Raw genomic sequence first — 144,179 nt, forward strand, 5'->3', positions numbered from 1 at the left:
CCATAACAAATATCGTACACAATATACCAGTGCGCATATGCGCGCACACACACACTCTCTCTTTCTCTCTCCCCCCCTCTCCCCCCCCATCCTCCCTCCAAATTTCCTCAATTAAGAAGTTCGCTCCAATTTTGCCTGGGCTGTAATTTATTTCTCAAGCTAAGTCTTTTGTTGTTGTTCTTGAACAAAACACACAGTACTTTTGTTCTTGCCCGTTCAAATAAGAAAGAGTTGCAGTTCAAAATAATGAAAACAATTTCACTTTTGTTATTAATCTTTTGTTTTAATCATAGTACTTGATAAACAGCTGAACAGGATCCTAGTTTAACAGAAGGATAAACAAGAACACTGATGACGATTTGTTACAACTGCCTTAATGTACCTTTTGCTTAATGAACATTTGAATATGCAATAAAGTATTTTTGGAGGACACCCCAAAAGAAAACAACTTGCTGGTTGAGCAACAGAAACAACTTCCTTTTTGCTATCATGTTGAAATCAAAGTCATTTATATATAAAAATAAATGTTATGTTCTAACAAGAACATTTTAGACAATTACATCTGTGCTTAACAAAAAATATTGGTCACTCAAGACTAGAATAATTAATATTTTAAAGGTTTTTAGATTATCAGAATGTAGGGATACAACTCAACACAAACTGTAGCTGAAGGGAAACAGGACTGAAAATATCAATTTGTCCATCTGGAATAAAAATGCGACTAAATTAACTAATTAAATATTTAAAATACTACCATGGAATGTGACAGTAGATATGGTCTATACCTACTGTATCAGAGGGAAGGAAAGTTTAACATGTAATAATTCGTACCTTACACATTTAGTTAAATATAAACATTTGTTATTTATACATAAAGTCGCTTCCAAAAAACTATTAATAAGTGATTTAGTTGCACTTAAAATCAGTTTCATTTCTCATTTGCCGAGTATTAACTTTTCTTAATCTTAAATCAACTGTCACTAGTGCACTTTTAGTTAAAATTTCCCCTCAGGTAAGTTTTAATCCTTTTAAAAGAGCCCCCTCACCTAAACCATGAATGTACAAAGTGGCAAAAGTTAATCCCTTTTAGTATAATCATAGTTTATATACTCATTTTATAGCCAATAATAAGAATAGGCTTTCCTTTGCAAAATCTCCTTCACAACTTGCAACAAATGCCACGCACTCGAAGGAAATAGTTAGGCATGGCTAGCACTCGTAAAATGCCAAGGTCTGACAAGTCTTGTTGCTTCCTCCACATCAAGCATCTCTTACATGAAAGAAGATTCCCTTCAGCTTGCCAAAAAGCTTCCACAAATCCAAGTTAGATGCTTCCTGGAAACAAAGATTTTTCAAGCTCTGTTTGGCACAAGACTGATTCATCCCGCAGCTTTATGCTTTCCTCCACAGCACCCACATACCTCACCACAGTGATGGCATGCTCTCAAGGGGAGGTAGCAGCACATGCATGGAGCAATGAACGAGAGTGCCACCAGCGCTAACCAGCGTAAGCAGAACTTGTCATCACTAGTGTCACACGAGCAAGGATCAGAGAAGTCTCCTTCAGAGTCTGACATGCAGTGATACAGCATGCTCTCTGCGCAAAGCATGCAACTAACTTGGTAGATACATCTTTTAATAGGATCTGGCGCATCTTGACATTTTCCTCTGCCATTATCTTCATGATTAAACCTTTCCTGGCAGTATATACAGCGGGAACGCTCACCATCCTCTTTTCTTCTTTTTGAGTTTTTAAATTTTGATGAGGAAGGCTGAGTTTTAAATACCACAGAACTCTTCGAGTCTTTCAGGGAATTCAACTTAGTTCCATCTCCACATGGGTATAAATAGTCAGATTTTTTACTGTCTGATTTAGAAAATGGTATATTTGAGTCTGCGTCATCCCTCTCCAGGTCGTTCTTCCACATGTCAGGATGCCTGTAGTCTGCATAACGACGTATCAAAATGTCACGAGGGTTTATTCTAACAATTTCATCTTCATCCTGAAAACTAACGTGTCTGATTGACTTCAGTGGGACCTGAAATGGCAAAGCGAGATAAGTTTACTATGGTGAAGTCCCAAATTTATGTCCACCTACAATGTAAAACTTAGATTAGAAAGTTAAAAAATAGGATTTTTTTCCTTGCTGCTTGAAGATAAAAATTTCAGCTTATTTTCTTACTAGTACAATTTACAGCCTTCCCCACAATAATGAGCCTTTTGCGTGATATTAGGACCATGAGCTTTAGTATTCTTTCCTGACTTTTTAGTATCTCGTAAGAGCCTTGGACATTTTGGTATCCGCATAAAACTTGACACTGTTCTTTGAATTAAAATTCAGGTTTTAACATCTTACAGTGGCAACTAATTCCACAGACCAATTACGCCTTACGTGAATTTGCTGATTTCATGTCAGTGATGATCTACTGCTTTAGGATTAACTCCCCGATACATTCACTTTGAGTTACTCATGTTATCTAGGAGAAGCTTGCCTTTATTCCTGCTCTAAGTTTTCAAACTCCCTCCACTTTTGCAACAAGAGTATTGAATACTGGTTACTTATTCTCAAAGCTGTATTCTAGATTCGGATTTTGCCATATGAAGAATAATATTCAGTAGCATGATCAATCAATAACGGTGGCTTCTAAATACATCTCCCCTTAGCTAATATATAGTACTTAAATTGATTAGTTTAGGACACTGGCAGGCAAACACCTAACTACTTTTAAAATTCTCAACTTGTAATGAACCGACCATAATTCAAGACCTTTTACCTCAAAAAGCAAGTAAGAAGGAACGTGCTAAACACATACAAAACAAACAGCTGAGAGATAAGATAGAGTTCCTGTTTATTCTGCCTTATGATGAAAGGGCATGGGGGCATGAAAAAGTTGTTGAAGATGGCAAATTTGAATCATCTGAATTGAAATACTGCAGACCTTAGAAATAAGTGTAAGACAGTGGACTGCCACTAAATGTTACTGAAATCACATTACAAGTGACTTTCAAGAAAAGGTGCAAATAATGACAAGATAAAAATTTAGCACGTGTATGGAAGGAGCTCCCAAAAAGAGCACATAGTGCAGCAAAAAAGCAAAGTCTCAGTATGTCCCAGTATTCCTGCCTTACAGACAGGCAATTATTTTCCTACACTGTAGGGCTATTATAATCGGAACCAGAATATAAGTGAGCTTCAAGTCAAATTCCGCCTTTTTCTCCTGTCAAGTGCACAGCCTGCAAACCACCTCACAGAAAAGGCTGGAAAAAAAAAATCACTCCCTAACCCATTAGCCTTACAAATTCTTCCAGAATCATGAATTATTTGGGAATGCATCTTTGGCATCAGTATTGTTGCTTTAAGAGTGTTTACCTTATTAGTACTGATCAAATTAATCAGAATTAATGTGTCACCATTCCATAGTCTAGGACAACAGCTGAACTACAGGTTCCTAATCTGTTGCAGCATGTAACAACAAACTACTGAAGATGATGTTTTAAGTTAACACACTTCTATTTCACTTTGCACATGTCTATGCTCCTACTACACTGAAGTCTGCATGCCCTGGTTTGGCGGTAGGAGGCAGAGGAGGGAAGAGGGAAGGCAGCTGGGAAGGAGGAAGGAATAGCTTCTTAAAATATGCCAGCTTCTGATTATGTAAGAGTATCTGTAGCCTGCTCTAACCATCACTTCCCTGCTTGCTAATCCTTGTGTGATATATTTTAAGTACAGAACTGTAATTAGAGCTGCTTTGCCCTGGGAGTTTCAATTGGAGTATGCTAACAAGAATAATTTTTTTCTTGGCTCCAAGCCACATAGTAGTTGGACTTCCACAAGGTCTCGAGGATACAGGGTGAAGAAAGGTTATATCCTATTCAGCTAACATCACTGCTCTTCCATACTTCCCCAGGCTCCGATGCAAGCTGTTAGGCCTCCCCTTTGCTTATAAAAGCAGAGTGCTTCTCAACTGTATTCTGTTTTCAAAGGAGAGAAAGAGCCTATCATTTTAGCATCAATAACTAGTTATGGCTAACTAGCTTTTTTGAACAGTTAACAGCATAAATTTATTTAAGGGAAAAAGCATCAAAAATGTCATTACAATTCCATATGTTACAGGCATAAAGGATCCTTACCCCACTGTCCACGCAGAATATTACGCATGCATTTAAGACATTAAATAAAACCCATTTTTTAAAAGAAAAAAAAAAACCCCAAACCTCAAACCAAAAAAGCCACCTTCAACCCCCCATTCCCCAGACAGCTAATAGACAAAGATCACTACAAATACTAACAACTGTAAAATCTGACCTCTCCTCGGTCTTTGAAGGCTTTTTATTTGTTTGAGCAGAGCACACCACATACATAGAACTCATTTCTTTTTTTCAGCCAAAAACCAGCCAGTTTTTGAAAAAACTACCCAGCCAAACACCTACTAAAATGCTTGAGGTCTGACATGTTGCAAGCAAGGCAGCATTACGTTCTTTATGCAACTGATATTAATTATTTTTTTAAGAAAGCAAGTGGGAAATGCTGAAAAACAAGCAAACAGGAGAAATGTTGGAAAAGCTTTATTTATAAAGTGCTTACACATTGGGTGTTTAACGGGACCTATATGAAAGCATGAGGTACATGAAACCTTAAGAACAATCCACAATCCAGATTCAGTTAGGTACAAATACCAGCAAAATTCAATGAGAGTAACACACATAGTCCTCTAGCCATTCAAAATTATAACTCAGTGCAAGTGCCATCTCTGTGTAACAGCTGAAGCAGGAAGGGAGGAAGAATATTACAGCAAACTGAAATTCCACAGAGAATCTCATTATGAACGTAATTAGCCAACTGGAAATTAGGCAGAATATTGTTGTTGACGTGACTGAACTCACTACTATTACACCTTACTTGTAGGGGTGCACCTTTAAACAAGGCATGGACACTTGCTTGGTACTGTAGCCTTCACTGTCTCTCCTCAAACAGATATGCCTGACTTCGCTCAGCTTGCAACTCCACAATATGAGGACACCGGCAGCTGAATGTATCATTCAAAGTACTAAATTTAAGTTAAACACACATCAGTGTATCAGAAGCTGAAGAGTTGAGGGACTTGGGTATTTTCTAGTAACAGTCAAAGTATTACAAGCAAAGATCTGAACTGTCATTAATCACTTCCTTAGTTTGAGCATGTACTTCTTGAGCTATTCAACTTACGAGCACAGTAAGGGTGTTCAAACTTATTTATATTAAATTGAAACAAAACAGGTATTTACCTCAAGATCTGCTGTGCCACATGGTCACATGCATGGAGCTCGGCAGAGACAGTGCGGTGTGTGCACATACTGAATGTGAGATTTTGTTGACTTGCCTATGTTCTAAATGTGTGCACCACAGGACCATGCAAAAAGCATGGAGTGTCGGATGCAGGTGGTGCTACAACATGAGAAAAATACTTTAAAGAATATCTACTTAACTTCCATGGAATGTCCCTTTACTTCAGTCTACAAAAAGTGAATTCTAGTGTTTCATTTCAAAGAAATTCTTATTTAATTTCTATCAGACAGGCACTACCCAGTATACCACAGCTTAAATTATCATTTTCTCAGTAGCCAATTCTATATGTGCTCTTAAAACATACAGGTGTTTTAGGCTACTGCTGCACTTTTCTTTACAACTCAGTGAAGACTAAGAGCACATACACCACTGGTTACTGTAGCCGTTAAGTGTTAGCTGCAATAACCTAACGACCCATCTATTCTATTCTAAGAAATTTTTAAATTCTCTTTGCAAGTAAATGGAAAGAGGGAAAAATATGTACCTCTTGATGAACAGAACAAACAAAAATATGATGTGACTTATACAAAGAGATAATTGGAGGAGATCAATGGTTAAAAATCAGAAGTTCATAATTTCAAGCTCTTTAGTTAGTTCTCCAGATAACGCTGTTTGTATCTTTCGCCCAAATAAAGCGGTTAGAAAGCAGCTGATACAAGACTTTAATACAATCCTATCTTTCTTTGCAAGAATGACCAAGGGTATTAAAAAGCCTTATTTCAAGGAGTAGAAATATTTTTTCTGATGAAGTGTTCACAACTACTTGAACTTGCATTCTGCTTTGACTTCTGTTATTAAGCTTATTCTAAAAAGCTTCCCATGTGTTTGCTTCTAGGCGTAAGACCCTCAAATTAATTATTATCCAACTCACTATTAAGTCTACTTCTACAGTCTACAAAAACTGTCAGTTCTTTGAGGCTTAGAAAAAAGCAAAATGTATATTGTTAAAGGAAAAGCTGCAACGTTGCCTTTCCAATCTAATGTTGTATAAATATGACCTCTTTTAAAAAATGTCTGTACATCAGCCTTCCTCGCATTAGTGGGTTTTTTTCCATTTTAAGATTCAGTTTACCAATAGGTTAAGACTTTTCATGCATAACTGATATACTGTTTTCCTTTCTGTAGCAAAACAGAATATTTCAGTTTAAATAGGCAGTTAGAAAGCATAAACAATGTTTCACTAAAAATATTTAGCAAAAGTGTCCCACTGTGTAATGCATCCAAGATATTAATTTTAAAGACACTTTTCAATACTTCTCATCAAAACAGTATTAGTATACATGTAACCAAGATTGAGCTCATGGCCAATTAATGTTTTCTGAACAAATTTAAACAGCTTTTCAAGGCTGCAGATACAGAAGTCTGTAATACAGAAATCTGACTTCAAAGAAAGTGAAAGATTTATTAATGTAGTCTGCCGTACTACAAGCATAGGTAAATACCTTCACAAAGCTTTACCTCTGCCATAATAATGCTGTAATATTTCAGCTGCAAAGCTTATATTGATCATTTCAAGAAGCTGAGAGTTTAATACAGGGACTTAGAATAAAAGTGCTTTCTTGTCAGAAACTACATACTGTGCCATTAACGCAGCAAGCAAAGTAAGAACCGCTTCCTTTGTTGGTAGTCTTACCTGGTTAGGTTGGCTAGGAAAACAGGCTCTCCTGGTGTTGAAATCCTCAAATGCTGAAGGCCTTAAATTTGCACTGTTGTAAGGTTCACTGGTTACTACAGTTTCGTGTTGGAAAAGGTGATCTTTCATTAATGAACCTGATGTATTTTCTTGAGTAGTCTACAATACATAAGAACTCCCTTGAAATGATTTTGCATTTATACAAAAACCACACCAAAACCACCAAGTTCATACATCAATGCATTAATATTCTACATAACATGTTACAGACATCTATAAACACAAGTATTTTTAAATACACATTTTTAAAGTACTTATAAGTAGGCAAGTATTTTCTTTACTATGAGTCAGCCTTGGAAAATAAGAGTTCCTTCTCTGCAGAGCGTACACAACTTGGGCATTAGAGATACATGCCTTTGTAATTCAGTTGCCAAATCAGACTGAGGAACTTCTTTAAGGAAGGAGAGATTAGCCCAGTCTCTGAGATTATGCTTTCTCTAACTACCCACGAGGCTGCCAGTGTTTACAAATATACAATTGGAGGAAAAACAATTCTGAGACTAATAAGGCAAAAGCTAGTCAGACCTTTTAATAAATTAAAAGCAAGATCAGCTAGAAAGGAACAGAAAGTCGGTTTTAACATATACCGGCTCAATTAAAATATCTATTTACAGCAAGTGTGTACTAAACAACTAATGACTGTCTTTTTGAAGTTAAGGGTGTATCACGCAATTTGATACAAAAATGAGACCATGTGGCAACATATAACGAGATATCCGCAGGACGTGTGCCACTTAGAATAAGGAAGAGAAAGTATGTCTGGGTGGAATACTGGCTTGTGAGATGATCCAATTTCTGAAAAGAATTGAAAAACAAACAGTTCTCATTCTTTAAGCTTAACTGACTGGGATATACTTAGGATATAGTAGAGCATATTGATACAAATCCCATTGGGCTGCCAAAAAATGTACTGTACAATGTTTTGTTTGTATTGAGACGCTATAAAGTTAACTGGCTGTCACCATCTGATAGCACTGAGAAAATTCTGGCATCATCCAACTTCTAGCAATGAGAATGTTTCGGCTTTATTATAACAATTTATATATATCAAGAAAACATTAAGGAGGAAACAATAAAAATACTGCAGAAAACTACTGAGGCATAAGCAAACCTGAAGTTTCGGCAGGTTAAGTACTAACACTGAATCATTAGTTTTCACTTCTCAAAATACTTAAGGAACTTATTCTGGGATTACATTAGCACCTCATGTACATAAAAGCCTAATGTATCGGGTTCTAAGACATCTAGATAAAGCACAAGTAGCTGTTCTGCAGCTGATCTTCAGGAGAAGGAAAATCATCACTAAAAATTTATATATTGTTCAGAAGCACTCTGAGTGGAAAAAACATTAAAACTAATAATTAATTAATGATCAGCTTTAACTAATACTAGAGAGCATACACCCCATGAAAGACAATAGCTCAATCAGGTTAAAGTTCCACTGAAAAATTTTGAAGACAGGCAAAACTCCATAAAACAGTACTTTTTGCAGATCCTTGAGCATGACACCACCACTAAGCAATCGACCCTGTTGTTGTCAAAATTAAATTTTCTGGTCAAACACTGTTGGGAAAGGAGTACAAAAGAAATGTTGAAATGATTGGCAAGAGTTAGATTTCATGGATGTATACTTATTTTAAGAGCAAAAAGCATCAAATATTAGTGCAATATCAAACATCTTCCTAGCAGGAGGTACTCCTGCAGATACATTGCCCAATGACATAAAAAGCTTCCAAAACACTGGTTCAAACCACAGGAGAGCTGCATTCAGAATGAGAAAGAAATGCCTACAACTATTTTTGGTTTGAGCAATGTTATAAATGCTTACAAGCAGAAACTATTTAAGCTAGGAACGCACTTAACAGCTAGAAGCCATTTTACAGAAACCACAGTGATAAGCACTACCTAACCCCCTTACCCCCCCAGCTATTATCGGTTTGAGTGGTCTAGGGAGAAGGATAGCTGCAAAAACTACTACTCCTTCCTTCCCAGGGAAAAAAAAAACCTGCATACTACCCACAAGCCAGTCTTTATCCCTGGGTGAGATTTGCAACAGCCTGCATTATTTCCTGTCCCTGCAGGTGATTCACACCTTTTTTCTTCAGAAATAAACTACCTACACTATAAAGCAAAAAGGACATACACACATGCTCACAGGGACAGACACACACACTCCCTTTGGCAGTCAAGAAGGGCTCCATCTAATGAAGGATACAGGCACTGATCATCTATTACAGTGCTAACCAGCAGTGCCAGACACCGACGTATGAAATACAAACCTTAATCTTAAAGCAAGCCTTTGTGCCCTATATGCAGCAATTATAAAGGAATGCTTTTATAAAATTCCAACACAGACACCACAATTCAAGCTAATTGACTTCAAGGACAAATTTGGGGGTGGCAGGAGACAGAGAAAGGCATATCTGACCTTTGTAAGGCAAGAACTCATGAGACAGCTGTTCAGAAAGCACAACGCTCAGCCTACCAACCTAGACATTACAGGTAAGTGGACACAGCCTAACTTCTGGTATTTATGAAAAATGAAAAGCCATCAGGTCAGTTATGATCTTATTTAGCCTATAAATATTCACTATGCAGAACTATAGAAATGCCAGATGAATATCCTGAACTCTGCATTTTTAATTAAACAGATAGTTTAGATACAGCCAAACCACGTTTATTAGTATCAAAAAGGCTTTCTTTGGACAACACTTCCTGCTTCAATGTGATGTTTTATGACAAGGTCATAAACACCTGAAAACCCACATTTATAATGGAAACACTGACAACCTGAAGGGAGAGGCCCTAGAAATAAAAACGCTATTGTATTGAAAATGCATTTAAGTAAAAAGCAAACATGTAAAGTTTTCCACAAGAACTAAGCTTGGTATATTAAATATACAGAGTATTACACACAAACACAGATGCACACATTCCCCTTTTCTACTGTCCAAAGCAATTACACCGCCCACATTCAATATCCTTTAACCACAGCCTGCAAAGTACAGTACTGGCATAGGTTATTCAGTATCATCTGTAAAGTAACCTACGCCAGTTTTTAATGCACAACGGAAATCTGGTTTGCTCCCAGCTGCTGGTATAATAATTACTGTCCTATGGTTGCTAAGAGATACTCTGAATTTTTTTCCAAGACTACTAAAACATTTCTGTGCGCGCAGGCGAAAGGATGCTGGGTAAAGCAATAAAATGACTCCAGCTGTAGCTCTCCAGCAGAATTCAAAGCCAGATGACAGCTGTAGAGAAAATGAAAACCAGACTGAGCTTCTCCTCTTCTTCAAATTTTCTCTCCTTACTTCTCCCAGTTTGCCGGAGTTAAGTCTGGGAGAGAATTCAACATTGTTCTGCAAACATTGTTAAAAATGTTCTGCTCTAAGTAAGTTTAATGATTACACAGAAGGATGGATGAGAGACCACATTTCCGTTGCATCCCAGTTCTTGTATTTACTTCCCATGAGGCCTGAAAATCTGCTGTTTGATGTTAACCAACACAAGAAGTGTTTAAATGTTTTCTCCTTAATTTTTTAATTGTGAATAAATGATACAGGTTTCAGAAACATCTGAATAACTTCTTTCTGTTTTAGCTATTTCTAAGACTGATGGAGCAACTATTTTCATATTTGACAAAGAAACTATTATAATTGGGTATGTATTTCTGACATGGACTGAAATATTACCTATAGATTACTCTGAATGTTTTGTACAGTTTAAAGTAAAAAAAAAAAAAAAAAAAAAAGAAAAAAAAGGCATTTGACATGCCTCTTTCTTCCAAGGCTGTTCTACCTAAATATATAAAGCATACTAGAGGTTTTTAGGGATTCCAAGGAAGGAACTAATAAATTAAAACACAAAGCATAACTCTGAGGAAATAAGAGAGAGATGCAGATGCAAAGAGGCTGTTAGAGATACGGGGGGGGGGGGGGGGAATTTCCTCCTCTTTTTTGAATACTACTCCACAAAAAAGCTTAATAAACCCAAATATTTTTAGCACAATATATTTTTAGCACAATATACTATTAGATTTATTTTAAATGGACAATATCAATTAGTATTACTTTTAGTTCTAGGAATTACACCTAGCCAATTTATTAAGTGCACTAAATATTGCTAATCTTCAGTGTTTTACCATGTAGTATTTTTCTTCTCCATAAAAACAAGTGTCAAGGGTAAATTATTTCACGTTTCCTTACAAGTCATAATGCTATTTTTGTAAAATAGAACTTCTGCGAACCTTCTGTTATAGACAAAATAAATTGAATGGTCACTAAATAGTGCATTTACAAAAGAGGACACTAAATAGTGTGTTTACAAAGAGGCACACAAACCATTTATGTTGTCCTTGCCCGCACCAAAACCACTTAAGATGCATGTAAGTTGCAGGCCTTTTCCCCTTCATATTGACAAAAAGCCCAATGTACCTATTTCTGAAAGAACAAGCCAAACTTTTTTTCTGCTTATAATTTATCAGTCTACAGTTTTCTTCTGCCAGCAGTAAGAAACTCAAAAGCATAAGCGCTCCATTTGTTATTACTTCAAATGTGTTGGTAGCCTATAAATAACACTAGTATGGCTGAATCAACAAAACCTGAAAGAAATTAAGACTCAACTGCTCTATTTTTCAGTTCTCAAAAGCAAGACTTACGCATTTCAGTATCCAAAACCCACATAAAAATACTTTTAAATGCATTAGCTCTAGATTTCATTTAGTTAGATTTACTTCTAAGAAAATAAAAAATTCTGATTTTTACATTTTTTTCAGTTAAACTAGATGTGTTTTAGAGCAAGAAGTTTATATTTGGTAGAGGAAAAGAATCTGAGCCAATCTTTGAACATGCAAGCAAACTGACTTAAACAAGCTGCTTTTCTACTCCATTCAAAACGCCTGGTTTTATACCAAAAAATCCAAAACCTCCCACCAAAACAAATTTCTAGCGTATATTTCCATATAAGTGTATATACATTCCCAGGCTCCATTTACAAACATTACAGGAAGTCAGATAGCTCTGCATTAACTCATTTGTGTATTAACCTAGTTAATTTCAAATTAACCTAGTAAGACTAAGGCTTATTTAGTGATATAAACAATTTGCATATAATATGTTCATTAAACAACTAATAGTAATTGTAATCATTTAAGCAACCTTTACAAGTAAGTATGAACACCCTTAAGTGATGGTATTTTTTTAATACTAAGATTTTAACATTATTTGTGAACAACAGAGCATCTAAAGAAGCTATAATGAAGCTATGTCTTCTTAAAATGATAAATTTGATCTTCAGTAAGAAGAATGCTTTCTCTGAGATTTTATTTAAACAATGTAAAGAAAAAAAAAATCTAGTGACCCAAGATACAATACAGTGATCCAAATGCTAGCCTAGAAAGCACAAGGTAAGAGTTCAATTTTTGGATTTGCATTTAAGAGTTGCACATACGAGTTTTGGACATCCCCTATTTCTGCTTGCTACATCTATAAAATGTCGTAATACTTATTACAAGTAGGCACTGAGGTTTAACAGCAGTGCCACTGACTAGATCAGAAGGCTGTTTTGATCTTACTTGGATCATTTTATTTGCTCTCTGTAGCACCGAATATAACCACCCAGTAAAATAACTTAGAAAGCACATTTTGCTTTCTTCATCACTAATCATCTTCATTTTTAAAAAACACTGTTGATGAAATTTATGTACAAACTACATATCATATTCATACTTCAAATATGCACTAAATATAGGATTCCTGCTGTGTAAGATGACTAGAACAGCATAGGCAAAACACCTTGACAGCAGATGATGTAACTGACAGACCTATTAATATTTTCAAATGTACCTTGATGACATCCTGGGGACTTTACTTGCCACACTAACGAAGAAAGAAGTGAAACCGAAGAATACCAATACACATGATAGTTACTACAGGGTATAGACAAAAATCTAAGTGCATTAACAAACATGCTATGAAAAGTAAGCGCGAAATAACCCTTTTCTCTTTTTGATATTCTACTATTTTAGAAACAACTTATGACTACTTAATATTTTTAATTAAATGGAGGAGTTCCACTGCTTGATCTTTTGTACTTCATTCCTTAGAGGTTACAAATTACAATTCTGGAAGATTGTTCTGATGAAACAAACATCCCATTGCCCTCATATCCAAGCGCCAACCTGCTCTTTACCATTCTATCCACGCTCTAAAATGCCCTTGCATAGATATACTCCAAAACTTACTCAAAAATACTATTAGAGACGTGGGAAAACAGCTTATAGAATAGACAGGGAAAAAAAATCATTAGGCCTTTTAAAGTGTAGTGGGGTGGGAAGAAGCGGGGACAAGTCAACATGACTCTTCAAATACATAATACATTATCTTTAAACAAAATGGTCTTAGCAGTCTTTCAAGTTAAAAAAAACATGGGGTATCAAGTTCCACTTACAACAGTATCAATCTTGGAAGGGGCAAGGAATTAATCATTTGGAGGAGAATGTACACTATTTGGTATTTCCAAGATATTCTTGATGACTAGACCTGGTGCCTGTAACTAAAATGCTGTAGCCTTTCTACACTGACATTCATAACCCTGCAATTACGGCTTCATTATTGATACATAAACCTGATTTAGATTAAGCATACCTAAAGCAGGGTGGATTCAGCCTTCCCTGCATTTCTCCACCCCCTGCTCCCCCCCGTATTGTTATCAATAAGCAATTCTTAGTATCATTTGTTTTACTTTGGTATGCAGAGATATGGTAAGAAAGATTGGCTAGCTTTTTTGCCTCTAGAAAACAGAAAATTCCTGCCATCTATCTACAGCACAAATCCACAATTAAGCAATGTGTGTTGTGGTGAAGTCATAGAATCATTAAGGTTGGAAAAGACTTCTAAGATCATTGAGTCCAACCGTCAACCCAACACCACCCTGCCCACTAAACCATGTCCCTGAACGCCTCATCTACACGTCTTTTAAATATTTCCAAGGATGGGGACTCAACCACTTCCCTGGGCAGCCTGTTCCAATGTTTCACCACTCTTTCAGGAAAGAAATTTTTCCTCACGTCCAATCTAAACCTCCCCTGGCACAACTTGAGGCCATTTCCTCTCGTCCTATCGCTAGTTACTTGGGAGAAGAGACCGACACCCACCTCACTACAACCTCCTTTCAGGTAGTTGTAGAGAGCGATGAGGTCTCCCCTCAGCCTCCTTTTCTCCAGGCTAAACAACCCCAGTTCCCTCAGCCGCTCCTCAGAAGACTTGTTCTCCAGACCCCTCACCAGCCTCGTTGCCCTTCTCTGGACACGCTCCAGCACCTCAACACCCTTCTTGTAGTGAGGGGCCCAAAACTGAACACAGTATTCGAGGTGCGGCCTCACCAGTGCCGAGTACAGGGGCACGAGTACAAGTCATGAAATATGTTTTCCTGTCTGGAATGTAACAGATAATTCTACCAGCAGTTTGCACCAAACAGGATTGTTTGTATCTGTAAGTTTATATATAGAGAGAGTATTTTTTAAAATATATGGGTTTTTTTTAAATAATCTACATCATCTATTTACATACCTAAATAGATCTATATTTACATCTATATAGCATAGATGATATAAAGACACTTTTCTCCACTTTCCCAATAACAAAGTTTGTAAATATAAAGAATAACAGATATTTACTTCAATTTTGGCATCCTTATATAGAAACATAATAACTAGGCAGCATAATCAAGAGGTAATTAGTTTCCTCTAATCTCATTAGGCCTGTAGAAATTGCTCAATTATTAATCCTTACAACAAAGCCTGTTTAAACAAGTCTTTTAAAAGCTGATTAAGGATTGCATTAACTTTGGCACTGTTTTAACTTTTTCCTGTTTTAAATCCAAAATATCTAATATTTATAGCAATTTTACTTACAGTGCCTTAAAATAAAGTCCTTAAAATAAAGTACTGCAAATAAAGAACAACAGGTGGTTGCACAGCCAACACTTACACAAAGAGATACATTTCTTCTACCATAAAATGGAAAGAAATCGGGAGACTCTTCTGCATTGCCACTGCATTGCAGTACCCTTTCTAAATACTTGACTCTCAGTCTCCTATCATAATTTTATTCTTACCCATATCTTCAAAGCAGGCTGCTAATTTTCTTGATTTTGTGTTGCAGAGATTCTATACTGCATCTATCTACACTGATAAAGAATTTAATATTGCATAAGTGACAAAACTCTTTCCCTCAAGAAACCACTTAGGAATACTATCAGTTTTCTGAAGTCACTAAGTCCCCTGAGTCAACTTGTTTCTGTATCAGCTTCATATTAATTTAAATATCTGCACTCTGAAAACTGAACTTATATGTGAATAAAGCCAAGACTTTCCCTGAAACCGTAAATCGGAAAGAAGAGATGACAAGCACACATAGACACAAGTAGGTTTTTACTCAGTTATATCACAGCTATTTACTGTATATACGTATCCATAATATTTGTTTATACTGGCTTTTAAATTACATGGATTCTTGGATGTTACCAGGCAGTGCTACACGTCAGTGTTACAGTACTTGATGTTGTATTTGTGTAAAGCATTATAACTCTGAAGCATAGCAGGAGATAATGGCATAAGGTGTAAAAAATTATGATCTATAGAAATTGAATGGTGCAAATAAGGATCAATAAAAATTTGAATCTCAACAAGTGACTGCTTTATCTTCAGTGTGTTTTTAAAAATTATCTGAACTTCCGCCCTTGTTTGGACTAGATTCTTTTAACTGTTATCTCAGTATCTTTTCAACTCTAACCATACAATGTTAGAAGTGTCTATCACTATAGAGTGAAATCTAGGAAAACAAATAGGATGCGCATGTGCCAGAAGATTCCTGACCCCTCTATTCCCCCCCCCCCCCCCCCCGAGAAGAATGTTTCATGTTCCCATGAGTTCAAAGAGGGCACATAACCTAGAACAGACATTGTAAACTTAATTAAACTCAGGATGGTTAATCATCGTATTGATTAAATATTGACTACCTGGTTTAGGACAGACAATATCGTAAGTGTTCTAGATAACTGTTCTGGAACTTATTTCATTAAACTGAATTTTGCTATTGCTCTTATTTTGCTTATTCTCACTAATGAAAACAAAAATTGTTCAATGAATTTCTTCAAAAAATAACTGCACAATTAATTTAAAAATTTAAATACTCACTTGAAAGCAGTCTTCTGCCACTTCAACATCATTTTGGGAGGGTGGATAACCTACAGAAAAAGTAAAAACACAAAATAGTCAAGGTTATCTTGTTTTAATTTACACAGTTTACTGCTTCCAGTAGCCCACACCATCCTTCAATATCCAGCTATGATGATATAAATAAGCTCATTTACTTTTTTTAACGAGTAGATCACTGTGTTTCAAGTTGATTTTAAATAAGTACCATTCATTTCCACATTCTGTATTTTATATACTGAGTATTCTTAGCCACACTCCTCTCTCTTGTTCACATCTTTCTTGTAAAAGCATTTTCAAAGTGTCATCAGAAGTCAGAAGCAAGGGAGTATATTCTTGTTAATGTAGCATTTTGAAAATTAAAGGCAGATACATTTGGTTGGCATGAATGTATACTGTGCTATATTTTGCTATAAATCAGCAGAAATTAGGACTGTGAGACCCTAGGAGAGAAAAGGACTCTCATGTTCTCTAATTACTTCTCTTGCAGGGATATGGATGATATCAACACAATTCAGAAGAAGCCATTCTAGTATGTCAAAAAGCATTTCCCTTCAGAAACATGCTCCTCCCTTTACGAATATGGTAACACACATTAAATCCCTAAATTTACAGCACATCACAGCACAGAATATTTTGTTTAAATTTCTCCCTTTGAGTTACTTTTTTACAAGCCTGAAAGAGACATTCTTTCCATTCAATAGACATCTGTTCTCTTCCGTCCCTCCTTCTCCCCATCCAGCAATACATTTATCATATTTTCAGCTCAGAATTGAGGCTGGATGATCTTCAGTTTGCTCACTAGTTTCCATGAGGTCAGTGAAGCTCTGGAACCAGTTAGCCATATTACTATTAGAGTAAATTCTTCTACCATCCCATATAAACCTGTCCTCAGAACTACTCTGTCAGCTGTTAGTAAATGAATAAAACTATTAACTGAAAGTATGTGCAGACAACAAGAGAACTCAACGGGTCTCAAATCATTCAACTTCATAGCTTATCCTCTAAGAACACTTAAACTGTAACAAGCTTCTGAGAAGAAGATCTAAGTAAGAGACTGTAACACTCTAGCTTCCTCCATTTCATCTCTAAAAAAAGAGAGGCAATGCTTTATTATGTAGGGATGTTTCGGGGAACTACCTTATTACTGTTTGTGAAACAATTTTAGACACTTGGATGAATGGCATTTTAGAAATGCCAGAAGTAATATTTAAAAACTATTAAAATCTCAATATGCTATAGATCAATCCACATCCTTAAATACTGTCAGCATTAGTGTTATGCAAAGTGCTTTGACTTATCTAATTTACTAAACACTCAACACCCCCCCGCCCCGCCAACCCCTTCACCTGAAATATGTACCTTGAGAAATATCCTCTACTGCTCTCCGAATACCTCTGTCAAACGCTCTTGCGTCAGCAGGACTCTGAAATGTGAGGCCAAACTTTTTGTCATCAATCTTCCAGTGGTAAAAAGTAGGAGTAACTTTGTTGTAAACGAGGTCCTTCTTTAATGTGCACTCCAAGACCACCTTCCAGAAAGAAGACAGGACGAAAAAGATATCACTGACTAATATATCAAATTTGAGAACAAAATGTAATCTTCGTAAATTACCTGAAAACATACATCATAAGAGCAGATAAAAGTCTCTGTTTAAATTTCTTCCTGTTACAAGAATGTAATTTTAACATCATTTCCATTATGGCCAAATTATTCGCTAACAGTTGCTGATAGGTGCTATGGGTTAAGGACACTATTTGTAAACCAAGTGAGTCTTCCCAGCCTCAAAAGTATCTATCTCACACCCGCAGCAAGCACTTCTGGCAGTACAGACTTGCTAGATGTTCAGCAAATTAAATAGGCCACACCCCAAAAAATCATTACTGTGCTGATATCAAGTATTACTGTACCACTGGGAATTTTATTTGTATACTTATTCTATAAAGTTTTTGAGCACTGGACTATATGCTGCTTTCAGGCCATATCAGTTTTCTCCCAGAAAGGCTACTAGACAAGAGAAAATAATACAGGAGAATTGTTTTAAAAACTGAAATTAATGAAAACTAAAATGTGTTTGAATGTATTACTGCCTGTACCTAGACACAGATATATCTATGGCTCATGTTCAACTATAACGAAAACAGTAATTAGGAATAATTAACACTATTTGGCTACAAAACCATTACAGGTATACACGCACATTCAGTTACGAAGCAAAGTCGCAGTCTTCACATCATTTCCCCACTTTAAATTGGCTGTTTTTTTAAATATATTTGCATATTTAATTTACCTGCAAAAATTATTTTATGCAACGTTGTTACATTGAACGTTTCTTGATTAAAACAATTCAAGGTGAACAAGAAAGTACGGAAGGACATGCACTGATCTGTTCCCGTAGCACTAGGTATAATAAAATGCACAGCAAGACAATCTGTATCTCTGTATTACTACTAGATTCTGAAAACCTACACTGAGAGGTGAATGAGGAACTTTAATATTCTATCATTTCAACATTAATGTATTTTCAGAATTTTCATTTTTAGTTTTGTTACCTATGCAGCTTTTTGAGAGAAAAATACAAAATTTCTTACAGCATGTGGAAAAATGAGGTTAATTATAAACATAACTGAGGAAAAAATCTCCAAATTTAAAAAAAAAAATCTGTCTGTACTTAGATTATTCTTACATATGCTTTGTGTTCTTCCTCTCCTTTCCCTGTCTAATTAGTACGTAGACAAATAGGTTTTTTTCTCCTGCTCTTCATTATTTCCCCTACCCCACACCCCACCACTAATCATCTCCTCTCAAGTTTTACTGCCTTTTAGCTCTGTCTCTAAAAGAATGACATTCTTTCTGCACATATAAACTCTTTCAGCATTAAAATAATTTTTGTTACTCCACTCTGAATTCCCTAAATGGTCAACAATATGTAGGTACAACTGCCTACAAGAAAGCATAGGAAGGAATCTAACTATTTGCTATAGATAGGCAGGAAAAGGTGCTGCAGCAAAAACAGAGAGTATCATTCTGCAGTTCCAAGGTGTGTTAAACGATTGTTCTTTGCTCCTTTTGATGATTTTAAACTTGCTTCCTCCTAAAAAGAGGAGTTAAAAATGAAGATTTCTCACATCACTGCATTTTCTGTGAGCACTTTTGGGGGATCTCTACTACATTAAACACCAACTATTTTCACGCTATATTTTGTGTGCAGTCTCACCCAAAATATCAACAAAAAGTACCGCAAGACTGATTTTATAGCATCTCAATGAACACCTACTCCCAAAGGAGTTAATCCAGCTTACTTTATACTGAAAATTCATGGCTGGATGACAAATATTTTTAAAAGATAATACCACTGGAGATAAACTACTGGATTAAAACTTTACTGAGTAGAAGCTATGATTTTCAAAGAAACCCAAACCAAACCAGAAAACCCCCAAACCAACCCCCCCAACCCAAAAAGCAATACTGCTACCACCCACCCTCCACCTCCAACGCTCACAATATTTTATAAGGCAAGAAATCATTAACAAAACAAGCAAACATCCTATCCAACACCGTAATTGTTTTCAGCTTAAGGAAACAAAAATTTGGCAGGCATACACTGATTTTTCAGATCTAAAGCTGTATGGAAACAGACCAGTTAACACAGTAGATATAAGTGGTTAAGGGCATTGAAAGGGGGGAAAATTAGTTGCATCAAAATTGTATGTGTTATCAGACATAAGAATCCATATAGGCGAGACTTTATGTCTGCTCCACCTGAGAGAAAACTCAAGAACTGTAGGTCAGAATTAGCAGTGGGACACAAATCTATAAACACCCAGCCTTCAATAGTTTTTGTTGCATCCATAAATACTAAAAAAAACCCCAATCAAAAAACATACCAAGCATCCCCTAAAGCATTTTTTTTTTTCTCCCCTAAACACTTCTATGCTTTGCAGCAACAACATATTTTTTCCTTGTTAAACGTAATGCTGTCAAAGGGTTATTTATGCTGAAGCGTGCAAACTGCTGTTGGGGCTGGGGAGGAAGTATCCCAATAGACCTATCTCCAAAGCCTGGAAATGGAAACCAAGCTTTTAGCAATACAGGTATTTTTTTCAAGTCTTCAAACATCCAAAACTCCAATTATTTTTTGCTGCACTTTGCTATGGTTCAGAAGTCTCCACATCATACGTGAAGATGAAAAGCAGAACAAAAACCTGCAAAATTGTAAATTAAGTGACTACAGCTTAACAAAATTGCATTTTTTAATAAACATGGGTTACTGTTCTGAAGGTTTGGTGGTGTTGGGTTGATGGTTGGACTCGATGATCTCGGAGGTCTTTTCCAACCTTAATGATTCTATGATTCTATGATTTGGAAACTTAACATGAGACTTCCATGCCAATATGAAGCAACCACTTTAGCACGTAATGGGAAATGTTGCAGAGTTATCAGACTCAAGACAGAAAAGCTCCAGACCCACACGATCAAGATCTAAATTCTCAGAGCATAAATAGGGCTGTATGTCTACTTACTACTTAATGAAAAAATCCATTTAATACCCAGATGTCATTAAGTGCAATGTAGTTCATAGCTACTCATAAAAATACGTGCTTGCTACATGTTTCTTTTCTCACCTCTACAAGCTACATTCTGTGATGATATTAGAAACTATTTGTCTTGTATAGACAAGCTGAATCTCTAAAGTCAGAAATTTGAAACTTCAACACTTCAAAACCAAGTATTTTGAAACAAAAATAAGATGAGTATTTAAGATATTAGTATCATTATCTAGGGCTTCTTTCAGAAACAAATATGAAAAACCCGTTATTGCATTTGCTATAAATGTCTATTTTGGTAACAGACCCCATAACTGAACACTTCTAGACACTGGATACTATTTTACTGGTTTCTAGCTGTACTTTTCACAGCTTACAACATTACATGTAGATAGATAGTTTCACAATTTCTCATTCCCAGCCCAAATCTACAAACACATAAGCATATAGTTTTTGACGCAACTTCTGAATGCCTTTTCTGCTAAATAAAATCAAAGGCTTTTCTCTAGTCTTGGGAACAAGCAGCACGTCCTGAGTGTATTCATGCTACAGAGCATGTGGCCCCGCTGCCGCTGTGACCCTATGACGTGATTATTATTCTGTGCGTGCTTTTTTTTTCAGTTCAAAAAGTAAGAAGGTGTAAGGACTGTACTACAGCCCATCAGAATCAATCTTTTCTCAAACTTTAAAGCCAATTTAAAAAGTAAATGATAAATTAAATTTTTGAACAGCAGAGTTTTAGAAGAGAACAGTATTTATATTCAGTTTCAGCTTTTTAACTCTCCCTTTACACAATTACCTGTTCTTCAAAAGAAAGATTTTAAACTTTGATTTGTCACTCCTGACTCACGATCCAAAAGATACTAGTCACTTTTTTTTCTCCTTCAATAAAAACTTGCATGGCAAAGGACTAGAGAAGAAAATAAAACAGAACAGAGAAATCTATTAGACTTTTCATTCAAGAATGTAAAATCCACCAAAGCCTAAAAACCTGTAAGCTTGAGCCTAATGTATGTCTAGCACTAATGTTATTAAGATAGAAGAGAGCTACTGTAAACACAGCAAAAGAGAGTGGCAGACCTGACCAGGTTAGGAGGGAGTGCAATTGTTCCAAGCAGACTGGCTGGAGCCAGATCTAGGAAGGTGAGTATAATAAAGGAGGAAACATGTAATTATGTCAAAGTCTTCACGAAATACCCTTACATTCCAACGCAGATCTAAACAACCCGAGCAAACTAGTGGGGAGCATTCCCTCTCCTAAACTAATTCAATGGTGCCACCACTTTGATTTTCTTCTCAGATAACTAGGATGCTTTTTGTGAACACCATGAGATGTTTTAAATAGCTCAGTACTGCACAAAAATTTTGGAGGTTCTACATGTAGCCTGAAGCTGGTTCATAAAAGGGCTGATAGCAACCTAGCTCTCAGGTATATAAAGAAACAACGAGAACCCCTCCCCAGCAAGGAACTTCAATATTTTGATGTTCAGTCCCAGAGTATTTAATTTATACAGCTGACTTACAGACTGAGATCTACAGTCCTAATTAAATGCCCGCATATCCTATAAAATATATGGAGAGATCTGGCACATTGGAATGGAATTGCAATGTAGCATCAGAACACTGTCAGTGTTCTCTCAGTACTTGGAGAAGCAGCAATTAAAGCTAGTTTACCAGAAACACTAAGAGAAGAGAGAAAAAAAATCTCTCATTCTTTTTGAGTACAACCATTTAAGAGGCATCTGGAAGATACCTCCATCAAATACCTCACCTATGGATTTCAAGTTGCTTTGGAATAAATTCCACCTTTCTACTGACACATAAGTTGAACAGTAATACTGGCATTATGATTCCCACATATCTTAGGTAAAAGCCATAGATGTGAATTCCATTTGCTCTCTAACCTGAGGTATTTCAAAACCCATGCTTCCCTGTGTCCCAGAAAAGTCCTCCAAGTTCCACGCTACAGGTTTTCCAGGATAAGGGAATTTTTGCACCTTTTCTGGAAGCTGAGCCAGTTCACAAAAGAAAGACTTACTGGCCAGAGGAAATCAAAATATAATCTAGTCATAAAGGTATTTTAACAGTGTGTAATGTCATTTGGGTGGGGGAAAAAGACTCCATTTGTAAGGATTACTTTCTTTTTTAATCCATAGAAGTATTTTCAGAAATGGCTGTGTGTACCTTGCAAAAAAAGTGAGTGAACTGGAAATCGTGGTCCAGCTGACCGAGCCGTAATGACTTCTATATAGTACAATAGATTAAACATTCCTGAAGACACATGTGCTCAAAGTCTGAATAACTGAAATGTTCAAAATGGTTTAGGAAGCTTTTTTTAAAACAATATTGCTACTTTCTCTTTGCAAATACAATGGCAGAGCAACAAACTAAACAGCGTATGACTAACTTCAAAGATTATTCAGGTATACAGATTTACACACCAAGGCCATTCTAAAATGAGATTAGAGCGATGTTGGAGCACAGAAACAGCAGATTCAGTATAACTCTTACTCAAAATCAGAAGATGACCAAAATATTTGGTCCCTACTCAATAGCAAACACCACGAACCCATAACAACTTCCACTTTTACTTTATTTTTAAAGAAAAAATAAAAAATAGCATTTTATGCCACTGAAGTAGTCTTCAACAGTCCTTTTCAGGGTTGCCTCTTTGACAACACAGCCTTCTCCACTCTTTCAGTTAGAACAGGCAATTACATTTCAACTTCTCGGTGTTGTTTTTCTTGGTCTTTTCTTTGTATTATGAAATATAGTAGTCACCTGTCAATTCTATTTGGACTAAAAAACCCAATTGTTTGGCTTCATTAAAGAAAAGGTTAAAAAATTGTGCTAGAACAGTGAATCCACAGGAATATCCTAAGAACAAATGTAAAACCATTAACTATACTGAAAGCACAAGGATCAGAACAGTTTTAGAATCAGTGACCGGATCCCGGTCCGACAGAATTTCTCTTCCAGTTCCTGCTATGGTCCTTCTGAAAAAGTGTCATGACCTAATGACGTCCTCACATACCTTGGTGTAGGATCTTGCTTCCGTTATGCCAACAGGGGTCTTGTTGCATACTGTGCAACTTTGTTGTTAATTCATTACACGTTAGTTTTTGCTTTTAAGTGCATTATTTGAAGTCTGAGGAAATACATGCATACATAGCTTGCTTTTACTTCGTTACCAAAGCATCACTGGCTCTACAGTATTCTTCTCTACAGCCTAAATCCATATTTGTCAGTTCCCTGAGCTTTATTCAATATACACTAGATAGATGTTCTTCCTAGCTGCATTTCTTCCATATTTTATGCTGTGTTTTTGAGGGGCTGACTTCCAACTCAACTTCCTAAAACTGCAGTAAGATCAAAATCTGTCCTGACAGACTAGTAGGTCACATTTGGGGGCAGTAGGGGGAGGAACAGATGGACACAGGATGGGACACACACAAAACCCCCCCAAAAAGCCCCCCAGAACAAGAACACCTGTTCAGGACAATAAAGGTTTGGAAAACATGTTCATACTAACATGAGCTCGATTTTGGACAGGAAGAGGAGCAGAGACATTTAAAGCCTTCTACCAGAAGTGGAAATGAAGCAAGGCTTGCCCAGGGGACGCAGGAGAGAGAGCGCAAACAGATCAGGACGCTGATGGCTGCAAAATTTTCATATGCATGCAGGAGAAACGTTAAACCAGCCTTCAGTTCCTGAGCATTTTATTACCCTCAGACTCTGAAGGCAAGCTGTGAATGTCGAAAGTATTAAGAATTAAGAGAAAATTGTCAAGTATCTCTAAATGTAATTAAGCTTCTCAAAACCAGCCTCAATAAGGCTAAAAAAAGTTCTAAAGGGAACTACTGCAAAGTGAGGAAGGAACTGCAGGTGCACATAGCTGTGCGGGAACACAGGGTACTCTGCTAATAGCACTACGCCTCGCTGAAACAACTGAGTCAGCAGAATTTCTATTTATATGCTCTCTTCCTACAACAGTCACACTCAAGGCAGAAAACTCAGCAGTCCTGCCTCAAGGGAGAAAATGGTATTCTTGAGAATCAGCAGTACGGTAGAAGAAGCAATTCTACCTTTTAAGCTCACACAGGAGTCATATTATTGGCAGAAAAGAGTACGTTCTTGATAAAAGTCATTAAGATGAAGGTTTTGTGCTTTCTCCTCTTCTCTTTGTTTCCACATTAAGACATCCCCCCCTTCAGAAACCTATTTGGCACTCAAGTAACCAAGCAAGCCTCAGTAAGCCAATTTTGTCTTAGACAAAATACACATGTAGAAATGGCTGAGAATCCTACACCAGTTTTCCTTTTATGAGGCTGACTTTCGTGATGGTATTTAAGACAAGTTTATTACTGGTACTTTATTTAATGTAGCTGATAAATGAATACTATCTACGTGTTCATCAAACCCGATCAATTCTTGGACCTGTCAGCTTCATGCTTTCTTCCAATACAAAAGTTGTTTTCATGTAAAATGGCTACTTTTTGTCATAGCCAAATTCCACAACTAACTGAATCATTACTGAGGAATTCCTTCAGATTTTGTGTTTTGAACAAGTTATCTCATTTTCCAACACTCCTATTAAAAATAGTATCATCGGTGTATAAACAGGTTAACAAGAGTATTTGACTTTAACCCTCCATTGGAAAAAAACCTGAATAGCAAAATGTTTCCCCAAATGGATGGAAATCGGCAGTGAAAAAAATACATTTTAAAGTTTCTAAAAGATCAACAGGCTTAATTCTAGAAATGTACGGTATCACACCTAAAACAAATAGTTGGCTCTCTAGGTATAAAATCATTGACATGGATAAAAGCTCAGCAACAGCATTAGACTGAGACTATAAATTTGCTTTCTAGTCTACAAGCAACAATAAGCAAACTTCTCTTCTTAGGTCCTACGTAGTTTTAATAGGAACATTAAACGGATGTAAATTGTTACCGTTTTATCCCTGAGTCGTTCTCCATGGATAAGAAAATCAGCACAGCTATTCTCTTCCTGGGGAATGACTTTGAAGACTGTGACACAGCTTAGTCCACCCCCTCCAAGTGGTAACCATCCACCACTTGAGTCATCCCGGGTCATCACCACAGCTCGCACTCGTGCATAACTATTACTGGAAGAGATGCAAAAGAAGAAATTAGTTTTCCATAAATGCAAACCAACTAAGTCTAGTTAAAAAAAAACAAAACAAAACAACAAACCCACAACCAAGATCATGATAATTAACATTGTGGAGGTTCAGTCCTTCCATAACAGCCGCCTAGAAGAAACCAGTCTAAGACCACCCTCTAAAAAAACGTTCCTCTGTACTTTTATGCCTTCATTAGGACTTCTTGGAGCTTAGATGTGATTCCTTGCAAAGAAACTTAACCAAACAGAGTCAAAACTGATACTCTTCTAAAAACTTTAGAGTCAGTGATCTAGCTAGAGAGGGCCAGGGGCGGGAAGAAAGTAAGAATCAACTCCCGATTTATTTTAGACTAATCATGAAGCCAGTCAGCCACCATGAAATTGCACAGAAAAGAGAACAAGGAAGCAGAAAGAGGTCAGGCCTCCTGCCACTGAAATCTAAACAAGAACAGGCTTCTAGCCAGAAACCCTGCTTCCCTTCGTCCCTCCCTCCCTCCTCCCGACACACATAACCCGTCCGTTGCAAGGGTAGGTCAGGACACACACGCTGTGGGGTTCGACAGCAGAACCAGTTACGGCTACTTAAGACTTAATATTTGCAGTGTCTACTAGCTGGTTCTCTCCTGTATTCGCAGTGTGTGGAAAATTACTTGCATTTTACAATGTAACAGCTTTTCCCATCATTTAGCATTTTTACAAAATAAACAAATGGTTATGACTTCATTACTTAAAAGTCAAATTCCTTTTTCAGAGTCTTGGAAAAAGAGTTTTTGGTGATCTTCCCTCTCAGCTTTTATTTATTTATTTTATATTAAATGACATATTTTAGTTTTGGTTACGAATTTGCTGCTACATCAGTTGGAAAACCCCATGGTTTACCAAGGATGTTAAAAGATCCTACATTCGAAGTATGGTTTAGTGCATGAATGTAACAGTCCATGAATGAACATTCCAACACTAAAAGAAATAAGTTTCATGCTATCTTTTGCAACATATTTCTGATTGAGAGTTTAAGTACTTATGCCAGTTAGCATTAGTGATGTCAAATTTAAGGACTGAACAGGAAATATTAGAAGAGGACAAAGTCATTCCTTCTGTACAAAATTATTTGTGATATAACCATTCACCAAACTGTTGTGTTTTAAAGTGATCACTGCTTTATTTATTCCTTCCCCCCATATGTCCCAAAATAACTGAAGGTAGGCTTTTTTGCGTAATTAATATATTACGTTCTCACACACACGATTCACACATATGATTCACTTTTATATATATATATATATAAAAAAGAAAGAATTTTGCTGCAAGCATCTAAAGCTTAAATACATAACGGTTTGCAAAATGGGAAATAAGACAAGACTATCCAATTTTAGCTTCTAGGCAAGTGGATTTGTTTATAGAGACTTTCTTTGCCCCCTCCAAGCAAACAACCAGCCTCCTCCTCCCCCTAAACCTCATAGTTAAACTGACAGTTCAGTCAATGTTTCTCACCATTTCTGTACCAACATCTCTTAGTAACTCCTCCCACACAGCAGACAAATATAATCAAGAAAAATCCAATCCTTCATTGTATGCATCTATCAATTCTAATATCTGCAAATAAAAATGGCTATATCTTGATGCTTAATAATATTACTGAAAGTTGAATCATTCATTGGTCTCTATCACTGTATTTCACTCAGAGATAAGTTCAGATTGTAGTTGTACACTTCAGACAGAGGCAGTCTTTTGTCTAGAGGTGGAGAGCCTCTTCTGACAGAAACTGAGGACACCGAGACTTTCCTCTGAAACAGTAAGAAATACAATGCACCAACTGGTTAAACCTACACACTCTCTTTGCTATTCTCCATTCAAGCGAACCACAAATTTAGCTTTAAAGTTATTTGTGCTACAAATTTGGTTGTAAATCTTAATATTAGAGCTTTCTTTTGTATACCAGACTGCAGCAAGAGTTCAGTTAAGCATCATTTAGGGATATCACTGAACTTCACTTAGGCTACATGAGAAAACTTGAACTACAACAGTTTGGGGTTTTTTTGGTTTTTTTTTTTTGTTTGTTTGTTTGTTTTGTTTTTTTAATGAAAGTTTACACTCCACATCCATTTTCTTTTCAAGAATTGCTAAGGAGAAGCAAAGATGGAGGATACCTATCATACCTCAATGGCTCAGCTACTTCCATTTGTCAGAAGTTTTCTGCCAGCATTGGGTTTTTTTTTTCCCCCCTTCCGTATACTGAGACGCCTAGTCTGGTCTAGCTAACAATCTTGTGTTTTGCTTCCATATTTTCTAAACTGTTTTAAACAACATTTATCCTTTCAAATATTTTAGAAATTACCGTCAAATCTAGTACATCAGTGCAAGAACCAAAATAAAATTCCCCAACAGGTAATATTTAATGAATAACCTCTTAAATTGAAACAAAACAGTTTTTCCAGACAACCACCTGTAAATTAACTAGACAAATTCATTACTGTGCTTGTGACAATGCCAAAGACTATGAAGAGATTGCTTAGTTTTATGTTTTTGTTGTTGTTGTTGTTTTTTTTTTTTTTTTAATATTTTAAAGGAACTCACAATTGGTAACAATAGCTATTTTTAGTAACAATACAAGCTGGTTTGCAATTAACCACAAAGCAGCAGCAGGACTTAGTGATTTCCATTTCCAGAATCCACTGCAAACAAAACAGCATCTGCCTGTCACACTACTGGTGCTACTGAAACCACCCAGATGTCTTGTGTCTCTAAGTGTTATAGCCCTGTCTACTTTTGGGAATTTTGGAACAAATTGCCAAACTGCCGGTGCAGCTTAGCTGTGGGGAAAAAAGGCAGACAGGGCTCCAGTGTTTTCCAGCACCACCCCTGCAGCCTAACATTTTTACCTACTCTTGCATGTTTAGCTGCTCTGTCAGGAATAACTAAGCAAAAGAAAACCAAACAAACAGGACAATCAGTTGAGCATTGCTCTTATGAAACCTTTTACTAGAGCTACCACAAGCATGTGAAATGTAGCATGAAGAGCAGCATTGCAACAGCAGGCCCAAACCTACTGTACCACATCCAACCTTTCCTGAGACCCCTTGATTCTGGTTGTGGCCACTGGAAACTCTTGAGGCAGAGCAAGGTTTACAGGAAAAGCCAAATGGGATTCTGTCCATAGGTGCATGCTGCTTCCCGAGTCAGTGCTGAGCACCAGTGAAGACTGGTGACAACCACATGGGAATCAAAGATCAATTCCTAACAACTATGGAAACAGATCTTCTCTAACAGCTGAGTGCCTCAGGTAAGGAGGTGAGAGTACAGTATTATGTGATGACAGCGAGTTACAAATTGTGATGGGGGGGGGGGGGGAGGGGGGGGGAAGAAAAAAAGGTTATCTACCATGTTATTTTCCCCTAGTTGTTAAGGGCTACTGAAGAGTACAGCATGTGTCTAAATGGTATACCTATTAAACTTGAAATGAAGTCATTTTAAGATAGCATAGCATATTGTGTAACGTTTCATTCTAAAAATATTAGCAAATGAAGATGATTCTTGTACCAAAATCAAAAGCTGGAGTGGGGTGAACTAAGAAGTCTGAGAAAGCATTAGGGGGCAGAAACAAAGGGCTACAAACCATAAGTGGACAAAAAAGATAAGACTTACAGTCCTTGCCTGCCATCAACTTTAAGAGCATCAAGCATTAAAATCTGACCACAGATTTTAAAGGCTCTCTCCTCCCTCCAAAAGCCATGTGTTTGTATCGTTGTAATGCTCTTGGGCCCAAACTGACTTATGACCTGGATGATCAAGCTGTTGTTCAAGCCCAGGAAGCACTCCACTGACCTCGACGGGCTGGGACCTTCAGCTCAGCAAATAATGAACAATCCTGCTTTTGGTGGCTGGGGGGAGGAACACAATTGTAATTTCATCACTATGGCTTTTTTTGTAAAAAATAAATTATTTTGATAATTTGGGGTATTTCTTATGTGTAATAACAAGCCAATTAAAGATACCAAACATTGTTACAACATTTGCCTTTTTTCCATTAGCAATCCAAAAGAGAATGAAGGTTAAGAATTTTCTCTGGGAAAAATTTTTTGGCAGAAAAAGGGGAAAAGATGTTGAAGAAGGGGAAAAAAAAAAAAGCAGCTATCTTGTTGCATTACATTTATTTTAACCCAGTTTCAACAGTATGCAAATCTTCCCTCTCCTAGATTCATATTAAGCATTACCATTCTTTTATTTGTATTTCATCTTGCATATTTCTATTTTAATATAGGACTGAAAAATAATAACAGTGATCTCAGAAACATTTGTTAAGGCAATTGAACTGCAATTGCAAATTGCCTTTTAGTACTATAAAGCTACTACCATCACCACCAAGAAACCTGGATCTTCATGTGGAATTATAAACTGAACCATACAAGAAACTGACCCTCTTAGCTTTGGTAAAAATACTTAGCATTATGTTTTCTTTCAGAGCTGGAATGCAGATTTGCAGAAAAGGACCACGGGTTCCAGGTGGACACCAAGTTGAACATAAGCCAGCAATGTGCCCTTGAGACAAAGAAGGCCAATGGTGTCCTGGGCTGCATTAGAAGTGTTGCCAGCAGGTCGAGGGAGGTGGTACTTCCCCTCTACTCAACACTGGTGAAGGCACACCTGGAGTGCTGTGTCCAGTGCTGGGCTCCCTAGTACAAGAGAGAGATGGATCTACTGGAGGGAGTCAAGTGAAGGCCACCAAGATGATTATGGGACTGGAGCATCCGTCATATGAGGGAAGGCTGAGAGAGCTGGGGCTGTTTAGCCTGGAGAAGAGAAGTCTTATCAACATATATAAAACCTGAAGGGAGGGTGCAAAGAGGATTGAGCCAGGCTCTTTTCAGTGGTGCCCAGTGACAGGACCAGAGGCAATAGGCATGAACTGAAACACAGGAGGTTCCATTTGAACATCAGGAACCACTTTTTCACTGGGAGGGTACCTGAGCACTGACACAGGTTGCCCAGAGAGGTTGTGGAGCCTCCATCCTCGGAAATATTTAAAGCCACCTTGACATAGTCCTGGGTCCACCTACTTTAGGTGGCCCTCCTTGAGCAGGGGGGGTGGACAAGATGGCCTCCAGAGGTTGCTCCCAACCTCAATTATTCTGTGATTCTTTCTTTTATTTAATATAATATTTCAAAGCACAGCAATTTCAATAAAATACAACTTTATAAATATAACTAATATAGGTTAATTTATGAGAATTCATGATACTTTGAAGTAAGAGTTGACACTATGCACAACTGCTATTGAAACACTTCTGACAAGGCTAAGGAAAAAAAGGCATTCTGAAAAATCGTGACACACACTGCTATGAAATTACACTATCTTTGCTGGCACGCAAGTAACAGCTCCAGGCTGATCTCCGAATGTGAACTGGTCATGGATCAAGGCTCTTTACCTTTGACTGGCACTTTACACACGTACTTTAACCCCTCCAACTTCTGGTGCAATATACTTATGTGTTTGTAGCCTCACCCAAAGAGCATATATGAACCACACTTGGCTTTTTATGGTTCTTATTATTCAAACAGCTTAGCAGAAGATTTTATGATTCCCAGCTAGAGAAGTGCTCATGAGTACGTGCATGCCCAGAGTACCAACAGGTAATACCAGACCACTAAGCTAAAGTCTGTTTTACTTGCAGATAACATTTGTTGAGTATTGACTCAATTTAGAAGAAAATAATTAATTTCACCAGTATCACATGAACATATCGGTACGCTGCTGATGATATAAAGCCCTTTGTTACTAGAGTTTTAGAGAATGACTGCCACTGGCACAAAACATTAATGACTTATCTACAAGAGAAGGAGATGCAAATATAGCATGAGTACTAAAGACAACATAATTTACATCAAGAAAAACATATGACAGCACATCCTATTAATTTTTTATGAAAGGGAAACTGCTATATATATATTTTTTGCCATAATAACAACTACTATATGAAGCTCTGCCTGACATGACTGTTACCTTACTCCTCTCAAAATTATACCAGCAAATCAGAATATACACCGAGCTATTATGCTGGTAGAAGGCAAAACTTTGCAGATTTTCTCCTTTAAGAGAGAGGCCAAAGGTACTCTTCACAGTAAAGACAGGAGGTACAGCAACCACGCATGGCTACTATGCCTAGGAAATTTATTTTTGTGAGGAGCTTAGCAAGAAAAGACATGGATTTCCAGGAGGAAATATAAACAAATGCTGTTACGTTTAGGATACTGGTACCCACACTGATTTACTGAAGAGCTTTGGACTTTGTCAAAAAACATGAATGGGACATTCCTGCTTGAACAAAAACCAAACCAAAACAAAACAAAAAATCTACTTATAGAAACGTGAACTACCAAGCAAAATGGCCTGAACCCAGAATGGCAGAAGGAAAAAGCTATGTGGGAAACTGTATTATGTAAGGAGGGGATAACTGGTACCCTGAAAGAGCCAAAAATACTTGATTACACAATTGTTATTTAGCAGGAGAGGCTTGTAAAACAAGGTGTTTGACAGTGCACCTACAATTCAAAAGGGAAAATGAGACACAAATGAACAAGTGTCCAGAATGAGAAACTGTCAAAACAGTATATTGCTGTTATGAAGTGTCTCTCGGACACAACATCAGGAAAAAAAAAAAATTAAAAAATAGCAGCACTAGAACCACATTCCTATTTGAATACAGACAACTTAAGACTTATGACCGTGTAAAGTAACTGATGCTGCAAGGAAGAATGGCTACTACTGCAAGAGCTTTTGCAAAGCACAAGAGCACATGAAGAATGGAGAAGCTGTTAAAAAGATTTGAAAACCATGATAATTACACACAAAGTAGATATCTGACATTTCCGTGAAAAACATTTTAGCCCTGCTCCCCAGCACCTCCTCTTGTTTAATAATTGTGCCTAGTTTCTATTACTTCTGTATGTCATCCATGAGGATGGGTTAAATGAAGTAATATTTTAACAGATTAAAGGAGATCATGACACATACTTGAGTTCCACCTCTTTTAAAGAAACTGCTTTCTGGAGGCCTAAGTTTTCGTAATAGTATGGATTCTGTAACACCACCTGGTCAAAGCATATTACTTAGAAAATTGCATCTGATATCAAATACACAGGCAAATAAAAAACCCAAACAAACAATTTTCTTTCTAGCCTTTCCCACTGAAGTTAAAAAGAACCAAAGTAACATTCAAAGATGAGTCCACAGGTTTTGGACACGTGTAGCAGAACTAAAAGAATAGTATATAGTATGTAGTTCCCCTTTGTAAGAGTTGGTGAGATGAGCCAGACATGGAAGATGCTTTTTAATGACTTCCCCAGCTGCCTGCTTAACAACAGAGGACTGCTGATACCAGGGACTCCTGGATTAAATTCCATCCAATTTTAGGCAGATGGGATAACAGAATTTGAGTGGTCAGATCCTGCTACTCACATGCCCCAAGTTTAATGGGCTTCCTCCAGAAAACCCTATGTTTGCCTCATTTTGACAAGCTGACAGCCATGAACTCCAGAAATATCCACTCTTCATCCCAGCCCGGCTTCTCATCTCTCTATATATTCTCATAGTTTTTTCTTCCTCCTTACCCCAGAACTTCTGAAGATCCATAGGAATCTCTTCACTCCATTTATAGCACAGAACTGTGTGTACCTCTAATTTTGTGAAATCACTACTTGTTTCTTATCAAGTAGCAATCAAGCTATTGGGTACTGATGCCATGTATTAATTGTGACTGGCTTACCACGGCAACATGCAGATAAAAATGAAAAAGCCCACAAACAAAACAAGAGAAAGAGTTAATTTTTTTAGATAAGAAAAGTTACCGTTTCTTTCCAACCTTGCAAAAACAGAGGAACATCTAAAGAAATGATGGAAGACAGCTTTTAATTTCCTCCAGCACTTCAGCAAACTTAGGACAAGCACAAGTTTGTAGCCTAAGGCAGATTCCACGGAAACTAAGACAACCTGACACTTACAGTAAATGTCTCAGACAACATCCATCCAGTCTAGAAGGAAATTTATTTCTTTTTTAAATGAAGCTTACAGATTCAGTTGCGTCTTTTATTTTCCTTGGAATAGCAATGATTTCTATAGTTTATGATACATAATTTAAGGAAAGTTTTTCAGGTAATAGTTATATCTGAACAAGTCAGAATTCTATCTTCTCTCAGGGCCATTTTCCTCCAGTCTTACATACTCAAAGTCCCTGAGCTTCACTCAAGTATGCAAGTACAATTAGATCACCCTCATAGTCAAAGCTATTAGTCATCTAGCCATCAAGACTAAGGATGGCAGGTCTTTGGAGACCCTGTTAACAGGAGACGTGAATACATTAATCAACGAGTCATTTTGTAATAAAAGTTCTTGACCACTAAAATAAGATGAAGGTAACTAATACATTGAAAGAAGACCATAGTAAGATCCCTTATGAACAATTTTAGCTACTCTAAGAAGGTATGACAGGCTGTACTGAATATGTTATTTTCAAACAAGCACCTGTGTACTTTTTATTCCACTGCTCCTTGCACTTAAGAACAGTGTTCCTCAAATGTCCAAAAAGCTATTATTCTCCTCCTAACACACCTAAGAACTTATTTAGCAAACATAAAGGACAAACCAAGTAGACCCTACTATACTTTCTCTAACACACCAGAAAACATCATCTCAGATTTTATGTTTACTGTGTCTGAATTTCTTTCAGCTTGTCCTGAACTATACACTCTTCGGGACAAGGACCATCTGTAACAAGTCTAATTCAATAGAGACCTGAGTGCATGTTGGTATACAGTATACAGAGCTTAGCTGGTGAGCTGCTACATACTCTTAATCTTTTGGCTATACATTTATGGAATAAAAAAGCGTCAGTCCCACTGAGTTTACTCACCTCAAGCAACACTTGGTATTAGGTAGGCAACCACAAAATTTAAATTGTAATCTTGTCACATTAAAACAAATTTATAAAAGGTCCAGATCATTCCTGGCATGCATTTCCCACTCAGCCTGCACAGAAAAGGAACAGAACCTGAAACTAAATAAAACATATCCACACTTATAAAAATAATCTTCCTCTAACTGTCTTGCTGAGCTGTAAGATTATTTCTTATACAACATTCATTAGCAGTGTTTTAAAACTATGTGAATTAAAACTATAGTATCATTTGTTGATATTGTTAAATCTAAAGCTTGTCTCAACATTTCCACTGACGTGGCTTTTCAAGGACTTTAACCTGCCCATATGAAAGTGATCTTGCAAAGTAAATTATATTCTAGGAAAATCCCTAATGCTAAATTGCTCTTTTTAACACAGTAAGAAAACAACAAACATCCAAAAGGATGTTTCAAACACACACAAATGGACAAGTCATAAATGCCCACACTAACAAATCAGAAAGACTACAAGCCAAAGCGCAAAATGCTCAACAAATAGCACCAAAATCAGAGTAAAAAAGAAAATCTGAATGAGCCTTAAGGAAGGTAACTTGTGAACTTACAGATCTATTTTAAAGGTCTATGTTCAGTGACCGAAAGGAAGCTACCACTCCCTTGCTATGCAGCACCACACTTTGTGATTTGAATCATTCTTTTTGTAGTTTTAACAAACCATGAATATTTGGGATAGAGGAAATAAACTGAGACAGACAAGTGAAAGACAAATGCAAAGACTTCTATTACAATAATTCATCAAAGGAGAAGAAACAAAAGATTAACAAGATTATACAAAATGTTTTAATGGTACGCCCTTCATATTTGCAATACGTCAGCATGACTAATGTGACTTACATAGCCAATATATAACTGTATGATCTGTGTTTGATAATCTCAGTAATTAGCATCCTAGCCAGCAGTCTCAAGCATAGAAATAAGTGATTCACCAGTCCTAAGGTCAGAGAACATAGGAACGTTAACAGTGCATCAAAAAAGCATAACTAAGCCTTGTGTAACTACATTCCCTGCTCCAACTACTGCTAAAGTAATACTTTTCACAAGTTTCTACAAAAAGCTGTATGTAATGAATACATGGGTCATGCATGGACATAACATAGAGCAAAATAGCACACTGAAAGGCCTCTCAATTCAAACAGAAGATTATTTAAGTTGTATTATTTGCTGCTGTTCCAGAAGAAAAGTTTAGAAACTTGTAACCAACTGCAGAGAAAAAGAATAAAAAGTATACATGCATTCCCCTCCCCAAATATGTAACAAAACAAAATAAGAATACATTCAACACTTCCTAAGTGATAGCTAGTCATGAGAACTCCTACAACAATCACTGAATCTCTCTGTCTACTCAGCAACTGAAAAGGATCCACCGGCTACATTTTCCTTGTTTTGGCAACGACCACGTCCTAAACAAAGGGTTACAACACTGAGATCATGAGATGATTTAGTGTTATGATTACATCTGGTTGCTTCCTCTTTGGACTTTTCAAAACCATTAATACCATTAGAAGTTATGGGTCTGGGGTGGGACTTCACCATAAGGAGGAAGTTTTGAAAAGGGTGCTGGAGATAGCTAAGTCAAACTGCACAAAATACATGATTAGAGTATCAAGAAAGCAAGTGCAACATGACACAATGCAAGCTCAAAACAGTTTTCAGACAGTAGAATACAAGCGAGGAGTAAAAGAAAGGTCTTTCTGCTCCAGTCAATCTATGAGACAAGAGTGTCATGTAGGAGCAACTAGGCAGTTTTTTTTGGCGTAGCTCTGACATCTATGTTGCACAGTTTTACTAGACAAAACAGATTGCTATCCACCCTAAAAATGTTTTAAGTGGCTATTTGCCACTTCTATTACACAAAATATAATAGTCTATAAAATATAGTATAAAGTACAAAATTGAAAAAATCTTACTAAGTCAATGAGAGATACATTAAAGTTGTTCCACAAATATTTGTGTTCTTGTGTTTAACAGCACTGAAAATGAATCCTGACTGCATAATTGAAGAAATACAAACAGAAAACTAAATATCTCTGCTTAGAGAGACAGAAGATGACATTATATATTCAAAAAATGCAAGGAGAAATTAAACTGGTAGAACAGACAAATAAGTGTAGATGGTGAAGATCAAACTCAAGAAATAGGAATCTAAATTGGGCCATTTAATTTGTACCTATGTGTTTTGTTATGGACTTTTGCTCTTATTCCAGCAACAGAAGGACCTCCTCTATTCATATCCCAAACACAGGGTCTACTATTAAAACAGTAATAATTACAAATAATTTCTCCTTGTTATAAGTAACAATGAATTTTGAGTACTTTTATCTGCAATGAGACTGTCCAAATAATCCCAATAAACCAGAAGTCATTAACTGCTTTACTAGCTAGAGAAAAGCAATCAGCATTTTATTATGCCTCCTGAAAAGCAAGGTCAAAAGACCAATAACATATTACAAGTAGTGATGCTAACAAATAATCTCTGATTTTTGAGCCAAAGTTTTCACTATTTAGGAATTTAAGCCTAAAGTACTGGCTGTATCATAAAAGTTCATCTGACAGAATTCTGTAGACTTTGTTCACAATCCAACATTGGGGATGCATTCATCGTGTATGAGCTTTACATACAGGATGTACAATAGTGTTTTTGAGGGCTCTGCTTCTTGAATTTGGTTGCTCAAACATCAAAAAGTTACTGTGCTTGAAGGGAGGAAAGACTATGTAATTCCTAGACAGAATTCATTTGCCTGTAATTTTTATCCATTCCTCCCAGCATTATTAAAGACTTGTTTATTATAATTTTTAAAAACTTATTGACTAAAAGAAAAATCAGGAGAGAAGTGATTGCTTTGAGTCAAAGGATTCTAGAACCATCACTCTGCAATTTTAACTACCTGATGACTGAAGTAGCTCATCCTTGTTTTCTTCACCCATATGTTGACTGTGAAGTGGCGTGTGACCGGTACTCAACACAACCATCTATTTGAGGCATTTTCACAAAAGACTGAGTAAAAAAATGATATTGACTATCCCACATAAAAAGCTGATGTTTAAAGAAAAACAGCTGACACAGTTGTTTCTTTAGGAAGCACAAAAAAGAAAAGATTGCCCAAGAGTTATTTAAGGGGAAGAAAGGGGAGCTAAAAATGCCAGAACTCAAGTAACAAAAATGAAGTAAGAGATGTTTCAAAAGTCAGTGACATGAAAAAGATTGGGGTGGTGGGGGGAAAATACGGCTTGCATAAGTTCTTCCCTACCAAGTAAATTACATTAAAAAAAAAAAAAGAAAGAAAAGAAAGGGCTGGGGGAGGGGGGGAAGAGGAATAGGAGAGAGAGAGAGGAAACAGCATCTCTTTTTCCCAAACAAGAAGCAGACATGAGGGAAAACTGGGTGCCCCTTCTTCAATGCGTGCACAGCACAAACACAAAGGATTTTGTTTTAACTGTATGAGACAAGCATAGTCACAAAGCATATCACTATTCAATAGTGCAATTTTTATGCTATGGCTTTCTATAACACACTGATTTTTTCCTGCATTAAAAGGGAAGTATAAAATCTTGTAGCTAAATCTAAACTAGTAAAAATTTGGTTAGATTGTTTCCAATAAAAAAAAAACCCACCACAGTAAAATATTGACATTTGTCATTTTTAACTGTATATGGATTAAGTAATTTCCAGCAAATACAAGCTATTGTATTAAAACTATTAATATGATATAGATTGTAAGTAACACAGATGGAAAACTACTAGGGATCATGAAGGAGTGGAAAGAAAGGTTATAAGAAGCATTTCCACAGTGAGTAAGCAGAGACAGATGAAAGTGCACAGCACTCAGATTTCTTATCTTTCCTGTAACCACTTTCTGCAGCCTGATTTCAGGAGGTCCTTTAACAGAGACTGTGAGAGAATACAAAACTACTGACAGTTCTACACTATCTTCTACTAACAAGTCCAAGGCAACTTTCATACCTGCGCTACCATTATTGTTATAAGCACTTTAAAGTAATATGATTTGGCACTGTTGCCAGAAGCACTCTCCATCCTTCTCTTGCCCTGATCATTTATTCCTGCCATGCACATTCTCCACCGCTTCTGCAACTCTGCAGTGATCAACACTGGGAAGCTGATGTGAATCAAGAGTAATCCAGAAGAAAGGTCAACTTCGATCCAGAACAATTATCCAACCTTAATCAGTAAATGACTGATTTTGGTCACAAGGCTATCTCGTAACTGCTCAAAGTTGTTCTGTAGATACGATACTTCAATACAAGTTCTAGAGCAGTGTATGAGTGTTTGCTTCACCGTCAGCAACTGTTGCCAAACTCTCATTCACGTAAGTCTGTATGGGGTCAGTCACATTGCAGCCCAGTTGGAGCTTGACCGCTTCTCTGCATTATATATGTATTTTGAGATTAAGCCACAACTAGCAATATGAGCACCTAGGATTTAAGTCACAAAGTTTGGCACATTTGATCTCCTCCTGCAGTATCAACATAACTTAAGTCTTAAATTTTCCTTTTTTTTTTTTGGCTTCATGGGTGTGGAATGATGAGCACCAAACGTGTAACAAAGTTATGAATGGTGTTCTTCCAAGAAATGTACATTTTCTTTCTCTAAATTCTTACTGTGAGAAGTTTTGGCCCTCTTTGTATTTAGTAAAACCCAGTTTACATGCTAACAAAACAAACTGAATTTCCTTTATGTAATGACTGAACACACAAAGGGAAAGCCCTCTTGATTCCAGAAGATGCAAGGGGATTAACTCTGGTAGCCCAGAAAACAGATATCCTGAACACTGCAAAAACTTTATCCCACAATGTGGTGAAAACCGAGATGCAGAGAAACCACAACTTTCAAGAAATACAACTGAAAATACATCACAATATAAGAATCAATTATAAGCACATGTAACCTGCACATAGCTTTCAATCTTTATATCATTAATCCATGTAAAACCTAGTATTTTCAACACAAAGATAAAAAAAGCGAGCACTATCTTGCTGCAGATTAAAACATTGATACAGCATATCTGGCCAAACTTTTATACTCATAAAACAATAATTTTACAATAAAGTAACACTAAAGATTGTAGTCCGACTGTATGCATTTAGAAGTCTGAATGCAAACTGTAATAAGACTCAGCAACGGTTAAGAGTACTCAGTCTGGATCTTTTTATTGCAAAGAAGTTATAGCAACCTCTATTTGGAAGAAGTTTAATATATACCAAACAATGGGATTTGCATGTAGTGATTCATCAGCTCGTCTTCATTGATGCACAGTCACCAATATTCAAGGAAATATCTCCCAAAAAAAGTTTTAAAAGAGAAAAGTAGCCTTTAAGAACAACTGAGAAAAAAATTCATTTGACAAGTGAACCTCTTCTGCTAGAAAACATTTATTCATTTTAAGGAATAACAAAAATCAATGAAGTGACTATACCATTAACTAACTACTTGTAACGGAGACTCTTTAAATTTTAATTGAGACTAGTCAATTTACTGGTACAACACATTTTCCAAACTGCAGTACCATTGGCATCATGAACCACTGTTGCTTGTTACCACTTTTTTTTTTTTTAGTTTGTGCTCCTGCATTATTATGCCAAGCACATAAGGGAGAGGAAATACAAATCTCCCTGCTTCAAAAGAGGAAGAAGAAGAAAAAAAAAATACATGAAAACCCTTCAAGTTTTGCAGCTATTCATCCTTTAATAAGGATCATTATTTACAGAAGGTTATTCAGTATTTGTTGAGAATGCAAGGAAATACAAAATCCATTAATTTCAAGCGTTAAACACTGGGTTCCAGTACACTGGCACTCAAAAGAAAAACAGCTTCCAGATTACACTCATGCAAGCATTTTGACACAGACAGACAATGCATCTCTATGAGATAAATTAAAGGGCGATGCTCCATTGAACAGTTATATGATAGGAGAACAGTATACTATGCATAGCACATAAATGCTACAGAGATCTCTCATTTTGTGAGCTCCTTATTAATTGCAAGGTTTTATTCACAGGAGATGTCTAAACAGTCATACATGTAGAGTTCTAGCAGTGATTCAGCATCTGTAGGTCTGCAGCAAAAATTATTTGATTTTTTGGGATAATGGGAAGGCAACTAAACCTACTCACCTAAATCCAGCCTGAATCCCTTCCCCTTTCTTCTCGTCCAGACTGCCACTTCCTTTGTGTTAACTCAAACCAGTATGCAACTGTGAAGTGAGCTGGTTGTGCAACTGAAACAGAAAATCCATCATCCCAAAAAGATCATTCTGACAGATCAGTGCCCCAAATCACCTGCAGTCATGTGCCCTTTAGATCTAAGGCCAAGGCTGTGTAGGTGAATGCAAACTATCCCTTTCAGTGGCAGCCCAAAACTATATTTCATCATTAGAAATGCAGATTTACACAATTATTTAAAGACTTATCTAAACTATTCATTGGGTGGGAGGGGGGAGTCTTTATATATAAATTAATCTTTAATCCAGAGGAAAGCCATAAAAGTTGTTCTCTAGTCCATATACAAATTTTAACTCTAAACAGTTTGCTTTTTTGTTTGTTTGTTTTGTTTACTGCTTTAACTCTGGTTTACATCAGTCTGAAACTGATGACCAATAACGTAGCTGTTTGTCCAACATAAAAATCCATTTGTTCCTCCTGTACAGTATGGAAACAAATAGACGAAATTACCCCTTTGCTTTAAGAGACCCAGAAACCAAGAAAAATTTTCTGTTGCATTTGACGTATTTTAATCACTGTAGATCTATTATACACACCTGGTGGTGGAAGTGTGTGTATCTTAGAAAAGTCTCATTCAGTCAGGATACCGTTACAGTAGTGTTTTCCAGATATAGCTAGTAGTGCTTACATTCAGTTGTACATAAAGTTTGAAAAAAATAGAAATTAAAAAAAACCCCAAGCCTTTATTAACTTCACAGAACTAGAGGCTGAGAGCATCACAGCCTTGTTTCAGATACAAAATAAATGCTTTTATCATTTTAATTTGAAATTAGCCCTGTAAGTCTATTTATGCATTTACTCTTGGTCCTCATGTTCCAGCTTCTCGAGCAGCAGTTACATGGTTAAAACCCGATGCCTATTAGAATAAACTTCTGGTGGGAAGTGCTAAGAATTCACCCTGCTGCCTACCAATCTATCCAGAAATCTGTTCTCACTCCTACTTCCTCCTGTCTGTTCCTTTCTGAAACAGCAGTAGGGGGGTTGGGAGTTTGCCTTTCCTCTACTGGATCACAGTTGTGTATATGAACTATACCGGACCATATGGCAATCTCTTTCAATTTCTAAGAGGCAAAACAAGCTCCCTACCAACCCAATCCGAAGAGATCCAGGTAGGAGCGAAAGCCTACAGATACCAGTGTTCATCTCCGTGTTCACAGAGGCCAGTTACTAAATTCTGCCAATATATTAAAGTAACAAGTAGGAACTACATAGAAAATATTGCTTCAATGACAAGAGCAGCCCTGCCCATACTCACACAAGCATTTACAGTGCACTCCAGCTCCTCTCTCCACCATACACAAAACTAGCCAGCTGCCTACACGCAACTTCGAGTAGTCCGGAGAAAAACTGAAGACTCGGATGCATTATTCAGCATGCAGGAAGGCTTTGACATAAAGAAAATTACTGTATTGAAGGAAAAACAGTGCCTGTTTAGTGAGCAATGCATGCAGAGGATGAGTCTACTCGCAGGAGACTGAAACTGAAGAGGAAAAAGGTTGAAAGCTGAAAAGAAACCTCCGTAGCTGCCTGGAAGCTGCCAGGAGGAGGCAGGCCAACCAGAAACGTAGTGGAGATGGATTTTCCCTTCATGAGGGGAAAACATTAAAATTTTACTGAACACCAAAGTGCAAAAATCCAATAGGAAAACAACCCCCAGACACAGCACCTCAGGAGAAATTCCACTACTTGCTCTCAGCAGAGAGTGGATAAGTTTCTCACAAGGGCCCAACCTTTGGATACATGAAGCTGTGTTTAGCTCTTCGGTAAAGCTAGGATTGTCTGATCAAATACACTGGAATAGGTTCTTGCTCATTTCCTTTTCCAGAAAGTTAAAACAGATTTTTAGAGACTTTATTTTCAATCTTACAAAATAATCATTGCATTTTACAACAGCTTTTAGCCCAGCAACCAGTTTCTTCTGTAAAATAGTACAAAATTTTGTCTACATTTCCATACTAAGTTTTAGGGAACACGAATTACATGAACATGCAAGGAACTGACTTGACAGAAAAAAGCTCCCTCAGCTGGAGCTGCATAATTTTTATGTTTTAGTTTAACTCAACTAGTAGAGTCATTAAGTATGTAACTAAATTATATTTGTATAACACCACAGTAATCTAATTTTCTTATTTTAACTTTACTGTTCACTACTATGTTCTGAAGTTCTTTACTACCACATAGATAGCTTATTGAGAATAACAAGAAGCAACTGTACCAGAGGAAGAAGGGAGCAAACCGAAAGCAGCAAAAGGCGTTGCCCATTACCTGCCCTAAAGAAACACAAAAAACACCAGACAGACAACCAGATATATCCTGGAGATATATCCAGGATCTACCTATATTAAAACATAACTACAATAAAAATCAAAACTAGACTACAGTTTGCCATTGCATCATTTCTTCTTCAACTTTAATATTGTACACAATGTGGAGACAGACATGGGCCATACAGGGTAAGATTGAATAACATTCTGCCTTTAATTTATAGGTGTTAATGCACCTGTAATCTGCAATCACAGATCCATGACATTTGATATACTAATACCAGAGTGTTATTGTAAAGAACCATTCACTCCTCATGTTAAGGTTAAATATTCATCCCCCTCAATTTAAGAGATTTGAACATTTCTCTCTGTTCACACTTCATAAAAAAAAGACATGGGCAATTAAAGAAATAAAGAATGAGGTGGCCAAGAGATATTAACAAAATCTCTAAGCACTAAACTAAGAGGAAGCCTGACCATATCTGTATTTGCCTTAGAGAGAAAAAGTCACCCTTTACTGAAACACTGCTCTAGACATGACTAAAAATTGCCACTTCCAGAATAACAAAGAAAAACTATTTTCTTTTCATTGATAAGCAGCTATGAAAAGAAGGCACCTCTGTATTTTCTTCATTCTGGTTTATGTCATAATTGCATGCTATGAAGATTAAACATCCAAAAACCTTCAGGGTTCAAATATTAGCATGAAAAAGTTGAAGGGTTATAACTCCCCCTCACTTAAACCTTACAATGAACACTGGCAAGAAGATGTCAAAGATGCCACTAGCCTATCACATTTTCAACCTTCAGAAGACAGCTGTAAAAACATCCAACCAACCAAAAAAAAAGAAAAAAAAGCCACAAAAACCCAAACAAACCCACCTTTGAAAGAAACTTTGAAAGCCGTGTTTAACAGCAATGAGTTAAAATACTAAACAGTCTAAAAGTTAAAATACTAAATCTTAGAAGTCCTACAGGGCGATATAGATTTCAGAAAGCTCACAGAACCTCTTTAGGAACAAGGTTCTCTAATTCACACCACAATAATTTAAGGTTCAGTTAGTGTCAAGCACCATTATTTCTTAAGGGCTTTTCTCAGACAGATTATATGTCAAATAGATTTAACCCCAGAGATGTAACATGATCTTATAATAGTTATGACTAAATTACAAGTTTTAAAGTAGACAGCCATCAAAGTAAGGGGAACAGGCAATCGTGGATTCAGGAAATGTACATTCCCCCATAGTCAGCTAATGGCAACTTTAATAGGATGTGATGGATTTTTCCTCCACCAGAAGAAAATACTGCCTGCATTTCTGCTTCAACAACCCACGCCAGCTGACTAATGGAGTTATATTTTTGTCTCGTATGAGGACGGTTACTTGCCCATCCTCTAGCAGTTGCAGAATGAAACACTAACAGCAGCTGTGGGACGAACAGAAAAGCTGCTGGTAGCCAAGATCCAAAGTACGGGCCTTTCCCCTCAAACAGTGGAGCTCATTTTCTGTCACAGGGTGACAAAAAGACACAGCACAGAACAAGGCCGCTTTTAGGGCTTAAAGTAGCTAACTGAAGGTACTTTTAAGGAGTAATAAATCTTCATGAGGAGGAAAAGTAAAGGATTCACAGAAATTAAAAATAGGGTTCTTGGCCAGATAAGAGCCCTTGGGAGCTTAGAAGAAGTTGTTGGAAAGAAATACTGGTAGATCAAAACAGGTTTCTTAAAACAACTCTTATCAAATACCATTAAATGTAAAAACTCTTTACCTTGGCATAATAACAATCCTAATCGTAACAGACCAATCCCAAAGAAACACTTCTGCCACACTACTGAATAATCAGCATATGCCTGCAACTAGAAACATCTTTTTATGCAAGCACTTGGGCTTCAGTCCTGCAAAAATTTAAATATATCACTCTGAGTAGATCTACAGATCTCTGTGGAAGTCTGTAGAGTTTATCACACACATAAAAGCTAACACATATTTATAAGTCTTGCAGGATAATTGCTTTTGGCAGAATATAAATAACACTGCTCTAATGTGTTTCAGCATCATGGTCTCCTGCCTTAAGAACCAGGCATTCTGGTGAAGCCTGTCATTCTTCATATAAAGAGTGGCAGCTGCATAGCCCACAGAGACATTTAAACTTCTCTTTGCATTTTCTTTAAAGTTTCAGAATAGTGTTTGGGCATTCTTTACAAGTAGCAAGAAAGCTAACAAGTGAAGCCGATAAAAATTGCCTAGAAATGCCTTCTTACTAGTGCCATGGATACCACTGGCAGGACTGGAAGCAATTCTTAAGACAAACTATCTATAGCTTCTAACACTTCCAAACAGTACATCAATTAGGCTGTGGAGTTTACTAGGTATTTTTCCAGAACCCAATACGCTGGGTGACAGGGCAATAACTCAATATGAGAAGCAGTCTTAATAAAGGACTCTAATGTTCACTGTACTATACTTCAATGAAAAAGCTTAAAAATCTGCTACAAGAAGAGCTTTCAAATAGCAAGACAGGCATCTGAAATAATTTTAGAAACTTAATGCCAGTAGTTTGCCTAATTGACTTTTAAATGCATACCTAAAACTAGGCCTTAGATTTCTCTTGTCAGTTGTCTTTATCTTTTCAGCATTGTCTTACTGTCTCTATTACCTTTCATTTTAACTTCTAGCAAGGATAAACTTGAGCAAAGAAAGGGAACTTTGGTAACTGTCAATGCCATTGAGAATTAAAAGAATGGTATATATCACCTCCTGCAGTCACTACTGCTTCTGCAAGCCCCAGCTGGAACAGCAGATCTGTCTTGGCAGAAAGCCCAGCTCTAATAAGGGGAAAGGAATTAATATATTTTGTAGACATAGGTAGTTCTTACAGCAGGTTTACTTTTGCCCTTCCATTCCCCCCCGCCTTATTTTCATTTGATATCTTCATCTCTCTAATCCCCCCTTGAAAAAACAAGACAGTTTCACTGATGATACATCAAGATTTTACAGCTGAGAAAGCGATGCATGCAACAAGAACAGTCCGGATGTAATTTTCTTCTAATAAATTGTCTACAAGAAGTCCAACAACACTAACAGCAATGAGGGGAAAAAAAGTAATTTAAAATACTCAGCAGCTCTCTCAAACCCATATGATTTCACATTTACAGTTTGTATTGCCTTGGCCCAAATAACCAGTTAGAAGTTCCTTGCATTCAATTGATTTCTATTAAGCACATTTTGTTTTGTGTACAAAAATGACAGATAGGCTTACAGGTAAACAGAACACACAGATAAATTTTGAAGTATTTACCTAACTTGTAATCAAGAAATCCTTTGTTTGCACCTCAGATGTATCTAGTGTAAAGTAGCACCTTAAAAAAAAACCAAACCAAAACAGTTTTGAAGTATTAATGAGCCAGCCCTGACTGAATGGAGACTGAAGGAATGCTACACAGGCGACCCCCTCCCCACTTCATGAGGTCCTTGTTCAAGGCCAAAGCCCAAGAGCACCAGCACCTCCCAATCTCCTTTCTCCTAAACACTACTTTAGCATCAGAAAGCAAGCAGTTGACACTGACATGACCATAAAATTCAATGCATTTCCTAACAAAACTGAATTGCTAAGTTTTTCCCTAGAACATCATGCTTACCATTTTATCTCGTTATCTTATTCACGTGGTTCTTGTGAACTTTCAAGAAAAGAAATACCCATGCAGTACACAATGGTCTGAAATACTCCGTTTAGATACTAAGACTAATTTCAAGTTCTAACATGCAAACATGAACAGAAAACTATACCAAAAGATTAAAACTGAATAATCTGGCATAGCAGTTTCAGTTCACTTCAACTTCTGAATGCCTGAAAACACAACACTTGTATTAAGAACAGATAAACCATCCAAAACTAAATTGCTGCTAAAGTAAAATGAAGTCCTACTAAGCAACCACATGATGAAGTTTTCCACCAAAGAATCAAGAAACAAATATATTTCAGCTCAAACTTCCTGATAAAGAAACAGATGCATATGGAATTTAATCAAGTATAGCAAGTGGAAAAGTCAGAGAAAGGATGTCAACAAGAATTTTTGCCAGATCCTTTATGACAAAAACATGTCATGTTTTTATGTAAAGCATTAATATCTTAAGGTAATAGCAGCATTGACATCTTAATAAAATAGAGTACTAAATCATTATTAATTTGTGATGTCCTTGGAACACTTTGTGCAGATATTAATTGCATCTCTGACGATCTTCAATATCTCAGTTATCAAGTTTCTTGAACATTTTCAAAGGGAGATTTCCAATTTCCCAGAAAGGAGAAACTGTAGCTGACCCCCTTTGTAGTTTTCAAGTAGTTCTGAATAATCATCTGCCTTGTCACAAAAACTTCCCCGAACCATTTCAAACCACAGATCTGCTTTACCATTAAAAAGCAAACAAGTGAGCAGTTAAGTTCAGTGGATTTTAAATAAATCTACTCCCACTCTCCCTCCTTAACTGATCTCAACTGTAAATTTGCTTTAGATGCTCTAAGAGGTGGCTATTAACTACATAGAGACAAAGTTATTTTGTGTGTCAAAATGACAGCACGGGTGCTATTTATTTAGTGAAACTGGATTTGTCAGTGTTGGTAAAACGCAGGACATTAATGGAATTCTTTTTATTTCTATTTTAAATAGCTTGTGTACTTATGCAACTTTAACTTATTCTGAAATACTTCACAGGTTGACAGAAAGGATCGGGGGGGGGGGGGGGGGGGGGGAACCAAACAAACCCAAACCCATTCTGAAGAGTTAAGTATTTCAAATTACGTAAACAGTCTATCAAAAACCATTAAAACAAACCCACCCATAGCACATATCAGTTATACCACTACAAAACTTCATACCATATGGGGGAGGGGGCATTTAAAAAAGTTCAGATTTGCATCTCTTGAACACCCACAGAATTATGAAGATTTACTTGCGAGTACCCTTTTCTGCATAGTTTTACAAAGGAGCATCAAGTTCCAGACCTTCAGAGCTACAGACGGATAATTTCATGCGATCCCAAATAGTATCATTGATACTGAATTCAACTTAATTCCTGTGGATCTTGGAACCTCACTTGGTAGCAGCCTCAACCACCAGACTGGGCAACTGCTGCTGCAAGGCTACGCATTGAAATGAATAAACCACACACAAAACGTTTTCCTTTGTGAAGGAAACGGTATATAATGGAGCTCGAGAGACTGAAGATGAACGAACAGAAGTTTTACCATTAGGAAAAAACCAAACCTTAAAAAAAAAATGATAGACAGAAGTAACACATAATCCTCCCTACTTCTGCTGTCAGATATTAGAGCAATTTCTGATTGTGCTCTCCATGGTGTTAAAAGGCATACAAATACTATCTGGCTATTTAAACCTTGAGAAGTATCAATCTGAGCTTCTTGTGATCTACTGGAATAATGCATGAAGAAAGGGTTAGACCAAGAGAACTTCCTACTTTTTGACCAGCATTGTTATTGCCAAAGGACATATCCCAAAGTCAAACAAAAGCAATTCCTGACAAAATTATTTGCTGAGCTATAATAAGAACTCATTGCGGAGGAAAGCAAAAATAGTCCTTTGGAGAACACCATTTTCCAGTGTAAGTAAAGACAACAGAATTTGCATTCTATTAAAAACACGATACAGCCAAACTGATTTTCTTGGTTAATGATAAAAGCTTGAACAGCATCTTTCAATTTAACTGTTAGGACTGCATTTCTCAGGAATCAAATTATCATTTTATTATATAGACAAAATAAGGGAATATTTGTCTCAGCCGAGGAATACCAAAACTGCAAAAAAATCCCCTCTCACCAAATACACCCTAGATCATAGATATTAATGCTGTAACTGGGAAATGACAGTTATGTTTTCTGTAAAATACCTAACTATAAGTTAGACAAGAAACAAAAAATGTAGAAAGCAGGTCCTTTCTACTGTAGTATACTATGATTTCCGCACTATCTGATTGTAATTGCCTTGGAAACAAACTGTGAAGCAACCTCAGAAAAGCTGGCCAAAATTACTCTTGCCCTTGAGAAGCGACACTTGTTCCTTCCTCTGACATGTGCAAGTTAATTAGGATATCTCTTGCAACTTCTCTACTGAAATGATCTTTTCCTGAAGCATATGGCAGAGATTTGGATCATCATGCCTTATTTGGGGTGATACATTGATCAAAGCTCATTGTTTGCACCCTCCAGCTGGAAGGAGCACAAGGACCTTAAAGCTTTTACTTCATCCATTGAGCTTCAGTTGTGGGGATCAAGCTCATGCAGCACAGATTTGCCCAAAGATAGAAAAGCCAGTCCTGTACCCTCCCAGTAGCTGCTCAAGCCTAAAAAAACAGCTGAAATAATAGATTTGGTAAACTTATTTCCAGTTATTCCACAAATCTAATCCATACATTTTGATTTTGTTCAGAAAAGAAGCTATACATGTAATTGTAGTTCTACTTCAGGAAGATTTGTTCACAAACATCAAAAAAGTTGAATTTTCTGTACTGGAGAAGTCACTCAACATTGATTTTCAACATTTCTGTAATGTCTTCTCCTTTCACTGCTGAAAGGAGGATGAACTCATAGCCTGTGGGAAGCATTCTGTCTTTCTACAGCAAAGGAAACACATGTTTTTATTTGGGTTATGTTTTTGTTGTCCCAGAGCAGCAAAAACCAGGCTTCTTGCTAGCATTGCTCAAGGGTAAAACCCTGGTATTGAGACCTGTAAGGTTGCTCAGTAGGTCAGTCAAAATGTCTGAGAGACACTAACCAGTGTCTTACTTTCTGGAGAAGCTTTTCAGGATAAGCTGTATGAGAACACTAATACAGAGAAATGCTCAGAAAAATGCTTCCTAAAATGCTAAAACCAAAACAAAACCTACAAGGATGGGTCTCTCTAAAAGCCAACACACTTCAAAACACAGAAATATAATGCCACTTTCAGCATATACATATACACACAAATAACAAAATAACTAATGCAAGAAAACTATGGTTTTAAAAAGGTACAGCAGAGAAGGAGAGAGAGGGGAGAACCTGAAAAGCTCCTCTAATTAGACAACTAAGCTTATCAGTTTTCCCTTAGTTAACCACAACTTAACTCCAGAAGAAGGAGAATAAAAGGTCCCCACAGGAAGTTACACCATACTAAACTGTAGTACTCTAAATTCATGTCTTGTTCTGGAATAGCTTCCTTGAATAGACCTGTTCTTCATCCAGAATTCAATTAGTGGATGAAGAAGAGCTCATGTTTTCTACCTTGCTTCAGGGGAATGAATGTGGACATATTCTCCCTTTGCAGGATTTGCAGGCAGCCATAACAGAGAAATGAAAGGTAGTGAATTCCTGCACTGTCAACCTAGGGAGTTCAAAGGAAAACCTGGTTCTGTATCAGTGACAAACATACAACATGCTTGCACAAGCATCTCCTTTACACCGTGCAGAGCACCCTAAGTGTATGACGTAAGATACTTAAAAGCACGTAATAAGGCAACACTACTTCAGTTTCTTCTGAAACCATTTCCAAAAAGTCCTCTTCACCCCCCCAAACAACCTGAAAACAGAGAAGCGTCTGATCCGGTCACAAGATTCCCTCAGCCTGCCTGTAGCCAAGAGGCTGGGGTGGAGGTATGGTCACAGACTCAATTTTCAGTGCCCCAGGCAAATGCTTAACTGATTTCTGCAAATCCTCCATTACCTAACGCGGGGTTGTTAACATGCACGATTCTTTTCCATCACCATAGTAACAAAGCACGTACATTTTAAGGTGCATATGGGGGCTCTTCTAGAGGATGTGTCAAGTTGAATACAGCTAAGACAATATAAGATATTTTAAGCTAGACCCGTTCAGTACAAATACAGAAAGCATGAAAGTACTGTGCTAGAGATCATCACAGGACTGTTTAAGCAGTGGTAACACATCCATTAAAAAGTTTTCTGGAGGCTGAAAGAAGTAAAAGATGAAGCAAGATTCAGTCAGTACATTTATGGGCCTTAATGCATAAAATCAGCTGTGTACTAACAGCCTGATTTTAGACACTAACTTCTTCAGGAACCACAGAGCAGAACATAATAACAAATTTTAAGAACAATACACTTTACCTACCAATTAAAAAAAAAAAAGGGGTAGAAAAAAGATCTAATTAGAAACACATATTTACTGATTAAGAAGTGACAAGCAACTAGCATTTTCGTTTCAATGAGAGCTGCAAGTACTTTGCACTTACATGCCTGAAGTATGACACTACTCCTGTAGGATACACGAGTGACACCACAGAAACCCAGGCTTAATGGTAATCTGTATGTTAGGTGCCTCCACAGCAAATATGCCCATACATGTCAACAGCCTAACTGGCACTCTGTGACTAGCATGCTAGACGCACGTATCCCATAGTGGCATGACTTCTCATAACAGATGTCATTATTACCTTAAAAGAACCAAACCAAAAGCAAGTTCAACATAACAAATGTATTATTCCCTCAAATAACTTCTCATACTACACTAGAGAGAGCTTCCAAATTGGAGGGAAAAAACCAACACTGAAACCCCAACTTTCAGATAAAGATTAAGAAAATCATGCTAGCAGAAAGAATATAAGAAACAGCATGCTACAAGTCTGGATAGAATTACAGCAATATTACCAACATCTGAAATACTCCCATAGTTGAAATCTGAAGATTAAAGACTAAAACCAGACTAAACTGCAGAAACAGACAAACAAAACCCCCAACAAACTTGTTAGAACATTGCTTTACTTTTCAATCTTAGTTTTTATAGAATTTTAACGTTTATTAAGATGCAGTCTTCAATTACACAGCACCACCTGTGCGTGATCAGAAGGTGCAGTCCTCCTCTCTGGCACAGAATGAGCAGCAAATGAAGCAAGGGGCTGAAAAAAAGAAAATGGGCGTTTCCTAGTATTGAAGGTTTGAGAGCTGAACCTAGGCAATCTGATTATATTCCTGGCTCTGTCTCATTATCAAAATCGTCAAAATTCATACCCCCCGGCCACACGGCTTATATTTGCACAAACAATCTCAGTTCTCAAGCATTTCATTTTACCACTTTGCATTCCCTTGGCACACATTATGTACGACTGGTACCAGCAATTGTAATTTCTTCTACAGTTTTTTTTTTTTCCTTAAAATCTTGCAGAATTAAAGTAAGAGACAGCAACTCCAAAATTTTCTTTTGCATAACATCAGTAGCACAGATCAGTAGCATTTGAACTACAAGTCGAACTTGTAATGAGATAGATAATTGCCCCCTGAAGAGGGCACAAACATACCTATTCTAAGTCTACTCTACTAGGAAACTTCCAATCTGTTCTTGGTCCTAAAGGGAGCAAAGACCAGTGATTAGCAACAGTAACTAATGCTTAAAAACATACAGGTTTGGTACATAAGGTCAGCCACTTAGGTAGATTTAGAAAACCCCAGGACTTCTCATTTTTAATGTATGGGCCTCAACTCTAAATTCTGAACTAGCTTCTTTACACCTTTCAAAATATGTTCCTGTTCAAGGCTCAACATATATTGGCCTCAATCACAGGCTTCACATTCAGGCATGCTGTACCGGGATCCAGAGCAAGCACACCATGCACAGAAAGAAATACCTAGGGCAGAGAGTACTTCATCACATCCGAGAGGCTGAAAAGTTCCTAGGAAGCTACATAAAAATTCCTAAATCAGAGCAGGCTCTGCAATCCCACCTTTCACTACCCTTGCTTAATCCTTTCAAAAGGTTAAAGAGAGAAATCACTTCTGCCCTCAAGGTTTATACGACTTCCCCAAAACAGTTCTGCACAATTTCTGAAAGAAGAAAGTCCCAGGCAGGAATCCTCACTGAGAGTTACATCTTACCAATTCTGGGTTTTATTTAGGGAAGGCAATCAGTCTCAGTAACAATTTTTAATAAACTTGACACTAGTTTTCAGTAATTACTTGTTTTATTAATGAAATTGTTGATACTTCTTGTTGCTACACTTGTTTATTCACAGCATTTGACTTTACTAAAACTGAAATAGAACAGTTTCATTTTTGCTTTGACAAACTTCAGTCGTGTCACAACTCGTCAGTATAAGTCAAAGAAAAAAGGTAATTCTCAACAGTTGTCAGATCATCTTGGGGAAGACCTATTTATTTGGTACTGTTTTTCTCAAGTTTCTTTAAAAAAAAAAAAAAAGAAAAAAAGGACAACTCTTCCATAGACTTTAATGACGCCTGCTCTTGCAAACCATTCAAGCCAAACATCAGCTCACAGAATTTCTTTAGGCGTTCTGAACAGGTGAGTGTTTGACTTGCTGTAGCAGAAGTACGGATTACAAGACTTCCTCACCGAATCAAAATATCATAAACAGCAGTAGTCAAAATTTTCAAACACAAGAATGAATACGGGGGGGGGGGGGGGGAGATCTTTACCATCTCATTTTTTAAGATTTGGGGAATTCTTGTGTAGCACACACATGAAAAATATTTTCTTCTGAATGGAGGTTTGGTATCAGGCAGCAATGCAGAATAGAGCACAGTAACAGCTGAAGTTTCTATGGCCTATTTTCCCTGTTTGAATTGAAGTATTTACTGTCATATGACAGTGGGTTCTTAGAGAAAAAATGCTTGTGATCTCCTTGCATATATAGATGCATTTATCATGATTATATTGGGACTTTATTATTATTATTTATTTTCCCCACCTTATTTGGAGCATTGGGAATTAGGGCCTGCAACTGTGTGTAGCAAGTCAGTTATTATTTAATCAGAGCCACATTTATAAACAATTGTAGTACTCAAAGCACTTAAATGCATTTTTTTTGTCCCTTAGCATATCTAAAGTTTTGTTAGTCTTTTGGTTTTTTTTAAAATTCTTTTGTCATACATAGGAGAAAGTGAATATAAAGCACTGAATATAAATAAATGAATATATATTCTTTTAACAAACTGATATCACAGATATCAGCATGAACATTATGTAAAAGATAAGCTTGAAAAGATCTGAACACACATGCACTTAAAATGTCTTCTTAATTCCTACAAGTAAGTGCTGTTCAATACCACCATAGTCTTGCAGACTGATTCCTATTACAGACATTTTTCAAGTAGGAGAGATACCATGTTTACCCTGGTACCATATACCAGAAAATATGCTACCTTATGCAACATGATACCACCTCATGTATGAGAAAAACCACAGTGCCAGCAAACAGGTTTAACTAGATCATAGTCTAAGCACTAGCGAAAAAAACCCCAAAAAACCCCACAACCAAACCTTCTCTTACAGAGTACAGGAAAAGTAAGCGCAACAAGAGTATGTATTGCTATTGTCTTAAGTCTAGAAATACATGTTAATACAGCATACCAAAAGAGCATCCAGTCCACTTCCTTCCCTCAAAAAACAAGCATCACTGAAGATTATTTCTGCTAAATACCAACCAAGACCAGTTAGAAGACACACCTAACAAAGTATTAGAAAGTATAAAAAAAATGTTGCAAATATGTTTACCTCTTACTGAATTTTAATTTGCAAAATTTGTGCCACATCAGTCGCCAATAATTAAATAAATACTTCACAACTAGAAGTGCTTTCAGAAAGAGGAATGAATGTTTTCAAGGGAGAGAAAGGAGGAACAAATTTTATATTTTCAGGGACCATTTAATTTTTGTTTACAACCAATTCCAGCCATTCAGTAACTGTGCTAGTTAAAATTGGCTTGCTTAAATGTTGTTGCGCATTAGAACAGAAAGGAAAAAGACAAAGATAGTTCCTTTTTAATATATCCATAAAGAAACTGGGATCCTCAACAATATGGCAACTCTCAGCCACCTTTCAAATTCCTTTAAGGAAACTGCAACACGTTCCAATCAAGAAAGAAGAGTAAGAGGGAGAAAGCAGACATTTAAACAGTAGAACGCCACCATTTAAGACAACATACGTTGTATGCCGTAGCATAGTTACTTTGTTTGAATCAGGTGAATAAAAATCAAAAAAGACAAAAGTATTTCCTTTGTCTCCTTTTTAAACTTGTGTCAATATTCTGAAAAGTATTTTTTGTTTCTGGTGTTTGTCACATCCCACCAAGTCATCACCAATGCATATGATTTCTCCAGATATACGCAAGAATGGTTAAATAACAAACAAAAATGCCAGTGTTTAGCCTAAAAACCACCAGAAATGTCCTCAGCTTTAATCCTGTGACTTCCGATCCTGTCAAGATATATTCCTTTCAAGAAACATCTCTACTTTTGAAACATACGCTGACGTCCTCACTGCCACTTTAACACTTCAAGAACAATAAATTTTAAATGAACAAACAAGGGAAACACTCGTCATTTTTTAATTCAAATATTATCGCTGGCTCCAGTTATGCCGAAACATCCAGAAAGCATTTTTCTGCAATACCACAGTAATCAAGGAATGTTGCTAAGGTGAACCTTTTTCTTTTTAAAAATAAAATAAAATAAGAAAACAAACAAAAACCCCCCTGACTCCCAGATTATGTAACATGCAAATTCAGTTCCACTTTCAAAATAGTGTCGTGTAACATAAAGCCAAAGAGACAGCAAGCAGCAGTTTGTAAGACTGGAAAAGCCTCCCCAGGACTCTATAAAGAACCATTCCCCCAAAAGAAAATATATCATAATTGCAATGATTTCATATAATCAATTGGTTTAGAAGATGCTTTCCTTAAAAAAAATTCTTACTTCTTTTTACAAATTCCTCACATTAAGGGATGAAGAATTCCAAAGTCTATATATGCCCTAAATAGTAGAAAGAAAATTAGCCTGCTGAAAAGTGTTAAAATCCTCCCAGAATTAATAAAACCAAACTAGCTGGCTTTACTTTCTGTGATACGATTTCATGTTCATCCTTCAGTATTTGGGCTTGTAATACAATGAGTTCTGAAGCACAGATGAAGTATAAATAGTATTTTCATAAGTATTGAAGGAAGACACGAACATATCAAGTAAGTATTTTATTTTAAAAATGTAGTTCAAATCAACACTTGAGGTTGTTTATAACATCATAATCTGGAGCCTGTTAAGCACACAGCATCAGTACACACTCTGTGTTTCTTTAATTTATAATCTCTTGAATTAAATCATTTAGGAAAATAGGTATAAGATTACTTATATTTATGTAGCAAAACAATTAGCATATGACAGTCTGAATTTGTAAAAATACAGTACGTAAAAACAACTCTGAATATAATTCGAGAGCACAAGCATTCCCTGAAAAAGAAAGAGGCCACCTGCAATACAGAGGAAAGTAAACAAGCCAATAAAGCAGTGCTCCTACTTCTCAACAGCAGCAACTCAGACTCCATCTTAAGCCTGTCATCATTCACCCCTACTGAATGGGGACTACGTAACGTAACAATTATTCTGTTTTACCTAACACTGAAATTCAGTAGCATTTCTAGGCAGCAATAAAATCTGCCACCAAAACAGGAATTTGGTACAGTGCTTGCTGACTTGCCTGCTTTGACATTATTATGTTAAGTTGCAGGAACAGCGAATTGACTGACGAGTCCACAAATCCTACTAATTCCTTCATTTAAAAACTTACAGTATTTGTGAACATCACGTTATGTTCATGCTGACCGCACTGATTGCAAAACGCCACTCCGGGGGTGGGGGGGTGGAATTATCTGGAGGTATAGAAATACTCTCATTTAACTAACACCTAACTGACAAATACAATAACATCATTACAAGAACAGTGTAAAAAAATCACCGACGAAGATTCATCCGTGGCAACCAGAATTTTATAAGGCTGCCCTCCGTATGTTCACAACTGACAAGAAACCTAGTAGTCCTTAATGCAGCTTTTTAATTAATCTTTCCCACCACCACTGAGAATTTAACATTATTAACTGAGGTCAAACTCTAGATACCGCAAATATTTCCATCTTACTCCATGAAATGAAGTTTTATAAACAAAGAATAAAGCTCAATTACCAGAATATTCCCGGTAGCCACAATGACACAAAATGCACTGCAAAGTACCCGTATTCGCCCTTAGATGCCAAGAGATTTGTTAATGAATTCAAGACCATTGATGTCATCAATTATACTGATAAAATTAAACACAGTGAACTTTTAATATATGATGAATTTCAATTTGTAGATCTGCCTTATTTTCACAAATGGCTTATTTGGCGTTTCAATCGTATTTCCCAATCATTTAAAGTGACATGCTTGTGATATGTGCAAAATCAAGCAAAGAGTAACGACGACTCTAGCCTTGCCAAAAATGCTGTCAAAAAAGCAAATGAAACCTAGAGAAGAAATACTTTTCTTATTTTTCTTCTGATATTCTAATAACCAAAGTAAAAAAAAAAAAAAAAAAAAATCTGTTCTTTGAGAAAAAGCACTGTTTGTAGTGCTTTGTAAGGTTATACACATTTAGCTCTATAACAACACTGACTTAAGTCAAACCAAATACTGTATGTGAGCTTTCCTTTCTCATTTTAAGTAAAGATTAGTAATCTTTCAGGTATTCTCTTAGGTTGCACTAACAACAAAGCCTCCTCCAGTCCACAAATGTATAATTAAGGATCACCTTAGTGTAATTTGTTAAGATAATGAAATAGTGTATTCACGAGCACTGAACATCACCATTTTAACACTGGCAACCACAAAACAGTTACATCAAACAAATACATTGTCTGCTTCAGGGATCCTTCATCACTAAGTTTCATTCGATTTTATTTTTTGAAAGATTTCAAAATATTTAAAATCAAAGTTAATACACTGGCCTCTAAACAGTTTATGCCATATTAAAAACATTTCTGTTATTCTGATATTTCAGAGGTCTCTTCAGCCACAGCATAGGCTAAGGAGAAATGACGATAGCTAATCTGCCGTAAAATTCTCAAAGTAAACAGACAAAAACGAATGCAGTGCTGACTTCTATCAATTTAATTGTCTTCACCGTTACCTATGTTTTATAGTTGGCAACATTTTCAGATGTCTCGTTAGGTATGACCGACTTCCTTCTACACTATGTTGCTATCTTGCAGATGTAAGACAGTATTGCTCAATAAAATGTAAATTACCCAAAATGGATTAACATACTGTCTTGAAAACACGTTCGTAATAATGAACTTGGTTTTCAGTGTTTTATTTTTGAGTCAGTATTTCTGGAAGGGAAAATATTTCAACGTTTCCCAAATAAAACTCTTCCCTGTTTAAATGTTAGACGGTACAGCGAGAAGGTACTTCTGAACTAACGCTCCTTTATAGGAAAAGGACAAACGCAAACCATAAAAACAGCTCCCCCTCCCCGCATCTTTACAGTAACTTCCCATGCTCGCAGCCATAAGCCCTCTTTCTGCTGCCCTTTCCGATAAACCTGCCGGCCTGGCTGCCTCTCCCTTCCCATGCAGGTCTGATCTGCGAGGCTGCTGAATGCAGACACTGTACTGCACTGTGAATGGACAGCCAGGTATTTTATGAATGGAGCGGATCACGTGCTCCCAGCACCTCCCCGAGCTGATATTTCCCACATAACTGTGTCAACAAGCAGCGAACGGCACATATTAATACAGCAGGTCCTGGAGACCTTCCTCCGCCAGCCGCTGGCTGCAGGCTGGTCCTCAGCACAGGAGCAGCAGCTTTGGGCACTCTGCGGGGCAGGTTTTGCCGCAGGTCAGCGGTGATGACAGCAATTTTTTTTTGTTGGTGGTTTTTTTTTTTTTTTTTTTATGAATGGAGATTGTGGTATGCAAATGAGAGCGATTCACAAAAAAGGAAACATGGCGGCGGCCCCGGCTCCCGGCCCCGCGGGCGCCGCGGCGGCTCCCGCCCGGCCCGGCCCGGCCCGCTCCGCGCCGCGGCCGGCAGCGCGGAGCTCCCCGGGCCCCGCTCCCCCGCGGGGCTTCGCCGGCGCTGCTCCTCGGGGATCGAAACGCCGTGCTCTGGGGAGCGCGGGGGAAGGCGCGCAGGCTTTGCTCGGAGGAAGGCAGCGAAATGGGAAATCCGTCTTTCCTGCCGGAGGAGAGCCGTCCGCGCCCCGCCAGCCGGGCTGCTCTTCATCCACCTACCGCTACCTGCGAGTACAATGGGCGCGACGCTCCCTCCCCATCGCCATGGCCGCGGCCGGCAGCCGCATCATTCATAAAACCAGCCCGAGCGAATACCGACATCGCAAACCGTAACGCCAAAGCTCGGAGACGGCAGCGATCAACCTTAAACTTCCCGACAAGAGGAAAAGTTTCAAAATACTTTACATTTGTTTTCCAATGCCATAAAGAACTCGCGTGTTTTCTGACAAATATTTACCTCCTCCGACCCAAAATGTATTTCAAAGACAGACTACATGCAGGGGGATACAGCCGCACACACACACATTCTCCTCTGGATTTCCTCCAAACCAGTCACATTAAAAATATTAAGAGATCCTTGAACTGTCCCCTTCCTCTTTAAAACAAACAAACAAACACCCCAAAATAGAAGTCGTCCCAAGTGCTCATTAAAAGGGGGGGAAAAAAGGCTTTAGGGTAGGTTTAAGCTGTATTTACACTGACTGACTCATCCAATTAAAATTCAGGAGCAGTTTCCTGCAGGATGAAGCTCCCACACACTAGTTTCCATGTGAAATATCTACAAGTAATAGGATATTATCAGCGGTGGTACGTGCCGATACCCCTCTGGGCATTCAAAACCCATCCTCCCCCTCCAAGACACCATCGTCACCTGCACCGTTTTCTACCGGGCTGTAATTAAACCACGCTTTTCGGGCCGCTGGCTCGCAGCCCTTCTAAACCAAGCTCCTTCACAAAGAGGGAGCTTCTGGGCTTCCATGTACGCGATCAGAAATGCGCAGTACGCGCAAGGGGAGGCCAGGACACGTACGTGCGCGGGCAGAGGCCCCCGCGGGGCGCGGAGCCGGGGGGACGCGCCGAGCCCCAGCCCCAGCCCGATCCCGGGGCGGAGGGGAGAGCCGCCGCCGCGGCGAGGGGGGAACGGCCGCTTACTCGTTGTTAGAAGTCGCCGTCTCTTCGCTCATTTTCTCCTCACCGCGATCCGACAGGGAGACGGAGCAGCACCGACGCAGCCAGGGCGCAGCCAGAACTCACCAGAAACTTCACCATTGTTACCCCCCCGGTCTGCCGCCCCCGGCCAGGGCACGGGCAGTGTTTTGAAGTGAGGGAGAGGGAGAGGAAAGGGCGGGGGGGCGGGGAGAGCGATCTTTATCCTGGAAACACGAAATCCTGTTGTCCGGCGATGGAGCGTATTTCCCCCTGTCTTTAGAGATGATGATGATGAAGGCAGTGGTGGAAACAGCAGCAACAGCCACGGATCTTCTGCTCTTGAGCTGCTCCCAGTTAAAGGGGAACAGAGTGGTGGAGACAAGGGAGGGCTCCCCGCCGCAAAAAGCTGCACCGCACCGTCCTCCCGCTGCAGCTCATCTCCCGCTGCAGCCGCCTTCGCTGCTGCCCTCCTCCTCCTCCTCCTCCTGCTGCTGCTGCTGCTCGGCCGCCTCCCTGCCCGCCCGCCTCCCGCGCCCAGCCGGGGCAGGCGGCGGCGGCAGAAATTCCTCCAGACACCGGAGCCACCACAGGCCGGGGCGGGCGGTGCGGGGGAGGGGGAAAGGGGGGCAGAGCGGCTCGGCTGGGCTCTCCCACCCCCTCCAAAGCGACGCCGAGCACTGCGGAGGGAGGACGAGCCGGCCCCAAGGAGAAGGCTGGTGACGGGGGGAGGGAGGCGTTTTAAACCAGCCTGGGGGTGGGAAGGGGGGGACGGACGGAGGAAAGAGAGGATGCGTCACGGCTGTTTGTGTGAGGAGAGGAGCGGGGAGGGAGGGGGAGAAGAGCTGCCGGGGCGAGAGAGGAGCCCCCGGCCGCAGGACGAGGGGGAGACGGGGGAGAAAGCCCGCGGGGAAGTTCAGCGGCAGCGCTCCCTCCCCGGCTGCAACTCCATTAGCGGCCGCCTCGGCTCCTCGCGGCCGCCCCCGCCTCCTCCTCACAGGAAAACTGGGCGGAAGCGTTGACTTCAAGCTCCTTCCGCCGCCACAGCTTGATCCAAAATAACCACGGGGGAAAGGGAGGAGAGGGAAGAGCGAGGGGAAGAAAGTAATCCCCTTGACCCTGCGCCCGCCGCCGGACCGGCCCGCGCCGCCGCCCTCCCCGCGGCGCCCGGCGGCTGCCCTGCGCCCGAGTTTCCTGAAAGTAGTTCCCTCCCCCCCGGCGCTGCCTCACGCGCTTCCCCAGGAGCCGCCGCCGCACACGCACGCACGGCGCCGCGGAGGGATACGCGAGCTGCCCCGGCGTCGCCCTCCTTCCTGCTCCGAGGGCGCGGGGCCGGCAGGGCGCGGGGCGCCGCGGCAGCCGATCGCGCCCTGGGCCCCCAGCCTGAGGCGGGGGCGCAACGCCAGCGCGACCGGCGGCTCCTGCTCGACGCGGGGCTGCGCAGACCCCCGGGGCCGCCGGGGCGGGCCGCTGGCGGAGAGGGGGCCCGGCCCGGCGGCGGCCTGCAGCGGCCGGGGGGCTCTGCCGGGTGCCGCTGAGCGCCGGCGGGTCCCCGCGGGGCCGTGCCCAGGCGCCTCCGCCTGCGGGCTGGGTTTCCACTCTTCTCCTCTCTTCTCAAGCCGAAGTGAATGTAAACGCTAAGTGTGCGGCAGCCGCTGGGGAGTGCGGGGGGCTGGTGAAGCGGGACCCCCCGTGTCCCGTTCCCGATAGCTGGCACCGGTACCTCCTTCCTTAGAGCCCGCCGTTAGCCTCCGTGTTCAACAGGAATGCGCCGGTAAAGAGGATGGACCGGCGAGCCAAGAAATGCGGTCACGTTAACCTGGATCTGCTCTACTTTAAGTGATGCCATGTGAGGCCATCACCAGTATGCCACCTCCGAAGACGGTGCACGGCTTACCTTCTCCCTTTGAAAGGGGAGCCCTTCCGTAATTAGTTCCTTAATTCTGTAAGCCTGGGAGCGGTTCTAAGTGGGTGATGGCACGGGAGCGTGTGTGAAACCCTGACTTGGCCTCTCGCTCTCTAAATGCACACTGAAATGGAAGCATTTGTGGTTGATCCAGGTAAGCAGTGAAACCAAGAAGCAGCAGCAACTGAACCCAAATCCCTTTTCAGGAACTTACGTGGTAAATGTGCTGCTTGATCTGATGGAAAAGTGGAGCAGTGCTGCAAACCCCGAGGACTCAAGAATCATGAGTCAGACCATGAAGTAAATTAGATTATAATAAAAGATTGTATTGTGGTTTTGTCTGCCGGTTGGATTTTGATTTCTTCCTGCCTAGTCTTTGTATGCGTGCTTGCCAACTGATACACTTCATTGTCCAAAATTTGTGGAGTAAAATATTGTGGTGCTACCGTAAGAGACATCACTTCCCTGATGCGCATTCATTATCCCTGGCTTCTTGGGTACTTCCTCACTTTTTTGCAGCTGCTCTCCAAGAGCCTTCTCTGTCAACTCTAACCCCATTTCAGTTTTTCCTGTAACTGCGGGATTTCTTCCCAACTCTGGTGGTGTCATAGGAGCAGCAATGAGCTGTTCTCTCTTCCTGTTTGAAAAAGATGGGGCGAGCTCCCTTGGTGATAATAACGTGTCCGATTCCCACACTACTGTTGGTTGGCTGCTTTTCCCAAGGAAGGGAGAGACTGGAACATGGGAAATCGGGAGAAGGAGTTTTCACTGTTTCAAGGGAACCTGGAATGCCTCGCGTCATCGTAGGCCAGACTACAAACTTGCAGCGTCTGTTTGAATGAACAGAAGCAGGGCAGTATTGCATTTATCAAGGGTATTTGTTAAGGAAATTCTTCCTTTTCACCTAAGGTTCAAAGTAGAATTTGTCCATGCGTCTTAATGACGTCCAAAGATTTTTCTTGAAGACTTTTCCTATGTGATTGAAAACTAAGAAAATGTTGCAGTGAGGAAAAAGCATATACGTTTTCAGTCAGGTGTTTATTTCGAGGGCTGGTTAGTTAAAGCATTTTACACATAAATTTATTTTTATCTTACAGCAGGCAAGAAAAGGCACATTTCGTTTCTAGATAGTTTACGTTTGTTGCAGTATTCCTATGGATCGAAATTCCATGTTTCTGTAAGAGGGTTCTACCATAAGCATAATGGAACATTTATAGTAAACTGCTATCATGCTCTCTCTGATAAAGGGCCTATAGCACGTTTCAAGCAGCACACATCTGAAACCTGCCGTAATAATGCTTACTTCCTTATCTGGGAGGGTTTTGGAGGAAAATTTCCAATTGTTTTGTAAACACATTTTTTTTCTAAAAGAGTACACTCAAAAATGGATCACCTATTCATGGCACAACCTCATCCAAATACTAAAAATACATTATGAACCCATTTTTGTACAATTTTACAGTTCACATGAATCAAATTGAGTATTTGATGGGACTCCCCTGAAGTGTTTTGAAACTCGGCTGTGGGGACATAGTATTACTCTACTTAGCAACGAGAATCCTTTCAGAGAACTTCCTGTCTTGTGACTGGCAGATAATGTGACTTCCTGCTAATTTAAGTCTCATTTTCTACTGGCTTCAAAGTTGAAATATTTAACATTCTGTAAGCTAATGGCTTTATTAAGATAATTTGCTTAATATGATCCCATACAAGAATGCTCAAGAATCAGCTCAGTTGGTCAGGTGGTGGTATAGCTCTATTCAGATGCACCTGAAGAAAGAGACATGATGATGAGAAGAAAGAGCATTAATCTGGGGTTTTATTTTAAATTCCTTAAATATATTTAATGGAAAATGATTTTCATCATGGCAATTCAATAAAATGGACTGTTCTGTAATATACCACAAATAATTTCAAATCATTTCAGTCTCCTTAAGGTTTTCGTGAGTGTCTTTATTAAGAATAAAACGTGTATTCAGAAGTCAACTGAAAATGTGAGACTTACCCTGTGGCTTTTAGTTGTCTGTGTGGAGGAGGTAAGGGGAGAAGGGCCCACCGCTTCTTCACCTGTGGTGGCTCTTCAACTTCTGCAAGCGGTCTCGTGCTGCAGTATGTGCAACAGAGGTCTTGCAAGCAGTTTCTTTCCCTTCACCTGAATACCATAAAGAGGACAGAAAATCTGCACTGGTCTGTGTCTTGATTTTGAAATCCTGTTTGTTTACCTCTGCACAGGTTGGAAAGATCAGAGAACACAATCCTGGAGTATTGGCGTCCTTTTGCTGAGCAGCAGTTGGTTTCAGGGCCTTCCAGGTTCGTTTTTTGGAGCAGAAATAAGTGATCAGGTGTTTTCAATGTAAATGACTTATTTCAGAAGTATGCGTGAGCCCTGCCCGTGCAAACAAGGCAGAAGCGGGCTAGGCACGGGTGACACCATTCAGAAACCTCAGACAAATGGCCACTTCACGTCCCAAGCACCACATGTTTTGAGGTCTTGTCTTTCTTCATACATTCTGTGCCTCTTTGCTTTCTGATGTTCCAGACTTTACAATTTAAGTATCCCGAGTTGAAATCTAGCCTTCCTGTATGTGACCTGGAAAAGATAACTCTAAAAATGAAAGCTTCTAGTACTTTTCAGTAGAGCTGCTGAGGTGTACTCGCTCTTTGGTATAGGTACAGGGATGACTCCTTAGCTAGAGACTAGATATGCCCAGTATGGAATGGGACAAATGTGGTTAAAAAATACGATTTTTTACATTGCTTTTGATGTTTTCCTACATCCAATGCCTACTTTAGCTGCACTTTACAAAAACTAATTTATACCTCAGTGCCATTGCTCCACTGTAACATTTTGATAGCTGTGGACCTCTGAGGTGCAAGTATTCTCTGGCCTTGCTTCCAGAGACCCTTTCAAATGAGAAATGGGGAGGTGACAGTTACTGCTAAAGGAAAATAAAGGCAATGTACGTCATTAGGGAGCCATGGAATATACAAGGAGAAATCTATGTAAGCGAAATAACAATCTGTATTCTGAATTTCTGTATTTTTGTAATTTTCACACGTGTATACATCCCAAACTCATCAATGTTTGTCCTTCTGTGACTAACACCAGACTTAAAAGTGCTCAGTTAACCAGGAGTAATTATGATGAGGCAGCAGTCTGCTCTATGTCACAACACATATTTACTTGGCTAAGTGGGACTAAAGCATTTCTCATATACTACTACTGAATGTAGAGCCAGTGTACCTTTGGCCCAATATGCTCATTCACCATTCCTTGAAATGGATCCGCGTGTGTCTGTGAATGTCTCTGATGAAAGAGGTGGTCAGGAGTGGCCGTGAAGTGTAGCAGGACTCTGAGTCTGTGGCAGAAGAATTATATATAGAAGATGTATTAGGGGGATTAGGTTGCATAATTCTGATCGGCATGGCGTTCACATCTTAAAATCCATAATAGGATCAGTGGAAGTTAAGTAATGTCGTCCAGATTAGTCGGTCACTGCAGAACTTAAGCGACCAATTCTTAGTTGAGGTTTTAACTCCTAAATATGAAAGTTTTGAACTCTGCCTCCACAAAACACAGTGATGCTTATATTCCTATCCAGATGCTAATGACAAATTTATAAAAAATGGAGGTCGGGTGGACGTTCTGCCATTTTGAGGCAAATTATTAGAAGTCATTTGGGAATTTTTTCTGTAATAGCTTTCATTCAGAATCCTAGTGTGAGTTAAACGCAGGGTGGTCATTACAGCATCTTAATAAGGATTTTGCTAAACTGAGCTCATTAAATCTATATTAGTATTTCAGCAAAGTCAGATTTTGTTAAGTTCTAACCAGGAATGCTGTTACTGCATACAGGATGAAAAAGTTGTTTGTTCTACTTGATGCTACTGTCTCAAAAAATGTTTTCCAGCAAGGTACAAAACCATGTTAGAATCAGTTCCGTATCAATTCCAATGTATTTGATATGGATCTAACTCATCAGAATATCAGAGTTTCACAAATTATTCCAGTTACTGATTTGTAATAACTTAGAACTATTTATACTAGACAGAAGAATGCCAGCAATTGCTGCTACATGTTGGAAAAATGGAGACCCGGGTGGGAGGATGGGGGGGACATACTGTGTGTTTTCAGATGTATCAGCTGTTGTACCTTTGATGTGGCTGATGTGGCTGATGTGCACAGCAATCGCAGTGGTGATCTGTGGTATCAGTTGTTCAGTAACTTTATTCTATCCTTTTTGAGCATGCTCACAGGGTGCTTTGGGATAACCATATGTTCATTTTTTGTGACACCTTATATGCCTTACGGTATGGCCAGCTAGGGCAGCATTGCCACTGAAAGAAGCAGCCTCACCTTCCTCCTACTCTGCTCCCTTCCCTATCTTGCACCTTAGGTGGCCCAAATATTTGTGTGTTGAGCAATGAACTGCACTGGGAAATTCACCCAGATTAAAACTAGTGTGGGAAATAAAAATTGATTAGTCTTTCAGTATTTCTGGTTAACCATGCAACTAGACAAACACCCATGCTTGCCCAAGAATGGATAACATGGAGGGGGGAGCAAGAAAACGGTGGCAGTGCAAAACTGCTTTTTATGGAGGCAGTGGTGATTTGTGCCAACCTAAAGTGTGGCTTGGTAAAATACTGCAAAATTTGGGTAAATAAAAGGAAGAAAACTGACAATCAGTACACTGAAAGTGACTGCAATCTCAATTGTTTGCTAATGGTTATGTTAAGAAGTAAATATTCTGTGAAGAACACGCAAAAAATCTTATTTAGAATCTCATTCTAAATTTAATATAATCTTTGATATGTTTCTTTTTTTGGACTTTTTTACTTGTTACTATCAATAGTCACCTAGAAAATCAGGCCCCAGGATCCTCCAAAGGGAAAGTCCCAAATATATTCAGAAATTACAGAGGTGCCTGCTGGCCAGCAACTGGGGACAGATTCATTGCAGTCATTTCAGTCTATATAAAATAGGAACCGGAGACACATTTCTGTTCCATATGCAGAAATGTGTTGTCTGGGGGAAACTGTGGTCTAATGCACCGAACACAGAATGACCCGTCAGCAGTTCTGGTTCTCCTCCCAGCCCTGCCACCCCTGTGTTGTGTGATCTTTGGCAATTCATTTAAAAATCTGTGGGGTATGGCACAGTTGAACAAGAGCTTGCAATGTAGTTGAAGAGATTTCAGCTGAGATGCTGTGGTCAATTGTATGCAGACTTCTAATTCATTTCAGGGCACAGCTGGGAGATTAGTTTCAACCTACCACTGCAGGGAGTTAAAGCAATCCTGTTTCTTTTGCAGTAAAATGAATAAGGAGCATTTACACAACCGTTTAATATGTTCAGCCATGAGGAAGTATGTTCCTACATCACTCAACTTCCATGGGAGGACAATTCTTACTCCTCCCTGATTTCTCTCACTTCTAGAAATGAGAATGGAAATATCCACTATATGTTTAAAGGTGCCTCAGGATACATAACTCTGTCAAGCTTTTCTATTCCAATAGAAGCAGAAAGGAATCAGAAATGGATATGCAAGGCCTGAATAGAGTGTTAGCTCAAGCGCAAGTGGATGTTGCGCATAGCCTTTGCTTTTGAAAATAGACTGCGCGGTACCAGGATTGCGAAGAGAGAACTTGCCTTGCACCACTTCAGGCACCCAGTTACTCCAATATCTTCTTCCACCATGCTTATTATTGCCATTTTATTGAAATTGTTTAATTTGAAAGAATGTTAAAACCTGAGACTTTCTGTGTTGTGCTTGTTTCTTTTCCTGCAAATGGGCTTGTGCCGCAAACCAGTGTGACAACTAAGCTGTATGTGCCATTCTTTCTAGGAGCCATACAGAGTTGTGCTAAATTAACTAATGGCATGATTGTACCATCAAACAAATTCAATTAAATTGTTATACATGCATGCTGCCTCTTGTAGAAAAGCTTTAACTCAGGGAAGGAGAACAAAAATTTAACACAGCAATATAAACTAGTTTAAAAATCAAGCATCCAGTATAGAAGGTTTTTTTGGTATTTATACTGCGTGTTTCCATTCCTCCTCCTTTACTACGAAGCAAATTCATCCTTTTATTTAAAAAATCACTGTCTTTCTTCTTAAGTAATGGAGATTATGAACATTATTTTAGAATTGTAGTGTACTTCAGATCTGGGCTATTTTTAATTCCAGTTGCCTAAGAGATTGTTCTTTTGACCAAGAAGGTCTTGAAGCAAAAAGTCCTCTTGCTTGCTTCCCCAATTCAAGCTCATCATGTGTAACCCTAAAAACTCACTGCTTCTAGTTATCAGCACTCGGACGAGGATGTCTCTCTGGTTTAGTGTCTAGCTTAGACCAGACACCCGACTTTTAGATGGCTAAATGAACCCTACTTACAAGCGCTATACTTCTATACTTTAAAAAATGATCAGTCTAGCAAATTGGTATAATACTCTGGGGTCTCTCAGATCCTGAATTGCTCTGATGTCTCTCGGCTGAGAAATAAACAAGGTCCTGATTAGCAGTGTTTATTAAAAGCCCTGTGGCACTTTTTGCCCGAGCTGACTATAGATGGGTAATCACATTCACGGTTACATAACGAAGATAAACATTTCACGGCATTATAAACTCTCCTGCTGTGAAGCATAAGCCACCCACCAACTGCCTGATTTTAGGAAGAACCCTCTCTATTACATAAGTGTTCAGTATGGGGGTTTCTTGCACCTGCCTCTGAAGCATCTGGTACTTGTCACCTTCAAAAACAGGATTCAAGACTCGATGGACAACTAATCTGAGCCAATCTGGCAATTTTTATGTAACCGAAGACTCTTTGTGACAGGAGGACGTGTCATAGTTCTTGCTGATGTATCTGCCGAGTTCCCAGGGCTATTTAAAATGTGTATTGTATGTTCTTCCTTAAAAGTTCATTTTTAAGCTGCTTGGTACAAGGTAATATTGTAGGAATCGCTATACAAATGTGCAAATGAGTGGGACTGTATTCATATGTGTGATTGTGGGTGACTTTTAAGTACATTTCTGTTCATGAAGAAGCAATGAATCGCTAGCAGAGAAAGTGGGAGTACTATTACATAAGTTGGAGCTATCCAGGATATCTTTAACTCATTCTCATATGCTTTGTGCATTTTTCCTTTCTTCGCAGAAAGGGCAGAACAGGTGTAACTATTTAACATCGGCTGTATCTCACCCTAGATTCACCCTACAGTGTTTAGCTAGTGTGGATTCCTGATTGCTTTCACAAGCAGATCACGCAATGCTACCAAAATGCTTGTGAAAGAATTTACGCAAGAGATCTGTATCAGGGGGTTTTATCATTTATAGGAAGAAAAATTTTAGATACCTTCTATTGAAATAACAGCTTTGATTTCAAAGCAATCTTCAAATCCTGGATAGGAAACCTGTTATTTTTCATGAGAATGTATTAGGCTCTGGGACGGTAATGGTCATGTTTAAATCAAAGTATTTTCTTTCTGGCCCATATTTAAATCTCACTGATGTTTCTGAGAATTACGCACATGCATAAAGCTAAGCGCATTCTTGACCACTTTGCGGCTTTAGGATAGTGTAACTTGCTGCCTGTATTAAAACACGTCTAAGCATTTCCTAAACAAAAATCTCGTAGTGCACAGCAACACAGTGAAACATTTTATTGTGGGACATTAACAATACCATATCTAATTGAAATGTAATGCTCTTTAAATAAAAAATTGGCAGCATTAGATGCTGTATACGTGTTCCTTGGTAATGATATTTAATATTTTAAACATCAGATTAATCTGAAGTTCTCCAACCAATAGACTTCGTGAAAAGCTCTCCAAACATTTTCATCCATTGCTGTGGGTTCCAAATGTATCGTCTCTTTGTCTTTTTCCGGGTTGCACTGATTGCAACTGTCACTGAGTCACACAGCTTGCTTTGGGCCTGCAGCCAAGTTGATTACAACAACAACTTGTGAACCACAAAAAGGTAGTCTCAGATCTCAGAGAGAGCTGAATTATAAAGAAAAAGGGCATGTTAAATCCATCTGAAAAAGAGTGCACTCAGAAAGTATTTTTGCATCGTTCTCACTACTTTCTCAAGAAAGAAATTAGTTATCAATGGTGAAATTAATTCTTTTGAGACGTCACAGGCGGCTACAAATGAAAAAGATGTTGAAGCTGTCTGCAGTCTATCAGATGTTAAGGCAGTACTTGTTAGTGCAAAGGTCACAGACACACAGGTTTAGGGGCAAATGCGTCAAAATAATTTCTTAGTTACTTTCAGTGTATTTCAGTGTTAATTATTTCTCAGTAAAAGGACTGCTCACCAGCTGTCTAGGAATATTTGACATCTCCAGGGTGTAAACAATAAAACTAACAAATTTCTTTATACAGTAACATTTACAGGGGTGATCTTTATACAATGGATGGTAAACATACCAAGTAGGAAAGAACTAAGCTGTTGTTTTTTTGGGGGCCCTGGAAAGCAATATTATTAAAAATAGTATCACAGCCTTTTTGGATGACTGACTAAAAAGTTTTCTCCCTATCTTCCACAGCACAGCATGGCTCACATAAATCATTTGGGGAAAAAAATACTTGAGTTCCCAATGTTTTAACCAATATATTTTAATTGCATTAATTCAATGGGGGTTGGGTACATAAATAACTTTTAAAGGTTTCAGTCCATGTGGTGAAACACCACTTCAATTTTAAAATGGAGTTTTGCATTAGATAAGCTAGAAGTATTCTATAAAGTAATAAGGAGCAAGACATTAATTTGACGTATGTGGCTCTGCTGACATGAGCACCTATAATTTTTCTTCTGTAGTGACCAAAGTTTGTGTTAGAACAACCCAACTGGTTTCTCCTCCATACTCACAGTGGGAAGCTGATCTCTGTCTTCATTCCCCACTTAGGAGAAAACATCCTAATTTCCAGCCTAAATTTATTCATGATCAGATTATACCCATGTGTTCTCATGACAACACTGTCTGCTAGCTTAAATAGTTATTCTCCCCCTTGATATATTTATAGTCCATCTTGATATCAGTCCCCATACTCTAGATGAACCAGACCACGATATTCCATTTTCTTCTCGTATGCCAGGCTCTCCATTTCCAAGACCAGTTGAATAGCCCATCTCTGCAACTACTTTAGCTTGAATTCAGTCTTCTTGAACATGAAACACAGGAATTGTGCAGAATAGTTCATATGAGGTATTGCCAGGGCTCTGCACTAATGGTATTAATCCTTCCGTGTCTCTGATACAGCCTATGAATGCATTTCTCTTTTTCTTCGGTTATAGCAGATCGGTAGCTCAAATAGTTTTGTATCCAGTTAATGGATACATGTCATTCTCCTCCTGAGTTGTCTCTAGCTGAGGAGCTCAGATTTTATAGTAAAACTTTCATTCTTAGTTTCTAAATACTTGATTTTGGCCTTTGAATTTCACTTCATTTCTGTTACTCCAGTCCTCAAAGTTACCCAGTTTTTCTGGTGCGATATCCTCCTCTGTTGTGATCGCTTTGACTGCTTTGTCAGTCCATCTCATAACCACAGATGTTTTCTGTGACATCTACATCCATCCAGATGCAAATAAGACCGATCCCAAGAGTGGTGCTTGAGGAACACCTCTAGCTGCCTCTCTCCAGCTTGATGCTTTGCTTTCAACATTTGATGAGAAACATCAGCACTTTTTTAATGGAGACCACTGCTCCTGCATGTATTTTTAAATAAGATTTTAAGATGCATTTTGTAAACAGAAGAAGTAGAGACAGGATAACTGATTTTTTTGTCAAAGAGATTAGAATCCTCATTCAAGGCCTTAAAGCTGTTTTGGTCTGTCAAAGTTCCCCCTGCTCCCTCAGACTGCAAACATTTGCAGGCAATTCACTATTTTACGAGAGCACCTTTTAACAACTTCAGAACAATTAAGGGCAAATAAACAATATTAATATTCAGATTAAGTATAAAGAAGTATAATCTAATTTTGAAGCTTCATTTGATTTAGAATTCAGATTAGAAGGCATCACAAAACCTGCAGCTTGTCTCCCCTTTCATCCAAGTTTGAATAAAAACTATGAAAGTAAAACTAAAAGCCTTTGTGAGAAAGAAGGTCGTCAGGTTAATTCCGATCCAGAAATTCAAATACATCTTGGAACAGTAAGGCAGAAACCATACTTACTGTTTCAGTTTAATCTGCAAATCACAAAGCTGCATCAGAACTAGCAACAATTTATATAATTCTTTACAGTTTCAGTACACAAGGCAAGACATAAAGACTAAACTAACACCTACTATCTGCTTTCTCTCATTTCTTAGATTGTAAACTGTTTGAGGTAGGGCTAGTTTTAAGATTATTCTGTTTCCATAGTGCTTAGAAAAATGGGCTCTTATTCTTAGTTGGCACTATTGTAGGAAACACCATTTCTGAAGAAGTATGGACAAAAACTGCCCTGTTGTCAATGAATCATGGATAATACTAATGCTTTACATATTTCCTCTTAGCCTCCACATTCTGTAAAGATTTAAAAAAAAAAATTCCACTGTAAATAACAAAGTACATGTATTTGGTGTACAAAGAGCAGTGTTCAGTTAATGTAATGACTAAATCCAATTCACAAATATACAAAAAATTTAGTCAGGTTTTAGAAACTATTTTTAATTCTTTCCATTGTACACACAAGCTGCAACACGTATGATGTGACATTCCTACATCTCTGATCTGTATAAGAGGAGAAGGGGATTTTAAACCTTATTCTTGATTTTCTGAGATTGATTAAAATGCTTCAGCACAGCTGAATCGTGCAGGTGTAAATTGTCTGTGTGTGGGAGGAAGAGACAGAATTGCTTCTCTTCAGCCTGATCTGACTTACACTACAGCAAACAGCCTTTTCTGCTTTACGAAATGTGTGGTAGTCAAGAAGCATCCTGCTCCTCTTGTGATCTGGGGTACTGACAGAGTGTTTCCAGTTATTCATTCTAGATGGGAAATGCAGACAAGTACAATGCAGAACACATGGTTGGAAATGTGCTCTGGGTTTTTGGTGGAATTCTTCCATCGCTAAATCAATCTTCTCCTAAATGCCTGTGAAGTGCCCTTGTTTTTAAGCTTTCTTTCATGCACACACACTCTCATTCACAGACACACACGCATGTATTGCCATGCACACATACACGTGTGTGCACAGATATGCATATATATGCATGAACACATATCTCAGTTGTTCCTGAAAAATGAAGTGTTTATAAATTAATAAATCTTTTCAGCTATTTTTCTTCCATGATATTATACCTACTTGGCAGGCTTTGATGCTGCTGGTGTCAGAGTGTCTACGGGGCTCAAAGATCTGGGCTTCATTGCACTAGCCATTGAATGTGCACAGAGAGAAGAATAATCCAATAAAGAGCGGGAGTCCCATAGTGTTTGCAGACAGAAATGGGAGGCATCTGCAACTGTTATCTGTCCATTGCCTGGAGATGGATAGGGAGACTAGGCTGGAACTGAGGCACCTAGATCATATGCCTGAAGATATGTGTTGTAGATTTTTTCCTGCTGTGATTTGCCCAAGGTTGTACTGAGTCTCTGTTGTAAGAGCATGAAGTGATTCTATATCTCTTGATTTCAGCCTAATATGTTAACCGCACATTATTCTCCTACCGTTACTAGAAAATATGTACCTGAAAATGCTGTGTATCTGAGATTGCTGGGAACTGTTATTTGGCTTGACTGGCTATGAATCAATTTAGAACAGTAAGAGTGGGCATACTAAAAGTGGATTGGTAAAGCATTTTGGGAAATTAAGACATTTTAAAAGCCCCAAGAGAGAATCGAAGAGCAAAACTTTCTTGGAAGTCAATGGAGAGAGCAGCTGATTGACATATATTTTATAGAGAACTCAAATCCACCTAGTGTGCAAGAGCAATTGTTAATGTAAAAGCAAACAACCTTTGTTTTTTCAGTCACTTGACTAGAAAGAAATTTGCTGTTCACAGGACACAGACTACATGGAGAGCCGCAAAGGGTCATCCAGCGGAAAATACATTTTGAGGATGTTCTTTGTACTCTTGTCTTTTTAGATTCCTGTCAATGAAGTCTCGAGATACCATCTTTTTGCTGATATGACCTCCTGAATGAACGTAGTAATAACCTCTATTAAAATAGCAAATACCATCTGAGCAGCACCTCTATAACCACAGTTCAGGTTTCAAAACAGAAAAAGAAAGTACATTTATCTTCAGGAATGAGGAGGAGTCAAGCAAAACAGTCATTCAACACGTTTGTCTCTTTTATGTCTCCTGATCTCCTGAAACCATCAGAAAGATTTTGCTGTGGTGTGTTTCATGGTGTTAATGGTCTGATAGGATAAATGGTGTTTGTTAAAAAGTTTTTAGAAGTCCAGGAATAGACAAACTGGGACAAAGACATAGTAGAAAGAATCAAGGAGGGCATTTTTCTTGGTCTGGTGCTAAATCTCTTAGTACTTACAAGCTTTCAAAGATCAGCTGCTGTATTTTGCAGAGGAGAACTTGGATACAATACCTAGCAATAAGTTTTTGCTAGTTTTTATTAGTTTAGCATTTACGTAGTTAACATTGACTGGAACAGCTAACTTGGACTTTCAGGCAATAATTGTGTATGGCCTACTATTCCTGTATGTGTTTTCAAGTGCTATGTCGTATGAATCCTACTGGCAGGAATTTTCTGTCCTCCACTGTATTACTTTTCTAACAAATGTTACAAATATTCAAACTGCCAAATATGCATATGTTTACATGTACATTTTCAATTTTGCTTTTAGAAATGTTATTGTGTTTTGTATGGCTTACAAAAGGTTTAGGATCAAATTTCTGCCTGGTGTGAGAATGTAAAATTTTATTACTGGAGAAACATTAGCTTATGGCAGCCATAAGTGTATATGAAATTTAAAGAAAACATAGTTCTTCTAGATTACAGAAAATATGCTCTCTGATACCTTCTGCCAACCCAGCAGTGCAAGGGGCATTTCTGGAGGAAAGTCATTGTTACTGGGAATATATAGTTTTGCAATAATTTGCTAACAAAACACTTTCTTGATGTCGTGATTTAGTTATAAGTTAAGGCAGCCCTGAAGCAACCTGACCTCGGGACCAAGAACTTCAAGGCTTGGGGAATGTAAAAAGAGCAGCCTCTTGCCACTACTAATCCTCTGAAGATTTCAACTACATTCAGCCAGGTTCAGCTAGATCATGGTGTTTTTCATTTGTCCTTTAATCTTTCCACAACTCTTTTTCCTTCCTCCAATAATGTCAATGCTGTTGGTTTTTATTTTATTTTCCATTAGTAATAGAGTCATAATCAATGGCTTTCAGGATTGGTGAGCAGCTGACATTTGCTTTGGGATTACCCCAAACTGTCAGACCATTACTATCTCCTATGTTGGCCATGACCATATTTCACTGCTTATATATATGCTAGCTACTATATGGTGATTACTTATATTAAATGAAACACATGGAAGAAGCTTTGCCAGCATCTTAATGAATCTTCTGAGAACGATTCTCTTGTGGTTCAGCTGCCTTGCTGTAGCTCCCAGATCTTTCATTTTCAAATCTACCACTCAGTTTTCCACAGACTTTTGTCATTTGCTCACAGATAAGGTGAAGAAATGTGAAGTCCGAGAGTTGGTGCATGCTGTTGCTTTCCAAATCCCACAAAGATTCTTCAAACACTGTAGACCACTGCAAATTTCTTAGGCAAGTCAAGCTATTGTAAAAGAAAAAAAATAGATGCAAAAAATGTCGATGTAAAATTATATACATTTATTATTTAAATGCTCTCATGGGATACAGAAACACTCAATGTATGCTGCTCTCAAATTACTCACAGGTTTGGTAAAGAAGTCATCCTGCTATTCTTAGAAACAGTTCTGAGAACATTTCTTTTGCTGTACGATCGCAAATAAATCCTACTTCATCTCAAAACCCACAGAGACTCAGAAGCCTTTTCTGTGCCACCTTCAGATTGATCAGGATACCCTATTCCATGATTTTGGATGAATCACTGAATCTTTTTGAGCAAGATTGTTACTATCGCATAACCACCATCCGGATAATAGAAATGATGCTATCTCTTATTGCTGACTGAATAATCACCAGCTGGAAAAAGCAGTACCTGGTATCAGAAAATACACAAAAGGCAGGAGAGTCAATATTCATCAGCCAATGTGATGAAGAACTGAGCTGGAGTATTTTTCTCTAGATTCAAATAATTCTTTTTATTTTTAATACTACATTTTTAAGACGAGACTGAATAAGTATATAGTTATTCATGTGGATGCTCTTTCCATAAATCAAGGTTCTCAGGCTGTACCTTATAAAGTGTGATCAGCATTTAAAGTAAAATCCCTTTCCTGATCAGCTTGTCTGCAAAAAATATTTTAAGGAGAGATTCCCTATACAGGATATGACTTTTACTCTGGTTTGTATCTGCTTGAAAGCTCTCTTTCTAGATTTCAAAACTGTCCCTGACTTGGCTTCACACTTCTCTGATTTCGTATTTTCTTCTTCCCATCCCATTCTTTTCCCAGTTTTAGATTTTCTCTCTCTTCTTTTTCTGCCCTTTTCTTCTGTGAATCATTCTTCCATGTGTACTACACATCCTTTCTTCCAAACAAATGTGGCCAGTAACTCTTACATGGAAACGAGAATTGGTGAAAATTGCAATAATGCTCCTGAAAAAGCTACAAAATTTTGACATTTCCATAATGGTTTCACTGAAGATCTTAATTTCTACTTTAGACATACTTCCTCTGCAATATATTAGTGATTTAGTGTATTGAGTATGATATATAAATCTGTCAGGTTTTGTAATGCAAAAATACATGAATAATAAAGTTCCTAACAATCAGAAAGAGGAATTATATCTTCACAGAGAACAGAAATGCCCACTAAGACTGGCAGGTACACTAGTGGTCCCTTAGACTTCTGTCAGACTATTTGCATGAGCAAGCCTTCCCCAGTAAAGCCATGCAATCATACAGTACAGAATATTTCTATGAGGCATCTGCTTGGGGTTTATTTTATCACTTCCACGTTGTGCTATTTTGGCATGACCATCATTAGGCTTTTGAGGTCTGAAACAACCCTACGATAAAACCCTATTTTTTTAGTATAGTTATAAAACACTCACAGCATGAAGTCCATCACTGCCTCCTCATACACCACAAGTTAGGAAATGGTGTGGGATCACATTTGCCTGTTGCTATTTTCTTAATGTAATTTGTATTTTTTTTTCAGGTATTTTTTTTTTCATTTACAATCCTTGTATTTTCCATAGAGGAGGGTGAGCTACCAGAAACCAACACACAAAAAACTATTCAAGATATATGAAAAAAAGGCAAAAAAAGAGAAGTCTGAGGAGACCAGTGCTATGTTCTGTGAGAAGTTGGCGGTGAAACACACTGATAAAAAGTAACGTGTGCCCATTCTTCTTCCTCTTGTTTGAAATGCAGTATTAGATGCTATCTGAGATTAGAAAACACACAAGCCCAAATCTACATATGCAACTAATTTAATCAAAGGGATGGGAGGGGTGACTAGAACAGATCAAATGCCAAACCCATACTTTGCCACAAGAAAAAGTGTGGAGCTGGGAGTGGAGTGGGTAAAAAATTTAGTCCATATGGTCTGATTGTTGATGTTCAATGCCTTTGTCATCTGCCAAGCACAGGGAGATGCAACGGGAAGTATGTTGTCCTGGCTGAACTTTCTGATGGTTGCTTTCCCCATATTTCTGTTTAAAGAGTGATAAATCACCAAGGACTACTGCATGACAATGTTTTCTTCTTACTCAAGGAAAGGCTGTGCCTCCAGTCCCCTCCAGTTATAGCTTAATATAGAGTCTATGGAGAGAAGGACAAGAGAGCATGGGGTGTTTCTTACTGTGCAGGGTGGTCTGCTTGCCTGTGGCACCTAGAGGGGTGCTTTAAGCAACATATTTTTTCTTTTGATCCTGGCAAAGATTCAGTAGTACAACCACATTGCCCTTGCGAGAGCCCTTGGGTCAGGGTAAGCTTCCTGCCGACGAGACGCATGCACGAGGCCGTCTGAGCTTGTCCAGGGGAAGTGGTAGGAGTTCCCGTGCTTAGGGAACTGGGCCAGGCAAGCTCTAGACAATGGACCTCGCAGTTACTGAGAGACTGATGAGAGATTTTCCCACTGACCGTAACTGTTTACAGTATCCCAAATTCTCCTGGATTATAAAATAAGGATTGTGAAACACAGGGGCAGACGCTTTGATGCAGTTCCCCTGGGAGCAGGAAGGAAAAGTGAGCAGGAGGTATGAAACAACCTAGAATTTGTGGTTTTAGCTTTCAAATAGTGCTTAAATAGTTGATAGCATTGCGATTAGTTCTCATGAGCTACAGCTTCAGCTTGGGAGTCGTGCAGCATGGAGACATTGCCGGCAGTCTTTTCCTCAGGATTCAATTTGGCACATGAGTGCGGGATGGAGGATGGAGGGGCCATGGGACCTGACTGGCTGGTAGCGCAGCACAGGTCAGCTGTGCTGTGAACGGCATGGTGTTCGTCCTCCAGGCTGTCTCATTGTTCTTCTGGTGCTTTATCACATCTGCGTGGGACGTGTTTTTCCCCACTATGAGAAATAAATTTAACTCGCAGTACTCTTATTACTCAAATGGGGTGAGGCATACATGTTTAATATCAGTGCTGGCATTTTTGGAAAGCTTTGTAGATTATGTTTCCTGCTGTGTTCAGAATTCTCATCTGCTCAATAAAACAGTTTCTACCCCTGTCCACCCCCTCAGGCAATCACAATTGCCAATTTTCAAATCAAAATACTCCAGCCCTTTTGAGCTCCTTCCTCTCAGAAAAGGCATATCTAGTGCCAGTACTAATAAGCAGATTTAGTGCCAAGCTTCTGCTTGGTTCAGTCACACATTTTAATCAAACTTTCAGAATTGAGTAAAGCATTAAGCACACTTCTTCCACTATTCATTTTTTAGCGAATTATTCGGTAAGTATAAAGCAATAATTGGCTACTGTATGTTGTGACATGTGTCTACACGCTGCAATTTGCACCTCCTCACTTCAGTAAAAACAATATGAATAGCTCTGATCAGTGCAGGGAGCTATATTGTGCTCTAGAGCAGTCTAATCAATTGCCAATTTTTAGTTTCCAAATCAAAACCGTTTATTAGATATTCAAGAACAAATCTATATGCATGCAAAAGTCTAATTTTTAAAGGAACTCAAATAACAGAAATAACTCTGCTTACTAGGAAAATAAGCAAACCCCAAGCCATGAAAACCTGAAGTAACAAGTGTGTTCCCAGGCTGAACGTATTCTAAGTTTGCAGGGAAATTTAAATATTGTCTATAATTTCATGCAAAGTGGTTAAAGTATTACCATTATAGTTCTGAATGTTTGCCCTTCCTCTGCATGAGTGTAACGACAGTCAGTCCTACACTGATCAGAATAATTAAATCATACGGTGATAATACAGCGAATAAACATTACAAAGAAAATCATATAATTTCTTTCATTAACTCTGCATGGCATATTCTCTGGCTAAGTATAAGAATGTCGATGAAATGCATAACACCTTATCATGCAAATATTACACATTAAATGAACTGAAGACTGATCATTTAATTAACAATTATCTTGCTGTATAAAATATACAGTAAAGATTTCCTAAGTTTTAAATCCATATTTCATGCAGCAAGCAGGGAATAACTCTGCTCGTGTGTCATATTATTATCCTGGAACTTCTGCTTCCTAGCAAAGATCAGTCAGATTGGTTGTACTGTTAAGAATAAAATGTTACAAATTTAGGGAGCCATTTGCGGATTGGATATCTGTGCATATTTAGCAGTTTTCATCTTAATGTACAATAGAAGACGGAGAGGAATGTTGTAAACAATTTGTAAATAAGTAACTTGATAGGATACTTGCATACAGAGAGAATGTTACCTTAAGGACAATGCAAAAGCTTTATCTATAGCTTTGCCATAATGGAGGAGGCTGAGTTGACTGTATATTTTTTACAATGAGGATAGGAATGTTCAAATAAGCCCCCTTAAGGTAGATTTAGACAAGCTCATTGAAGGAGTTCGTGTGCTGTAGAGAGTTTATGCTCACCATTAACCTGAATTAGCCTATTTTTAGCACTGAGGAAAAGAGAATCAATGTAATTGTATCAAGTTTGGAATAGCAGTTCTCCCCACTTAGGCACAGGCAATAAAGCACTGAAGGTAGCAGAGTTACCAAGGGTTTCAGAAAGTGCTTGGTTTTGGTTAAAGGATGGAAAATAGGTTAACTGATTTTATTCATGAATGAAAACAATTCCAGGCCAGTAATATGTCAAAAAACCAAAAGCCATTTCAGAGTTGCAGAGTGCAAACAGTCATATTTTATAAATGAACACAAATATATTGTCAGCTATTGCCTGACCCATTATGTATTTCTGAAATGGATCTTTACAATCACATTGCCCCACAAGAAAACAAATACAGAGAAAAGTTTTTCTTACTCTGATACCTGCCAGAGTCTGCAGCTTAGTCACTCTTCTTTCCTAAAGAGCGGCATGTGGCTGCTAATTTGTTAGCGCTTATCTTAACGTTATTTTTGAGAGTTCAGGAAATACATCCTACAAAAACTGCTGCTGGTAACAGGCTTAGTTCTAAACAGAAACTCGCAACAGTACTTTCCTCTGACAAAAGTCAAAGAACCGAGCTAGGTTTTGGTAATTCTGTAACCACAGGAACCTATGCGCTTCCACACTGCTGTAAGTCAGTACGGGTTAGCTTTTGTCCAGTAACCCAACTTTTCTCAGGTCTCAGACCACGAGCATTTGGGTATTCTTGGTACTCAGAAACTGTTTGGTATTTTGCACATGAAGAAAATAATAATGCATACAAAAAATAAAAAAATAGACAAATGCAAAACATGCATCACTGATCTATGACAAAAAGTTTCCAGCACTGAAAATGGTTGCTGAGATGCATGGAGTTACAACTCTGAAAAGGCTGGAAGCTTGAATCCATCCAAGCCATGTTGGTCCAATCCAACACCACCTTCCGTGGTGTTTTCCTTGTTGACTTCCAGATATAAGGCACTCTTCAAACGATTTTCTTCTCAGTCCTGGGTGTTTTGGTGACAACAATGAGCAGTGAACTTAGTATCTCATAGTGCTCTTTCTGTACCCCTGAACCCATGCTATTATCGCTATTTCATGCTAGGGTTGTAAGATTTAATTTAGAATATTTGTACAGTCCCTTAGAATTCCCTTGAAGTTTTTGTGCAAAAGGCATAGTGGAGATGGAAGTTAATTTCAATAATGAAACTTTTATGATGATCTTTTGATACTGTGAAACACGATTTCCTTCTACCTGTTTTGTAAGTCAATTAAAAAGTAGAAACTAAGTTCTGACTTGTGTACTGACTACCAGGAGCACTTACAACTCAGAAATGATGCTATTAACAAAAAATTAATGAAGCGAACATGTTCAAATTTTTTCAGAACAGGATCTTTCTAAAGCAAAGTTAGCACTAGTAACTGATTTCAAATATGTTCCTTTTCTTTTTTTCATAAGCATAAAATTCTTTCTAAACCCTAATTAATAGAATCTTTGGCGCAAAGCAACATGACAAATAATGAAGCTGCAAAATAAGTAACAATAAAAAATCCTTTGTTTGCGTGTGAATTTGCACATATTTTATCCCATAGAGCAGGTAATATAAGCAGAATAATACTTGCCCTGACTTTTCTTCTTGAAGTCCTGTTCACCGTTGCTCCCATCCCTGGAGGTATTTAAAAGACAAGGGACATGGTTTAGTGGGTGGTGGTGTTGCATCGACGGTTGGACTCGATGATCTTAGAGGTCTTTTCCAACCTCAATGATTCTATGATTCTATGATTCTTTATCTTGAGTAATGATTTACACTTGAACTAACTGAGTGCAGAGAGTGTAAAATAGCATCTCCACATTTAGGAGCATTTTATACCAGTTTAGGCTGGCATTTGTGCAATTACTATGCAAGCAGAACAATGAGTGAAGCCCTTCAGTGGTAAAAATGGATGATTCAGCAAACTGTTGCTTATATGAGTCACCCTTACTCTCCTGAGTAGATTTTTGATCTTAATGACTCTCTACACTATCCTGAGAAAGCATCCTGAAGAAAAGCTGTAAGGAAAGTAACTCCCACCCATTGCACCCCTACTTTGCAGGCAAAGAGTACGTATCACCTATAGTCAGTTTGTCTGGATCTAGCTGGCAGGTTATACAGCCTCCGGACACATTCAAATCCAGATTTGTCTTGCTACAACAAAATCCATATTTTCAGGTTTGTCATCCACATACATAAACCCAGCATTGGCAAGTAAATTAGCAGCACAGAATGGTTTTATTTAGCAAATCACTAATTTATCACTGGGACAAAGCCCATTCCTACCAACCAATTTGAGTAGTTAGGCTGGTGACCTTGTCACACAAATCCTAGGTGAAGGGCTTCTTATGCATCTCATATAGCATGAAAGGACAGGAAAGCCAAAAGAAAAAGTTCAGAAAATGTTTTAAATGCTTTTTAGGACCAGATTTGACTGCTGACCCCTGTCAATTTAACTCTTTAGTGGCAGAAAAGCATTCTTTAATTGTCCTACCTGTAAAATACTTTCTGGAATGACCTCCATGTAAATTGAATTCCCAAATCAATTGTTGCCTCCATATGAGCAAAACTCATCAGTTGAAATTGTGACTTTTATTCTCAAATAGAAGTTTTCTATGCAGGTCATAAAAAGTTCAATCCTAAATGAGAAACTTTTCAAAGGTTGTGTCCAATTACAAACCAGTAATTTAGGTCAGCATGACTGTGTGGCCAATTTGTAAGGCAAGATGATGCAAGAACTGGGTAACGGAGTTCACCACAAAAATGGTATTTTTTTACAAGTAAGCCTAATTTTCCAAGGTTGATTATTTCTATATTTGTTAAATTATTTATCCTAGTGAAGAGCACTGCCCAGTCTAAGATTCCTTAGTTTCTTACCTACCCTATTCACATAATTGGCAATGACCTGCATGTGCAAAGCAGCAAAGGATTCATTTGCTGTCCTGTGTTGAGAGGCATCTGCCAGAACTGCATGTTGCCTTTTAAAGTGGAGCTGCTTTTTGATTAAAAAATGCTTTACTTGACAAATTCCAATCTTAATCCTACAGATATATGTGCAAATGTGGAAACCTTTTAAATCCTCTGACATTTCATTCATATGCCAGATCACAGACTAAAGGTGAACAAGGGTATCCATTTTGCTGGAACTCATTGGATAGACTACTCCTTCATGCCATACACCAGGTAGCAAATATGGCTATCACTCATGAATGGATAATTACTGGGAGGGCAACAAAAGCGGTCTAGCCAGTTTTGACACCCACAAAAATGCTTTATTTTTGTGCCTATGATGAATGGCACACCAAAAAAGTTTCTTCTTTTCTTGCATGGTTGGCATCCTACTTCTTACATTGATGAGTAAATATTGTACGTATGTCAAGCTTACAAAATATCCAGCTTTAAAAACCTGTTGCCTTACTACCTAAATAATAGTTTGGAATAGTCATTAGGCTGAGTCCAGAGGAGGTTGTTTTTTTAAACCAACATCTCTGAACAAAAGTCTTTTGCTTATATTCAGTGCAATCTTTGAACATTTTCAAAATCAAGTACTGATCACGTTCACTATAATAAAACTCAGGTACTATAGAAACATTTCACTGGTTTATCTTGTAATACTTTACAAGGAAGTGAAGTTTAACACCATTTTATAGATGGAGGAATCAAGTGTGAGAAAGATAAAGTGACAAGACTGAGGCCATGAAAACAGCTAAGCAGAAACAGAAAACAATTGTTTTCTGTTCTTGCAGTACTTTAGCCACATTCATGAGGTATTTATATAATTTTGGATAGAAGAGATTCAAACATTGGGTTCTGCTCTGAGTTTTGGAATTTTGAGTTGTGATCTCAGCTGAGATCAGTCTCTGACTGATTTATGGCTATTTAATACTAGGCTATTTTTGGAAGAATGAAAATATATATATTGTGTCTTGTATATTGGTTAATACTGAAACATGCTTGAAATCACAATGAAGAGAGGGTAGCTTAAGAGGGAGGTGAACACAGCTAAAAAAGAGTCTTTGTGTTTACTAAATTTTGGGGCTAGAATACAACCCAGTCCCACCAGAAGGTGACAGGTTGCATTCTCCTTCAAATGAAGTGATTCTGGAAAAGAACAAAGAGTGGGCAAAGAAAAAACCTTTCATTCCGAGACGTTAAAGAACCACTATTTAAACACCGTATTTCAGGCAGAGGTGAGTCTGACAGGAACATACCCACTGTCTCCCAGAGAGCTGTTTATGCCAAGTCTTTGGAAAAGGGAAAGCTGAAGATGTAGCTGCTGAAGCTACTCTCTGACCACCTGGGAGTTCTCTTTATATAAAGCCTATCAGCACTTAAAACTGTTTTGTCTCACTGGAGTAGTGCAGAGCTGCTAAGCTGGCCTGAGGGTCAGTGTCTTCATATTACAGATGAAAAATTTAGAGACTACTCAAACTATAACATCACATAAAGAAACCTGATTTCTGGCCTTCATAAATCCAGTCTTTTATTTAAAGAAGAAAAAGGCTTTTGGATTGATTAACTGTGCCAAGGAGGGGTTTGGAAATACCACAGTAGAAACCTCTAGCATTGCTCTAGTTCAAAAAGATAATTGTTAGGTAAACAGAACTTTCAAAGCAAGAGCTTTGCTCTGCATAGCAAATAAGCACTTAATCAGGCATGTAAATGGAAGAGAGGCATCTCAGGTATTTTCTGAAGGTAATTTAGGGGCACTTAGGACTGCTGTTATGCACTTAAGTTGGTACCCCTGGTAGATTTATAGAAGTGGTCAAAAGAGATTTTGAGAAACTAGATCAAGGTTCTTCAGAGCTACACAGACGACTGAAGATCATCCTGGAAATGCCAAAATTGCTGGGAAGTGCTTCAGATTTATTTTTCCATGTTACTCCTGGAAAAAAGGGCTCTGATTAGTCCCATGTTTCAGGAACATGGAAAGATTCTTGTTGAAGCAGAAAAAGGACGGTAGAAAAAATCACAGAAGAAGCTGTATGAAAAAGAATTGAATTATGCATGCATACATTTGAAGTTCTATATTCAGAAGGAAAAGATGGCAACGAGGAAGATGAGGAAGTACTGGGAAGAGGATGCAAATGTTCTGAGGGGAATTACTGTTGCTCATTTCTCTTCCTCGGCTGGTTGGTCTGCTTTCGGGTGAATTACTGAGAAGATGTGTCACAAGTTATGTCTCTGTTGCTGCAGGGATTCTGCTTAAAGGTGGACTTCACACATGTAATTTGCTCAGGTCTGTTGCTAGTGTAGGGATGGTTAGGAAAGATGGGGTCCTAGCTGAGCAGGAAACGTAGCACCACTGGGACCGGCAATGCCCTCTGGCAGGAGAGAACTGAACGCTGTACCCCTGTGCCTCCCCTCTCCCACGCAATGCTGTTGTCTGTGGGTCCGCACTCTTAGCCAGCCGACACGGGGCCACCTTCACAACTGGGGCTCCATCGGTTTTTGGGTGCTGTTACTGGAGGAGGAAGCAACGTCGTGTTCTCCATGGAAAGGACTAAATGCGCTTGCTGTCTGGTAGTTCTCTAGTCAAAACACAGCGTAAATTCACTTGGGCAGCTGAGGTATGACTTCTGGAAGCCACTTCATCATGTTCTGTCCCCTGCCATGCATGTCCTGTTTGACAGCGGTCACCACCAGTTTCCATGAATACTTAACAGGATGCAATTTAGATATTTTTTCCTAGGTATACACTGAACATATTTAGAATAGTGACATTAGTGATTTCCCTCACCTTCTTTTTTCAATTATTGTGAAGGAAAGTGATCTTGCCTCCAAAATTGGACAAAATTTGTCCAACTTATATTTTTTTCAAATTTTGTCTTATGCATCCATAAAAAGAAATTAATTGCAAAACGAACAGAATTTTCTTGTTTACTATTCACGTTTCCAAATGGAAACAAATTGCTTTTAGAGACTGTCTCCCAAATAAATAAAGCTAAATTCAATGGATAAATTGAATGGCATTTTACACATCTCTCCAAACAAAAATATCTTTTGTGCAAAAAAAAGAATAATGAATATAAAAAAAAGCACTTAGAGTAGACACAAACATTTAAAGCCAGGCTGAGACTTCAGCCCATACAATAAAAGACATGTACCACCAATGTAGGGTAATTTAGTGGTTCTTAAAATTACAATCTATTATAGCGTGCCAATCATTTTCTAAATCTGCCATCAAAACCACATACCTCACTAAGATAACTTCTTTTTTTTGAAAGGCAGCAAACCTGTTATTTTCATGACTTAAAGCCATATGGTGTCTCTCAGACGTTCCTCTCCGGCACAAATTCACTTGTAATATTGAGATTAATTCTCTGTTCAGTAAATGCTTGTGAATCACACCTTTACCCATCTGCCATCCTGTGTCAAAGAAGTGGCACTCCTATATCTACAAATATTTCATTCACCTTAGTTTTTTGAGTGCTGCTTTCAGACTACATTTTCGACAGATCTTATTTTTATTGATTCTTCAGCTTCATGTCTGTCTGTCTCTCTCGTGTTCAGTCTCTTGCGGTGGATACATTAAAATGTGATTGTAATGGGTGAAGTCACCAGACTGCTGACCTGATTCAAGGTAGATTTTCTGAGATCAAGTGATCCCATTTTAATAGACAATAGATCACAAACCGTCCCCCCCAGAAGTTCTTTGCATTGCCATTAAGCAGTTGTGCTTGTAAATATTGCTTTACTTTTTGTAATTAACTTTATTCTGACGAAACTGATTTTCTGTCCACCTGACAATAATGTCCTCAGGTTGTTTGCAAAATAGTTTATAGAAGACAGTTCTGTGTTGAATTTTGATTCTTATTAGGGCATATTTTGGCAATGGTGAGTATGTTACAGTTTTCAGTCTCACACTGAGCGAAATAGGTAAGGTTGCTCTTTAGGGAGGAGACATTCCTTTTCTCTGTGTGTGTATGTACGTATACAGAGCCTTCCATAGTCCTTGGTGATGTCAGTCTTTTGCTGGAGCTTGCAAAGCCAACAGTATGATGAGAATAATATGACATTGGGAGGAGAATAAGGAACATAAATCAACAGTGTTTTATGTTCCTGTTCCTTGTAGTTTTTAATAGATACACGTTGAAACTAAGTTGGCACCACACTTAAAATATCCCAAGACCTGTTCTTGTTCCTGTTTTCAGAGGTCTTGCCATTGTTATGATAGAAGTAGAAACTACTGGCTTTACTCCCCATGCCTTTTTTTTTTTTTCCTACGTAAAAGGCTGCTGACATTTCAAATGACAAATCTGGTTTCCGCCAGTTCTCAAAAGAGGAAGCCTGACTTCAGTGAACATGTGAATCAGATACTGCTGCCAAATGGAAATGGTGTCTTTTTGGGCTAACGCTTCAAAGAAAGGATCCTGCATTAGCAGCACTGAGCTTGCTGCATATCTTGAACACAAAGTCAGATAATGACCTTCAAATCTGAATATGCAGCAGGTACCTTTACTAGCAGGTCTCCCAACTCCCACAAGAAAAGAGGGTTTGGCAGCTGAACTAAGGGAGTTCTGCAATCGCTCCCATGTCCATTAGACAAGGAAAAGCTGTGCAGGGGTAAAAAATGGCAATTTAGGTGGATGGTAAGGTGGGGTAAATATTATTTTTACCTCTCCTTTCAAGTGCTGAGAGGAATCACTGGATAGATAAATTAAGTCACAAGCCACAAAGATCATTTGATGACTCTTTCTACTTTGTTAAACCTAAAGTGGCAGGGAATCAGGAGTTCAGTGTGTTTGTGCATTTATAGAGATAAGGCCACCCGTTAGTTTCACAGACAAAGCCTCTTGGTATCTGAAGAAGGAAAAATTCCCTTGTTCTAGTGAAACAGCCTGCACTGTTTCTCTCTTATTTCTCTCTACAGGGTTCTCTTTCACAAGCTTTACTATGGGATGCAAATTAAAAAACAGGGTGGGGAAACAGAAATTATGACCTATGGCAGAGAAGTTTAAAGCAGAGAGAAGTTTAAATACAAATGTAAATAAAAACAAGGCAGTATAAATAAAAGTAGAGGTCACATCTACTCAGCACAGTCACTGTTGTTTTTATTGTGGGAGCGACAAGGAACTCCAGTAGAAGCACAGATTCCCACTGTGTTCACTGCTGCTCAAAGACAGAATGTAACAGGTATCTCTGCCCCCAAGAGCTTCTAATTACAGCCTAATTTTATTCAGCATCTTTACAGAAGAATGTGTTCTAAAAGAAAGTCACGTTTCTTTGAAAGAGGGAAGACACTGTAGAATATTACGTTCTGTCACAGAAGGAATTGTGTCAGAAATGCTTTCACTGATTCCACTGCAAAGAGAACAAATTTATATTTATATCTTTTTCACATAGATCTCTTTAGAGATCATGTTATTTGCAGTTCTCAGGGAAGTATAGCCTTTCCCAACCCCCTTTTGAGAAAACCGTATATGATTATAATTATGGAACTGAGTGGCCTTAAAGCAAAAGTGTCCAGTGTGTTCTGAAAAAAACCTACATAATGTTTAGGACTCTATATGAATCATCTTTATTATCACAAAAGGAAGCATCCAATTAGAAACAGACATCTGAAATTTCGAGTGAGGGCATGGTAGACCACAGAGATTGGTGAAGTGAGGAAAAAGCATAATAACATGCTTGTGTTAGGCTGGTATACTATTTAGTACCAGTGCAACTGTGGATCAGAAAAATGTTACTTGCCAAATAATGTTTTTGCTTTAGTGGTCTGGATACAGTTACAAAGTAACTGTGAATGACAATCTTGGCATATAAATGGTTAGCAGATATGACAATCTTGGCATATAAATGGTTAGCAGATATTCATTCCAGAATTTAGGCAGCTGTCTGGTGCAACCCGATATATTTTGTAAGTAGTTTTCCATATAAAATGTCTCACAGAAGGCTTTACAGCTAATCATCCTTTGTATATGCATACACAAGAGGATACCAGTTGCAATATAATCCATACTTGGCATATAGAGACATAGTATAGGCAGAGGCCAATGAATTAGGGTCTACTGTAAAAGCAGACACTCATAAACAGCAGCTAATTAAGAGTTTATCAGCATGTCACTACCCACAACAAACCCTAATATTTCAGTAAAGTATAATAGTGTGTGCAAGCCCAGCTGTCATATCTTATCAGATTGGAGGCTTATGCGAGGTGAGGACATGACACCGCACATAGCACTGCGCTGTACGTGGGAGTAGCAGGGTAGAGTATGACAGAATGGTTCTGCTGTAAATCCTCATCACTGCTTACATTTTTCAGAATTAAAACCTTACAAAAATGCCTTCTTGTAAGACTTGGGCTGTTTTTCCTAAAAACAGAAAGCGAGAACTAAGTGTAAGGTACTAATAGGAAAAAGCATCCTACATTATCAGAATACAGCTGCTTTCGCAACACCAAAGAAGCAGCTGAACAAAGGAACAATGTCATTAACTGCTGCTGGACATTCAACAATATGCATATGATGTGATTGTATGAAGCATGTAAGCTCATCATTCTTTCAGTGGGAGAAACATGGCAGAACTGAAGTGGTACTTGTTATGCCAGTATGAAGAATATTCTCATTGCCTTCCATTTTCTGTTAGTCCTGCAGAACTCCCGTTTTCCTTACCACAAAGTAGCAAAGATTGCACAGCAACGGTATGAAACAGATACTTTCTATTTAGCGCTTTAACTTGTGATCCCTCCATCGTGGTCACTAATTGTGCAGCTTAGGACTCATTCAAAGTCTCACAGCTTTGCAATATTGCAGGGGGGTCAGCTGGGACAGAGTCAAAGTATCCTGAATGATCAGACTTCAGTTTGGCAGTGGTGAGTCTCTAACTCTCTGATACCAGTATCGTTACAAAACGTCTTGTTTCCAAGCCTTCCAGATCTGTTTTCTCAGGATCGGAAGATGATTCATTACTCATGCTTGAAATCTTTCAAGCGGACAGCCTGGCTTCTCTATTGCCGGGGCATTAGACAGAAAGCGCTGCTGAAATCCAGAAATTCTGAGGGAATGGGAAGAGCCTTTGATCTGGAAAACCTTCTTAAGGAAAGGAAAGAGACTGTCCTTTCTGTCAATGCAGAAAGTAGACCTGATGGAGCCATTTGCTTTTTGAAAAGGGGAAACGTGATTCTGAGCTACACCAGAATCCAACTGACTGTAATTGTAATCCTTCCAACATTTATTAACAAGGACCAACCGTTTACAGTCTCTACCAAACACAAGAAGTAGTGGCCATCAAATGAAGATATTAGCAGCCAAGTTCAAAGCAGCATGGGTAGTAGACCTTTGGAACTTGTTACCAAAGGACACTGTGGATGCACGAAGTTTACAGGATTTCGGGGAAATGTTGGCTAACTGGGAGAGAGATCTGTTGGTGGAGTACTGAACAAACGGTATCAGGCTTAGGACATCTTCCAATCTGGAAGAATCAAGAGGCTGGGAGAGTGCTAGAGAGTATATGTTTGACCTGTTTTTACTGGGTTTTATGCATCTATTTATGGACATTGTTGGAGATAGAATATGGGGCTAGACAAACCCTAGGCTCTTCTGTTCTTATGTAAAGAAATTTCTGAACTACAAACTGCTGGTTATCAGGATCTTCCAAATACCAGGGGAAGTTAACAATATACTCATCCTGTTCTCATATTCTTCTGTAGGTCCCTGCTGTTGACCAGCGCTGGAGACAGGATGTGGGGCTGCATGGACCTCTGGATCTAGTATAGCTGTTCTCATGCTCAAGAACAGCAATCTAATTCAGGATACTACTCTTCCAGTCACCTTTTTTATCAAGACTGTTCAGAGGCATCTTCTGGCATATCCTGCTACTTTTCATGTGTCAAGTAATCTCTGTGGGTAATTCCAGAAAAAGGAAGTAAAAACAGAGTACTTAGAAGAGTGACTGTGATCGTGGCTTGGTTCCACAGCTGCAAAGCTTTGAAACCCCCCACTATTCACAATCTCACAGAATATAAGACCATCACAATTGGTCTCAAAAATTTTAAGAACAGTTGTTTATATAAACAACCCTTTTATCTTCAAACAATGTCTTTTGGTCTAAATACTGTACCTATGATCACAATTTTCTGCTTATTATGTGGCTTAAAATAAATAAACAAAGGACAATAACAAAATTGCAGTAGGCCCTTTTGCTTAATTTCCTGAAAATACAGAAGTGGCTTCTCGGTGGGACTTTCCAGACATATGTACTCAAGTCAGTTTTCTCTGAAACCACAAAAATGTCTCAAAGTTTATGCCTGTTTGTAATTGTACATTTTAGAACATTTCTGATTCTCTCTTAGTCAGAACTTGATGAAATATTACAGGAATGCGTGCTTCATTTTTTTTAATGCTAAAGCTAACAAAGGATGATTTAAAAAAATATTCAAGTCAGGCATCTAAGCTGTTTTTCAGAAGTGACTTTTCCATTCAGAAGCCTAAGTTCCAATGAAAATTGAAGTCATGTATTCATGAGATGCTTAATCAAGGAAATAAATGTTTTAAGTAATTAACTAGGACTGTTTTCACACTGAAATGTAAAGTGTCATCTAAGGTCACCAACTAAACTTGTATGAAAGGCTTTTTTCTACCCATATTAGTACTGCATGCAAAATATATGGAAAAAGGTCTACAGAAATTACCAGAATGGGAATTTAAAATACAATTTTAATAATGTCAGAACAGAGAGACTTGGTTTTTCACCATCTTCTACATTATGAAATTTATTAATATCCATGCTTTAAAACACAGTGAGTCGGAGTAAAGGTTTCCAAAGGTCCATGGTGAATTTGATGACCATAAGCAACAAGGTAGCAAATGTCCAATTTCATCATCCTCTACATATCACTGCTTTCTTTTTCACTGAGTCATGGTGGAACATGGCACTTCCCTGATCCAATGAGGTCTATGTATTTTACATGCTGTCTATGAACATGTTGCAAGTAAGTTGCGGTCGCATTTTTCTGGTTTTGTGTCAGACTCTGTAAATCTAAAATGTGAGTGTCAAAGTTTGTCCTCAACATGTAAAAAGCCTGTTCTGTATGCTTAGAAGAGCAAGTATTCTGCAATGTAACTGTTTCTATTAGTCATATGCATTTATTATTTCATTGAAGATATGTAAAGATTTCGGAAGAAGGCACAATGAATGTAGTTTCACTGAAGAGGCTGCTAAATTAAGTGGCAGGAATTTATTATACCAAATGTCATTGTTCACTAGTTTGCTCCTGTAGTTTAAGTACATGCTTTCTAGAAGTTCTCTTCATGTTGACCCACTGAAAGGAGTTCCTGGATTCCTTAATGAAAAAATTTTAGACCATGAAAAAAATCTTGAGTTAAATGAGAAAGAGGGAGAGTGTAGGTAAAACTTCCGACCCACGTGGCTATACTGTGGAAGCATGTAACAAGTGGCACTACTAGGGAACATTAAAATCCCTTAATCTAAGTGAGTCTGCATCTGATTTTATACATAAATGATACAAAGACTGAGTTTCTAGTTTTCAAGAGGATCACGCAGAAGATAATTTCTCAGTAAGGGCAGAACGAAAGGAAGGAACTATGAGCCAGGAAGGAGAGCCATTAATGGCTTTTTTTCTCAAAATAGCACAAGGGAAATGGCAGCTGAGAGAAGGAATTAAGTCTAAGAAGCTTTTGGGAATTTGCATGGGAATTGATCAGTTGTGAGTGAATGTACTTGTCAATCTTTGGTACAGTTTACTGGAGGAAGATGTAAAAGCACAGTCATTTATAACTGATAATGTAGGAATGCTTACATTCATTTTGCTATCTTAGCTCTTGCTAGCTACCTCTAATTGCTGATAAAATTCCAAGTAAAACCTGAATAGAAGGTCAGGTCTCAGACCAGAAAACTTGAGCCATTTTTGTAGATTACAGTTTCAGTCCTGTTTTTAAGCATTTCAGAACATATGGCTCAGGTTTTTAGCTATTTTACAAATACCTTGAGAGTATCTGGTACAGAAATGGTCTAGTTCATCTGTGAGATGAAAGACAAAAGAAATTTTACTCTGAAATTCAGTATATCTTACAGCCCCATTCATAGAATAAACACTGAAGTAATTAAGAAACAGATAATCTGCATCCAGAAGAATACAGTGCAAGTTGGTCTCTTCTAAAATGAAAAAGGACAGATTTTCCTAAATTTGCAAAAGAATGATTATTCAAGTCTATACATTTTTCATAGGTGTCTTGACAGAAAACTGTTCACAGCTGTTGATGTTAGATTTTGGCCTCTACGTGCTCACTTAAACAGGGAAGCAAGTAGACTGATGAATGGATTTGTATTTGAACAGCTAAGACAGAGGTAATTCTTGAATACAAACTTTGAACATATTAAAAGTGTAGCCTCTTAAGGAAGTGTTGGGAAAATTCTGCAGTACAGTGGGTATGTAACACAACTCAAGAATTTCCAGGAACCAGACTTGTGTACTCCTTGATGTTTCCTACATGTCCATCATAGAACAAGTATTTCTGTGGCTTAGCTTTTAGTCACATACATTTACCACTTCATTGAAGAATTCTGAAAATTTTACAAGAAAGCACAAACAGGATGCTGTCTGCACATGTAACATCCAGGAATTTGTCTCTCCACGTAAAAGCCTATCCTAATATTTTTTGATAATGTCTACCAATGGCTAGACAGAGCAATACAGAATATGTCAGTAAGTATGAAAGTCTTACCAACAATTGCATGGTCAGTCTTGAGACACTAGAATAGAGATTTTATTTCTCTGTTATGTAAAGTGTGGCCATTTATTCCTGTATAAGATGAATATGAACTGCTACCAAACCAGGCTTTCCCTTTGATCACTGAACGCAGAAATCCATAATGAATTTTTGCTCCATCTATTGTTAAATTTCCCATCAATCCATATTGGGAAGTCTTTATTCAGGGAGGGGTAGAAGGGAAACCTCTGGAGCCAAACTAAGGCAGCTTCTAATAGATCGTTCGTACAGACGAAACTGAATTTGTAGCCATTCAGCCCTGTAGATTGTGGAAACCAAAGTGAAAGAGACCCTCAATCTGTGAAGACCAAACTTCTTTGCTTGCACTTGCATCTGTCTTTACCACCATGCTGGTGAGTCGTCTTGGTAGCAGCTGCAGAGGCAGCTTCAAGGAATATTATGCTTCTGCTCTGCGTTATCTTCCTATTAGTTTTTCATACAGAAATCCAGAGAGGATTGTGATTCAGAGAACAGCTGCTTCCTTGATTCGCCTCTTCCTGTTCTCACTGAAAGGCTGTTGTACGTAAGCAGAAGGGCATCGGTGGGGTCGCAGGCAGGGAGGGGTGGAAGCCATGCCCGGAAATAAGTACTGCTTTCCTCAAAACACAGGTGGAGAGACACTTCAAGAAGATACCTGCCTCTTTTTGTGTTTAATTCAAAGAGGAATATTGCTTGAGTGCAGCATAAAGGTTTTTGGACACTGAGTAATATCCCAATTCCAAAGTAAGAAAGTAAGAGGAAATAGTGTCGTTACATCTAATGACTCCTACATTTTAAAATATCTGTGAAAATTCTTGACACAGTTAGTAAGGAAACATACACCGGTTGTTCAGAATTAGAAATCATCTAAAAATCTTCATGACAATCTGGGTTAGAGTTTATATCCCACTCAAAATATGATTTCCCTATGCTTCACAACACCTGGAATCTAGTATGTATTTGACTACCTGTGGTAGGCAGAATTGTTTAATTTAGCTTTCTATATACAGCCTGTAGGTTAGGAACAGCAGACAGTACTCTGCAATTTTAGTGATTGTTGTCTGTTTACCATAATTACAGAGATATTTTAAACTTCCACATTTTGTTGTAGGCATAATATTAGGTAGGGAATAGCAGCAGAACATTTTGAGTAATGTGTTATTGTGGACACATCCTGAAGACTAGCTGATGCTATATTTAGTCACTGTGTGGTTAACTGTGACTAGACTGAGGATGTTATTTTTTGTTTTGTGTTTGAAGTTGCAAACGTTGATTTTGCAGTCTGAAATTGCTCAGTTGAAGAAATAATAATCTCAGTTTTAATTCAAAGCTGTGCATATGCATACACACACACGCAGATTTTTCCTTTTACTTTCTGGTGACTAGTTTATATTGCTATAGCTCAATTTAATTCAGTTAAGTTTCTTTTGAAGCAAATTAGCTGAACAATATAAAAATATAAATTCACAGCCAACTCCAATATAACCTTTATTAAGAATATATCCTTAATATATTCCTTATCTAGATGTATACAGATCCAGATCCTGATCTTGTTCCCGCTAAATAGAATCAAACAGAGAACACTAAAGAAACAGAAGTTTAAGAAAAACATGCTCAAAAGTTATTCAGCAGGTACATTTAAAATGATAAGTCTTAAAAAAAGACCTATACAGCTTTAAAAAAAGTCTTTTTAAATTGGTAGTATTCTTAGCTGCAAGGACCTGATTTAGCATTTTGGGTTAAGCCGTGACTATACTCCTCTTAGTTTTGTGGCTACTGTAAGTACCAGCAGCAATTGCAGCCTCTGTTCGGGGAAGTTCAGGAATTCCTTTTCTACAGGATCAGGAGCCCAGAAACACGGAGGGACAGGGAGGGAAGCAGAATCATGCTGTTTCCTCTGCACAGGACAATACAGTTAGTAAATTATAGGCATTATTTGCAAAAAGCATAGGCGAGCTGTGAAACAATTTAAATTGTTTTTGGGCTAAGGCTAAAGTTCTGTTTTTATCAAAGATTCCATTTGTTGCACTGAAGCCACAAAGGTACCCTGAAATTTTGTGGCTAAGGTTTACTGAGATGTGTGATTAATAAGTTTATATAATTTTGTTATATGTGTGGAGCCTACACCTACATAATGTCTTATTTGCTTCTACTGTAATTTTTTGGATTTTTGATAAACAGCATGGTTGCTTTTAGTAAGATATACATCTACCTTTCTTAGGACACAAAGGATCACCCACAAAAACTCTGGCTTTCAAAAACCAAATTCAACATCACAAAACTTAGAGAAATATTAATTTTGCAGCCATCAGTCAGTGCTTCCAGATACGATTTTTCCCGTTTGTCATGACGTCTTCTGCAAGAGATTCCCCTTCCCGCTTCTCTACCGGTAGAATGGTTCACAGGGATGCTTCCTAATCCACATCAGGCAAAACCAGGAGGTAAATTCAAGTGTTAGCTGAAGTAGTCTGTCTGTTTTTAACACTGTGAGTTAGGGAGTGCTCCAAGGAACCTCTCTGCTGACAAGCAGTGAGGAGCAGCAACCTTAAAAACAAGGGAGGTGATGCAGCTGGAGATAAAAAATCTACCTAACAGCATAAGAACTGCAAATTGCTCCTGCCCTTTTCAAAAGAGTACGTCAGCTGTTTAGGTCACATAGGCACTCCTGAAAATTTTACCCTTTGTTAGTAGGAAATGATCCATGTTTCCAGGAGATCCAAGTATGTTAATTATGGGAAGATCCTAGGCATTTCAGGAGCACACACGGTGTTTTCCAGCTTATAGTATGTATTCAATTCCAGGGATCAATCTAGAGAGAGTCTGAAACAGCATCCCTTGAAATACATGCAGTATTTGAAATCCTCAATACCAATTGTTTTATTCTTCATATCCCTGGTCCTTTTTGGCCTCCCCACTTACCAGTAGCAACTTTAGCTCTGAACAGATCAGAATTGTTTTGTCAGCTTTCTTTCAAAAATAGTCTTTCAAAATGCAGTTTAGACAGCTGCTCCACTGCATTTGTTTCAGATTTATGCCATAACCTTTTCTTCCTCATCCATATGCCTCTAGCCTCTTTCAGCTACTCATGGACCATGTGATCTTTGGAGATCTATCTCTGCTCCTAATCAAAACGCTCAGCTGTTTAGCAAAGACCATGGGGCATGCTCACAGAAGTTGCCTTTAGGGATAAACAGGGCTACTCTTCCTCAGTCACCTACATTAAATGGAGACAGAAGGCCTCAGGAGTGAGGACTAAGGATGATAAAGTGACTAGAATTGTCAGCTGTCGAATGTCAAAATGTCAAATGCCAACCCCATATTACATACAAATGAGAAAATCCTGCCTTCTCAGATATTCATAAACCTTTCCACGCGCCAGACAAAAGAGTGCTCTGTATTTTCAGACAAACCTGCAGTAATCATCCTAAACTGCTTTGTAAAGTACAAGTAGCTATAATTATCTTTGTAGTGCAACTTGGGTAAACAAAGGCACATAAAGGTTTAATGATTATTCGAAGATATGAAGCATGTCAGCATCAGAAAACATGGTTGTTTGACTTCTGTGTATCATCTGAGCCCCTTACAATGCATACCTTCTCAAGGCAAAAGCTGTATTACAGTAGGTAAGACAAGAATACAGTTTTAGCTAAAAAACATTATCTGGCAAAGAGTCAGTATTAATCATGATTAATACTGCAGCCACCTGTATCCAGCTGTACCACATTTCGATCTAAGATAAATAAAATCTTCTTCCTATATTATGTGTTGGCCACACCCATATGACATTGTAAAGATCCCCTGTGCTGTTCAGTGGCTTATATGCACCTTAGCAGAATCTCGTAGAATCACAGAATGCTTGAGGTGGGGAGAGACCTCTGGAGATCATCCAGTCCAACCCCCTGCTCAAGCAGGGTCAATTACAGCAACAAATACAGTTGTTCAGGGTTTTGTCAAGGTGAATTTTGAGTATCTTCAAGGAAGGAGTCTCCATGATCTCTCTGTGCAACCTGCTCCACGGTAAAAAAGTTTTTTCTTATGTGTAAATGGAATTTCCTGTATTTCAATTCCTGCCCATTGCCTATTGTCCTTTCACTGAGCACCACTGAGAAGAAACTGGCTCTGTCTTCTTTACTGCCCCTCACCCCCAAGTATTTATATGCATTGATAAGATGCCCCCTGAACCTTCTCTTCTCCAGGCTGAAAAATCCCAGTTCTCTTAGCCCCTCCTTGTATGGCAGATGCTCTGGTTCCTTAATCATTATCATGGCCCTTTGCTGGACCAGCTCTACTAAGCCCATGTCTCTTGTACTGGGGAGCCCAGGACTGGACCTAGCACTCCAAATACACCTCAACAATGCTTAGTAGAGGGAAAGGATCACCTCCCTTGGCCTTTTGGCAACGATCTTCCTAATGCAGCCCAGGATGTTGGTTGTTGGCCTTCTTTGCTGCAAGGGCACATTGCTGGCTTGTCTTCAACTTCTTGTCCACCAGTATGCCCAGGGTTTTTTCTGCCAAACTGCTTTCCAGCCAGTTGGGCCCCGGCTTGTACTGGTGTAAAGGGTTATTTCTCCCCACGTACAGGAGTTTGCACTTCCTTTTGTTGAACTTTATGAGATTCCTGTCAGCCTGTTGAGATCTCTCTTAATGGCAGCACAACCATCTGGTGTATCATCTGCAAAGTTTCTGAGGGTACATTCTGCCCCATCATCCAGATCATTAATGAAGATGTTAAACAATATGGGGCATTAGCACTGATTTGTATGACCACACTAGGAAAAAGATTAGTCTGGAAGTGGCTGCAATGGATTATAACAATCTGCTCCTGTTCGTGGTGAAAAACATGATTTTATAATTGCTTCCTAAAAAAGATGAGATGCTATCATTTTTCTACATCATCCCCCCCCCCCCTTTTCTCCTTTTCCTTCCTAGTAGGAAAACCCAATACAGTCCCATTCCTATGTGAGTGACCTTCTTCATTTTTCCTTGTAGTTGTTCTTTTTCATGGTCCATCTCATTTATTGCATTTGGCCAGCACGCCAGTGTCTACCAGCTGCCAGCTGTTTAAAGAAAATAAAGAGAAGAAGCGTCCATACTAAACCGTTTCTCTGTCTTTCATGAAAACAGTTTGCATTCTGCACAAAAAATTCATTCGTGGTGTAAGGGAATTGACGTCAGTACTGTTACACCCAGGATGATTTTGGCCCTGCATATCTATTATGCAATACTTTCAGAGGCACAATTCTGTGATGAACAAATGACTGCCAGATGTGAGTAGTATTTTCTCCTTTTTTTGAGGTCCATGAACAAATTCTTATGTGTGGACTGTAAACTTCCTCAGTGTTTGTATGTGTATATACTTTAAGAATAATTCTATAGAAAATATTTTAAATGGCAACATAAGAAAGAATAACAGAAGAAACCCTACATTTATTGCTCTTAAAAAAATTAAAGCTCTTATAACTTCATTTCATACATGTGATACAGGCTCCTCCTTCCTTCCTGCCAGGCAGAAACTGGCAACGTCTACCAAAATACTGACCACATCCAGCTTTAGGAGAGAAGCCCCTGGAAGGAAGAGAAGAAAAAATTGGTATCTTGGCCTTCTCCTGAAGTCATGATGGAATGTTGTATAAAGAGACCTGTAGTTAAAGATGACAAACATCATAAGATGTGTGGAAGAATCCAGTGGCATGAACCTGTCCATCGGCTTTCCAAGTATATCCACAATATTTTTCAATGAATCATAGTAAAAAACCATGAAGTTTTCAGAGGTGTATGTCTGCATTTAGGCATCTAAGTAAGGATCTAAAAGTCCCGCATATTCATTGTTCCTAGGGATTTAATCTTGATTTCATGAGAGTAGGTCACTGCAATGACATGCTTTGCAAGGATACTTCACCAAGTACTGTTTTCCTTCCCTTATGCTGATTTCCACCCTTTATGACAAACATCTTGGATTGCTGGTTCTTCTTGAAAAGATCTTCCCACCTAAACAGTTCCCTTTACAACTGCTTCTTTTGCCTGCTGTCCAGGATCCTAATGCTACTGATATTGCCTCTAGCAGTCTCTTGCAGAAAATAAATAGCTCAAGTGAGGAAAAAAGTTCCTTCCAGATCATGTTTTCACTGCATTTTATTGAAATCTCATCTTCTATAAATGTGGGTGATAAGTAGAAAACATTTCTTGTTTTATCCTTTCCTCTATTTTAATTTGTTCTTTGTGCTAACCCTTCCACTGAGTGCCAAACACATTGGACTCCCAGTATTTATGGCTGGGACTGGAGTTATCACATATGGAGTTAATTCCCATTCTGAAGAAACTGCATGCAAAAGTCAACACATTATTACATGACTTAGGTTCCGTTTGCAGTACATTTGGCACTTGAAGCTGAGTCAGTCTCCTGCACAGACTAGTTGTACTCTAAACGATAACAGCTTAAGCTATCAGTACTGCCCGATGTTAGCAGTGAAGTTCTCCCTCCATGCACTAGCCCATTCCTACTGCCCCCACTGTTTACTACGTGTTGTAAAGCCAGACTAACAGAAAAGAGGATTTTTACAAGTAGCACTATTCATGAACATTGTATTCAGCAAGTGGTAAATACAGCAGCAGCATGAATCAGTAAGAAACACCTGATGCCTTTCTCAGACTTATCAATAGTGGATTTTGGCCAAAATACCTGGACCACCAGCATTAACCAGGCATCCTAGGTATATACTTCCCATGTCTGCTTTGCAGATATTGAATGTTTTTTGAAATTCAAGGGAATTAGCAAAAGCAATGTTTTGCCACTGAATAGCAGGGGGATGAGTAATAGTATGACTTTTCAGTTTCTCGTCCTAGTGTGTTTTTTTCCCTGTATCTTTCATCAACAATACAATGTCTCCCACTGTATTTCCTCCCCAACCTTACTTTCCAACTCAACGTATTATTTCTATAGCCTATTCTTAATACAAATGACAATGTAGCCTTACCATATCCAGACAGATGGGGATATGCTTCAGGTACTATGTCTGTTGTCCCAGTGATTAGCTCCCTGGTAATAATTCCTTTTTTTTTTTAAAAAAAAAAAAAAGGTTTGTGGTCTCAGTTTTGGTAAAATACCTCTGTAAATTTACCTGGAGCTTTGAAATGACATATATCATAAGGCTGAAGCAGCCTTATATTTCTAAACGCAGGAACTTCTGGGGTTACCTGGTCTGAAGTAGACCGAAGATTACAATATTCTTTAGAAGACTGTTGCTTTCAAATAAACTGTATAACATTTCCTAACCTTTCAGACCCAGGCTGAAAATGTGTCAAGCTTTATTTCTATACAGCCCAATCCTGAAGTATTTTTAGTTTTTAACCAACCTTGGAAAGTTGGACCTGGCTTGAGTTGTATACAAAAAGCAAATACATTGTAACTAAGAACTTCAGGACTGTGATGAAGCTACACCAAGAGGTCCTTTGAACAAGAAAGGGGGAGGGGTTTGGCACAGATTCCACCTTTTTGGTTTAACAATCAGGTAAGAGAACATCTGAAAATAAGCCTATATAGTTCTTGATCTTTCTGAATGGTAGGCCTCCTTCTTTGGGATTATGTCAGATTTCCATCTCCAGTCTCCATTAAAGCTAGGAAAAATTGTAGAAGCTCATAGGAAATAATTAAAATAATTAAAACTTTAAAGGACCACTTCAGATGGATGGCTCAGGCACAGAGACATTTACGTCTGCTGTAGGAAGTCACAATTGCTGCTGTGTGTATATTTTCAGACACAAAATATCTTAAATAAAACACGCTTTCCCTGTGAATCAGGATTAACTATTTGTTTCTCTGCTTTTTGGCTGAAGAAAGAAATGCATTCTTTCTGTGACAGACAGGAGGCAAGATTCTGTATGAAGCAATACCCGTCTCCTAGTCATGGCCAAACATATACTTGTGTGGGGAAAATACTTATGGAGGGCAACAAAATCCTCTCCCCTCTCTGGCAGTTAGAGAACTAGCTTGGGAGATCCAAAGCAGCAACGTCAACTGGAAGGAAGGGTGCATAAAACAGAATTGCAGAAGCAGACAGTCCCCAGGTGAGAATCACTTTTGGGTGGCTCAGCCCATTTTGTTTTTCACCTTACAAACACAGAGGACTGGAAAGCATGGAAATACAGAAAGGCTCAGGCGAAAGAAGGTCAACATACCTAAAGTGGAAAAAATCTTGAGATCTATTTCCAGTCAGTGCTCCATATCTATATGGATAACAAAAGCACTACCCAGTTCATCACAGAATTAACAGCCTAGAGCTATTCATGAGCCATCCAAAATGAGAGCGGCAGAGGAATTGTGGACGAAGGCAGAGCACTAGAGCTGGGGGAGCTGGGGAGTTGTGTAACACCTGCTTGCAATACTGTTGGCGCTAGCTACGGCTCTGAGACTGTCGCTTTCCAAGTTTTCTAAAAAAACATCGTATAAAAATCTTAAGACAAAAGGAGTGGTTTTCTGCAGAATTCCCTTTTCTTATTCACAGCCGTCATATACTAACCAATTTCTGAGATGATGTATTCAGTATCCTATGGAACTCTAATGAATTCAATGAAATTATTTAGGGTATAAATCAGAATCAGTTTTGCTCTGTTTCCTTTAGATTTCATATGCTTATTACCCTCAAAACTAGCTGGTCCCTCCTCCTTTTATTTCTGCAACTCATTTCCCACAGCTGTAGTATTTATTCAAAATCCTTGGCTGCTTGTTTCGCCTCTCTTTCTGCTGCCTGAATCATTTGATCCTCTGGTGTATACTACTTTAAAACTGTGCTGTACACACCAGATGAGGGATACTTTTGCAACTCTTTTCCAAGGTCAGATTAGAAATGAAATTATTTCTGTTTAGATAGCTAAACACTGATCTCCAACTTTTTTTTGCTTGAGTGTGTATCTATCTTTTTCAGTATATACATTGAAATGATGTATAATGATGTCTCTGACATATGTAAATATTACAAATATGATGTCTCTGACATCATTATTAGGGCCACAAGCAGGGGGTTGAATGGGAGCCAGAGTATTACTTATTAAGACATTCTGGGCAGTCAATGAGGTAAAAGCAAGTGATTTATTTTGTGTATCAGGCCCCTTCATGTTATTTTTGTTTGTCATGCTAATATCATTCTAGATCTCTGCTGTATCAACAGCAGTCAGGAAACTAGTCGAGAGTGGTGTGTCCTTGACAAAAAGTACATTTCGAAACAATAAAAAATAATTACTTTGAAGATGCAGTGAGAGCAGTAATTGTTAATTTCTGAGGTCCTTGTGGAGATAACTGTTTTTAGAACCGCTAGCACTGAAATGAAATGATCTAACAACAGTTTCTTATCATCTCTGTTTAAATTCTGGAAGGAAAATGTTCAAGATTCATGGAGTGGACAAGCCTTCATTTCAAATAGTAATATAATATAAATACAGATACTTAGCTCTAAACATAAGGATTGAAATTCCAGTCCTCTTTTCATGCTGACATCTTTTTAACCACCCTTCATCAAAACATTCCTGCATGTAGTATAACTTTTGATCTGTTTCCTCTGAACTTATTATTTTTATGTACTGATGGCTCTAATCCTACAGCTAGTGCTTCAGGTCTGTCAAAGTTCTGGGTGAAAGCTCAAACTGGAGTTTTCTTTTAATCAGTTTGGTTTGACATCTGTTAGCCTGGATTCTGACAATATGCTTCAGCTAAATAGTGACCTATAGCACTAGGCTCAGAACTAGGACTTGGAATGTAGTTTGCCGTAGATAAAATGTGGAGACCACACATACCAGCTCAATTAGATAAATAAAAATGTTTTCAGCAACGTTTATAAGAACCTCAGATATTTTGTGGAGTTTTTGTCCATACTCACATTCTTTTATGTATATGGATTTATCTATATTATATATAGATTTATATTGAAATATTTTATACACACAAACATATATGTGCATATATATATGCATACAAACATGCATATACATATAATAGGCATGACAATTTACATTTTGTTACTGCTGTAACCATTACTTGGCATGGCAGAGCTCTGGCTTAGTCCAGAACAGAAAAGTCTGTATCAGCTGTCTTCTCTGCTCCCAGGAAGATTCTCACTTTCTCTTGACAGATATTAAAATTTTCTATCAGTTTGACCCTTTCAGTGGTGCCTGGTGAAATCTGACAGACCTCCCTCTGCTTTACAAGTTGGACTATTTTACAAATTAGCAAACCTCCTCTCTAGTTATATTGTTTTACTCTGCTTTTCCCCAGAAGTAGTTGTGAAGCAATGCTATGCATTTCCCTACCCAGTTTACATTTTTGTTAGTCAATGTATTTAGGGTCGAATTATTTCTTCAGTCTTCTGTGGGACAAATGCAAAGTGGTGACAATCAGCAACTGATTCCTCAAGGCTGTTAAAAAAACACCATTAGTTTTATAGCGATAGGGTGATCCAGTCATGAGTTTAGACACTCAACCATCAATTGTTGCTAGTTACTGGCCAATGCACAGTTTTTAAGCTGTAGCAAGGGGTGTAAGATGCTTTAGGGCATGCTTTGATCTCATGTGCTTCAGCAAAAATGGAACATGAGGCAGCACAAACAATAAAGATATCCCCTTTAACTTGCTAAAGAGCATCTTTTAAATTTGGAGCAAAGTTTCACATTAAATGTTTCTCATTACCATTGTCAATACAAAGCTAATGTTTAAGACAATGGTTAGCACATTAATCATCCAGAGAGTGGAGAAAATGTCCTAGCTGAGCTGACTAAGCGGAGGCATTCTGGAGAATGTTTGCTCTAGGAGTTAGTCACTCTTCCACAGTCACAGAGCTGGCTTCCACTAACAGAGAGGTAGCTGGCTGTGGGGTTGACTATTTTTAGTATGAATACATAAAGATGACTAACACTGCATCATGCCTTGGAGTGAACATGTAGCATTTGTCAGAAATACATGTTCAACGGAATTTAAGAAATATCGTAAGTGACTGTATCTGTGTCTAACAAATTTACCACAGAGAGGAAGTGATTGAGCACACAGGGCAACATCTAGGTATGAAGAAATAATGAGTTCTCTGAGCACAGAGGAAGAAATGTGTCTCTTAAAATGGTCGTCAAGGAAAAGAAAGTAATGAAATAAGCCAGAAGGATCATCCTATTACAAATTGCCCCACTATCTATCATGATGCTAGTGAAAAAGAAGTCCAGTGGAAGTGGGTGGATATATGAGAGAGACCAAATCTCAGTAGGGAGAGTGGGATCTGAGAACAAAGAATGAAGTGTGCACTTTGTGTTAAGTACACAAAGTAAGATGAGGTGCTGAAGGAGAGGTGCTCTTTGTGCTACTATACTTTTTATCACATAGAAGAAATATTATTGTGACAACAAGCAGTGGATGCATAAAACTGAAAAAAGGAACAGAAAACCAGTATAAATAGTGAGGAAGCCCCTAAATTACCCCTTTTCCATACATACGCACAACATGTTTTCAACAGTCAAAAGTGGAGTTGAAGTTCAGCTTCTAGTGCACAAAGAAGTATAGCAAGTACTCAATCCACTTGCATAAATATCAGGATATAACATGGTAAAACACTCAGTCAACTTGTATGACAGCATGAAGAGGAGAAAAAAAGGAAGAATAAAAGGAGTGAGCTAGTTCAGAGCAAACAGACAGTAGGCAGTCATGCAAATGGAAGTTTTCATGTTTCACATGCAAATCACCTGCAGATTTTTTTCTACTGTTGCACTGTGTTCACCTATTTCTAACTTTTATTATTTGAGGAGGAATGATATTTTATCCCCAGCAAGTACTATCTACATAAAGGAGCTTGTTCTCCACACCCTGACATACTGCACTGTGAGTAGTGAACAGTACACAAGAACCCAGGGTGTCATTTTGACCTGAGGACCTTTGCAGCTTCTGGCTTGGAAGAATTGCTTGAAACAGACCTGGTTGAGCTACTGTTGAAATAATAAAATACAAGCATCAGACAATAAAGACTCATGGATACACAATATCCATGTGTAGCTTGCATATAGTGAGGGCTCTGGTCAGGATCTGAAGCTGGTGAAATAAAATTTGGTGAAAGGACTGGACAGAAATTCTGTCTCAGGTGTCATTCCATGCAATTCAGTGACTTTTGTACCCTGGTAAGAGTAGACACTAGAGAGAATGTGGTCTTTAAAATCCACAGTGCAATCATGACAATTTTGATGCCTTCCACTTACTGTGAAGGGTCCTGAAAGATTTCTTTTCTCTAAAAATTCCTCTTTTTATCAGAAATAGCACCAGCTGTCCTCTCTGTATGTGAGAATATAGTTATTTATATTAAATGAAGGATGCTTCTGTTTGAAATGACATAAATATGCCTTTTTTTTTTAAAAAAAAAAAGGGATACAGACTGTCACAGATGTGATTGGACAATGAAGGTCTTCAGTTCTCATTAGGGGGCTTGAGTGCCACATAGGAAATACTGTATGGTGTATTGTAGGGTTGCACCTGATGGGAAGTTTCCCGCCATCTCAGTTTTGAGGACGAAATTTCACTGTAAGTTTTCCAGCTTTTTGACATAGGTCTGAGTATGTCCAGTGGAAAGATAAGGGGAAGAGATATGTTTTACAATTGCTTCACCTTTGCAGCTGGGTATGTTTCAGCTACAGCACATAAAGTGGGGCTTTGGAGACCAGACATGCCATCCTTCCCACGCAGGAGAAAGATGACCAAACACAACACAAACTGAAAATATAGCTCAGGCAGTGAGTCACTCGTTTGTGACATTCTCTGCTATGGTATGAGAAGAACCTTCAGCATATTCTTTTCCTGTAATGTTCAGCCATGGAGCTAATTTCAAATGAAGCCACACACATATCTGACACACCCAAACCCATACTTCATTATGAGGGACATCCCATGTTTTAGACCCAAATTTACATCAGGCATGTAAGGACACAGTGTTCTCATTTCAATTATGGTAAATTACTTGCATGAGAAACACTGAATCATAAAGCTCAGGTTAAGAGCCTTCCTTTTAATTTTAACCCCCTTGCACTCTTTGCTTGTATGTTCATTTTAGGATTTGGGCTATGTCGTCAGGCTTGATTACAAAACCTCCCTAAGCCTTACAGAATGTTGGGAATAACTCTGTTCTTTATAGAAATTAAATCAGAAAATAAATTATCTTGTAAGTTACCTTCTGCATAAACCTTGCCTCAGAAAATACATTTTTTAACTGTGGTAATCAGTATGAAGTAATGGCATTAGAGCTCACTGGTGATATACCTACTTATCCGATTATCAGAGAAAGTTCTACAAAAACCAGGAAAGCATTTCTGGAAGAAACATTCTAGGGCACAGTATTCTACTTTTAAAGAAAAATAAATCTATTGACTCTTTGCTGTTTACTTCTTTCTTTTTTCCTGTTTTCTGAAGAAATATTTTTGAAAGCAAGTTTTCTAAACAGCATTTGTTCTGGAACATTTTCTTTAAAAATACTTTATTCATTGTATTAATATTTATATCCTCTTTTGGAAGGGCTCAGATACTTCACAACCAAAATTTATGTATCTGTCACTGCAGTACAGCCATCTCTGAGGTGAAATACAGAAGCTACTCTGGTAGCAAAAATGTTCACTACGGAATTAAATAATAACTCCTCTTTTATTGCTTCTGCCTTGATCACGTTAGTTATTTAGGTGATTGTATTCTGAGAAACATCTATCAGCATTATTTTTCAGTAAACCAAAATCTGTAAAAGTAGCTGGCCTCATCTTGCTATAAATACTATTTGTTTGTCAAATTTAAGTAAGCTTCTCACCAATCTCCGAATGTCCAGCTTATAAAGAGATCACTGTAAACTTGAACAGCTGTGATTTCCTAAGAAACAGATGAACCAGAGAACGTAGGGCAAAAGACTATTTTCCCAAGCTGTGGACATTCTTCATACACATATATGATTTTTGGTCCTGCTGCTCACTTCCTTTTGTATTAAACCAGTCTACGTTCCTGTTTCTGATGCTGAAGCTATGCCAGATGCAAGGAGGGGGATCAAGCTGACAAATTCAGATACCATCATCTCTCAGGATTCTTAGTGACTCAGAGAGATACAGTAAAACTGGTATTGCACTACACTGCCTGCTAACTACCCTTTAACCTCATTAGAAAAAAATGAAGTGTATAAAACAGGGCCAAAGAGATGAACTGGAAAAGCAGAAACCAGTTTGATTATCTTGCTCTTACTGTCTTTACCAGTAATGTATTGAATGGTGTAGATTCAATTCATTTGCTATCATCCTTTACCTCAGTGAATAATACAGAGCTGTGCAGAATTCAAGTATATTGTAAAATCAAAGAAAGAGCATCAGCTGAAATGTAATCACATTTCTGCCTTAAACACATATGTTTGACAATACTAAACGTAACACATCACTGAGTCATAGGGAATGGCAAAACGCATACATTTTTCTCTATATTTTAGATTTGTTTACATTAGCTTTTGACAGCATTTCTGCTTCTTCTCCTATAAAGTCTGTCCCCCCTGTTGCTTTGTGGATCATTCAGACAACACAAAGGATCTTTAGGGGTGACCAGGATTCTGAGTCATACTCCAGTACTTGAAATCTCTTTAAATATTTTTTTTTTTTAAAGAGCTGAGATTTCAATAACTGTAATACTTTACGTAACAGATAGTAACTGTATATGCACATACACTACTAGAATTATACTTTGTGCCTGGCTTTTGCTTATTCTCATTCTACCGAAATGATGACCAATTTTCATATTCAAAGCCTTATATAAACATTTGTTTATTCATCTTGAATGCTCACCTGTGAGATCAGTCAGTGTTGCCATTTCTTTCTCTCACCATAGGAAAATGAGGGTTGAGAAGTATCTCATCTTATTCAAAGGTACAACAGATTTCATTAAATTCTCAGACTTAGGAAAATTGTCTGGATTTTAGGCCTGCAAGTGGATTACAATATTAAACTTCTTACAGATCCCTTGCTCCATTAATTTTTTTTTTTCCTCATTTAAATGCCCTGGAGTTTCTAGACCTTCTTCCATTCTCCCCTCCCAAGAATGACCTGGCCAGGATGTAGTCTACTACAGAGATCAGACATATTTTAAATACCAGTTTCTGTCAAGAATGCTTTTAACTACAGAGAAGCAATCAAGTACCAATTAAACTGACCCACCAGTTACCTGGAAAAAAACCCAGAATTTGATGTTCAGTTCTTGAAGTAATTACCTGGCTTTAACAGGCAGGACTTGGACTGAACCCTGCCTCGGGCATGCTTTTCTAACACAACAATTAGCACAAAGAAAAAAAAAAACAAACCAAAACCCAACAGATACATGCAATCAGAAGAGGGAAACTGGAACTAGAGTGGAAAGAAAAGAGCGCTCAGGATTTTTCTGTCTCAACTAGACAAATTTTTCCGTGTCACCCTGCATACAGCAACAGTGCTGTGTGCCACAAACAGATTGGTGGTGACGCTCACATAAGCCTTGAACTTTTAATTTGATTTTTTTTCCTATATAGAACTTCACTGAATTCACGGAAGTAAGGATCTGTTTACATGAAGCTAAATACAGAATCCCAGCCACCATAAAAGATGTTGATATGTATTATTTTCAATACAAACAAAGAGAGAGAAAAAAATCCCCTTCAAATCATTAACATCAGAGGGAAAAACAGGAAGAAACTTTGGGCAAGGACAGTCTTCATTTTATGTGTAATGATAATCCTCCCCCCATACTGAGGACAGTGGAGAATGGTTGTCTAACTGATGCCTGAAGGTGTTGCAATGGTTCAAATAATATTGATAAAAAATAGCTGTCACTGACTTCTTTTTTTTCTTTCTCTTACTCTGGAAGAACGAAGGTCACAAAGCTCTTTGGTACAGCTGCCTCCAAGCATATGACTAGTGGTGAGATTTTGATTTTTTATTATTGTACTTTTCTGCTTGTAAGTTTTAAAGACATGTAAGGCCAATAACATCACAATCTTGCACAGATGAAGATGGAATTTCATACAAGGATGAAATTCCTGTATAGAGAAGCTGGCCAAAACTCAGTAAAACCATAGTGCCTGTGACTCATACCAGATTTGTTTGTGAACCTGAGTTGAAATGGACTGGTATTCTCTAAATGCATGGATTTGTTACCATTTTTCATTTGTAATTTCACTTTGTTATAAAATTCATAGTACTCCATAGGCAGTCACGTTGATTTCTTACTCAGACCAATGTAGATGAACACTGGCATTCCCCTAAAATTAAGGACAATATAACTGCTTTAAAGGATCAAAATCCTTTGGGTGCTCCATTTGTTGGACTCTGTGAGAGTACAGGAAGAATTAAGACAACTTTGCAGCACTACACCATATTTCCCAGGCCACTACAGTAGCAAGTATCAGTTGACTGACTAGGCATGCTCTAATTTATGGCAGGTATTGTAATGCACTCCTAGGCATTAAGCTAAAGTTTGGACTATTGCCATCCTTTCATACTCCTGCACCTGTGGCAGAGGCAGAACTAGAGAGTATTACTAAAGAAGGGTAAGGTGCTCAGGCAGAAGTGGTATTCTAGAATGTAAAATACGATTAAAAATAATGGATGAGATTTTGAACACAAGAGCTCTCTACAGATGAAACTAACTGCAGGACCATTCTGTGGTATGAAGAAAGACACACCGATTCTGTAGCAGAAGAGCTTGACTTCTAACATTGTCACCATAGCTGCATAAACTTGGAAAATTTGTCAGCTTTTCCGTTTATAACTGAGGATGGTGATATTGTTCTAATTTCACAAGTACAAGGAGACAACTAATTTGTAAGTTCTTATAAAATACTTTGACCATATAACTACCATGTCTGATGGGAAACTGATGCTAGACAGCTCTTAATGCAACAAAGTACTCAAACAATTACCTATGTTTAAACATGTGATGTTATGCTGATGAAGGTTTCAGGTCTTCATGTCTAATATGCAAGGCTGCTAGATGCTTCAGATGTCTAAATAATATAAAATTTTCTGAGAATTATGTGATCAGATAATGATTTTAAACTGGTTTTATTGTATTGCCACAACAGTCACAATTTATTTATGTCTCTGTACTTATAAATCAGGCTAATTCAGCTAATTCAATGCTGTAAAATAACTTGTTTGAGTTTTAGACTGTGAGAGTAACTTGTTTCCTATCTGGTAGTTCTGTGGTAATTCAATATCACCACATCTCACCCAGCCTGGTTTGTCAGTGGATGATTACAGAACTGCCACAGAGAGGAGGGAGAGGTAGATTTAAAAACTCTCAGGATGAGAAAGACATTAGTCCTTCGTCTCCTATGTCCTAAATAATGTCACTAACCATTATCACAAACATAACTGACAGCAAGTCAACTTCTGTTTTCTGTGTAAGAACGAGTACAGGATCATCTCTTTTAAAGGAGGCTCATGCTTCTGGAGTGTTAATGGACAGAGACTGAATTTTAACATACAGTCTTACTGCAAAACCTACAGATAGAATCATAGAATCATAGAATCATTAAGGTTGGAAAAGACCTCTAAGATCATTGAGTCCAACCGTCAACCCAACACCACCATGCCCACTAAACCATGTCCCTAAGTGCCTCATCTACACGTCTTTTAAATACCTCCAGGGATGGGGACTCAACCACTTCCCTGGGCAGCCTGTTCCAATGTTTAACCACTCTTTCAGGAAAGAAATTTTTCCTCACGTTTTCAATTTTTCCAATCTAAACCTCCCCTGGCACAACTTGAGGCCATTTCCTCTCGTCCTATCGCTTGTTACTTGGGAGAAGAGACCGACACCCACCTCGCTACAACCTCCTTTCAGGTAGTTGTAGAGAGCGATGAGGTCTCCCCTCAGCCTCCTTTTCTCCAGGCTGAACAACCCCATTTCCCTCAGCCACTCCTCATAAGACTTGTTCTCCAGACCCCTCACCAGCCTCGTTGCCCTTCTCTGGACACGCTCCAGCACCTCAACGTCCTTCTTGTAGTGAGGGGCCCAAAATTGAACACAGTATTCGAGGTGCGGCCTCACCAGTGCCGAGTACAGGGGCACGATCACTTCCCTACTCCTGCTGGCCACACTATTTCTGATACAGGCCAGGATGCCATTGGCCTTCTTGGCCACCTGGGCACACTGCCAGCTCATGTTCAGCCGGCTGTCAACCAGCACCCCCAGGTCCTTTTCTGACAGGCAGCTTTCCAGCCACTCTTCCCCAAGCCTGTAGCGCTGCATGGGGTGGTTGTGACGCAAGTGCAGGACCTGACACAGCCTTGTTGAACCTCATACAGTTGGCCTCGGCCCATCAATCCAGCCTGTCCAGGTCCCTCTGCAGAGCCTTCCTACCCTCGAGCAGATCAACACTCCCGCCCAACTTGGTGTCGTCTGCAAACTTACTGAGGGTGCACTCAATCCCCTCGTCCAGATCTTTGATAAAGATATTAAACAGAACTGGCCCCAATACTGAGCCCTGGGGAACACCACTTGTGACCGGTCACCAACTGGATGTAACTCCATTCGCCACAACTCTCTGGGCCCGGCCGTCCAGCCAGTTTTTCACCCAGCGAAGAGTATACCCATCCAAGCCATGAGCAGCCAGTTTCTCCAGGAGAATGCTGTGGTGTCAAAGGCTTTACTAAAGTCCAGATAGACCACATCCACAGCCTTTCCCTCCTCCACTAAGCAGGTCACCTTGTCATAGAAGGAGATCAGGTTAGTCAAGCAGGAGCTGCCTTTCATAAACCCATGCTGACTGGGCCTGATTGCCTGGTTGCCCTGTACATGCCGCGTGATGGCACTCAGGATGATCTGCTCCATAACCTTCCTCAGCACCGAGGTCAGACTGACAGGCCTGTAGTTCCCCGGATCCTCCTTCCGGCCCTTCTTGTAGATGGGCGTCACATTTGCTAACCTCCAGTCAGCTGGGACCTCCCCGGTTAGCCAGGACTGCTGGTAAGTGGTTGAAAGTGGCTCAGTGAGCCCTTCTGCCAGCTCCCTCAGTACCCTTGGGTGGATCCCATCCGGCCCCATAGACTTGTGTGTGTCTAAGTGGTGTAGCAGGTCGCTAACCATTTCCCCTTGGATTATGGGGGCTTCATTCTGCTCCCCGTCCCTGTCTTCCAGCTCAGGGGGCTGGGTACCCAGAGAACAACTGGTCTTACTATTAAAGACTGAGGCAAAGAAGGCATCAAGTACCTCAGCCTTTTCCTCATCCTTTGTCACTATGTTTCCCCCTGCATCCAATAAAGGGTGGAGATTCTCCTTAGCCCTCCTTTTGCTGTTAATGTATTTATAGAAACATTTTTTATTGTCTTTTACGGCAGTAGCCAGATTAAGTTCTAGTTGGGCTTTGGCTCTCCCCTGCATAACCTCATGACATCCTTGTAGTCCTCCTGAGTTGCCTGCCCCTTCTTCCAAAGATCATAAACTCTCTTTTTTTTCCTGAGTTCCAGCCAAAGCTCTCTGTTCAGCCAGGCCAGACTTCTTCCCTGCCGGCTCATCCTCTGGCACATGGGGACGGCCTGCTCCTGCACCTTTAAGGTTTCCTTCTTGAAGAATGTCCAGCCTTCCTGGACTCCTTTGCCCTTCAGGGCTGCCTCCCAAGGGATTTGTCAACCAAGCTCCTGAACAGGCCAAAGTCTGCCCTCCAGAAGTCCAAGATGGCAGTTCTGCTGACACCCCCCCCCCTTACTTCTCCAAGAATCGAAAACTCTTACCATTTTGTGATCGATCTCTATGCCCAAGACAGCCACCAACCATCACATCACCCACAAGTCCTTCTCTGTTTGCAAAATACAGGTCCAGCAGGGCACGTTTCCTAGTTGGCTCACTCACCGGCTGTGTCAGGAAGTTATCATCTTCCACACACACCAGGAACCTCCTAGGCTGTTTCCTCTCTGCTGTATTGTCTTTCCAGCAGACATCTGGTAAGTTGAAGTCCCCCACGAGAACAAGGGCTAGCAGTTGTGAGACTTCTCCCAGCTGCTTATAGAATATTTCGCCTGCCTCTTCATCCTGGTTGGGTGGTCTATAACAGACTCCCACCATGATGTCTGCCTTGTTGGCCTTCTCCCTGACTCTTACCCATAAACACTCAACCCTATCGTCACCAGTATTAAGCTCTAGACAGTCAAAACACTCCCCACTCCCCAGAGGTGGAGGGCTACCCCACCACCTCTCCTTCCTTGCCTATCCCTTCTGAAGAGTTTATAGCCATCCATTGCAGCACTCCAGTTGTGAGAGTCATCCCACCATGTTTCCGTGATGGCAACTATGTCATAGTTTTCCTGCTGCACAATGGCTTCCAGCTCCTCCTGTTTGTGGCCCGTGCTGCACGTATTGGTATAGATGCACTTCAGTTGGGCTATTGATCCCACCACCTTTCTGGGGGCAGAAGCCCTAATTCCTACGTGACCGTTCTCAGGCACTTTCATGGTTTCTAACACAACCATAACCCTTGCATCTTTGCTGCTGCATGGATCTCCATCCCCTGCCTCCACTGAGACGGCAGACCGAAGGACCTCACTAGCACACCGTCCCTCTAACATTGGCGAGCCGCCCCCAGGCTTGTCTCTAGCGAGCCTGGTTTTATACCTTTCCCCCTCCAGATCTAGTTTAAAGCTCTTTCAATGAGCCCTGCTAACTCCTCTGCAAAGATCCTTTTCCCCCTTTGAGACAGGCGTACCCCATCTGTCGCCAGCAGGCCTGGTGTCGTGTAGACCGACCCATGATCAAAAACCCCAAAATTCTGCTGGTGACACCAGGCTCGGAGCCAGGTATTGATCTGCTGGCTCTTCCTGTTTCTTCCCTCATCACTCCCTGCCACTGGAAGGATAGAGGAGAACACTACTTGTGCTCCTAATCCCTTAACCAGTTGTCCCAAGGCCCTGAAGTCTCTCTTGATTGCCCTCGGACTTCTTGTTGCAACTTCATCGCTGCCTACCTGGGAAATCAGTAATGGATAGTAATCTGGGGGCTGTACCAGGGTAGGAAGTTTTCTCTTCGCATCTTTAACCTGGGCCCCGGGGAGGCAGCAGACTTCCCTAAGAAGTGGGTCTGGTCTGCATATTGGGCCTTTTCTTCCCTTCAGAAGGGAGTCTCCTATGACTATGACCCGTCTTTTTTTCTTCATGGAAGCAGTTTTGACACAGGGCATAGGCCAACTTAACCTCGGCGACACCTCCAAGCCAGATGAACCATCCTCCTTGTTATTGTTCGGTTCCACTTGCAGAGCCTCATACCTATGATGCAAGGGCACCTGGGAAGGTGGGGTAGTCACAGAGGAGAAGTGCCTGCTGCGCCGAGCAGGAACTTGTCGCCATTGCCCCCTGTCCCCTAAGCCACTGTGTTCAGCCAGGTGGAGGGAGGACAGGGAATCCTCCGAATCACGCGTCCTGTCTGCCTGCTGGGCCTGTCTCAGGGAAGGTAGGGTGCGATTCCAGTAGTCTGTCTATCTCTTGCTCTCCCTGATACTCCTCAACCTACTCACCTCCTCCCGGAGCTCTGTCACTAAGCGGAGGAGTTCCTCTGCCCCGGCGCACCTCCCACAGGTGTGCTCACTGCTGCCCTCCGATACTGGCATAAGAGTAGGGCACAGCCTGCAGCCTGACACCTGGGTGGCAGCCTGCTCCCACCGGAGCTCTGCCTGGGAAGCTGCGTCAGTCGTGGTGGGTGCAGAGCTTAGAGAGGCCATGGCTTTCTGCCGGGTGGATACCATCGCTCCCTGGTTGAGCTGGCAGAGCATCAGCACCCTTCCTGCACGCCCTTCTGCACAAACTGCCGTGCAAACTGCCGCGCCACGCCCTTGCTGACACGCCACGCCCTGTTTGCCCACCTGGAAAGTATCACCCATGTTTCATTTGACACTATAATGAAGTCAAACAGTGTAAAGTAGTTAATCAAAAAAGCCAGAGTAGAAGAGAAAACAAGGATGGTGTAGAATGGATTATAAAAAAGCTCCACCAGCCAAAAATGTATGGGTAGCTTTTTTTACCAATTATCCAAATTACATACAGGATGCTTATAGCACATTGTAGCTGAAGTCAATCTGGGGTCAAAGATTTGAATATCTTGCTCCTTAGAAAGGAAAATTTGAAGGATTTTGTGTGTATATATGTATGTGGGGGGTTAAGCTGACTTCAGTGAGAGATTTTTTGGTCTGACATAATTACAGAAATATGATATAAGAAAATGAATGTAAGAAATTATTGCATTGATCTTATTTTTAATGTGGGTGGGTATCCTCCTTTTATATGGTTACTGCCTTATGGTTTTCTATTTTTGCTTCCAAGGTTCCATGAAGAAAACAGAAGTGTCTGTTCTAAGTCATGTAGACTACCCAAAAGCATCCTGCCAAATGTGAAAAAATAAAGGCTGCTCTTCTTGATGTTATTTGTCAGTCACAATATTAGTCTTGGGAATTCAGCTTGTCAGAAATCCAGATCTTTGGTGCTACAAAAGAATGAAAAGATGGCATTTTGCTGCTGTGGAGTGGTAATAATGATATGCACAATGGAATCTCAAGTCCACTTCTTGGATAAATTTTGCCTCAGGAGAACTTGAAAATTACTTGACAAGAACAAATAATGGTAAACATGAAGTGCTTTACAGTGAAGTTGGCAATGCTTTGAAATAAAGCTTTCTTGATACATGAAGGAAGGGGAACACGTGAAAGAATTTCAATCCAATACTAAGAAGTTCACTCAGGGCGGTTTTGAAGACTAGCACCAGTTGCTTAGACCGTCTTCACAAGTTCATGACAGTTATTTTTTTCTGGGAACAATTGCAGACCTTTTCTAAAAAAGAGAAAAAAAAAAAGAAGAGAAGAGAAAAGAGAAGAGAAGAGAAAAGAAAAATGAAAAGAAAAGAAAAGAAAAGAAAAGAAAAGAAAAGAAAAGAAAAGAAAAGAAAAGAAAAGAAAAGAAAAGAAAAGAAAAGAAAAGAAAAAAGAAAAAAGAAAAGAAAAGGAAAGAAAAGAAAAGGAAAGAAAAGGAAAGAAAAGGAAAAGGAAAGGAAAGGGAAGGAAAGGGAAGGAAAGGGAAGGAAAGGAAAGGAAAGAAAAAAGAAAAGAAAAGAAAAGAAAAGAAAAGAAAAGAAAAGAAAAGAAAAGAAAAGAAAAGAAAAGAAAAGAAAAGAAAAGAAAAGAGAAAAGAGAAAAAAAGAAAACTATATGTGGGATGCACTAAGTCCCAAATATTTAAAGCTAGATACGTTACATAAGATGCAAAATAAGAAGAATGAAAGTTTCTGACATCTCATATACATTTTTATATACAAGTCTGTGATTTCCATGTAGAGGTTTAGAAAAGTCTGATCTTCAGTCTTCTGGAGTTTGAATTACAGTACTTTATTTAATTTGGCTTGGGTGAGGAGTTAGAGCCTTCCTCAGAATGCAGAGCTATTCCAACAGTCTTGCCAGGGTATCAGAGCCCATGTTTCAGCATGTCTAAAACTAGACTGAATACATAATAAACATAATAAATAAATATAATTTGGTGATTAAATTTAGAAGTAAATATAATTAGGGAAGAGCTTGAAAGGGTCCAGACTATGTGATGATTAGGATTTTTTCCCCAAGTTGAATTTTTATGTTTCTGTGAGTGCAAAACTATGAATGAATGAGTTTCTAAGCCTCTTCATCTTGTCTTGATTTTAAAATAGAGTCCATGGTAAAAAAATAGAATCAGATTTCAGACCTTGAACAAGGCACAGATACGTGCCTTACTACTGCCACCTTACCTGAGCTTTCATCATTCATCTTCCACTGTTTTGAAAGAACATATCGAGCACTTCCTGGGGAGTGCTGAGCACCTGGACTGCCCCCAAAGCAGGACTCAATATACCATAGTATCATAGGGCGGCAGTTTCTTGCTAGAAGTGCTCAGGACTACCAAGATAAGGGCCTACTTTGTCCTTCTGAAAGAACTTGATTCCACATACTGCTAAAAATTAATTCCAACTTGAAAAAAAAAAGGAATACGGTAGTAATAAAGAAAATATTACAAGTTTGGTTGATAAAGGTTAATAACATTGCTAGAACAGTCTTAAACTTTTACAAGACATTCAACTAAATACTGAAAAAAAAAAAAAGAAATCGAACAGTAACAGATTGTTCTGCGAGTACCACAATTAAGGAAGCTTGGTTTTCTGTGGATTTATACACTGATAGATACTGTTAGCTCAATACCTCAGGCTCCTCCCTACATCTTACATCATATCATTGCTCACAACACTTTCTGTAGCCTATAGAGCCGTGCCATTAATGTATTTCCTATGTCTCTGCTTCTGTTCTGGATATCTTCTGGCTATTTTTTCCTAAAAGATACACCTTAGTTTAAACAAGAATTTGGTCAGTCAGAGAAATTCTCTGTCCTGCATTGTTAACAAAGTAAGACTAGATGATCATAATAGCCCATCTGAATCTTATAAATTTCTGAATCAATAAAATTGGTCACTAAAATATGTCATTCTTCCAGTGAGATCAATTTTAACTGTCAAAGAAACTAAAAGTGATTAGTAAGAAACTGGAAATATTTACGAGAGGGAAATTATCTTTTAATAAAAAAACAATTTATTTTACTCACACACACTATAGAATAATATAGAAACTTTGCTGTTGGAACTGTAAGGAACTACTGAATCCTAAAATTATCTGAAGAAACATTTGCAAATGTAAAATCCCCAGAAAAAACAATTTTGTACGGAAGGAAGTTAGGAAGAACAAGCACAGGAGAGACATATGAATAAACACAAATATAGAAAGTATTATTTTCAGATACTCATGAAAAAAACTAAACCAACAAATGAGACACATCTCATTTTAAAAAGATAGCTCAATGTGAACAAAAATACTTCTGCACTTGAAAAAAACAAATGAAACATAATTATAGAAAACTTACCATTTCTTACCCTGGTATATTTTCAGGAGAAGAAATAGTGGATTTATGTAGGTATAAATTCAGATGCTAAGAAGGAAAAAAGATGTTAAACTAGTAAAAGCCAGTAAAGAAAACACTTTTTCAGAAAATGCCTCAAAGTAAATCAGTCACTGAATTTAGAATCATAGAATCATAGAATCATTAAGCTTGGAAAAGACCTCTAAGATCATTGAGTCCAACCGTCAACCCAACACCACCATGCCCACTAAACCATGTCCCTAAGTGCCTCATCTACACGTCTTTTAAATACCTCCAGGGATGGGGACTCAACCACTTCCCTGGGCAGCCTGTTCCAATGTTTAACCACTCTTTCAGGAAAGAAATTTTTCCTTACGTTTTCAATTTTTCCAATCTAAACCTCCCCTGGCACAACTTGAGGCCATTTCCTCTCGTCCTATCGCTTGTTACTTGGGAGAAGAGACCGACACCCACCTCGCTACAACCTCCTTTCAGGTAGTTGTAGAGAGCGATGAGGTCTCCCCTCAGCCTCCTTTTCTCCAGGCTAAACAACCCCAGTTCCCTCAGCCGCTCCTCATAAGACTTGTTCTCCAGACCCCTCACCAGCCTCGTTGCCCTTCTCTGGACACGCTCCAGCACCTCAACGTCCTTCTTGTAGTGAGGGGCCCAAAACTGAACACAGTATTCGAGGTGCGGCCTCACCAGTGCCGAGTACAGGGGCACGATCACTTCCCTACTCCTGCTGGCCACACTATTTCTGATACAGGCCAGGATGCCATTGGCCTTCTTGGCCGCCTGGGCACACTGCCGGCTCATGTTCAGCCGGCTGTCGACCAGCACCCCCAGGTCCTTTTCTGACAGGCAGCTTTCCAGCCACTCTTCCCCAAGCCTGTAGCGCTGCATGGGGTTGTTGTGGCCGAAGTGCAGGACCCGGCACTTGGCCTTGTTGAGCCTCATACAATTGGTCTGGGCCCATCGATCCAGCCTGTCCAGGTCCCTCTGCAGAGCCTTCCTACCCTCGAGCAGATCAACACTCCCGCCCAACTTGGTGTCGTCTGCAAACTTACTGAGGGTGCACTCAATCCCCTCGTCCAGATCTTTGATAAAGATATTAAACAAGACCGGCCCCAGTACTGAGCCCTGGGGAACACCGCTCGTGACCGGCCGCCAACTGGATGTAACTCCATTCACCACAACTCTCTGGGCCCGGCCGTCCAGCCAGTTTTTTACCCGGCGCAGAGTACACCTGTCTAAGCCGTGAGCCGCCAGCTTCTCGAGGAGAATGCTGTGGGAGACGGTGCCAAAGGCCTTACTGAAGTCCAGGTAGACCACATCCACAGCCTTTCCCTCATCCACTAGGCGGGTCACCTGGTCATAGAAGGAGATCAGGTTGGTCAAGCAGGACCTGCCTCTCATGAACCCGTGCTGGCTGGGCCTGATGCTCTGGTTGTCCCGCTCATGCCTTGTGGGCGCCCTCAAGATGAACCGCTCCATAATCTTCCCCGGCACCGAGGTCAGGCTGACAGGCCTGTAGTTCCCCGGATCCTCCTTCCGGCCCTTCTTGTGGATGGGCGTCACATTGGCAAGCCTCCAGTCATCCGGGACCTCCCCCGTTAACCAGGACTGCTGACAAATGATGGAGAGCGGCTTGGCGAGCTCCTCTGCCAGCTCCCTCAGCACTCTCGGGTGGATCCCATCTGGCCCCATAGACTTGTGAGCATCCAGGTGGCATAGCAGGTCATTGACTGCTTCCTCTCGGATTATGGGGGGTTCATCCTGCTTGCCGTTCCTGTCTTCCAGCTCAGGGGGCTGAGTACCCTGAGGATAACTGGTCTGCCTGTTAAAGACTGAGGCAAAGAAGGCATTGAGTACCTCAGCCTTTTCCTCATCCTCGGTGACAATGTTCCCCCCCCCTGCATCCAATAAAGGATGGAGATTCTCCTTGGCTCTCTTCTTGTCATTAATATATTTGTAAAAACATTTTTTGTTGTCTTTAATGACAGCAGCCAGATTGCGTTCTAGCTGGGACTTTGCCTTTCTCATTTCCTCTCTTCATGACCTAACGAGATCCCTGTACTCTTCTTGAGTCGCCTGCCCCTTCTTCCACAAGTGATAAACTCTCCTTTTTTTCCTGAGTCCCAGCAAGAGCTCCCTGTTCAGCCAGGCCGGTCGTCTTCCCCGCCCATTCTTCTTACGGTGTACAGGAACAGCCTGCTCCTGCGCCTTTAAGACTTCCTTCTTGAAGAACCTCCAGCCTTCCTGGACCCCTTTGTCCTTCAGGACTGTGTCCCAAGGGAGATTTATCCCAATTTATTCCACTGTCATGCCATACACAATCAATAGTTACTTAAAATAAAATAAAATAAATTATATATATAAGAAGTATTAATGGATGTTTATCAATGCACTGCTTTCTAATTTGATGGTGTGACAGAAAACCACAAAACAATCAGTGAAAAGTAGGCAGATTATAAATGTATTCTCTGTTGAGAGATAGCAATTAAGGATATACCTTAAATTTATACTGACTCAAAGATTCAGAGAATAAAATCCTGGATGCACTGAAGTTGGTGGCAAGTTGCTATTGATTTCAATGGCGCAAGGATTGATCATTTCTTTTAAAGTCTTCATGGCACAAGAGGCACAATTTTTAACATTAAATTCAATCTTTTGCATAATGTAGCCATGGAATTTAAACATAGAGAAAACCTTAAAAACACAGAGAAAGATAGAATGCTTCCCTCTGACAACTTATAGCCCTATTTTTGATGAAATGGCAAATGAAAGAAAGAAAAAACAGGGGAAATAAAGAGAACAATAATAAATCCAGCTGTTTTTTAGTTATGACAGTGTGCACAGTTTCAGGCTTGTATCCTTTAAAGGAATTAAAAAATATATAAAAGTAAATAACAATTCCACAAATATGCAAGCTATATATTTATGAAAAAATACTTCCTTAAGAAGCATTAGAGAATGAAGAAAGATTGGGTGTTCCAAATCTACAAAGTTATCGTAGATTATACAGATGCGTCCTGGTTTCAGCTGGGATAGAGTTAATTTTCTTCCTAGTAGCTGGTACAGTGCTGTGTTTTGGATTTAGGATGAGAACAATGTTGATAACACACTGATGTTTTAGTTGTTGCTAGGTAATGCTTACACTAGTCAAGGACTTTTCAGCTTCTCATGCTCTACCGACTGAGAAGGCTGGAGGTGCACAAAGAGCTGGGAGAGGGCACAGCCAGGACAGCTGACCCAAACTGGCCAAAGGGACATTCCATACCATGTGACATCATGCTCCGTACATAAACTGGGGAAAGCTGGCCGGGGGGGCCGCTGCTTGGGGAATGGCTGGGCATCGGTTGGCGGGTGGTGAGCAATTGCATTGTGCGTCACTTGCTTTGTATATTCTTTTATTATTATTGTTATTATTATTACTATTTAATTTTATTTCAATTATTAAACTGTTCTTATCTCAACCCACGAGTTTTCTCACTTCTGCTCTTCCGATTCTCTCCCCCATCCCACTGGGGATGAGGAGAGCGAGCGAGCGGCTGTGGGGTGCTCAGTTGCCAGCTGAGGTCAAACCATGACATGATGACACAGGTGACATGGAAATGAAGAAGTGTAAAGATGGTTAGAGCAAAGAACAGTCTGTAAGACCTTCCAGCTTCCACTGTCAGTTCTACCACTTGCTTTTTTGTGTGGTCTTTTGCATGTGGTCTCCATTTCTTTAACCACTAAAGAGTCTATTAGCACCTGATTTTTTCTTTTGGTATGTGGAAATAAAAATTAAATTCTTTAGTTGAAGTTACAAGATAAATAGAAGAAAAACTTTCATCTTAAAGCTTTTTTTTTCCCCTGAATATTCCCTGTCCCATACTCTGTGTAAATCCATAGGCAAAACTGAAGAATGACATATGCAAACCTGAGACCCACACAAAAATGAAGGGCTGTTAGTGAAGTTTTGTGCTTGTGACCATCAATAACTGATTTGGGATTTGATGAATCCCAAAGTCATTCACGTACTCTGTATGACAGTTGAGAGCAGGATTTGTGTAAAATCTTCTATTCATTAATATGTAATACAATGGTAAATGAAAAATTATCCCGCTCCCACTAGAAAAATGTAGATTTATGGAAAATAGATTTCAATAGCTGAAGTGTGTACTGAAAAAAGTGTGATAGAATGTGGATACAAAAAAGTGTCTTTTGATCAAAACATGATACTTGATAATACCTGATATAATAATACATGACACATGATGGACTGGGATGTTCTTTGAAGTAATCAATCAGTGCAAAAAGCATTCATTATTTCTCTCTTTTGTAGATACTGGAAAGCATTTTTTAAAATAAGCAAATAAAAATGCCTTTTTTTTTTAAGATGTTGAAATCTCTCTGCATTAATTCTAAAGCATAACATCTTCTTTTTGTTTCGTTAGTGATTTTTGAATTAAACTAATGAGGATGATCTTCATAACTTGGAATGAACCACAGTGCTTCTTGGTAGGGCCAGCGGTATTTTGTTTATGAGTATCATAGTTTATTGCCAAAAGCCATTGGAAGCTAAATTCAGAACTTGTGAAATGTTATGTACAAGTCGTTCAGTAGGCAGGCAAAGAATATTTTCCGAGACATCAAGTAACTTAAAGAGGAATTTTCGCTAGGGACAGCTACATACTACAAAAGTGAACGTCCAAAAAGCTCTTTCCATCTACTCCCTTCTTTGTTACTATTGGAACAAGAGGTTCTGCTGAGGCAGGTAGCATCTTTAAAGAACAAGTGATATCCTTCTATGCAAGCAAAGAACACCAGTAAATTTCAAAGTTATAAAAATGGTTTTGAAGAGAAACCATATCACCTTATGCAACTAAAACAAAGACCTGTACATTCTATAATCAGCCAGAGACCAGCTAAAAACAAAGTATCACCATAAAATTAGAGGATTATTTTGTACAGATCAAATGTCTAAACATTTTCCTTAATGCAGAAATAATTCCACTCACTTTACTGAACTGAACTTCTTTTTTACCATCCAGTTTCATTTAATCCCTAGGAAGCTTAAGGACTTCATGTAAATGCCCTGATCCCCTTATGATGAATTTGTTCTGTTTGTTCTAAAATACTTGGTAGTTCCCAGTCAGTGATGAAGCAGAGAGAAACAAATGCATAAAGAAAAAAATCAAAGGGATATCACACAGTTTGTTCCACGCAAGTGCTGCTGGCTCAAGCAGAAGAATAATTGCAAGTTTTGTTATGAAAACAAATGATAAAATGCTTAAGCAGACCCCTAAAGCTGTGTTTCTTACACAGAAACTGTTCTGAATAAAAAGCAAAATCAATACGAGATCAGTTCATGTAGGTACTTCTTGTGATCGATGGACATCCTATATTTTGTTTTACTTTTAAACATATCACCCAAGATGGTTAAAGAATGGCCTTGCAGATTCTGTTTCTCTGCCTTCGCAGAAGCAGTTCAGAAGACAGACTAGACCTTAAAACAATCCAGGTTTTTACTGGTCTATTCCTTCTCTATATCAAGCCATGTTAGCACGCAACTCTAATCACAAGTAAAGTAAAAGTACTTCCACTTTAAAAGGTTCTTTTGTTATAACTGTGGCTAATTCTCAATTCTATTATAAAGTGGCTATTTATAATGCATGTAAGCAAAAAAACACAGCAGGATGTGGGTCACTGGGAGAAAACCACATGCCCAGTGGCTTTCCTTTTATACCCATAAATATTCATTTAAGATGATCCTTCCTCACTGAAGTTAGTGACAAAACTCCCACTCATTTCAGCGGGAGCAGACTCAGGCCTTAGTGCAAGAAACACATAAGCTGCTATCTTCTTCTGGTTATGGAAACCTCATGGAAACCTATGGGATTCTTAAGAAAACTCAGGACCAAAGTACACAGATTGAAGTGATTTAGTTTGTACTAATAGAATGGGAACTTCTTTCTAATCATGCTTGAGCTGAATGAAAATCAGAGCGTCATCTGTTTGAGGCAAATAATATTGCAATACATTCTTTCATCTCAGAGTGAAACAAAAGCTGAAATTCCTATTTATTGTGTTGAGCAGAATATTTTGAAAAATTCCAGTGCAGAAATAAGGAAATACTTAATTTCAGCATTTTCACAACTGAAATATTTTCATATGGCCAAACTGAAGTGTTTTGCTTAACACACAGGTCATATGTCTTTGATGAAGAACCATCCATCTCATTTGAAAAGAGAGAGTTTGGCCAAGAAACACTAGCCCGCAAGAGGGAACATGGGTATGAGACATATATAGCAAAGCAGCTGCAGAGGGATATGCATTTCAGTATGTGCTGACTTAAAATGAAACATTTCAGATTAGTTCAGCAAACCAGAATATTTGGTTTCATATTCAGCCAACTGGAAAGAATCTATTTCTTTTCTTGGTTTTCCTGATGGGAAAATGGAGGGAATCTACACAAAAGGTTTCTCTTGTGGAAAAAAAACCCAGAAGATATTGTAACACTGTATTTTCTATAAGGAGAAAAAAACCCCACAGAACACTGATATACAAAGTCCTCAACCAGCTCTAAGGTATATGAAACCCCATGATAGTTGTGCAGGCCCAACCTATTGGCAATAGCACTCAAAAGAAGTTGCCTCTTGACTGCTGCTTAAAAGTTTTCACCAGGTTAATGAAGATACAAGGTTGTTTTTATTTCACGACTTCTTTTTTTTGTGTGAACAAGATGAAATATACCAGGAACTTCTTTTTAATGGCCAAGAATTTTGATGAAATAAAAAGCTAGAAAAGCTGGAATTAATTAGCACTTTTTTTAGAGGTGTTAGATGGTCCGTCACTGACTTGGAGACTTTTCTATGGTAAAAGATCCTGAGGTAATTTTTGTCAGGTAATTAGTAGACAATATAGCAAAAGCTTGCATTTCCATGACTACTGCTTTGATTTATTTATCTGAACAATGGCTAACAAAAGAATTTGTGTCCCAAGGATTGTAAATCTACTGGCAACAACTAGCATTAAATATATTTATAGATAGGTCAGAAGAGAAGAAAATAGAATAGATAGACTTTTCATTTGGTTATGCTCTATAACTTGGTGAAACCAGGAAGACTAATTCCTTGCCCTTTGCAGCTCCTTAGGCCGGATGAGGCTTCTTTACTACAGTAGCATCATATTGGCTGCATCATTTGGTTTCTTAAAAGCTATGTATATCTTAGCTCTTGTTTTTTCTTATCAAACTCTCTCTCCCTATACCTCTTCATTACAAACACCTAAAAAGAATTGAGTTGATAATTTGAAAGTATGAGGGAAGAAGGAAAAAATCAAAACAATCAGACAGCTTTGCAGCCACCCAAATTTGCAGGCACTTGTATAGTTGGACAGCACTGCCTCTATTAAATTCCATTAGAATTCACTGACCATGTCTGTGCATCCTGCAAGTATAAGGCTGCCACATTGTCGGGGCTTTCTTTAGCAGAAAGTGTTATATATGAATTTTGTCTGGACACTTGTGTGAGAGATTGCTGCTTAAGAGCCGTGTAGGTGTGTGCCTTTCAAGTGCAGCCTGCAGAAGGTGGATTTCAGGAATAAAAGTTCAAATACATGTGTGTGTATGCGTTTATGTCTAAATACAGGAATTGGGAGTATCAAATTGAAATAATGAAAGATAAATCAAACATCCATGGGTTATTTTCTTCAACTGCTTATTTGCAATTTATCTTCACTCTTCCAGAGGCTGGCTCTGAAGCGTATAAAAGCTGATTAGCCAAATAAGTTTATGCAAATGATTGACCCATTTCAATTACGGATGAGGACCCTTTATTCCTTTATAGGGAATATAAGAAGTATAATAGAAATAAATCAAAAGTCAGAAGTTTTAGGCAATATCACTGTTAAAGATTATTCTCCAATCTTGGCTTGGAATGCTGATGCAATTGTTTCAAAAGTCCTTACACAACTAGAGGACTTCCTAATACAGGAGGATGTTGCCAGGTAAGGTGTAACAGGATTCTGCCTCTTGTTCGCTGTAGTATACATGATTCAGTCAGTAACAGTACTCTTACTAAGTCTAGCTATGCCACTTAGTCTAAGGATAAGTATACTACAACTTAGAGCTAGGCTGAAAAGTGCAGAAAAAAACATTTGTCAACAGTCCAGTAATCTTTCTATGTAATTATGTGCCAGCTAGCTTTTGCACTCCATTCAAACTGCTTTGTTCTTTGGAAAATGCTACCGGACAAATAATGTTTGGTCAGTAAAGAAAATAGGGAAATTATTGTGTGGAAATAGCTAGATCAGTCTACCTAGAATAAAATTAACATGAAATTCAAACCATCAGGGAGCAAATCTAATCTGTTAAAAATGTTCTGTAAGCTATTGCAAAGTTATTTCTCATGCCTCGGCACTTCTCTGTTTCAGCCAGAACTGAAATCGGAAATGCCAAAATACTGTGAGAAAGGCTGTTCTTGCACTACAGCTGACCTGAATGAAACAAGGAAGTACTGCAAAATCACAAGACAGACTGTTTTCAGGAGATTGCCATCTAATTTCCAGACTGGAGAAGTTTGGATGAGATCAGGTAAACTCTGGAAACCGCTAAACTTCTGGATGTATATCTGAACTGAACCACCAAATCTTTGTGACTCATCCTTTACTGATGTCCACATTTTGTGGAGATGAGTATAAATAAAATAGTTTTACTTTGGGAAAGAAAGGAGGAAACACAACATACTACACAAATCAGAGGTTTGGTTGCATTATCCTTCAAATTAGAACTGTACCATACATCCAATTGCACTGATCATAGTGATTTAAATAAAAAGCATGTCCCTGAAGTCACTGGAGCTAAACTGGTTCAACTGGGAGAAGTTTTCTGCCATATCTGTTCATGACGTAGTTAAACTGCAGATATACTGGGCCTTATTCATCCATGATATAAACTTCCATTGCTTCAATTATATTTCATTAGGAATAAAGTTGATCCACTAATCCTAGCTTAACTCATCTTTCTCTTTAATCGCTGGCTTCTGATGTTGTACTGGCACAGTTCATAATGGTGACTCTGTGTGGAAATGGTGTTTATGGTCATGGTGGCTTAGGCTCTCTCAGCCGTATCTGTTGTTTACCTGCAAAGCAAAGCCTGACTTGCAAATCTAGTATGGGTACTATGTAATTTAGAGCTTGAAACTGAAAAGTTGTGACCTGGTTTTGCTCAGTAAAGAAACAGATGTGTTGAAGGTTGGCATGAGTTCTCACTAAGAAGTGTTAAGCATTTTATGAAGCTTTAACAATTTTTGTGTATTTTTCATCAACCTGAAGTCTGAAAATGAACAAACATTGTGAATAAGGTGTTCTTTTCTCTTTAAACACTTAGCTTATAACTTAATCCTATTTTAATTATTTAAATCAGCAAATGTCTACATTAATTTTCTTAAGCAAAATCATAAACTAAAGTAAATTCTTTCATGTGCATAACCTAGGAAATAGATATGGGAAAATACCTCATTTATATACTTAGTTTACGAAGTCACAGGGGGTGGGAACTTTCAAGGGACTGGACCGAAACGACACAAAAGTCAGGAAATGACCCCTGCGATGGGATTTCAGAGGCGGCAGATTAGAAACAATGTCCCCTTACAACTTCTGTAACTTTGGAACATACCATCCCAGAACACAGTTGGGGTAGCGGAACCAGCCACCTGAGCTCTAATGAGCAATAGTTTCATTAAGTACGATCCCAAAGAATACATGTCTGTACGTAAAGAGCAGGGAAACAAGAGCAAGTCACAGCTGACTCTCAGCGCTCACGCCAGTGCTGAAAAGGAAGTCTTCATCCCACTGGACTAATTCAGGATGCCGAACGGTCGTCCTTGGGGAGTTTTGTTCAGGCAGCGAATCCTGTGTCGGTCAGATAGCGTGCTCCAGCCAACGTCGCCGTGGCCAGAGAGTGGTGCGGAAGGGAAGCTGCTCTCCATGCTGAATGGTGTCTTTGTTCGCCCCGCCGCAGCAGTTACATTCTGCAGGCCCTGCAGATACAACAGTGGCTGTATGAGAGTGGAATGGAAATGAGATGCTGGCTCCCCTCAAAAAGTCCTGCTTCTTTCCATTAAAACTGCAAAGGAATTCTGGCAACCGAAAAATAACCCTTCCTATCGAGCAATATTTTCCTGCCTCTAAAAGCCGAAGGAGCCAAAAGCACAAAGTGAAGCTAAAATACAGCGTAGATGGGCATACGTGAACATTTTATAGGTTGGTTACCTTGCAAAACAGAACCAAGGCCTGCTGGTAAATTAAAGGCAAAAATCATACAGTGGCTGCAAACTACCTGCAAATCTGTAAATTCACCTAAGCCCTAAATAACAGTAGAATTGCAATGCACCCAGGACGGATCTGTTTGCTAAACAAATACTTTAGTATGTTCCAGTTACAAAGGTAAACAGTTTAGCCCTTGATCTGTACACCTTTTTCAATCTCTTTCTGGGCCAAAATCCCTGTCTGCTAATAAAGAAGGCTGTCATAAAATGACCATAGGTTGAGTTCTTTCAAGTTGGGGTAAACTGCCAGCAAGCTATGGGATGTCATATTATCTTCTAACTAGAGGTAGGGAGTCTCCTTCTCCTGCTTCTGTTTAGTTGGAATTAGCCTATTAATAAAGAACCCTCTCCTCCTTTTTCATAGTTCATTTTAGAAAAGCCATATTGAAAGCCCTTTTTCATAATTCTCTTCTTCCACACAGACCTTGCTCATCTTCATAGTGACATAAAATATTAACATTTCTTTAAAAGTGAGGCTTTGGGATAGTCTTGTCAGACAAACCAGCACTGTATAGCAAATGTGAAGCAGGAACGATATCATACATTATAACTGAACAATGTTACTACTTGTGGCCTAATTTGCTTTTCTATCCTATTTTATGTAATAAAAGGGCAGGTTTTTTGCATTAGCAGAGCTTTTTGCTATTGTCATCATTGATTTGCTCACCATATAGCTGTGATTTGCGTGATTCCAATGTGTGTGTTCTAGTTGTAAGGCTCACAGTAGTTTTTCTGACTCAGTGGTTCCTCAGCCTATATGATTTTTCTAAATTTTTCAGTTAAGAGAACTCGTGAAAAAAACCTTACAGTCACGTGGAAAACCTTACAATTTAATTTTGGAAATGCTTATGTTACCAGCCCTTATTCAAACAAGACATCCCATTGGTGTAAATAAATACAGGATGTAGTATAGATAGAACTCTTGCTTTGTAACAGTTCACTCATAGGCCCCAGCTGTGTGTTTGCTCAGGGAAATAAAGGCAAAGAACGAACTCTTATATTCCCCTGCATGGCCTAAGTATTTCGCTAGAGCAAGCACAACTACAGCAGCAGTTCTACTTTGCAGCCTTTAAGTAGCCATCAACATGTTGACCAGAGCAAAGGCATTCATCACCTTTGAGGAGGTGCTCAGCTGCCCAAAAGATCAGGTCATAAATATTTAACTGTTCACGAGCACAAAATAACCAAAACCATACTATTATGTACCTACAGGAAATACCATTACAGTGAATGCTCTTAGTTAGAGGTGGATGGAGTGCTTGAGAGGAAATTTTTCTGCCCACTAGACATCGGCATTGTCAGTGAATGCGAATACAGAATTTGAACCTGAGATGGCAGAATTTCCAATGGGGTTTCTGTGAAACTTTAAAGCTATAATCAAAAAGAGAACTTTTCAAAGGTAACTGGTATGTTAGATGCTGAGCCTTGAAAATCTGGAACATAGCAATCACAAATGTATGTTGAACCAAATCCATTTAGGTAGCTATTGACAGACTGCAACTTAAAGACATATGTTCATACCCATCCCTGGTAAGTATTAACGTCCTAAGCTACATGAATATTGTGGCTATACATGGATAGAAGTTGAACTGAAATAACAAAATAAACAAATGGTAAGTATCCATTTTAAAAGTACATCTAGACATTCTTTCAACTTAAGAATAAGTTGGATGCTAAACATTTGTAACTCACTGCTAAACATTTGTAGCTCTTAAAGACACAAAAGGATAAAATACAACCTGAAAGAATAAAGCAAAGCATTCTTCATAAACTGGTGCAATCAGTAATATATTCATGATAACATCTGCTACAGTATCTAACACAGATAATTTCTGAAAAGTTAAAAGCTTTATTTGCTTATTAACTCGTGGGTGCTTTTCTACACTAGTTATTTACCTAGAGGCTAGAAAAGTAGAACAAAGCCAAGCCTTTATTTGCTTAGCAACCTATCAAGCAATTGCACAGAATTATTTTTAAGTAGGTCCAATGGCAGCTCTTTTGAGTTGCGTGTCGAATTTTTGTTTACCTTGCTGTTACAGCAATAATAGCAAGGTGGGGTCTTATTCACTCAGGTAGGACCCTAAAATTCTGAATGCTTCACTGTTTACCAAGTCACTGGACACATGAGTGCTGGGTTGGACCATGTTTACCCAAATCCTGGTCCACTGACAACTAGGTGTGGCTTTATTGGACTGTTACTCATACAGCTCTGACAGAGAAACTCAACTTCTTAGCTGCAGTGCTTTAAGGAAATTATAGAGACAAGCAGGGATGAACTAATACTTATTTGTGGCAATACGTATTAATTGGGAATGTTTTGCTTATGGGAACTATATCTGAATGCAATGACCTGAGGCCGGAAATTAACAGGCTGTGACAAAGAAAAAAAATCTATTTGTGCTAACTTTGAGGGCAGCAGTTAAATAAAGGGAACATCTGTTTATCAAAGGCAATGTGCTGCTTCTAATTAAACCATCATCTTGCTTGATGCTAAATTAGTAACTAGGGATGCAGATCACACCCTTAAACAGACAAACTTTAAGACTTCTCTCTCCAGTGTGCTATACTGTCAGAGAAAAAAAAAAAAAATCCTGTTTCATATTTTGAATAGGTGTTGTCTCATAATTGTAGTTTTAAGACTGTAACATTATGTAATGCAGTTCTTGCCACAATGTATGTTTAAAGTTACAGCTTAATAAATTAAGGGAAAATTTAACTGAGTAGGAGTTTAGCTGCTGTGACCTTTAACTAAGGAAAGTTGACATATTGTTTACAATGACAAGAATTTTCAAATACTTTGAAGAATGATGAACAGTTTGAAGTACTCTAAGTACTAGTTATGATGATAAGGCCTGAGCCTTGGAAGTAAGTTATTACGGCTCTGAATGTCTCATGTCCTTCAGCTAAAATAGTTTCATGGCATGGCTGATCTATTCCAAAGGAATTATGACATTTCCAAGAAAAAAGGAAAATTTTTTTAATAGTCCTCATCTAAGGCAGTAAATCATGACAGATTTCCCAGTATCCTTATTCATACAGAAGAAAAGAAGTTACGGAATCTGTGTTCTGTTCTCTAGCAGTATTTGGCAGGCAGGTGTGATGTTTGAAGACTTTAGAAGGCCTCTGTTTTGGCAAAGCTGATATAAAGTAGCTAGAGAACACAGTAAACAATCCACTTTTTCCCTTCCCTTCCCTCATCATGAGAAATATCCTGCATAGCCAAATCTACAATAACACAGAAGGTCATAATACAGAACATATCTTAAAGGCACTACATATCCAAGAATACAGTTTTCAAGATGTTGGTAAAGTCATTAATTTTAATGGTATGATGTCCTGATCGACAGCTATTTCAGCCTGCTGCGGAGACTGCCTGCTTCAAACCCCACCCAAGCAACGGCGAACTTCTCCCCTCCTGTGCCTCCTATTTTTAAGAGAACATGTCTGTCTTGAAGCAACAGCCATATACAAACCTATGATTGTCTTTTGTGATGCTGTTGCTGTTTGTAATGTATTGTAATGTAATAATGTAATAATCCAACCAATACATGCAACGCTTCCTACAGGAGGGTCAACCCTTGGGATCCCAAGCAATTATTAGGTTTTCTTTGTCTTATATGTGTCCATAGCCATAGTGATCAAGATACCATTTTCTACCCATGCTGGCATTCTTCGATTTACTTTCTGTTAAACCAATGTCTGAATTTGTGTAGTTTCTACATTTTTTTTGTTCCAAGAAACCATAATCTGATACCTTTAAAGAACAGCTCCCACAGTATTGAGATCCTTTTAAAACTATCTGGAGGGGATAGAAATATACTGCACAACTACCAGGTATGAATAATCTTAACTACTGACTCCAGAAACCTTTTCTCAGTAGGCTGCTCTGGTGGTCACAGTCCATGCTTTGTCAAACCTTATAGGCTCATTTAAGATCAGATTTTTTACTAGACTCTGTTGCTCTGTTTATATTTGTCAAATACTCCAGAATGGCTATCCAGAATCATAAAGTCTTTCCCATCCTTGTATTAAATTTACAAATCACACCTTTTTCTTTATTTTAAAAAGAATCTGCTTTCTTGGACACAGTTTACAATTCAGTAATTGTGTTAGCATTCTTCTCCTATAAATACACCCTCCTCCTATAAATGAAAGAGGAATAGTAATAATAAATAAGGTGAAACTTTCCATGATTAGGGATTAAGGCCAAAGTCATCATCTTCTCTGTGAGTATACTGACAATTAATTATTATTAATTATTAAGAAAGGTACTATAGCTTGAATTTGAAGTATCCATGGACAATTTAGTTTTGAACTATCCAGTACATTAGCATTACCTTATTGCCTCTTTGAGTGCTTCAAGACAGCATTTTTGTTATGACTAACTCTCCATATCTGTTGAACATCTTTGCATACTAATACTCCCAGGTTGCTAGTTTGATGACTTTGATTAGACACATCTTTTCTCTTTACAGTTCATCACCCCAAGAAATTTGTTTCCTCATTATGTTAGGGTTTTTAGCTGGTCTACTTTTGCATTCAGAACACCATTTTTGTTCTGGTACTATGTGCTGTTCAGAAATTACTCAGAGCCAAGGAACTGAAGGACATATGCTTCATTAACCGTCTCAGTTCTTACTAATATACATTGCATAATTTATGTCTCTGCACAATATAACAATCCATTCTCACTGGCTTATGCCAGAGCTTTATAAAGGTGTTGTTCCTCACAGGATGAGAATGTATACATTTACTGAATATCTTGTAATGGAGAATTCACAAGAATGCAAACATGAGATTTAGAATACAAACTTATGTAATTTAATTACTCCTAGAAATACACGATGGCGGCTCAGAATTGATAAATACCTGCCTATTCACTTTTTTCATAAAAGGAAATTTTACCTTTGTTCCATTGATCAGCAAACAACCTTTGGAAAGTAGGATTTGGATGGAGTGAAAGGTGAGAAAATCTACTAGAACACTGAACTTCTAAATCTCACGTGGTCCAGGAACTAGGCAGGTGATTGGTAGCATTGGAAATGGTAAAGTTTGAGGTGGACAGGGTTAATAGCATAGTTTAGGGGAGTCTTTTTATATGTAAAAGCCTGTCTACATATTTTCCAAGGTGTAAAATAGTAACTTGATTCCATAATACACATTTGCTAGCATGCTTGCTATTACTTCTCTTAATGGTGGGCTGATTATTTTTTTGTACAGTATAAAATACATATCACTTGTGTCACGCCTATTGAGCTGAACAGCGAAGGTGGGACTAGCAGACACATGATCACAGAAGACATGTAAAATTCACAACTCAGTTCCCAAGTGTGGGTTCAACAACAATAACACTACCTTCCTCTTTCCACTTCCTCCATACTTTGGTTTCCTTGGGGAGGAAATACAGGTGTATAGGCTAGAAACCACAGCACATTCCAGGCTCTGATCTGAATAGCTGCAGGACCAGGATTGTTGGGTAAGCTGTGGAGCATACTTCAGGCTAGACACAGACAAAGAAAGGCTCCAACCAGTTCAACAGCAAGTGAGATGAAATGTTTCTTCTGGGAGGAAGGGATGAAGGATTCATGGAGAGATAGTTAAGCACAGTACACTGTGCAAATGCACGAGTATGAAAAGCTGCTCCAAAGCAATTGATGGCTGGATCCTTATTACGGTTTTGTACACCAAGATGAAGAGAACAAAAGTAACATGGGAGAAGACAGTGAATATTCTCAATAGACAGACAGTACTGCATAGCATGAACTGTTTGCATGAATCAAAAAAACCCCATTTTTGTTTATCTGTAAGTGATAGTATTGATTTAGCTCATAAAAAGACAAGCTGCATATAAGGTACCACGTAAAAATCAATAGAAAAAAATTCTGAACAAAAAATATTCACTGTGAGCTGAAATCTGAATTTGGAGGAGCATTTAGTATTGCTGATGTCACAGGGAAACACATACTGAAACATGTACTGAAACATATACTGAAAAACCTGCTGATGGATAAGCTTTCCATAAATATGTTCTCACAGCATTAAAGACAGAGTTGAAAAAAGCCAAATCAAAAGCAACAGATGGCCAAACAATCTCACGTGAGGAAAGGAAACAGCATGTTCAAAGCAGACAGGAATTTACTTGAAAACATGATAATCGCTGTTTAAAGCTCAGACTTGGACATTAGAGAATTACTGGTATGCACTACCAATCCTCTACCTGATGCTAGAAATGTATGGATCGCTACAAAAAGTAACCAAGGCAAGCATAAGTAGAGAAAGAGTAGAACAGCTCCACCGAAACTCTCTCCATGCTATTTGTGTTCTTGATGGAATGAGTCTGGTTCAGAGAGGGAAGAGTGTTCATGACACATCTGGAGAATATGAAGCATTTGTTTAGAATTTAGTACTATGTAAAGGTACAGAAAGCCACAGAACTTAGGCTGTGTTTGATATTTACTGGAAAAAGAGATGTAAGACCTAACATCAGATTTGCTTCAGGAATGTAACAGCCGATCAAAAAACCCAAGCGGAGAGAAGCCTCACCAAATAATTATTTAAAGAATGAAAAAAGTTTATAAACACAGAGTACATGACAGTGCTGTACACAGGAAGCAAGCTTCTACATAACATGCTTCAAGCTAACGAAAGACAGCTCTGAGGGATATAAGAAACTCATGCACGAGCTTTTCCTATCTACTGCTGCACATATTCCCATGTTTGAAATGAAAAGTTAGTCACACTTAGTGGTAAAGACAGCAACATCCTTGTGTGCTGCCTTGGGTTTGACAATGAAAGGTCTTGCCCAATCTATGAGAAAGAGATGGATAAGACTTACACACAGAAACCAGTATGATGTCTCGGGAATCAGAGGGCATTGACTGGGCCGCATGGCGCTTTCGTTTTAGTTTGGTGTTTTTTGTCAGGGGTTATTTCTTGATGTTTCTTTTGTTTTCTTCAGGTTTTGAACTATAACTTTTTTAGATCTTTTGTAGGCAAAAGAAATGTTTATGCAAAGGAAGCAGAGTCCATATTTTAGAGTTTGGGCCACAGAAGCTCTTACCACATCTCTTTTAGAAATTACCCAGGGCTCAGTGTTGGCGCCGGTCTTGTTCAATATCTTTATCGATGATCTGGATGAGGGGATTGAGTGCACCCTCAGTAAGTTTGCAGACGACACCAAGTTGGGTGGGAGTATTGATCTGCTCGAGGGTAGGAAGGCTCTGCAGAGGGACCTGGACAGGCTGGATCGATGGGCCCGGACCAATTGTATGAGGCTCAACAAGGCCAAGTGCCGGGTCCTGCACTTCGGCCACAACAACCCCATGCAGCGCTACAGGCTTGGGGAAGAGTGGCTGGAAAGCTGCCTGTCAGAAAAGGACCTGGGGGTGCTGGTCGACAGCCGGCTGAACATGAGCCGGCAGTGTGCCCAGGCGGCCAAGAAGGCCAATGGCATCCTGGCCTGTATCAGAAATAGTGTGGCCAGCAGGAGTAGGGAAGTGATCGTGCCCCTGTACTCGGCACTGGTGAGGCCGCACCTCGAATACTGTGTTCAATTTTGGGCCCCTCACTACAAGAAGGACGTTGAGGTGCTGGAGCGTGTCCAGAGAAGGGCAACGAGGCTGGTGAGGGGTCTGGAGAACAAGTCTTATGAGGAGCGGCTGAGGGAACTGGGGTTGTTTAGCCTGGAGAAAAGGAGGCTGAGGGGAGACCTCATCGCTCTCTACAACTACCTGAAAGGAGGTTGTAGCGAGGTGGGTGTCGGTCTCTTCTCCCAAGTAACAAGCGATAGGACGAGAGGAAATGGCCTCAAGTTGTGCCAGGGGAGGTTTAGATTGGACGTGAGGAAAAATTTCTTTCCTGAAAGAGTGGTTAAACATTGGAACAGGCTGCCCAGGGAAGTGGTTGAGTCCCCATCCCTGGAGGTATTTAAAAGACGTGTAGATGAGGCACTTAGGGACATGGCTTAGTGGGTGGTGGTGTTGGGTTGACGGCTGGACTCAATGTTCTTAGAGGTCTTTTCAACCTCAATGATTCTATGATTCTATGATTCTATGATTCTATGACAGGCATCAACATGACTTCAGCATGCCTGTAGAGGTCTGACGACTGATTCAAAGTATACCATTATCAGCTATTATCAGAACATGTGAAACTGATTCCACATAATTATTCCTAAGCAAAGACTGTCTATTTTACCATGCACTTATGCAAAAGCTCAAGCAGGAATTTGGAGACAATCACTGCAGTGATATACACAAGATATGGCTGGATAACTCAAGCAAAAATGAATTTCAGTAATGTGGTAGGTGACTGAATTTTCAGTACCCAAAGTAAACCTGAAGCTTAGAAATGCAACTGTGTCCATTCCTTTCAAAGCAATACATTTCTGAAATGTACAGAAAAGTATGAGCTTAAAACTGTACTAACCAACATATCAGTGATGAAAATGCAAATGTTCATACATTCAGCAGAATAATTGCAGTAATCTGTCCTCTAGTGTATTGAATACACTTTTATGATGTGATAATATTGTGTTATGTATTTATAGCTTTTGGTACAGTTAAACAATGAAAATATTTTAGTTCTTTATTTCTTATAATGCAAAAACATTTTTAGCATGATAGGTGGTTGTTGTTGTTAATGTCAAAATTACCACTGAGCAAACACTCAGCCAAAATTATTACAACTAAGAAATCCTGCAAGCAGACATCTTCAAAATGCACCACCAAATTTTGTACCTCAGGTGGATGCATCAGCTAATTTTTTTAACCTTGATTTATTGACTAACACAGTGCTATATAGTAGGTGAAGATTTTCAGTAATGCTAGTAGTTTCATCTTTTAAAACTAGTGTGTGTTTTAAATAAATCTGCAAAGAAATAAAAGTTTAACATGTACTTGGCTTCTGTATTGACTTGGCTAACATGTATTGACTTCTGTTTCTCAAAAGCAAAAGTGAAGATAAGGTAGGCCTCATCATGCTTAACTTTGCCCCTCAAATAATTCTATCCCATTCAACAAAGCAGTATACTTTTCTCCTGTCAACATTGATACACTTAAATATTACACATGTGTTGCCTGAAACCTTAAGCTGGTGAATCTCTTCTTTGGGTTTATATCTACTACAAATGAATCTGAGAAAGATTAATGACAGTATTTTTAAAAAGTATACTCAAAAATGCAAGTCATTTCAACTACTTTCAGCTGTGAAGAGGTACGTATGTAGTCAACCAGCTGTCTCTGCTCACAGTAGGGGCAGGGAAAGGGAGAGATGGCAATTCATTCCATCTATGCTAGACACTTATCTTTGGATGGGATGAATCACCCTCTGGGAGTCTCTACCTCTTCGTTTACTACAGAAGTGCAGATGACTAGCTTAGACTCAATGCCTAAATTTAGATTGCTAAAATTAGATGGGATGCATTCCACTTTCATTCATTCATTTAATTAATCCAGTTAAAGAATGATCTATTAGTTGTACTGGAAAAAAATGGTGCAATTTTGTTGAAAGCTGTGATAATACTGTCCTGCCTTGAACAGTCTGGAGTTTAAGTAATGTGTGGGTGAAATGAAGTATCATCACTGTTTTACACACAGGGAATTCAGGATGCAGAAAGACTATGTGAATCACTCTAACTTACGGTAAAACTTTGTGTCAGAGTAAAAGGACAGCGATAGCCTGTTTGGCAGCACAGAAAACATGCCAGTTCTTCAACAGAGCCCCTGTATTTCAGTTCACAAATAGATATAATATATAATGTAAAAGTTCTGTTCTGCTATAAACATACTTGCAATGGCTTGGACTAGAGCTATCTAAATGATTACTAATCTTTCAGCATTCGTTAAAGTAGTTACAGTCAGCTTAAAATCTTGAGCCCCCACTTGAATGCTAGAAGCCTGATGACACCAGGAAATCCACTGTGTTGCATTTACAGAACCAAAAATTGCTGTATAGACTAACCTGTATTTATTCTAAAGCTACCTGTGGCAAAAAATAATTTTCATGGTTTTGGAAAACAGGGTATTATGCTTTCAGATTTGAAAAAAGGGAGTTATCTCACTATGATTTACATTTAACTTCTGGCAATGGATAGATGTTATTAATCACAGATATTTAACATTGAGCAAATGGCTTCCTGAATCTTATTCATTACTCCTTGAGAATGTGTCTGGTAAATTCATAACATAATGAAGTCCTATAAAACAAGGCTATAGCTATTAAAGTGTGGGGGTTAAAGCGGCACGGACTCTGGCAGGCAGTAGCCAAAGACCTTTATTGCTCTTTGATCACATCTTTTATAGCAAGCAGAAGTGTACACGCACTACCTGCAGCTTGCAGATAGGTTATAGCCTTGTGTTCACGCGCATCTATGCTCTAGCAGACTGGCCCATTCTTCCTCCTCCTTCAGCTGCAGCATATCTTCTGTTTACGTGCCTTCTCATGCCAGGTGGTACAATGTTTACTCATTAAAGTCAAACTCAGGAGATTCCCATCCCCACATTAAAGCAATAATGTTTGTTGGAATACTATTTGGAAATAGTTGAAATTACCCTATTTTAAAAAGTATTTTGTGCTTTTCAGGATCTTTGTTCCAGTTATTAATACAGAACAATGTTAAGGCAACAAATTAAATCAAGATTTTGAGATCTAATAAACTAAAGTCTTTTGGGTTAAATGGGAGATTTACGACAAATCCTAAGAGTACTGCACTGCCACAATCCCCCCCCAGAATTATTATGATTTATAATACCCGTCCCATTCCTCCATTTGTTCACGTGTGTGTATATATGAGTTTGTGTGTTTGTATGTAAGTGTACATACACATGTATATAAGTGCATGAGCTTTATGCAAACTATACATGCCAATTCCAAGCTCAATTAATAACTCCAATAAGGACAGCAGAGTTTCATTCCTTTCAGGAGAGGAGAGAGGAGAGCCAGGCACTTTCCTGCTATCCTATATAGAAGATATTTTGGAACATTAGTGGAATATTCATCTTAAGCTGTTACATATAATAGAGGTAATTAACAGGTGCGTGAAGACATTTTGGCCTTACTCATCTGCATCCTTAATTCGGTCTACTGCACACCAAACTAACAAGGCTGCTGCATGCCATATTGATGAAAAGTCATAAAAAGAAATATTTTTCTCCTCAAATACGCAATTTTACAGCTGGATCTGTTTCATTTTAATCTTTTTTTGTGTGTGTGTTAAATTGTTCACAGTAAGCATAACTTGCACAGATTATCAAAATACCAACATATGGAAACATTACATTAATGCTTGATTTTAAGAGCAAATGGTGATGATCATAGGTTTTTATAGGGGCTGCATTATCAAATGAAATATAACAGTTCTCTGTTGGTTAGTGTAATGTTAGAAATATATTCTGGATGGTATTTATCTTCAAAAATCAATATTATTTTTTCACCTCTGATATCCAGATCCTTTTCTACCAGTATGTCAAACTATTTGCTTAAATCAAGATTAATAACAAAATGACAGAGGCATAGTGTATATGTCAGTCTGAATCTTTTCTTTGTAATGGCTATGAATATCCAAATATTCAGAATGTATAAGGAAGAAGAGTTGCATTTTGGCAGACAGCTTGTGTAAACCACTGGATCATTTGCAGAGTGGCATTAAAACACATTTACAATGGAGCCATAGGCAATCTTTTGTCAAATCTAATACATGCCGCTAAAAGCACTATCTTGAAGACCATCTGATAACAATCAACTTGGTCGATAAGGCTTACTTTTACTCAAAAACTGGTTAGAACACATTTATTACAGTGACAGTTGGCTATAATCATAATAGGCCTGTATTCGTGCCTTGTTATACTAGTGGTCCTTATTGTTACTTGGCATTTATTCTTTACTCTGCTACATAGGCGATCTAGCTAATGATAGTGTCTCCCATTTCTTTGATCTTTTTCTTGAGCTTTTTTCACAGCATCTACATTACCACAGACAGCTGGTTTTCTAAAAGAGGTGCCACAAATATTCCGTGTATTTTTTTAGCCTCATGATCTTCATCACTCAGAATAAAATAAAATAAACATCTATACTCTCAAAGATGCAGTGAAGTTTCTTGTTCAAGCCAAACATGAAGATGTAGGATCTTCTGGTGTTCTTTCTACCTCTCTTAGACTTATCTTAGCTTAAGTATGTTACTTAATCTTTTTTATATAATTTTGGTATCTTCATGTATAACATTGTGTAGTTGAATAAAATATTATTTCTCATGTGTTTGCTCTCAATATTCTCACAATGTGGTAGCAATTTTACTTTTCAGAATACACCATCTGTTTCTCCTCTTTTGCTTGGAGGGTCCAGTTTATGCAGTCACACATATCAAAACTGCAAATCCATCTTTGTACCGGTAAGACCTTGATGCCCTGATAGACTCTGAGATACTCTTTTTTGTCAATTTGTCCTTGCTTTCACTAACACTGAACATACAGTAAGTAATATCTTTTAGATGCCAGTAAAATGTTTCTCTTCTCAAATGTTACCAACAGAACAGAACTATTTCAGATCATCCATCAAAAGCAATTTTTACATGTGTAAAACATCGATGGCTTCAATGAGAGTGAATGATCCTGGATAAACTCTTCATTTTAGATGAAAGCAGTCTGCAAAGCCACCAGTTACTGGTAACACTATTATGGTTATTAAATTCCACAGTAAACGTGAGCAGATATTTAAAAAATCCCAGTATTGGAAGAAATTAAACCACCAGTGATCAAGTAAGTGAAGAGATGATGAATTTCCAACAGAATACAGTTATGAAAGATGAACTGAACAGAAAAAAATACCAACTCTTTCATATTGTCTCTTCTCATCATATTATAGCACTATTGGTTCAGTTTTGGCAGATTTGAATGTTCTGGGATCTACATAGTTTCCTTAGGAACCTGGACCGCAGAAATCCCTTACACCCTGTCCTGGCATCCCCATCTTTCCTGCCCTGAAGGACTGTTATGACAGATGGATCCCAAAGTCATGGACTAAATGAACTCAGCGAACATTTTAGAGGGATGGCCCATAGACTAAAGGAATGATATCTGTGTGTATGTATATCAAAAAACAGGAAAAGGGGTGGTGATTAATGGGAATGTATTGGAAAGTGGGGGACCTGGGCATGACGTAGATGGTATAGAATAAGGGGTGGATACTGTCCTGGTTTTGGCTGGGATAGAGTTAATTTTCTTCCCAGTAGCTGGTACAGTGCTGTGTTTTGGATTTAGGATGAGAACAGTGTTGATAACACACTGATGTTTTAGTTGTTGCTAAGTAGTGCTTACACTAGTCAAGGACTTTTCAGCTTCCCGTGCTCTACCAACTGAGAAGGCTGGAGGTGCACAAGAAGCTGGGAGGGGGCACAGGACAGCTGACCCAAACTGGCCAAAGGGATATTCCATACCATGTGACGTCATGCTCAGTACAGAAACTGGGGAAAGCTGGCCGGGGGGCCGCTGCTTGGGGAGTGGCTGGGCATCGGTTGGCGGGTGGTGAGCAATTGCATTGTGTGTCACTTGCTTTGTATATTCTTTTATTAATTATTATTATTATTTTATTTTATTTCCATTATTAAACTGTCCTTATCTCAACCCACGAGTTTTCTCACTTTTACTCTTCCGATTCTCTCCCCCATCCCACTGGGGGTGAGGAGAGTGAGCAAGCGGCTGTGTGGTGCTCAGTTGCCGGCTGAGGTTAAACCACGGCACACCCTTACCATGGGCAGATGGGTACCTGTGTTTCACTCAAGCTTTAAGCGTCACTGGTAGATCTTGGTTCATTTTTCCCTACCTACAATGGCTACCTTAATGCCATTTTTCTCCAAGTTTTGAATTACAAGAGGGCCAACCACAGCATTTTTCTTCCAAAAGATCCATTTAAATGATAAAAGACTCCCTCAGTCCTGAGACTTCTGAAATCAGAAACATGTATATTAATGTTATAATCCATCTTTGTTATGCTCTACATTTAATTCTTGCTTGCTCATAGATGAGCCTTTTTAGGTCACATCTGATTGCTCTATTTGCCCATGCATAGTATACTGTGGGATATATCTTTTCAAATTGTAAAGGCTACAGAGGAAAATCCATGAAAAATTAGCTGAGGGGTAAGAAACGTGACTGACAATAATAGATTTAATCTATCAATCTATTTAGCTTATCAGAAAGAAGTTGGAGAGAAGAGATGACTATGATGTGTAAAAAATACATTGATAGACAATACTAACTATAAACAGTTATTTAATCTGATGAAGAAAGCTAAATAATTACTAGATAAAAAAAATAGTGGACTATTAAGCTAGAAACTTACTCACTTCTTATAGATCTCTTTTTTCCAAAAAAATTTACAAATATTAGCGTGAAAATACATGCATAAAAATTGAGCCTTATGATGTCTTGATGATAAGAGCTCAGACTTGATGATCTAATGGTAGCTTCAAAATTTTATACCATTGAAAACAAATGTAGGTCCTGTTATAGTATGTGGATGTCAAAGAAAATCCATACCGTCCACCATTAATGATACACTACTCACCTTCCTCATCGCTATCCGCAATTGTAGGTTATGTAACACGAGCAATGGGTTGCTGTCAGATCTAGTCAGATCAGGTCAGACTTTATCTTCTAAAACTGTAAAGCACTGACTTATTTTCTGTTTTGGCATCTACTTCAGATACAGAGACATTTGGAGGGGATCACAATCCACCAAAAATCTACAATAGTCTTTCCATCCTCCATCCCCCCCTTAAAACAAGCTTTCAA

General features: G+C 38.8%; 1 protein-coding gene and 1 long non-coding RNA gene across 2 annotated transcripts; one reads left to right on the forward strand and one right to left on the reverse strand.

Moving 5' to 3' along the window:
* Nucleotides 1-256: 256 nt before the first annotated feature.
* Nucleotides 257-60,572, reverse strand: SPRED1 (sprouty related EVH1 domain containing 1). Its single transcript, XM_076344922.1, has 6 exons — nt 60,388-60,572; nt 25,739-25,913; nt 17,600-17,768; nt 16,220-16,269; nt 6,961-7,119; nt 257-2,039 (listed from the first exon to the last, which is right to left on the reverse strand). Exons 1-6 carry the CDS (start codon nt 60,417-60,419, stop codon nt 1,380-1,382), a joined length of 1,245 nt encoding a protein of 414 aa, XP_076201037.1. The 5' UTR covers nt 60,420-60,572; the 3' UTR covers nt 257-1,379.
* Nucleotides 60,573-61,917: 1,345 nt separating this feature from the next.
* Nucleotides 61,918-62,620, forward strand: LOC143163488 (uncharacterized). The gene is made up of 2 exons (XR_012995911.1): nt 61,918-62,306; nt 62,494-62,620. It is a non-coding gene; the product is annotated as an uncharacterized LOC143163488 (long non-coding RNA).
* The last annotated feature ends 81,559 nt before the right edge of the window (nt 62,621-144,179 follow it).

This window comes from Aptenodytes patagonicus, chromosome 7 (assembly GCF_965638725.1).
Source record: "Aptenodytes patagonicus chromosome 7, bAptPat1.pri.cur, whole genome shotgun sequence".
NCBI classification, from domain to species: domain Eukaryota; kingdom Metazoa; phylum Chordata; class Aves; order Sphenisciformes; family Spheniscidae; genus Aptenodytes; species Aptenodytes patagonicus.

What these genes read in the sequence shown, in the direction of transcription:
- SPRED1 (XM_076344922.1), bottom strand. Translation starts at nt 60,419, where the DNA reads ATGAGCGAAGAGACGGCGACTTCTAACAACGA. An exon ending in AACGACTCAGGGATAAAACG is followed by an intron (nt 17,769 to 25,738) that starts GTAACAATTTAC and finishes TCTTTCTGGAAG; the next exon opens with GTGGTCTTGGAGTGCACATT. An exon ending in TTCCTAGCCAACCTAACCAG is followed by an intron (nt 2,040 to 6,960) that starts GTAAGACTACCA and finishes TTGCCATTTCAG; the next exon opens with GTCCCACTGAAGTCAATCAG.